The 140,156-nt window shown below is 44.5% G+C and overlaps 4 protein-coding genes across 5 annotated transcripts in view; all 4 read left to right on the top strand.

The window, feature by feature from the left end:
- The first annotated feature begins 28,232 nt into the window (after nucleotides 1–28,232).
- NUP93 (nucleoporin 93) lies at nucleotides 28,233–50,418 on the top strand. 2 transcript variants are annotated; one of them, XM_069738750.1, is made up of 22 exons: nucleotides 28,233–28,367; nucleotides 30,878–31,064; nucleotides 31,166–31,283; nucleotides 32,013–32,075; nucleotides 33,265–33,393; nucleotides 33,494–33,568; nucleotides 34,184–34,276; nucleotides 34,504–34,643; nucleotides 35,940–36,072; nucleotides 36,153–36,310; nucleotides 36,398–36,563; nucleotides 37,442–37,535; nucleotides 37,620–37,811; nucleotides 38,553–38,679; nucleotides 44,105–44,177; nucleotides 44,273–44,317; nucleotides 44,447–44,563; nucleotides 44,750–44,868; nucleotides 44,947–45,064; nucleotides 49,042–49,125; nucleotides 49,549–49,677; nucleotides 49,756–50,418. In XM_069738750.1, the coding sequence occupies exons 2-22, from the start codon at nucleotides 30,886–30,888 to the stop codon at nucleotides 49,864–49,866; spliced, it is 2,463 nt and encodes an 820-aa protein (XP_069594851.1). In that variant the 5' UTR covers nucleotides 28,233–28,367; nucleotides 30,878–30,885; the 3' UTR covers nucleotides 49,867–50,418. The 2 variants fall into 2 exon arrangements, with proteins under 2 accessions (XP_069594851.1, XP_069594850.1); XM_069738749.1 differs by lacking the exon at nucleotides 28,233–28,367 and adding an exon at nucleotides 28,452–28,507.
- Nucleotides 50,419–57,265: 6,847 nt separating this feature from the next.
- On the top strand, nucleotides 57,266–94,070 carry SLC12A3 (solute carrier family 12 member 3). Its single transcript, XM_069738748.1, has 26 exons — nucleotides 57,266–57,682; nucleotides 62,815–62,937; nucleotides 63,216–63,291; nucleotides 63,376–63,471; nucleotides 64,131–64,270; nucleotides 64,364–64,474; nucleotides 65,235–65,346; nucleotides 65,440–65,570; nucleotides 66,540–66,624; nucleotides 66,810–66,964; nucleotides 68,090–68,197; nucleotides 68,797–68,920; nucleotides 69,254–69,355; nucleotides 69,903–70,058; nucleotides 70,291–70,390; nucleotides 71,078–71,189; nucleotides 72,461–72,595; nucleotides 73,473–73,579; nucleotides 79,133–79,215; nucleotides 79,294–79,377; nucleotides 79,935–80,036; nucleotides 80,662–80,773; nucleotides 81,385–81,471; nucleotides 89,168–89,303; nucleotides 89,540–89,607; nucleotides 93,596–94,070. Exons 1-26 carry the CDS (start codon nucleotides 57,386–57,388, stop codon nucleotides 93,735–93,737), a joined length of 3,084 nt encoding a protein of 1,027 aa, XP_069594849.1. The 5' UTR covers nucleotides 57,266–57,385; the 3' UTR covers nucleotides 93,738–94,070.
- Nucleotides 94,071–104,998: 10,928 nt separating this feature from the next.
- On the top strand, nucleotides 104,999–112,303 carry HERPUD1 (homocysteine inducible ER protein with ubiquitin like domain 1). The gene is made up of 8 exons (XM_069738746.1): nucleotides 104,999–105,222; nucleotides 106,845–106,922; nucleotides 107,012–107,068; nucleotides 107,792–107,928; nucleotides 108,021–108,125; nucleotides 108,280–108,621; nucleotides 109,342–109,447; nucleotides 111,087–112,303. The coding sequence occupies exons 1-8, from the start codon at nucleotides 105,088–105,090 to the stop codon at nucleotides 111,231–111,233; spliced, it is 1,107 nt and encodes a 368-aa protein (XP_069594847.1). The 5' UTR covers nucleotides 104,999–105,087; the 3' UTR covers nucleotides 111,234–112,303.
- An 8,143-nt stretch (nucleotides 112,304–120,446) lies between these two features.
- Nucleotides 120,447–140,156, top strand: part of CETP (cholesteryl ester transfer protein) — a 24,975-nt gene continuing 5,265 nt past the window's right edge. Inside the window, exons 1-13 of the mRNA XM_069738743.1 lie at nucleotides 120,447–120,599; nucleotides 123,353–123,467; nucleotides 126,579–126,710; nucleotides 127,147–127,217; nucleotides 129,245–129,332; nucleotides 129,425–129,494; nucleotides 132,236–132,296; nucleotides 133,097–133,188; nucleotides 136,642–136,821; nucleotides 137,225–137,275; nucleotides 138,528–138,680; nucleotides 139,266–139,333; nucleotides 139,869–139,911. Of these exons, the coding sequence (XP_069594844.1) occupies nucleotides 120,476–120,599; nucleotides 123,353–123,467; nucleotides 126,579–126,710; nucleotides 127,147–127,217; nucleotides 129,245–129,332; nucleotides 129,425–129,494; nucleotides 132,236–132,296; nucleotides 133,097–133,188; nucleotides 136,642–136,821; nucleotides 137,225–137,275; nucleotides 138,528–138,680; nucleotides 139,266–139,333; nucleotides 139,869–139,911 (1,248 nt within the window). The 5' untranslated portion in view covers nucleotides 120,447–120,475. The remainder of the gene's footprint in view (nucleotides 120,600–123,352; nucleotides 123,468–126,578; nucleotides 126,711–127,146; nucleotides 127,218–129,244; nucleotides 129,333–129,424; nucleotides 129,495–132,235; nucleotides 132,297–133,096; nucleotides 133,189–136,641; nucleotides 136,822–137,224; nucleotides 137,276–138,527; nucleotides 138,681–139,265; nucleotides 139,334–139,868; nucleotides 139,912–140,156) is intronic.

The raw sequence follows: 140,156 nt of genomic DNA, 5'->3' as shown, positions 1-140,156 counted from the left end.
ACATTACACAGTGGCCGTGCCCATCGGTGGTCTCAGTTACCCACAGATTAATATGGATTTTATTTAAGAGCAACTATTTATGATGCCATTATAGTCTATGGAGGACTGATGCCACTTTACCACATCTGGTAAAAGGGAATCTGGCAGAAGAATTTCACCCCTCAAACTACATACTGCATACATGCATGTAATTCCCCAAAGACAAGTCCTGCAATACCTTTACATGGTCAGTCCTGTCCTCCATTACTGAGAAATCAGCATTTGTAATTAGTATGCAAATGAGGCGGAAGGACTATGGTAGATCTAAAGCCTCTGTCACTCCAGCCCTTCACCTACCTGTATATGGACAGACAGAAGGAAGCGGCTGCTCCTTCTCCTACCTGTACATGGACAGACAGAAGGAAGAGGCTGATCCTTCACCTACCTGTACATGGACAGACAGAAGGAAGCGGCTGCTCTTTCACCTACCTGTACATGGACAGACAGAAGGAAGCGGCTGCTCCTTCACCTACCTGTTCATGGACAGACCGAAGGAAGAGGCTGATCCTTCACCTACCTGTACATGGACAGACCGAAGGAAGCGGCTGCTCCTTCACCTACCTGTACATGGACAGACCGAAGGAAGAGGCTGATCTTTCACCTACCTGTACATGGACAGACAGGAGGAAGCGGCTGATCCTTCACCTACCTGTACATGGACAGACAGAAGGAAGCGGCTGCTCCTTCACCTACCTGTACATGGACAGACAGAAGGAAGCGTGTGTTCCTTCACCTACCTGTACAATGACAGACAGAAGGAAGCGGCTGCTCCTTCACCTACCTGTACATGGACAGACAGAAGGAAGCGGCTGATCCTTCACCTTCATGTACATGAACAGACAGAAGGAAGCAGCTGCTCCTTCACCTACCTGTACATGGACAGACAGAAGGAAGCGGCTGCTCCTTCACCTACCTGTACATGGACAGACAGAAGGAAGCAGCTGCTCCTTCACCTACCTGTACATGGACAGACAGAAGGAAGCGGCTGCTCTTTCACCTACCTGTACATGGACAGACAGAAGGAAGAGGCTGATCCTTCACCTACCTGTACATGGACAGACAGAAGGAAGCGGCTGCTCTTTCACCTACCTGTACATGGACAGACAGAAGGAAGCAGCTGCTTCTTTACCTTCCTGGACATGTAGAGACAGAAGGAAGTGGGCTAATCTTTACAGACAGAAGGAAGCAGCTGCTCCATCACCTACATGACATGAACAGACAGAAGGAAGCAGCTGCTCCTTCACCTACAGGACATGGACAGGCAGAAATAAGTGAGTGCTCCTTCACCTTATGCAGGCTCACATAGTGAGGTGGTTCCTCCAACCCCCACATGAGCTCCAGTGCACATGTAGGAGACTCAGTACCAGAAGTACATGTACAGTGGAATGATGTAAGATTCAGTGCAGGGATGGCAAAACGAGGGTTAACCTGCTGAGCCGTAGGCATGCAGGATAAGAGTTGGAGCACACCAAACACTGGAAACTGAAGTATTATTACTAAGATACAGGTGTGTATCTTAGTGGGCCTGAAACAGTATTTGGGAGATGATGTCATTGACCCACAGCAGGCAACCTGCAAATATCAGAGAGGAGCACAACAGAGGGCAGTAGACCGAGGGGAAATGAGCAAACCGTGACTTCTTCACTTACCTGCACATGGAAGGCCAGAAGGCCATATAGTTGACCGCAGGGTTGTAGGATGAACATCCTAGAGGAATTCAGGAGAATTTTGACTAGACCGATCACGTTTCATACATTCCTGCTCATCTTCTCTCAGTTATGTGTGATCCAGACCTGGATTTCCAAAAACAACACCAGTGGAAGCCGAGACCTGAGGAGAAAAGCGATCACCATCATCATCTGCTTCATCAAGTATCTGTATAGAATCATAGAAGGTTAGAGTTGGAAGGGACCTCCACGGTCATCGTGTCAAACCCCCTGCTCAATGCAGGAGTCTCTAAACCATCTCAGGCAGATGTCTGTCCAGCCTCTGTTTGAAGAACTCACCACCTCTCCTGGCAGCTTGTTCCACTCATTGATCACCATCACTGTCAAAAAGTTTTTCTAATATCTAATGTGTATCTTCTCCCTTTCAGTTTCATTGCATAGCTTCTAGTGTTTCCATGTGTAAATGAGAATAAAGATGATCCCTCTACACTGTGACAGCCCTTCAGATATTTGTAGACAGCTATTAAGGCTCCCTTAGCCTTATTTTTGGCACGCTAAACATTCCCAGATCCTTTAAAAGTTCCTCATAGGACATACTTTGCATTCTGCTCACCATTCTGGTCGCTCTTCTCTGAACTTGCTCCAGTTTTTCTATGTCTTTTTTTAAAATGTGTTGCCCAAAACTGGACACAGTATTCCAGATGAGGCCTGACTAAGGCAGTAGAGGGGGATAATGACTTCACATGATATAGACTGTATGCTTCTATTAATGCAACCCAGAATTGCGGGGTTTTTTTGCGGCTGCATCACACTGTTGACTCATGTGCAGTCTGTGATGTGTTAGGGCCCTGTCACACTTAGCGACGCTAAAGCGATCCCGACAACGATGGATCGTTGCTGCGTCGCTATGTGGTCGCTGGTGAGATGTCAAACAGTGAGATCTTCCCAACGACGCAGCAGCGATGCGGTGACCTGTACAACGATGTCGTTGGTCGTTGTGACCCTGTCACATGGCAGCTATTATGACGATTCAGACCTCGATGAGGGACGTCCTGTGTGACGTTGTAGTCACACAGGCGTGCATTTGCGTTGCCTTTTCCGTGCCCATTCAGTTCCGATTGGTGGTCGCTACTGCGTTCTGATTGGTGGCGGCCTTGGCTTATGAGGCGACACAATAGCCCTTCCGTTCTTTGTTCCTGACCACGTGGTGGTTTGCAGATTAAGGAAAAATGAAAACGCATTTGAGACCCCAAACGACACCTACCGTGCACAAAATATAGTTGTTAGAAGAACCGTTGAAGAATAGATAAATCGAAGAGGAGTCGCAGGCCGGAGAACTCTACAACGATCTGCAAACCACCACGCGGTCAGGAACAAAGGATGGAAGCGCTACTATGTCGCCTTCTGTTGAAGGCATGACTGCCAATCAGAACGCAGTAGCGACCACCAATCGGAGCGGAGGGGTGGGGAAAAGGCAACACAAATGCACGCCTATGTGACGTCCACCCATTTCTTCTGATACATGTTGGCACCAATGACACGGCAAGGAAGGACCTACCGACAATCTGCAAGGACTTTGAAGAGTTGGGGAAGAAAGTAAAGGAACTGGATGCACAGGTAGTTTTTTCTTCTATCCTTCCAGTAGACGGGCATGGCACCAGGAGATGGAACAGGATCCTTGATGCAAACAACTGGCTAAGACGATGGTGCAGACAACAAGGATTTGGATTCCTGGACCACGGTGTGAATTACTGGTATGATGGACTCCTCGCCAGAGACGGACTACACCTCAACAAACCTGGGAAACACACATTCGCCAGAAGACTCGCTACACTCATCAGGAGGGCGTTAAACTAGAAGAAGAGGGGACGGGAAGAAAAACATTAGACTCGAACAAAGACGACCCAGGAAAACATACTCAGAAGGGAGGTAAGAACATTTCTAAAACAATCCACAGTGAGGAGATTGGAACAAAACAAAATCCTCTAAACTGCATGCTCGCAAACGCCAGAAGCCTGACAAACAAGATGGAAGAACTAGAAGCAGAAATATCTACAGGTAACTTTGACATAGTGGGAATAACCGAGACATGGTTAGATGAAAGCTATGACTGGGCAGTTAACTTACAGGGTTACAGTCTGTTTAGAAAGGATCGTAAAAATCGGAGAGGAGGAGGGGTTTGTCTCTATGTAAAGTCTTGTCTAAAGTCCACTTTAAGGGAGGATATTAGCGAAGGGAATGAGGATGTCGAGTCCATATGGGTTGAAATTCATGGAGGGAAAAATGGTAACAAAATTCTCATTGGGGTCTGTTACAAACCCCCAAATATAACAGAAACCATGGAAAGTCTACTTCTAAAGCAGATAGATGAAGCTGCAACCCATAATGAGGTCCTGGTTATGGGGGACTTTAACTACCCGGATATTAACTGGGAAACAGAAACCTGTGAAACCCATAAAGGCAACAGGTTTCTGCTAATAACCAAGAAAAATTATCTTTCACAATTGGTGCAGAATGCAACCAGAGGAGCAGCACTTTTAGACCTAATACTATCTAATAGACCTGACAGAATAACAAATCTGCAGGTGGTTGGGCATTTAGGAAATAGCGACCACAATATTGTGCAGTTTCACCTGTCTTTCACTAGGGGGACTTGTCAGGGAGTCACAAAAACATTGAACTTTAGGAAGGCAAAGTTTGACCAGCTTAGAGATGCCCTTAATCTGGTAGACTGGGACAATATCCTCAGAAATAAGAATACAGATAATGAATGGGAAATGTTTAAGAACATCCTAAATAGGCAGTGTAAGCGGTTTATACCTTGTGGGAATAAAAGGACTAGAAATAGGAAAAACCCAATGTGGCTAAACAAAGAAGTAAGACAGGCAATTAACAGTAAAAAGAAAGCATTTGCACTACTAAAGCAGGATGGCACCATTGAAGCTCTAAAAAACTATAGGGAGAAAAATACTTTATCTAAAAAACTAATTAAAGCTGCCAAAAAGGAAACAGAGAAGCACATTGCTAAGGAGAGTAAAACTAATCCCAAACTGTTCTTCAACTATATCAATAGTAAAAGAATAAAAACTGAAAATGTAGGCCCCTTAAAAAATAGTGAGGAAAGAATGGTTGTAGATGACGAGGAAAAAGCTAACATATTAAACACCTTCTTCTCCACGGTATTCACGGTGGAAAATGAAATGCTAGGTGAAGTCCCAAGAAACAATGAAAACCCTATATTAAGGGTCACCAATCTAACCCAAGAAGAGGTGCGAAACCGGCTAAATAAGATTAAAATAGATAAATCTCCGGGTCCGGATGGCATACACCCACGAGTACTAAGAGAACTAAGTAATGTAATAGATAAACCATTATTTCTTATTTTTAGGGACTCTATAGCGACAGGGTCTCTTCCGCAGGACTGGCGCATAGCAAATGTGGTGCCAATATTCAAAAAGGGCTCTAAAAGTGAACCTGGAAATTATAGGCCAGTAAGTCTAACCTCTATTGTTGGTAAAATATTTGAAGGGTTTCTGAGGGATGTTATTCTGGATTATCTCAATGAGAATAACTGTTTAACTCCATATCAGCATGGGTTTATGAGAAATCGCTCCTGTCAAACCAATCTAATCAGTTTTTATGAAGAGGTAAGCTATAGGCTGGACCACGGTGAGTCATTGGACGTGGTATATCTCGATTTTTCCAAAGCGTTTGATACCGTGCCGCACAAGAGGTTGGTACACAAAATGAGAATGCTTGGTCTGGGGGAAAATGTGTGTAAATGGGTTAGTAACTGGCTTAGTGATAGAAAGCAGAGGGTGGTTATAAATGGTATAGTCTCTAACTGGGTCGCTGTGACCAGTGGGGTACCGCAGGGGTCAGTATTGGGACCTGTTCTCTTCAACATATTCATTAATGATCTGGTAGAAGGTTTACACAGTAAAATATCGATATTTGCAGATGATACAAAACTATGTAAAGCAGTTAATACAAGAGAAGATAGTATTCTGCTACAGATGGATCTGGATAAGTTGGAAACTTGGGCTGAAAGGTGGCAGATGAGGTTTAACAATGATAAATGTAAGGTTATACACATGGGAAGAAGGAATCAATATCACCATTTCACACTGAACGGGAAACCACTGGGTAAATCTGACAGGGAGAAGGACTTGGGGATCCTAGTTAATGATAAACTTACCTGGAGCAGCCAGTGCCAGGCAGCAGCTGCCAAGGCAAACAGGATCATGGGGTGCATTAAAAGAGGTCTGGATACACATGATGAGAGCATTATACTGCCTCTGTACAAATCCCTAGTTAGACCGCACATGGAGTACTGTGTCCAGTTTTGGGCACCGGTGCTCAGGAAGGATATAATGGAACTAGAGAGAGTACAAAGGACAGCAACAAAATTAATAAAGGGGATGGGAGAACTACAATACCCAGACAGATTAGCGAAATTAGGATTATTTAGTCTAGAAAAAAGACGACTGAGGGGCGATCTAATAACCATGTATAAGTATATAAGGGGACAATACAAATATCTCGCTGAGGATCTGTTTATACCAAGGAAGGTGACGGGCACAAGGGGGCATTCTTTGCGTCTGGAGGAGAGAAGGTTTTTCCACCAACATAGAAGAGGATTCTTTACTGTTAGGGCAGTGAGAATCTGGAATTGCTTGCCTGAGGAGGTGGTGATGGCGAACTCAGTCGAGGGGTTCAAGAGAGGCCTGGATGTCTTCCTGGAGCAGAACAATATTGTATCATACAATTATTAGGTTCTGTAGAAGGACGTAGATCTGGGGATTTATTATGATGGAATATAGGCTGAACTGGATGGACAAATGTCTTTTTTCTGCCTTACTAACTACAGGTCCTTCTCAAAAAATTAGCATATAGTGTTAAAGTTCATTATTTACCATAATGTAATGATTACAATTAAACTTTCATATATTATAGATTCATTATCCACCAACTGAAATTTGTCAGGTCTTTTATTGTTTTAATACTGATGATTTTGGCATACAACTCCTGATAACCCAAAAAACGTGTCTCAATAAATTAGCATATCAAGAAAAGGTTCTCTAAACGACCTATTACCCTAATCTTCTGAATCAACTAATTAACTCTAAACACATGCAAAAGATACCTGAGGCTTTTATAAACTCCCTGCCTGGTTCATTACTCAAAAGCCCCATCATGGGTAAGACTAGCGACCTGACAGATGTCAAGAAGGCCATCATTGACACCCTCAAGCAAGAGGGTAAGACCCAGAAAGAAATTTCTCAACAAATAGGCTGTTCCCAGAGTGCTGTATCAAGGCACCTCAATGGTAAGTCTGTTGGAAGGAAACAATGTGGCAGAAAACGCTGTACAACGAGAAGAGGAGACCGGACCCTGAGGAAGATTGTGGAGAAGGACCGATTCCAGACCTTGGGGAACCTGAGGAAGCAGTGGACTGAGTCTGGTGTGGAAACATCCAGAGCCACCGTGCACAGGCGTGTGCAGGAAATGGGCTACAGGTGCCGCATTCCCCAGGTAAAGCCACTTTTGAACCATAAACAGCGGCAGAAGCGCCTGACCTGGGCTACAGAGAAGCAGCACTGGACTGTTGCTAAGTGGTCCCAAGTACTTTTTTCTGATGAAAGCAAATTTTGCATGTCATTCGGAAATCAAGGTGCCAGAGTCTGGAGGAAGACTGGGGAGAAGGAAATGCCAAAATCCCTGAAGTCCAGTGTCAAGTACCCACAGTCAGTGATGGTGTGGGGTGCCATGTCAGCTGCTGGTGTTGGTCCACTGTGTTTCATCAAGGGCAGGGTCAATGCTTTATGGAGATGAAGATTTCATTTTTTCAGCACGACCTGGCACCTGCTCACAGTGCCAAAACCACTGGTAAATGGTTTACTGACCATGGTATTACTGTGCTCAATTGGCCTGCCAACTCTCCTGACCTGAACCCCATAGAGAATCTGTGGGATATTGTGAAGAGAAAGTTGAGAGACGCAAGACCCAACACTCTGGATGAGCTTAAGGCCGCTATTGAAGCATCCTGGGCCTCCATAACATCTCAGCAGTGTCACAGGCTGATTGCCTCCATGCCACGCCGCATTGAAGCAGTCATTTCTGCCAAAGGATTCCCGACCAAGTATTGAGTGCATAACTGAACATTATTATTTGATGGTTTTTTTGTTTGTTATTAAAAAACACTTTTATTTGATTGGATGGGTGAAATATGCTAATTTATTGAGACAGGTTTTTTGGGTTATCAGGAGTTGTATGCCAAAATCATCAGTATTAAAACAATAAAAGACCTGACAAATTTCAGTTGGTGGATAATGAATCTATAATATATGAAAGTTTAATTGTAATCATTACATTATGGTAAATAATGAAATTTAACACTATATGCTAATTTTTTGAGAAGGACCTATATGTTACTATGTTACTATGGTGTCTGAGTCGTCAACGAGGTCGTTGGTAAGGTGTCAAACACAGCGATGTGTGCTACCCAGCGGGACCTCAACAATCAAAAAATGGTCCAGGCCATTCCGACACGACCAGCGATCTCACAGCAGGGGCCTGGTCGCTGCTACGTGTCAAACATAGCGAGATCGCTACTGAGGTCGCTGTTGCGTCACAAAACTTGTGACTCAGCAGCGATCTCGCTAGCGACCTCGCTTAGTGTGAAGTAGTCTTTACTATACCCGTCTTTTTCACACATGCTGTTGCTTACTTCTATTCCTCCCATTCTGTAGATGTATTTTTTCATTTTTCTTGCCCAGATGTAGGATTTTGCATTTCTTCCTGTTTCCCCTTTATTAGTGGCTTTTTATACAGTAGAGGGAACCCAAAGCCAAAAGCACTATTCGTGGTCACCAGGTGAAAATGAATGGTGGTGACAGCGAGTCACCTGCCAACCCCTTATCCTAGCCCTGTCAAATCCTTGCGCACTTTATTACATAGAGATTTCCAAGACTCAAGGCGAAATCTCAGGCACTTGGTCCAAGGGAATCAATGATACACATACAGTATATATGTATATACAGTTAGGGCCAGAAATATTTGGACAGTGACACAAGTTTTGTTATTTTAGCTGTTTACAAAAACATGTTCAGAAATACAATTATATATATAATATGGGCTGAAAGTGCACACTCCCAGCTAAAATATGATAGTTTCCAAATCGGAGAAAGGGTTTAGGAATCATAGCTCTGTAATGCATAGCGTCCTCTTTTTCAAGGGACCAAAAGTAATTGGACAATGGACTCTAAGGGCTGCAATTAACTCTGAAGGCGTCTCCCTCGTTAACCTGTAATCAATGAAGTAGTTAAAAGGTCAGGGGTGGATTCCAGGTGTGTGGTTTTGCATTTGGAAGCTGTTGCTGTGAGCAGACAACATGCGGTCAAAGGAACTCTCAATTGAGGTGAAGCAGAACATCCTGAGGCTGAAAAAAAGAAAAAAATCCATCAGCGAGATAGCAGACATGCTTGGAGTAGCAAAATCAACAGTTGGGTACATTCTGAGAAAAAAGGAATTGACTGGTGAGCTTGGGAACTCAAAAAGGCCTGGGCGTCCACGGATGACAACAGTGGTGGATGATCGCCGCATACTTAATTTGGTGAAGAAGAACCCGTTCACAACATCAACTGAAGTCCAGAACACTCTCAGTGAAGTAGGTGTATCTGTCTCTAAGTCAACAGTAAAGAGAAGACTCCATGACAGTAAATACAAAGGGTTCACATCTAGATGCAAACCATTCATCAATACCAAAAATAGACAGGCCAGAGTTAAATTTGCAGAAAAACACCTCAAGAAGCCAGCTCAGTTCTGGAAAAGTATTCTATGGACAGATGAGACAAAGATCAACCTGTACCAGAATGATGGGAAGAAAAAAGTTTGGAGAAGAAAGGGAACGGCACATGATCCAAGGCACACCACATCCTCTGTAAAACATGGTGGAGGCAACGTGATGGCATGGGCATGCATGGCTTTCAATGGCACTGGGTCACTTGTGTTTATTGATGACATAAGAGCAGACAAGAGTAGCCGGATGAATTCTGAAGTGTACCGGGATATACTTTCAGCCCAGATTCAGCCAAATGCTGCAAAGTTGATTGGACGGCGCTTCATAGTACAGATGGACAATGACCCCAAGCATACAGCCAAAGCTACCCAGGAGTTCATGAGTGCCAAAAAGTGGAACATTCTTCAATGGCCAAGTCAATCTCCAGATCTAAACCCAATTGAGCATGCATTTCACTTGCTCAAATCCAGACTTAAGACGGAAAGACCCACAAACAAGCAAGACCTGAAGGCTGCGGCTGTAAAGGCCTGGCAAAGCATTAAGAAGGAGGAAACCCAGCGTTTGGTGATGTCCATGGGTTCCAGACTTAAGGCAGTGATTGCCTCAAAAGGATTTGCAACAAAATATTGAAAATAAAAATATTTTGTTTGGGTTATGTTTATTTGTCCAATTACTTTTGACCTCCTAAAATGTGGAGTGTTTGTAAAGAAATGTGTACAATTCCTACATTTTCTATCAGATATTTTTGTTCAACCCTTCAAATTAAACGTTACAATCTGCACTTGAATTCTGTTGTAGAGGTTTCATTTCAAATCCAATGTGGTGGCATGCAGAGCCCAACTCGCGAAAATTGTGTCACTGTCCAAATATTTCTGGCCCTAACTGTATACAGTACCCACCTGCAGGATTTATGCCTGTAAACGCCCACTTTGCACATGGCTAAGTTCTGGCCCTCCTGCAACCCAGTTTGTGCAATTTTTGTGGGGAAAACTGGTACTGTTTTACAAATTTGATATCTACATAATTACACACATGCAAACATACTTTACATACACGGTTACATACACTTGGAGAGTTGCCAGACATGACAATATTGAGATCAGGGCTCCATGATGAGTAAGTATCTGTCTGTATTTCTCAGCATTAGGGCTCATTCAGACACCAGTATTTCATATACATGTTTTATTCATGTTTTTCACAAAGATCAATCATACACATTACAGTCTATGGCGCTGTTCACATGTTCAGGCATCACAGAGATGTCTGATTTTGATCCAAGTCTGGGATCAAGCTCACCAATGCAAGTCTATGGGTCAGTGAAAAAAAAAAAAAAACGGACAGAAATCAGATGCCGTCTGTGTTGTTAGTTTTTCATGGACTGTCTGATTGGAGAAGCTTGAATAATCTCCATCATTTTATTTTTTAATTTCTGAAAAACTGATAAAACTCTGATGAAAATCTTGTAAAAAACACTGATGAAACTCGGACCGTTATTCCTGACTAAATCCCCTGCTCTATTTCCTGCAGCCCCGTACTTGCAGGACCCTCCACCGAGCATCACTACTGCCTGCAAGACTCATTACTGTGCCGCTCTCCAGCAGATCGTGAACAAACTGCTTCTGTAATAGCCAAATATTTCACATTTTCCTGCACTGTCACTATGTTTTCATGCATAGTTGAGTTGTTTATTGGGTTTGGCCACGATTCTTCCATGAAGACCACTTCTGGCCAGAAGCCTCCAAACTCTACATGGGAGTAGTTGGGTTCCTCTAGGTTGCTGCCAGCTCTGAGCTGATGGCACTGCTGGGCATCTTCCCATCTTGATGCATGATGTGTCTTTCATCTGTTGCACTAAGTTCCGTTGGCCGACCACTGAATCTACGATCCTCACTGTTGCTCATTTCTCGGTGTCCATATTGCTGAGAAATACAGGCCGATATTCATCCATCATGTAATATCATCAGAATGGAGATCCTTCAAAAACTGTGATCCAGTGACCGAGAAGAAGTGATGAAGGTAAAGAGCGGGACTTGCCAGATATTGATTGTATCCAGATTTCTCTTTTGTTCATTCACTTTGTATTTGGTTCATTGATAAAAAATAAACTATTAACACTTCTATTTATGAAAGTTTCTTACTTTGCAGCATTTTTTTTACACCTCCCTTAAACTTTTGTACAGTGCTGTATAGATGCTGAGAAGTATGATATGCTGGGACTTGTAGTACCACACATATAGATCTGAGAATAGAGTGATATTATATGCTGGGACTTGTAGTACCACACATATAGATCTGAGAATAGAGTGATATTATATGCTGGGACTTGTAGTACCACACATATAGATCTGAGAATAGAGTGATATTATATGCTGGGACTTGTAGTACCACACATATAGATCTGAGAATAGAGTGATATTATATGCTGGGACTTGTAGTACCACACATATAGATCTGAGAATAGAGTGATATTATATGCTGGGACTTGTAGTACCACACATATAGATCTGAGAATAGAGTGATATTATATGCTGGGACTTGTAGTACCACACATATAGATCTGAGAATAGACTGATATTATATGCTGGGACTTGTAGTACCACACATATAGATCTGAGAATACTAGAGTGATATTATATGCTGGGACTTGTAGTACCACACATAGATCTGAGAATAGCGTGGTATTATATGCTGGGACTTGTAGTACCACACATATAGATCTGAGAATACTAGAGTGGTATAACATGCTGGGACTTGTAGTACTACATATATAGACCCCTTAAATACAGTGGTATTATATACTGGGACTTGTAGTACCACACAGACCCGAGAATACAGTGGTATTATATACTGGGACTTGTAGTACCACACATATAGATCTGAGAATACAGTGGTGTTATATACTGGGACTTGTAGTGCCACACATATAGACCCGAGAATACAGTGGTATTATGTACTGGAACTTGTAGTACCACACATACAGATATGAGAATACAGTGGTGTTATATACTGGGACTTGTAGTGCCACACATACAGTCATGGCCAAAAGTATTGACACCCCTGCAATTCTGTCGGATAATACTCAGTTTCTTCCTGAAAATGATTGCAATCACAAATTCTTTGGCATTGTTATCTTCATTTGTCTTAAATGAAAAAACACAAAAGAGAATGAAGCAAAAAGCAAAACATTGATCATTTCACACAAAACTCACAAAATGGGCCAGACAAAAGTATTGGCACCCTCAGCCTAATACTTGGTTGCACAACCTTTAGCCAAAATAACTGCGACCAACCACTTCCGGTAACCATAAATGAGTTTCTTACAATGCTCTGCTGGAATTTTAGACCATTCTTCTTTGGCAAACTGCTCCAGGTCCCTGATATTTGAAGGGTGCCTTCTCCAAACTGCCATTTTGAGATCTCTCCACAGGTGTTCTATGGGATTCAGGTCTGGACTCATTGCTGGCCACCTTAGAAGTCTCCAGTGCTTTCTCGCAAACCATTTTCTAGTGCATTTTGAAATGTGTTTTGGGTCATTGTCCTGCTGGAAGACCCATGACCTCTGAGGGAGACTCAGCTTTCTCACACTGGGCCCTACATTATGCTGCAAAATTTGTTGGTAGTCTTCAGACTTCATAAAGTCATGCACACGGTCAAGCAGTCCAGTGCCAGAGGCAGCAAAGCAACCCCAAAACATCAGGGAACCTCCGCCATGTTTGACTTTAGGGACCGTGTTCTTTTCTTTGAATGCCTCTTTTTTTCTCCTGTAAACTCTATGTTGATGCCTTTGCCCAAAAAGCTCTACTTTTGTCTCATCTGACAGAGAACATTCTTCCAAAACGTTTTAGGCTTTTTCAGGTAAGTTTTGGCAAACTCCAGCCTGGCTTTTTTATGTCTCGGGGTAAGAAGTGGGGTCTTCCTGGTTCTCCTACCATACAGCCCCTTTTCATTCAGACGCCGATGGATAGTACAGGTTGACACTGTTGTACCCTCGGACTGCAGGGCAGCTTGAACTTGTTTGGATGTTAGTCGAGGTTCTTTATCCAACATCCGCACAATCTTGCATTGAAATCTCTTGTCAATTTTTCTTTTCCGTCCACATCTAGGGAGGATAGCCACAGTGCCATGGGCTTTACACTTCTTGATGACACTGCGCATGGTAGACACAGGAACATTCAGGTCTTTGGAGATGGACTTGTAGCCTTGAGATTGCTCATGCTTCCTCACAATTTGGTTTCTCAAGTCCTCAGACAGTTCTTTGGTCTTCTTTCTTTTCTCCATGCTCAATGTGGTACACACAAGGACACAGGACAGAGGTTGAGTCAACTTTAATCCATGTCAACTGGCTGCAAGTGTGATTTAGTTATTGCCAACACCTGTTAGGTGCCACAGGTAAGTTACAGGTGCTGTTAATTACACAAATTAGAGAAGCATCACATGATTTTTCGAACAGTGCCAATACTTTTGTCCACCCCCTTTTTTATGTTTGGTGTGGAATTATATCCAATTTGGCTTTAGGACAGTTCTTTTTGTGTTTTTTTCATTTAAGACAAATTAAATGAAGATAATAACAACAAAGAATTTGTGTTTGCAATCATTTTCAGGAAGAAACTGAGAATTATCTGACAGAATTGCAGGGGTGTCAATACTTTTGGCCATGACTGTACAGATATGAGACTACAGTGGTGTTATATACTGGGACTTGTAGTGCCACACATATAGATGAGAATACAGTGGTGTTATATACTGGCACTTGTAGCACCACACATACAGATATGAGAATACAGTGGTATTATATACTGGGACTTGTAGTGCCACACATATAGATCTGAGAATACTGGAGTGGTATTATATACTGGGACTTGTAGTACCACACTTATGAGAATACTGGAGTGGTATTGGTTGGTAAGATTTGTAGAAATCACATATAAAGCTATGTACACAGTACGATGCTGAAGTTGGTTTCTTATTCGTTCAGTTTCTTATTCGGGCTGAAGTTGGTTTCTTATTCAGCAGTTTCTTATTCGGCTATTTTTTATTTTCTGTTTTTTTCAGGTTTTGGTATAAAAATAAACCATTCTGAGTATATAATAATATGCGGTCATGTGTCCTTTTGTGAATACACTTAAAAACAGATACAAAATTTAGAAGGCTGGCACAAAAATGGGCATCAAAGTGGGCACTGAGGTATGGTATTGAAGGGGTTAAATGCCTTTGTGCCACTGATTTAACACCTGATTTACATACCTACTGATGCCCCACATGAAATTCATGTCACTCCAGCCTGGCACAAATGGGTTCTGGGCATCAAAACTGGCATCAAAGAGGGCAGAGAACCAATTTTCACACATGCGAATAAGTAACAGCTATTTTTAAGGGGTTAAATGCCTTTGTGCCACTGATCTAACACCTGATTTACATACCTACTGATGCCCCACATGAAATCCATGTCACTCCAGCCTGGCACAAATGGGTTCTGGGCATCAGAACTGTCATCAAAGTGGGCAAATCGCCCATTTTCACAGATTTGAATAAGTAACAGCTATTTTTAAGGGGTTAAATGCCTTTGTGCCACTAATCTAACACCTGATTTACATACCTACTGATGCCCCACATGAAATGCATGTCAATACAGCCTGGCACAAATGGGTTCTGGGCATCAAAACTGGCATCAAAGTACTCAAATCACCCATTTTCACAGATTTGAATAAGTAACAGCTATTTTTAAGGGGTTAAATAGCTTTGTGCCACTAATCTAACACCTGATTTACATACCTATTGATGCCCCACATGAAATTCATGTCACTCCAGCCTGGCACAAATGGGTTCTGGGCATCAAAACTGGCATCAAAGTACTCAAATCACCCATTTTCACAGATTTGAAAAAGTAACAGCTATTTTTAAGGGGTTAAATAGCTTTGTGCCACTAATCTAACACCTGATTTACATACCTACTGATGCCGCACATGAAATCCATGTCACTCCAGCCTGGCACAAATGGGTTCTGGGCATCTAAACTGGCATCAAAGCGGACAAATCACCCATTTTCACAGATTTGAATAAGTAACAGCTATTTTGAGGGGGTTAGATGCCTTTGTGCCACTGATCTAACACCTGATTTACATACCTACTGATGCCCCACATAAAATCCATGTCACTCCAGCCTGGCACAAATGGGTTCTGGGCATCAGAACTGGCAAAAAAGTGGGCAAATCGTACATTTTCACAGATTTGAATACGTAACAGCAACTTTTAAGGGGTTAAATGCCTTTGTGCCACTGATCTAACACCTGATTTACATACCTACTGATGCCCCACATGAAATCCATGTCACTCCAGCCTGGCACAAATGGGTTCTGGGCATCAAAACTGGCATCAAAGAGGGCAAATCGCCCATTTTCACAGATTTGAATAAATAACAGCTATTTTTAAGGGGTTAAATAGCTTTGTGCCACTGATCTAACACCTGGTTTACATACCTACTGATGCCCCACATGAAATCCATGTCACTCCAGCCTGGCACAAATGGATTCTGGGCATCAGAACTGGCATCAAAGTGGGCAAATCACCCATTTTCACAGATTTGAATAAGTAACAGCTATTTTTAAGGGGTTAAATAGCTTTGTGCCACTGATCTAACACCTGATTTACATACCTACTGATGCCCCACATGAAATACATGTCACTCCAGCCTGGCACAAATGGGTTCTGGGCATCAGAACTGGCATCAAAATGGTCAAACCGCCCATTTTCACAGATTTGAATAAGTAACAGCTATTTTTGAGGGGTTAAATGCCTTTGTGCCACTGATCTAACACCTGATTTACATACCTACTGATGCCCCACATGAAATCCATGTCACTGCAGCCTGGCACAAATGGGTTCTGGGCATCAGAACTGGCATCAAAGTGGGCAAATCGTACATTTTCACAGATTTGAATAAGTAACAGCTATTTTTAAGGGGTTAAATGCCTTTGTGCCACTGATCTAACACCTGATTTACATACCTACTGATGCCCCACATGAAATCCATGTCACTGCAGCCTGGCACAAATGGGTTCTGGGCATCAGAACTGGCATCAAAGTGGGCAAATCGTACATTTTCACAGATTTGAATAAGTAACAGCAATTTTTAAGGGGTTAAATGCCTTTGTGCCACTAATCTAACACCTGATTTACATACCTAGTGATGCCCCACATCAAAGTCAAATCACTTCAGCCTGGCACAAATGGGTTCTGGGCATCAAAGCTGGCATCAAAGTACTCAAATCACCAATTTTCATAGATTTGAATAAGTAACAGCTATTTTTGAGGGGTTAAATGCCTTTGTGCCACTGATATAACACCTGATTTACATACCTACTGATGCCCCACATGAAATCCATGTCACTGCAGCCTGGCACAAATGGGTTCTGGGCATCAAAACTGGCATCAAAGGGGGCAAATCACCCATTTTCACAGATTTGAATAAGTAACAGCTATTTTTAAGGGGTTAAATAGCTTTGTGCCACTGATCTAACACCTGATTTACATACCTACTGATGCCCCACATGAAATCCATGTCACTCCAGCCTGGCACAAATGGGTTCTGGGCATCAGAACTGGCATCAAAGTGGGCAAATCACCCATTTTCACAGATTTGAATAAGTAACAGCTATTTTTAAGGGGTTAAATAGCTTTGTGCCACTGATCTAACACCTGATTTACATACCTACTGATGCCCCACATGAAATCCATGTCACTCCAGCCTGGCACAAATGGGTTCTGGGCATCAGAACTGGCATCAAAATGGTCAAATCGCCCATTTTCACAGATTTGAATAAGTAACAGCTATTTTTGAGGGGTTAAATGCCTTTGTGCCACTGATCTAACACCTGATTTACATACCTACTGATGCCCCACATGAAATCCATGTCACTCCAGCCTGGCACAAATGGGTTCTGGGCATCAGAACTGGCATCAAAGTGGGCAAATCACCCATTTTCACAGATTTGAATAAGTAACAGCTATTTTTAAGGGGTTAAATAGCTTTGTGCCACTGATCTAACACCTGATTTACATACCTACTGATGCCCCACATGAAATCCATATCACTCCAGCCTGGCACAAATGGGTTCTGGGCATCAGAACTGGCATCAAAATGGTCAAATCGCCCATTTTCACAGATTTGAATAAGTAACAGCTATTTTTGAGGGGTTAAATGCCTTTTTGCCACTAATCTAACACCTGATTTACATACCTACTGATGCCCCACATCAAAGTCAAATCACTTCAGCCTGGCACAAATGGGTTCTGGGCATCAAAACTGGCATCAAAGTACTCAAATCACCAATTTTCATAGATTTGAATAAGTAACAGCTATTTTTGAGGGGTTAAATGCCTTTGTGCCACTGATATAACACCTGATTTACATACCTACTGATGCCCCACATGAAATCCATGTCACTGCAGCCTGGCACAAATGGGTTCTGGGCATCAAAACTGGCATCAAATGGGGCAAATCGCCCATTTTCACAGATTTGAATAAGTAACAGCTATTTTTAAGGGGTTAAATAGCTTTGTGCCACTGATCTAACACCTGATTTACATACCTACTGATGCCCCACATGAAATCCATGTCACTCCAGCCTGGCACAAATGGGTTCTGGGCATCAGAACTGGCATCAAAGTGGGCAAATCACCCATTTTCACAGATTTGAATAAGTAACAGCTATTTTTAAGGGGTTAAATAGCTTTGTGCCACTGATCTAACACCTGATTTACATACCTACTGATGCCCCACATGAAATCCATGTCACTCCAGCCTGGCACAAATGGGTTCTGGGCATCAGAACTGGCATCAAAATGGTCAAATCGCCCATTTTCACAGATTTGAATAAGTAACAGCTATTTTTGAGGGGTTAAATGCCTTTGTGCCACTGATCTAACACCTGATTTACATACCTACTGATGCCCCACATGAAATCCATGTCACTCCAGCCTGGCACAAATGGGTTCTGGGCATCAGAACTGGCATCAAAGTGGGCAAATCACCCATTTTCACAGATTTGAATAAGTAACAGCTATTTTTAAGGGGTTAAATAGCTTTGTGCCACTGATCTAACACCTGATTTACATACCTACTGATGCCCCACATGAAATCCATATCACTCCAGCCTGGCACAAATGGGTTCTGGGCATCAGAACTGGCATCAAAATGGTCAAATCGCCCATTTTCACAGATTTGAATAAGTAACAGCTATTTTTGAGGGGTTAAATGCCTTTGTGCCACTAATCTAACACCTGATTTACATACCTAGTGATGCCCCACATCAAAGTCAAATCACTTCAGCCTGGCACAAATGGGTTCTGGGCATCAAAACTGGCATCAAAGTACTCAAATCACCAATTTTCATAGATTTGAATAAGTAACAGCTATTTTTGAGGGGTTAAATGCCTTTGTGCCACTGATATAACACCTGATTTACATACCTACTGATGCCCCACATGAAATCCATGTCACTGCAGCCTGGCACAAATGGGTTCTGGGCATCAAAACTGGCATCAAAGGGGGCAAATCGCCCATTTTCACAGATTTGAATAAGTAACAGCTATTTTTAAGAGGTTAAATAGCTTTGTGCCACTGATCTAACACCTGATTTGCATACCTACTGATGCCCCACATGAAATCCATGTCACTCCAGCCTGGCACAAACGGGTTCTGGGCATCAGAACTGGCATCAAAGTGGGCAAATCACCCATTTTCACAGATTTGAATAAGTAACAGCTATTTTTAAGGGGTTAAATAGCTTTGTGCCACTGATCTAACACCTGATTTACATACCTACTGATGCCCCACATGAAATCCATGTCACTGCAGCCTGGCACAAATGGGTTCTGGGCATCAAAACTGGCATCAAAGGGGGCAAATCGCCCATTTTCACAGATTTGAATAAGTAACAGCTATTTTTAAGAGGTTAAATAGCTTTGTGCCACTGATATAACACCTGATTTACATACCTACTGATGCCCCACATGAAATCCATGTCACTGCAGCCTGGCACAAATGGGTTCTGGGCATCAAAACTGGCATCAAAGGGGGCAAATCGCCCATTTTCACAGATTTGAATAAGTAACAGCTATTTTTAAGGGGTTAAATAGCTTTGTGCCACTGATCTAACACCTGATTTACATACCTACTGATGCCCCACATGAAATCCATGTCACTCCAGCCTGGCACAAATGGGTTCTGGGCATCAGAACTGGCATCAAAGTGGGCAAATCGCCCATTTTCACAGATTTGAATAAGTAACAGCTATTTTTAAGGGGTTAAATGCCTTTGTGCCACTGATATAACACCTGATTTACATACCTACTGATGCCCCTCATTAAATGCATGTCAATCCAGCCTGGCACAAATGGGGTTTGGGCATGAAAACTGGCATCAAAGTACTCAAATCACCCATTTTCATAGATTTGAATAAGTAACAGCTATTTTTAAGGGGTTAAATGCCTTTGTGCCACTGATATAACACCTGATTTACATACCTATTGATGCCCCACATGAAATTCATGTCACTCGAGCCTGGCACAAATGGGTTCTGGGCATCAGAACTGGCATCAAAGTGGGCAAATCGCACATTTTCACAGATTTGAATAAGTAACTGATGTTTTTAAGGGGTTAAATGCTTTTGGGCCACTGATAAGACACATAAAATACACAGATATTGATGTCCTGCATCAAACCCAGGTCCTTTCAGCCTGGCAGAAATGGGTTCTGGGCACCAGAACTGGCATCAAAGTGGGCAAACAGCCCATTTTCACAGATTTGAATAAGTAACTGATGTTTTTAAGGGGTTAAATGCCTTTGGGCCACTGATATGACACTTACAATACACATAAAGTGATGCCCTGCATCAAACCCAGGTCCAATCAGCCTGGCCCAAATGGGTTCTGGGCACCAGACCTGGCATCAAAGTGGGCAAACAGCCCATTTTCACAGATTTGAATAAGTAACTGATGTTTTTAAGGGGTTAAATGCCTTTGGGCCACTGATACGACACTTAAAATACATAGACAGTGATGCCCTGCATCAAACCCAGGTCCCTTCAGCCTGGCCCAAATGGGTTCTGGGCACCAGAACTGGCATCAAAGTGGGCAAACAGCCCATTTCCACAGATTTGAATAAGTAACTGATGTTTTTAAGGGGTTAAATGCCTTTGGGCCACTGATACAACACGTAAAATTCACAGACAGTGATACCCTGCATCAAACCCAGGTCCCTTCAGCCTGGCCCAAATGGGTTCTGGGCACCAGAACTGGCATCAAAGTGGGCAAACAGCCCATTGTCACAGATTTGAATAAGTAACTGATGTTTTTATGGGGTTAAATGCCTTTGGGCCACTGATATGACACTTACAATACACAGATAGTGATGCCCTGCATCAAACCCAGGTCCTTTCAGCCTGGCCCAAATGAGTTCTGGGCACCAGAACTGTCATCAAAGTGGGCAAACAGCCCATTTTCACAGATTTGAATAAGTAACTGATATTTTTAAGGGGGTTAAATGCCTTTGAGCCACTGATACCACAGTGCATATGTCAGGAAACAGGAAGAAGTCCTGATTACTTCAATTACACATACAGCGCTCTGAGCTGCAATTTCCTCTGCCTGCCCACACAAGGCTGGAATTCTAAGCCACTCTTTCTCCCTCCCCCCGCTATACAGCCGTAATGTACGACGAGCCTGCCAGCGTCATTGAAGAATTTATATGGCCCTGTGCTGCTGTCACGATGATGCCAAAAAATGTCTTATTGTGAGTGTAGTTTCAGAAGGACATGGCTAACTACACACACACACTCACAATGCAGCTGCGACCCCTTTCTCTTCCCCCCACCCCTCAGCTTCACTCCTACCCGAAACAAAGCCTATGATAGAGACTGGGCAACCTGATACTAATGGTGGGCAGGGTGTGGCTTTAAACTGCAGGTGACCAATCCGGCAAAGCCACCCGTTGTCCCTCCCCTCTCACTCAGGAATGCCTTTGTCTGAGACCTTGGAATAAGGTAAAGAACTGTCCGATCAGTGCATATCATTAACCAGCCCTTTAGTGATGTCACAAGCTCAGAAGTATAAGTCACTATACTCTTAGACCAGCCATCAGTCTTGGTCGGGAAGCGATCTACCACAGCTTGGCAAAGCTGTTCCATGCATCTGGATGTATTTATCCTCCTAAGGCTCCTTTCACACTAGCGTCGTTTTGGAGAAAAAACGCATTCTGCAAAGTTGTCTGCAGGATGCGTTTTTTCCCCATAAACTAACATTACCGACGTATTGCCACACGTCGCAACCGTCGTGCGACGGTTGTGCCGTGTTGTGGCGGATCGCCGGCACAAAAAAACGTTCAAAGTAACTTTTTTTGTGCGTTGTGTCCGCCATTTTCGGCCGCGCATTCGTGGCCGAAGCCACGCCCCTCCTCGCCGCAACTCACAATGGGGCAGCGGATGCGTGGAAAAAATGCATCCGCTGCCCCCGTTGTGCGGCGCTTCCACAGCATGCGTCGGTACCTGGGCCCGACGCTCTGCGACAGGCCGAGCCCGACGCTAATGTGAAAGTAGCCTAAGCCACAGGCCAGCCAAGATGATACCATGACATAACCTGTAAGTTCTCTTTTCAACGTTAATCCTTTTTTATTTTGTAATCTGTAATGTACCGTATTTTCCGGCGTATAAGACAACTTTTTAACCCCTGCAAAGCATCTCAAAAGTCGGGGGTCGTCTTCTATGCCGGGTCCGGCATGTGCAGGGATCGGTCCTGTATGGTTCCCAGGATCTAAAGGAGAGTAGACTCTCCTTCAGGCCCTGGGATCCATATTCATGTTAAAAAAAAAGAATAACAATAAAAAATATGGGATACACTTACCCATCGACGGCCCGCGGCTCTCATCGGTGCAAGGGCCGGCCTCCAATCCTAAGGATGCATTGATCGAAGGACCTTCGGTGACGTCACGGTCACCCGACCGGCCACGCGACCGCAACGTCATCAAAGGTCCTTCGTTCAATGCATCCTTAGGAACGGAGGCAGCCTCTTGCGCCGCTGAGAGCCGCAGGCCGTCAGAGGGTAAGTATATCCCATATTTTTTATTTTTATTCTTTTTTTTTACATGAATATGGATCCCAGGGCCTGAAGGAGAGTCTACTCTCCTTTAGATCCTGGGAACCATACAGGACCGCTCCCTGCACATGCCGTACCCGGCATATAAGACGACCCCCGACTTTTGAGATGCTTTGCAGGGGTTAAAAATTCGTCTTATACACCGGAAAATACGGTACATTACAGATTACAAAATAAAAAAGGATTAACGTTGAAAAGAGAACTTACAGGTTATGTCATGGTATCATCTTGGCAGGCCTGTGGCTTAGGCTACTTTCACATTAGCGTCGGGCTCGGCCTGTCGCAGAGCATCGGGCCCAGGTACCGACGCATGCTGTGGAAGCGCCGCACAACGGGGGCAGCGGATGCATTTTTTCCACGCATCCGCTGCCCCATTGTGAGTTGCGGCGAGGAGGGGCGTGGCTTCGGCCACGAATGCGCGGCCGAAAATGGCGGACACAACGCACAAAAAAAGTTACTTTGAACGTTTTTTTGTGCCGGCGATCCGCCACAACACGGCACAACCGTCGCACGACGGTTGCGACGTGTGGCAATACGTCGGTAATGTTAGTTTATGGGGAAAAAACGCATCCTGCAGACAACTTTGCAGAATGCGTTTTTTCTCCAAAACGACGCTAGTGTGAAAGGAGCCTTAGGAGGATAAATACATCCAGATGCATGGAACAGCTTTGCCAAGCTGTGGTAGATCGCTTCCCGACCAAGACTGATGGCTGGTCTAAGAGTATAGTGACTTATACTTCTGAGCTTGTGACATCACTAAAGGGCTGGTTAATGATATGCACTGATCGGACAGTTCTTTACCTTATTCCAAGGTCTCAGACAAAGGCATTCCTGAGTGAGAGGGGAGGGACAACGGGTGGCTTTGCCGGATTGGTCACCTGCAGTTTAAAGCCACACCCTGCCCACCATTAGTATCAGGTTGCCCAGTCTCTATCATAGGCTTTGTTTCGGGTAGGAGTGAAGCTGAGGGGTGGGGGGAAGAGAAAGGGGTCGCAGCTGCATTGTGAGTGTGTGTGTGTAGTTAGCCATGTCCTTCTGAAACTACACTCACAATAAGACATTTTTTGGCATCATCGTGACAGCAGCACAGGGCCATATAAATTCTTCAATGACGCTGGCAGGCTCGTCGTACATTACGGCTGTATAGCGGGGGGAGGGAGAAAGAGTGGCTTAGAATTCCAGCCTTGTGTGGGCAGGCAGAGGAAATTGCAGCTCAGAGCGCTGTATGTGTAATTGAAGTAATCAGGACTTCTTCCTGTTTCCTGACATATGCACTGTGGTATCAGTGGCTCAAAGGCATTTAACCCCCTTAAAAATATCAGTTACTTATTCAAATCTGTGAAAATGGGCTGTTTGCCCACTTTGATGACAGTTCTGGTGCCCAGAACTCATTTGGACCAGGCTGAAAGGACCTGGGTTTGATGCAGGGCATCACTATCTGTGTATTTTAAGTGTCGTATCAGTGGCCCAAAGGCATTTAACCCCTTAAAAACATCAGTTACTTATTCAAATCTGTGAAAATTGGCTGTTTGCCCACTTTGATGCCAGTTCTGGTGCCCAGAACCCATTTGGGCCAGGCTAAAGGGATCTGGGTTTGATGCAGGGCATCACTTTCTGTGTATTGTAAGTGTCATATCAGTGGCCCAAAGGCATTTAACCCCATAAAAACATCAGTTACTTATTCAAATCTGTGACAATGGGCTGTTTGCCCACTTTGATGCCAGTTCTGGTGCCCAGAACCCATTTGGGCCAGGCTGAAGGGACCTGGGTTTGATGCAGGGTATCACTGTCTGTGAATTTTACGTGTTGTATCAGTGGCCCAAAGGCATTTAACCCCTTAAAAACATCAGTTACTTATTCAAATCTGTGGAAATGGGCTGTTTGCCCACTTTGATGCCAGTTCTGGTGCCCAGAACCCATTTGGGCCAGGCTGAAGGGACCTGGGTTTGATGCAGGGCATCACTGTCTATGTATTTTAAGTGTCGTATCAGTGGCCCAAAGGCATTTAACCCTTAAAAACATCAGTTACTTATTCAAATCTGTGAAAATGGGCTGTTTGCCCACTTTGATGCCAGGTCTGGTGCCCAGAACCCATTTGGGCCAGGCTGATTGGACCTGGGTTTGATGCAGGGCATCACTTTATGTGTATTGTAAGTGTCATATCAGTGGCCCAAAGGCATTTAACCCCTTAAAAACATCAGTTACTTATTCAAATCTGTGAAAATGGGCTGTTTGCCCACTTTGATGCCAGTTCTGGTGCCCAGAACCCATTTCTGCCAGGCTGAAAGGACCTGGGTTTGATGCAGGACATCAATATCTGTGTATTTTATGTGTCTTATCAGTGGCCCAAAAGCATTTAACCCCTTAAAAACATCAGTTACTTATTCAAATCTGTGAAAATGTGCGATTTGCCCACTTTGATGCCAGTTCTGATGCCCAGAACCCATTTGTGCCAGGCTCGAGTGACATGGATTTCATGTGGGGCATCAATAGGTATGTAAATCAGGTGTTATATCAGTGGCACAAAGGCATTTAACCATTCAAAAATAGCTGTTACTTATTCAAATCTATGAAAATGGGTGATTTGAGTACTTTGATGCCAGTTTTCATGCCCAAACCCCATTTGTGCCAGGCTGGATTGACATGCATTTAATGAGGGGCATCAGTAGGTATGTAAATCAGGTGTTAAATCAGTGGCACAAAGGCATTTAACCCCTTAAAAATAGCTGTTACTTATTCAAATCTGTGAAAATGGGCGATTTGCCCCCTTTGATGCCAGTTTTGAAGCCCAGAACCCATTTGTGCCAGGCTGGAGTGACATGGATTTCATGTGGGGCATCAGTAGGTATGTAAATCAGGTGTTATATCAGTGGCACAAAGGCATTTAACCCCTTAAAAATAGCTGTTACTTATTCAAATCTGTGAAAATGGGTGATTTGTCCGCTTTGATGCCAGTTTAGATGCCCAGAACCCATTTGTGCCAGGCTGGAGTGACATGGATTTCATGTGCGGCATCAGTAGGTATGTAAATCAGGTGTTAGATTAGTGGCACAAAGCTATTTAACCCCTTAAAAATAGCTGTTACTTTTTCAAATCTGTGAAAATGGGTGATTTGAGTACTTTGATGCCAGTTTTGATGCCCAGAACCCATTTGTGCCAGGCTGAAGTGATTTGACTTTGATGTGGGGCATCACTAGGTATGTAAATCAGGTGTTAGATTAGTGGCACAAAGGCATTTAACCCCTTAAAAATTGCTGTTACTTATTCAAATCTGTGAAAATGTACGATTTGCCCACTTTGATGCCAGTTCTGATGCCCAGAACCAATTTGTGCCAGGCTGGAGTGACATGGATTTCATGTGGGGCATCAGTAGGTATGTAAATCAGGTGTTAGATCAGTGGCACAAAGGCATTTAACCCCTTAAAAATAGCTGTTACTTATTCAAATCTGTGAAAATGTGCAATTTGCCCACTTTGATGCCAGTTCTGATGCCCAGAACCCATTTGTGCCAGGCTGGAGTGACATGGATTTCATGTGGGGCATCAGTAGGTATGTAAATCAGGTGTTATATCAGTGGCACAAAGGCATTTAACCCCTTAAAAATAGCTGTTACTTATTCAAATCTGTGAAAATGGGTGATTTGTCCGCTTTGATGCCAGTTTAGATGCCCAGAACCCATTTGTGCCAGGCTGGAGTGACATGGATTTCATGTGCGGCATCAGTAGGTATGTAAATCAGGTGTTATATCAGTGGCACAAAGGCATTTAACCCCTTAAAAATAGCTGTTACTTATTCAAATCTGTGAAAATGGGTGATTTGTCCGCTTTGATGCCAGTTTAGATGCCCAGAACCCATTTGTGCCAGGCTGTAGTGACATGGATTTCATGTGGGGCATCAGTAGGTATGTAAATCAGGTGTTATATCAGTGGCACAAAGGCATTTAACCCCTTAAAAATAGCTGTTACTTATTCAAATCTGTGAAAATGGGTGATTTGCCCACTTTGATGCCAGTTCTGATGCCCAGAAACCATTTGTGCCAGGCTGGAGTGACATGGATTTCATGTGGGGCATCAGCAGGTATGTAAATCAGGTGTTAGATTAGTGGCACAAAGGCATTTAACCCCTTAAATATAGCTGTTACTTATTCGCATGTGTGAAAATTGGTTCTCTGCCCACTTTGATGCCAGTTTTGATGCCCAGAACCCATTTGTGCCAGGCTGGAGTGACATGGATTTCATGTGGGGCATCAGTAGGTATGTAAATCAGGTGTTATATCAGTGGCACAAAGGCATTTAACCCCTTAAAAATAGCTGTTACTTATTCAAATCTGTGAAAATGGGTGATTTGTCCGCTTTGATGCCAGTTTAGATGCCCAGAACCCATTTGTGCCAGGCTGCAGTGACATGGATTTCATGTGGGGCATCAGTAGGTATGTAAATCAGGTGTTATATCAGTGGCACAAAGGCATTTAACCCCTTAAAAATAGCTGTTACTTATTCAAATCTGTGAAAATGGGTGATTTGTCCGTTTTGATGCCAGTTTAGATGCCCAGAACCCATTTGTGCCAGGCTGCAGTGACATGGATTTCATGTGAGGCATCAGTAGGTATGTAAGTCAGGTGTTATATCAGTGGCACAAAGGCATTTAACCCCTTAAAAATAGCTGTTACTTATTCAAATCTGTGAAAATGGGTGATTTGCCCACTTTGATGCCAGTTCTGATGCCCAGAACCCATTTGTGCCAGGCTGGATTGACATGGATTTCATGTGGGGCATCAGTAGGTATGTAAATCAGGTGTTAGATCAGTGGCACAAAGGCATTTAACCCCTTAAAAATAGCTGTTACTTATTCAAATCTGTGAAAATGGGTGATTTGCCCACTTTGATGCCAGTTCTGATGCCCAGAACCCATTTGTGCCAGGCTGGATTGACATGGATTTCATGTGGGGCATCAGTAGGTATGTAAATCAGGTGTTAGATCAGTGGCACAAAGGCATTTAACCCCTTAAAAATAGCTGTTACTTATTCGCATGTGTGAAAATTGGTTCTCTGCCCTCTTTGATGCCAGTTTTGATGCCCAGAACCCATTTGTGCCAGGCTGGAGTGACATGGATTTCATGTGGGGCATCAGTAAATATGTAAATCAGGTGTTAAATCAGTGGCACAAAGGCATTTAACCCCTTCAATACCATACCTCAGTGCCCACTTTGATGCCCATTTTTGTGCCAGCCTTCTAAATTTTGTATCTGTTTTTAAGTGTATTCACAAAAGGGCACATGACCGCATATTATTATATACTCAGAATGGTTTATTTTTATACCAAAACCTGAAAAAAACAGAAAATAAAAAATAGCCGAATAAGAAACTGCTGAATAAGAAACCAACTTCAGCATCGTGTACACAGTTGCCTGCTGTGCTGGGAGTTGTGGTACTATAGTAAGCACAGGTAATGGCCGTGGTGGCCCCGCAGTGAGGTACGCCATGCTCTGCCTGCTCTCTGACACATGGACGTGTTGTGCCTCAGCAGCAGCAATATCCGGATAGTGGAGGAAATGCTTCCAGCCCCGCCCAGCAGTCACCGGAAGAACCGCCTTATGTGACTACGGAACAGCCGGACTCGTCGTCTTAGAAAATCTCAACGACTCTTAATAAAATAACGATAAATCTTAATAAAAAGACGACAGCGCGGTCTCCGCGTACCATAACTGTGGTGTAAGGAGCGCGGTCTTTTCCTTGCTGTTTACCATTTCTAGTGTTCATAAAGTTGTTTGAAGCGCGATGCATTGTGGTCGGACTCATGGCCCAATCAGAGAGCAGCGGCTTTAGAGCGGGAGGCGCACGGAGCAGGAGAGGTACGGGCACGGCGGCCTGGCTCTGGTAGCTGTGGGGACTAGAAATCCTGACATTTCGGGAGATTAAGGGCACCTGACTATCCGTGAGGGGAGGAGGCGGGGTGTGGCGGCGAGGCCGGTGCCCAGGGAAACGCAGTACCGGCAGCATCATGTGTCTGCCAACCAATCACAGCGCTTGTCTTGTAGGTTTGAGGCAGTCTGGAAATCTTAGCCTCCACCTGATTGGCTGCTCTGCTTTTCCCTTCATTGGCTGCCTTATAACCAGGAGGTCCCATTCTCCCGCTCTAGGTGGTTGCTGCTGTCTTCATTCAAATGAATGGGAGCTATGGTAACCTTAGAGGGATTGTTCACCAATGGCCGAAATATATAAAATAAACCTCATTAATTATAATTACTGTTTGGATCGGCGCTGACCATGTGTCTGTTAACTTAAACGTCGTCATGTGACCACTTAATGGCTGCAGCCTTCACATCTATTTGATAGTGGAAGAAATGCTGTTCTACGGCTCAGGCTGCAGCCGGTCAGTGGTCACATGACAATGTTTAGGTTATGAGACACATGGCTGAGAACAGAAGGGCAGCTCCGGCCCAGAAAGGGAAGTATGGAGTTTATTTAAAACGTCGGCTGCACTTTGGGCCATTAGTTATCTATCAGTAGGATCTACCCTCCTAAGCCGTCTATATGGGCATGTAGGCCATAGGAAGCTGAATAAAGTGATACCTTGGTATCTGCGATCTGATGTCCTTATTTACAAAAAATCCACATTTTTCTTAATATGTGAATGAGCTGTTAAGATCTATGGGCCGGACATAGATCTCTAGGAGAATCCGCCTCCAGACCTTACTGTAAATGAAAGGAGTGTTACTAGTGTGAGACATGTAGATCAGGAGAGCAGACTGTCAGTCATTACATGTCTCACACCGGTAACTCCACCTTTAATTTCTAAAAATATTTGGAGGCAGATTCTCGTAGAGATCTATGTCCCGCCCACCATAGATCTTAACAGCTCAGTAAGGAAATGCTAGATTTCTCAGGAATATGTCATCGGATCGCAGATATCAAGGTGTCATTTTATTCAACTTCCTATGACCTGCATGCCCATATAGACGGCTTAGGAGGGTAGATCCTAATAAATACACAAATCACCTCTTAACAGGATAGGAATTAGGAGGGGTCCGAGTCCTCTGAGTGATGAGGGTCTTACATGGCCGCTGCTCCATCCACGTTGTAGGGTTGGCGACTATATCAGAGCTGTTGGCCCCGCACCAATGAATGAAGCTGTGTCTTTGGGAACTTAATTTGGCCCCCAGCGATTGTAACGTTATCTGGATAGATAAGAAATGTATTTTGTGGGACATCACCCTTAACAAAGACGATTTACGTACTTTAAAGCGATTATCCACTGTTCTGCTGCAGAGGTGCCTGATGCGGATAGTGTTACAACCCCATTTACCTGCTGACCGCTGGCAGGCATCGTGCATTTGTCCCATTCTAAAGACCAGGGCACGAACACAATATCTAATGATTGTGCCAGCATCTATGTGGGGTCATAGAGTCATCAGCAATGCTTAGGGAGGGGCACCAGAGAAGCCCCTTTAAAGGAAACCCATGCGATCAGACAGCGGTTTGTCGTTGAGGAGATTGATTTGTGGTTATTTTTGGGGTAAGATTCAGTGCTGTAGATTCGGCTGTGCTGTGGCACGGTATAACTACAAGAGACAGATTGGGAGACAACATTTTTACATTAAAAAATCAATTTAATTTTGCAGAAAATTGATACTTAAAGGGGTTTTCTAATCTTGGAAAAAACCCTCTCTACCAACTGCAGTTTGTTTAGGTGTCGCTGGTGCTGTGCGATGGGGTCACATTGGTACCTTAAGGGTATTGCAACCACGACAAGCAATTCACCAAAAATCTGACTCTGTTGGACTTATTGTGAAATGCTTGTGGCTGTACCCTCTCGCAACGTGACCCCATTGACTTGTATTGCGCTGCTCTCTAGCAAATTTTAGCCACTCTGGTTGTGTAATGTTCAAAGTCACGTGTAGCCCTAGCCTTAAAAAACAAAATGGGCTTTACTCACTCCCCAGGTTCAGCTCTGAGTCTCCGTCACTGCTCCCAGTACCTGTTATTGTCTGCAACGCTGACGTCAGGTCAACTGCACTGCAGCCAATCGGTGAGCTCAGCGGCGCGTGCCATCAACCTGAACAGAGGCGCCGAGCTCACTGTTTAGCTACAGACAATAATGGATAGCAGGAGCAGCGGTAGGCATTTGTCACAGGACCTGAGGAGGGTGAGTGAAGCACACATTTCTCAAGTGTTTACTTTTAAAAAACATTCCCCTGACACCTTTTCTTTTGATTCAACAGCCCCCAAGATGGATGTGGAGGGGTTCGGAGAGCTGCTGCAGCAAGCAGAGCAGTTGGCTGCCGAGACCGAGGGAGTAACAGAATTGCCTCATGTGGAAAGAAACCTTCAGGAGATCCAGCAGGCAGGAGAGCGGCTCCGCTCCAGGACCATGACCCGCACCTCTCAAGAGTCAGCCAATGTTAAAGCGTAAGGGCACATTTTCAATAACATGCATGCACCACGGACTGTCTTCTGGTTGGAGTATGTAAGGCCGTATTCACACAGGTTCCTTATTGTCCACCCTCCAGGTCTGTGTTGTTGGGTTCCAAAGGACTGGACATATCTCACATATCGCAGAGGCTGGAGAGTCTGAGCGCTGCCACCACATTTGAACCTCTTGAGCCAGTAAAGGACACAGATATACAGGTGAGCATGTAAAAAGGGACTAATGTGCCCTTTTATTGGATAGATAACATGATAGATAACTTCATACAAATCACTTTACTTAATAATGATGTCGTCTTTCCTTTGATAAACCCTCCAAAGCGTCAGCCGCTAGTTCTCTCCTTTCTGTCTAACTTGCTGCCTGTTGTCAAGAGTCATCCATTTCTCTCAGCAGAGCCTGATTACAAGAACTTGGGGCAGGTCTCTGTTTCTACTTTTCTATCTGTCATGGACTTGACTCGAGTTTCAGACTTTAAATTTGGGACAGACAAGCCATTGGACAATGACAGGAGCAATGCATGCTGGGAAGGAAGTTCCAGCAACTATAGTGCTGGAAGAATGCTGATGATGAAAATTCGCCCAATGATGGCTAGTCTCACAGAGTGAGAATAAGGATAGGATACCATACTCACAGCTTCTGCTCTCGCTGAAGTTTTAGCCGTAGACTCTGTGTGAATAACACAGGATCTTACTGTTCACAGTAGGTGATGATCACAGCTCACCTCCTCCTCCTCCTCCTCCCTTTCCAATAAGTCAGTGAACATCTCCAGGTTACTTTGGTGCACGTTGCTGGTATAAAACAGCAGCAAAGCAAAAATAGTCTGTAATCCAAGAAAAAACATTAAAAACAAATCTGTTTTTTGTTAATAAAAGAAATACAGGTGATAATTTCTCTGTAACATGACTTTGTCTTTTTTTTTTTATTTGTAGGGTTTTTTGAAAAATGAGAAGGATAATGCTCTGCTGTCGGCTATTGATGAATCAAGGAGGAGGGTAAGTGCCGCATCGCCACACATTCTTCTTCCACCAGCTTTGAAAAAAAGGAACTAAATGTGTTTTGACGCATTTTCATAAATTCTTCGCAATATATGAAGCGTGTTCTGGGGGGCGATTTGAACTTCTTTTTTTTTTCTAAACCTTTTTGTTTTTTACTTATCACTGTATTTAATAGTCCCCATATGGGACTTGAAGCTACAATAATAATAATAATAATAATCTTTATTTATATAGCGCCAACATATTCCGCAGCGCTTTACAGTTTAACAGTTTCAAACACAACAGTCATAGGTAACAATGTTAACAATACAGTAATAAAGCAAAATAAGGCAAAATAAGACAACCCTGCTCGTGAGAGCTTACAATCTACAATGAGGAGGGGGAGATACAAAGTACAGGTGTGTATTTACAATGATGTATTTACAATGATGGTCCAGCCATCTTCATGGAGTGGGGGGTAGATGGAGATACTGAATGGGCTACACACACACAAACATAAAATGAGTTTGATTAGGGAACGTGATAGGCCGCTCTGAACAAATGAGTTTTGAGCGAGCGCCTAAAACTATGCAAGTTGTGGATGGTCCTAATATCTTGGGGTAGAGCATTCCAGAGGATTGGCGCAGCACGGGAGAAGTCTTGGAGTCGGGAGTGGGAGGTACGGATCAGTGCAGAGGTTAGTCGAAAGTCGTTTGCAGAGCGCAGTAGTCGGCTAGGCCGATAGACAGAAATGAGGGAGGAGATGTAAGGGGGTGCCGCACTGTGGAGAGCTTTGTGGGTGAGAACAAGTACTTTGAATTGTATCCTGTAATGAATGGGCAGCCAGTGTAACGACTGGCGAAGAGCGGACACGTCCGAGTAACGATTAGCCAAATGGACAACCCTGGCTGCTGCATTAAGGATAGACTGGAGAGGGGAAAGTCGAGTGAGGGGGAGGCCAATTAATAGAGCGCTATACATAGAAGTGCTGAGCGCACTTTGTCTTCTACTTTACTATTTGGATCTATGCTTTTCTTGTTGGTTTATTATGTTGTCTGCTGCATGGACCCTTTACATTTGGGATTTCATTATACTGGGACTTTGATTCATGCTGTCCGTGGTTCGGGTTGATATAACCCCAAGAGTTTTAGCCTTGCGTCCACACAGTCTGCAAGTATTTTTCCTCCTGAATGTGTTTGTTCTGCAGACGTTTGCTATGGCTGAAGAGTACCATAGGGAGTCAATGCTGGTGGAGTGGGAACAAGTGAAACAGCGAATCCTCCACACACTTCTTGCATCTGGGGAAGATGATTTGGGCTTCTCACAGGAGGCGGAGGTATGACATGTGGGGCTTAACTTTGATTCATGTTCTCCTTTTCAATACCATACCGATCATTTCTGGTTTTAATGTTTTGTATCTTTTCCTCCTTCTGCAGTCAAGTTATATCGGTGATCTTGGAGCTCCGGGTCGCAGTTCTCTCGATAATGTAGAGATGGCCTATGCACGACAGGTGAGTCCGGAGAAAAGCAATTTATACATTGGTCTCATTCATTATACATTGGCCTCATTCATCTGCCTCAGAGGTAACTGTGGGTCAGACCATGGTAGATAGCTTTCATTGTCAATGACAGATCTCGCACTGAGCTGTAGAAGGACACTGATGTGAACAGAGCCTTAGTCCTGCTATTCTTGTTTAAAGGGGTTATCTCCTGTCAGAAAACTTTTCCCTGTTCGCAAATTAAACAAACTTTTCTTTACTTGCCATACCCGAGTCCAAAGTTGCGCCTCCAACACTGCCTCACTCTCCGTTATCTCGCTGCAGCAGTGACGGCACATAGATATCGCTGCAGTCAATCAATCAATAAGCTCAGAGATTTGTGCCATGTACTTGGGCCGAGGTAGTGGCCAGGGCACAGGGGGGTAGCACTGTGCTTCTAGGAAACCCCTCAACCCTTCTTCTGCCAGTGAATTGGGGGATACACATTTCAACCATTTATTGTGTAGAGATATGTTACATGTAGTTGTAAGGCGTGCAACAATTGTGGCATTGTTCTGAAAGTATCTACCCCCACCATAGATTATTTTTTTATTTTATTTATTACAGTAATGCGCTTTTTCACTGCAGATCTATGTGTACAATGAGAAAGTTGTAAGTGGCAACTTGAAGCCAAACCTGGTAGACCTGTGCGCTGCAGTTGCTGAGAGCTTAGATGATAAGGTAAGAAACTAAAGTGACACTTTACAGCTACACTATTTGTCAGATCTACAGAAATTGCATTTAAAGTGTAATGTCCAAGATGTAAAGTATGTCCTATCCATAACACCAGAGCCACATCTCTGGGATTGCTTGGGGTCCCAGTGAGCAGTAAGTTATCCTCCTGCAGACAGAGGTTCACTTACTATCTTGGGAATTTTTTTTTTTACCATTTATTTCTTCTGTTGCAGAATATATCCGATGTTTGGGAAATGGTGAAACAGATGACCGATGTTCTGCTAGTTCCAGCCTCTGATACACTGAAAAGTCGCTGCTCCGTTCAGATGCAGATGGCTTTTGTTAGACAAGCTTTAAGGTTCTTGGAAGAAAGGTAACTTTAGGAACTGATGTCTAGCTGGTATGAAAGGGATTTATTACTATATATTACTGCGACAGTCGCCACATACGTTGGCCACGTGCTATTACTGTATAACCAAAACATGAGAAAAACAAATTGAGCGTATGCCATGTAGTAAGAAAATAATTAAGTAGTAATAATACATGTAAATAACATCGGGGCCTAAGTTTTGACCCAAAAAAGCTTAAATGCCATCCCATCGCAGCAATGTGTACCCAATCGGGACGGTCTTATCTTTACACCTCTCTCTATTAGACAGCCTTATCACATGCAGGGATTGACTGTTAACTTCTACATATGCAGGGATTCTTTATCTAATAGCTGCAAATCATGCAGCTGCAGGGACACGAGCATGATATACGAGCTCGGCCAGATGCTCAGACAACACCCGAGCATGACAAGATGTTATCCGAACACGTTCTTTCATCACTAGTGCTGATCAGTTGCGAGGGACCTTTGGAAGACCCTCATGACTGCTGTGCAAGATCTCCCATCGAGCTCAGGCTACGGCTGAGCTTCATAGATCGTTAGCTTCATAATACACTGCAATATTATAGTATTGCACAGGCAGTGAAGATAGCTGAGAGCCGGCACTGCACTCACCTCTCCCACAGCGCCCATCACCCTGGATCCAAGACCTCTTCAGAGGGGGCAGCGAAGCAAGAAACTAGTGAGTAACTGTTGCGCTGCCTTCCTTGGCGTCTTGTTCCAGGAGGGATGAAGGACACTGTGGGGAGTGAGTGCAGCCCCAGCTTCCTGCGACGTCCCGTTTTAGATTCCTCTCAAACGAATCGTAAACACATTAGCTAGTTAGGGAAAAGTTTAGGGCATTATATAATAAAGCTCCTTACAAAAGTGTAAGTATACATAGTTAGAAAATACATTTTAGGTGCTGGACTACTCTATTAAAGAACCAAAGAGTAGAAACTGTTGTAACACAACCTGGTACCTAGAAAGCGAGCTTCTTGAAGGTCCGCCTATATAACATGTAACCTTCCTAATGTACCTTTAAATCCTGGATCATGCAGGGAGCCACAGATCAACCATTCCCCTCTACCTTCTCCCATCCTTTTTTTTTTTTAACTTCCTCTTATTAGTTGTTTGATTACCTTCCTGTTTGTATTTTCAAAAAGGCCATTTACAATAGTTTTATATTTTCTATATACATTTGGTATTTTTTTGTACTAGCGGTTTATATAATTCTCTAAACTTTTGAACATTTCTATAAAAACAAATGTAATTCATCCTATCTATGTGATTTCTTTCCAGTTATAAGAACTACACAATGACGAGTGTCTATGCCAACCTTCAGCAAGCACAGCTGGGAGGTGTCCCGGGGACTTTCCATATAGTGCGGAGTTTCCTGAATATCAGACTTCCTGCACCTATTCCTGGGCAACAGGTAAATGTACAGCCAGATCATGTTTTATAAATTTATGTTTTATAAGGAAAAAAATGCTTTATGTTTCTGTAAATTTCCAGGATGGTGAACTTGACGGCTTCCCGGTGTGGGCACTGATCTACTACTGCTTACGCTGCGGTGATATCTTGGCGGCACAGCAGGTGGTGAACAAAGTGCAGCATCAGCTGGGAGAGTTCAAGAACTGGTTCCAAGAGTATGTTCACAGCGATGACCGCAGGTAAACGGCTCAGAAAAACACTTCTATACATATGGCCATTGGGAATATTATTATAATGGACCTCCTGCATTACATCTTCCATTCTAGGTTGTGTCCATCCACAGAAAACAAGCTCCGTCTGCATTACAGAAGAGCCGTGAGGTCGAGCACTGATCCCTACAAGAGAGCCGTCTACTGTATTATCGGTCGGTGCGACATTGCAGATAATCATAATGAGGTGGCAGATAAAACCGAGGACTATCTGTGGTTAAAGGTTAGTGCTTACATGGGACTGCTTAACTTATTTTCAGGGGTTCTCTGGCTACAAGATATTGAGGGATAATCTGTCAATATCAGACTGGTGGGGATCTGGCACAGTGCCGCTCCGTTCAAGCACACATCTGCCATTGTAGTGCTGGCGTGGTGCTTCTGATGTAGTTTCCCTGCCCCTGGTCTTACATTAGTAGCACCAATCCAGCGCTGGAAAAAAAAATGCTATAGTGGTGCTTTAAGTGTGTAGAGGCCGCTGCGGAGTATTGCACATCCAGGAGAAGAGGAGCTGCCCTGCAGTATCCACTTACAGTACAAGTCCTTTCAAGATTTACATCTGTCTACGGTTGATCCAGAGCAGCTACCAGCTGATTTTGGGGTGCCAGGTAGCGGATATTAATGGCTTTGATACCATATAGAAAAGCCCTTTAGTCCTATAGGTCTTAAGTCATGACTGAATGTCTTTGCATCCCTGATGTGCCCATACTATAGATGCTGTACTCTGGAAATGCATGAATTTCATTCTCCTTCAATAGCACTGGGGACACATCACCGTGGGTATATGCCCTGCCACTAAAAAGTTCCAGGCTAAATGGAAAAGAAAAAGTGGGTAATACCCTCTCCATAGACACTAGGCAGTTCAATTTCACCCTGGTGTCCATAGGAGGTAGACATGACCTATTTCAGGTCCTCTGTCTTCCTTCCTGGAAATGCATGAATTTAATGTAATATTACATATTGTGGAGGAGCGGCACAACATAGATTTATGAGAAAAGATGCTTGTGTTGCAGTTGGTGGGGAACCCTTACTGGGAATGGGGTTATTGGTTAACCTGGGAACTATATAATTTCCCCATCTGTTTTTTTTTTTTTTTTTGCACAGTTAAACCAGATCTGCTTTGATGATGATGCTAGTAGCTCACCCCAAGACAGACTTACCCTGCCACTGTTCCAGAAGCAGCTCCTTGAAGACTATGGTACGTAGAATACACACATAAACGTATGCAATAATTGCATTCTGAAATGGCGCAGTTTTACATGATCGTTTTCTTTTTTTCCAGGAGAATCCCACTTTGCTGCCAACCAACATCCCTTCCTGTATTTTCAAGTTTTGTTCCTCACCGCTCAGTTCGAAGCCGCTATCGCCCACTTATTCCGCACAGAGCGGACGCGCTGCCATGCGGTCCACGTGGCACTCGCTCTTTTTGAGTTAAAATTGCTTTTAAAGTCGTCTTCGCAAAGTGCACAACTGCGTAAGTAGGCAAACTCTGTGTAGTCACTTTTCTGTTTTCCTTATCCCTCTTGACATGACAGTTAAAGAGACCGCACTCACTTCATTCAGGCTATAGAATTGATGTGCCAAGTGCTATAGATGCTTACTCTGATCTGTCACTGCTAAGCCTAACGTGTGACCTGCTGCTTCATTCATCCCACCTTGGTTTGGTCTTGTGGTCAGGGAAGAATGGAGGATACAAGTCTCCCCATTATGGCGATCTTTATAGGGCCTACACTGATGTAGTAGTTGTCACCTACCCAGTATCCTTGCTATGTACTGTCTTGCTGTGTCTGGCCGTGTAGAGCTGCTGCAGTTCATGGTCGGCACATACCACAGCTGCTGGAAAGGGATGGAAGTATAAGTGAGTGTACAGATGACACTGCAGGGGCTCACAGCAGCTTATTTCTGTGAGCTAACAGATTTCCCTGCTTGTTTTATCACAGGAGTGAGCGTTTGTCTCGTCTCCAGCCCTGTTATCTCATCATAAATCAAGTCAGTGACATACAATCCTAGCAGCTACTGGGGCTCCTATGTCACTGACTTAAGCTCAGAGAGTTGGAGATGCGGCATAAACACTCCCTCCTGTGATAAAACAGGCAGGAAAATGTCATTTCTCAAGGTAAGAAGCAGCTAAGGGTCTCTGTTCTGTCTCTTCATTTTGCCAATTTTGTACAAGTAGATAAGTCCTATCATAAAAATGTTGCATCTGTCATTGCAGTGAGCCAAGAAGGAGGAGACCCAGTTGGTGTCCGACGTCTCAACTTTGTCCGTCTTCTTATGCTTTACACTCGTAAATTTGAACCAACAGACCCTCGAGAAGCTTTGCAATACTTTTACTTCCTCAGGTAAGTGCCTTAAGATTAAAATGCACTGAAGTGGTCTCTCATAAGTATTTAGGAGTTTTGATTTTTTTTTTTTTTTCGCCTGCCTGTAACCGTGATCAGAACGGGTCAAATGTCCTTTTAACCGAATTTATGTTTCTTATGATTAGTTAGTCATATGTCTCCTTGTATAAAGGTATGATATGGGCAGCACGGTGGCGCAGTGGTTAGCACAGCAGCCTTGCAGCGCTGGAGTCCTGGGTTCTAATCCCACCCAGGACAACATCTGCAAAGAGTTTGTATGTTCTCTCCGTGTTTGCGTGGGTTTCCTCCGGGTACTCCGGTTTCCTCCCACATTCCAAAGACATACTGATAGGGATTCTAGATTGTGAGCCCCATCGGGGACAGTGATGACAATGTATGCAAACTGTAAAGCGCTGCGGAATATTATTATTATTATTATTATTATTATGTCATGGCATTTTTTAAATATTTTTTTTGTAAAAGCTTCTTCTCAATGAGCAATTAAAAAAGGAGGTTCTCCACCTCCTGGTTGTCAAAATGGGGGGCACACAGGAGAATCATAGTTCAGTATCTAGTATTAACTATATCAACAGATAAATAAAAATCCCAGAAAAATATTGACAAACGAAAAAGTGTATGAAGAATGTTAACAAGAATTTGGTAATGTAAAGCCCTAACAGATATCTTAGTAGAGAATTAAGGAAGGAAAAGACACTATGGGGAATTGGATGATCAAACAAGAGATTAAAGGGAAGGAGGCATCAAATAAAGTACATGTTCAACAATTGAAAAAATGTGAAGTATTAATGTTTTACATTTTAAAAAATACTTTGTTTTTGTTGGGGACTGCAAAATAATACTGAGATTTGAACACTGTTAGCGAGGCCGGCTGGCAGCACTGATTCTGTTAGTTGGTGCTGCTCGCTGTATCATAAACTGGGGTTAGATACGTGGAGTGTATCACTTGCTGCGCTTAATCCCAGCGTGTTACACTCCCCGTATCTAATCCCAGCGCATTACACTCCGCATATCTAGATACAGGGCTCACTCCGGATATCTCGATACAGGGCTCAGTGTAGTTTATAACCATGATGGGATTAGATACACGTCTGGGACGTGTCACACGTTTATTAGATACACTGGTCTTGGGCATATTGTGCATGATGGGATTAGATACACTGGTTTTGCGCATCTCACGTATGATGGTATTAGATACACTGTTCTGGGATGTGCATGATGGGATTAGATACACAGGTGTGGGGTGTATCGCCCATAATGGGATTAGAGACACGGATACGGGATGTATCATATGTGATGGGATTACTGGTCTTGAGCGTATTGCGCATGATGGAATTACATAGATGGGTGTGAGACGTATCATGCATGATGGGATTAGATGCAAGCCTGTGGGTGTGAGACATATAATGCATGATGGGATTAGATACACGCGTGTTGGTTGTGCATGATGGGATTAGATACACAGGCCTGGGACCTTTCATGTATGATTGGACTAGATACTTGGGTCTAATCTACATTTTGGGTTCCTATAGATGACTGGGGGCACATGTGTTATGATAAGGTAATTCAGTACCACAATGGACATAGAAGTCAGTGCACATACAGTGACCTGACAATAACCCAAAAACATAGAACGAGCTCTGAGACGTGGGAACTCTGCTGACCGCAATCCCTAATCCTCTCCAACCACACTAGAGGCAGCCGTGGATTGCGCCTAACGCTCCCTATGCAACTCGGCACAGCCTGAGAAACTAGCTAGCCTGAAGATAGAAAATAAGCCTACCTTGCCTCAGAGAAATATCCCAAAGGAAAAGGCAGCCCCCACATATAATGACTGTGAGTTAAGATGAAAAGACAAACGTAGAGATGAAATAGATTTAGCAAAGTGAGGCCCGACTTTCTGAACAGAGCGAGGATAGGAAAGGTAACTTTGCGGTCAACACAAAACCCTACAAACAACCACGCAAAGGGGGCAAAAAGACCCTCCGTACCGACTAACGGCACGGAGGTACACCCTCTGCGTCCCAGAGCTTCCAGCAAGCAAGAAAAACCAAATAAGCAAGCTGGACAGAAAAAAACAGCAAACAAAATAACAAAAGCGGAACTTAGCTATGCAGAGCAGCAGGCCACAGGAACGATCCAGGAGGAAACAGGTCCAATACTAGAACATTGACTGGAGGCCAGGATCAAAGCACTAGGTGGAGTTAAATAGAGCAGCACCTAACGACTTCACCACATCACCTGAGGAAGGAAACTCAGAAGCCGCAGTACCACTCTCCACCAACGGAAGCTCATAGAGAGAATCAGCCGAAGTACCATTTGTGACCACAGGAGGGAGCTCTGCCACAGAATTCACAACACACATGGCCGCTCCTGTGCAGTGATGCATTTGCAGATTACCTTGAAAAATAACTTGTATTTTAAAAGATATCGACAACACAAGGGACATTATTTATTTATACTTTTTAAATTCTCGTGCTCTGTGCTAAAATTAATTTTAGCAATTCATTTTCATTACAAATGTTGCACCGTTTACCCTGCGTTACATTGTTTATTGCTAGCTGTAGGTTAGTTAGATATAAGCTATATAAGCTTTGGGGCAGGGCGTACGTAGAAATCACGGGGCCCCATAGCAGAAGTTCTAATCACCCCCTTAATTATAAATTAATGTTAAAAAATAATAATAATCAGCAGGGTCACAGAAAGGTATGTCTCACAACTTTGCAGCTTTTACAAAGTAACTTTCTCCTTCGCCTCATTGGGGGACACAGACCGTTTTTCTCCTATTGAAGCCCTATATTCCCTATTGATTGCCCCATAATGTATGATGCCAAGAAAAGTGCCCCACAAACACCGTATTATACCCTTACAGTGAATTCCTTCACAGTACCCTCCACAAGCACAGTGTGACAACCCTACTGTACTCCCCTCATCTCCCCAGGTATACTATGCCGACCCCAACACAGCATGATCCCTCAATGGTGACCCCACACACAGCCCTCCTCCCTCCATACAGTATAATGGGTCCATATTCAGTATAATGGCCCCCACTATCCCTCCAAACCGTACCATAGCCCCCACACGGTATGATGGACACCACACAAACATTCACACTGTAATTGCTTGCATACAATACAATGGCCCACACATTGTCCTCCAGAAAGTATAAAGGCTCCCACATAGTCCTCCAAATATAATAGCCCCCACATAGCCTTCCATATAGTATAATGCACCCCCCATAGTCATCCATATAGTATAATGAACCCCCCATAGTCATCCATTTAGTATAATGCACACCCCATAGATCTCCATGTAGTACGGTATAATGCACTCCCCATAGTCCTCAATATAGTATAATGTGCCCCCATAGTCCTCCATACAGTATAATGCACATCCCATAGTCTTCCTGTGATGAACCCGCACCTCGTCACCCCGTGTGACGTCACTATTACGTCAAATGGACCACTTTCACCAACATGACATTCTGTACCCCCCTGGGGACATGTAAGGTCATCTTTGTACAGTTTTACACAGAGGTCCCTTGTCCACACAGGCCCAGGGAGGCATGGGGAGTGAGAGGATGTGGCCCACACAGTTACTGGTATGACTGTGTGAAACCACTCTCTCTCACAACCCTGACAGGCTGTGAAGCCCCTTTCACTAGCACCAGTGAAACAGCTCCTGGTCAGCCCTGTACGACTACAACCAGTTCCTCTTTAGATTTAAACCTGGTCCGTTAACGGGATTATATCGGGCCAGAAACCAGCCCCGGTAGCATGGAAAGTTAAACGGAGAAACCAACTTTTGGATTGAGATAAAAGAACAGCTCAAGGTTAAATTATATATTTAATCGCCTTAAGGGCACACTAGAAAATGCACTATATACAAGATGGTTACACATATACCATGGTCAGATATGTAAATACAGATAGTGGTAGGACAAAGTTTGCAGAATACATGGGTCAGTTACCAGTAGAGGAAAGGCCTGTCTTTTGGGGAAGGGGCTGCCACATGGGAGGAATGTGGTCCCTTCTATTCCTTGATTTCTCTCCACACAATGTCATTGTGACCTCCCCAGAGTAAAAAGTATTAGACCATGCTTTACACAAGCATCTTAACTTCACGGGGTCACTCCCCTTCTGCCCTCTGGGCTGAACCTAAATCCTCTCCACTTGCTTCGAGCAGCTAAAATTTCCACAACCTAAGATGTGTCATAGTCCTCAATGGAAGGTCCTAGGGAGGCGGTTTTGGAGCCATCTGATCCGTCCCTGCTATGTGTTAAGACCAAACACTGCTTTTTTATATGGTTTCTACTAGCTGTTCTATGTATGTTCCATACCCTTGGGTGCTAGAACGGGTTGAGACCCAGGCAGGCATTCTCCATGTTCTGGGGATCTTGGAAATATACACAATGTACAGCTAAGATGTATAGTATTTCCATAACTCCTTATGGAATTATGTTTCTGGAATGTTCTAGATGGTGTCTGTGGCTTCAGAAGGACTCTATATGGCAAGCAGACCTTTGTCCTGCTCTGAGCTGGTCAAGGTGTGAGATTTGTCTGTCTTTGAGGCATGGCTCTCCTGAGCTAGCTGCCAGCTTTCTCCTTGAGGCTTTGATAATGTGGGCTTCATGCTGAGCCCAGTTTCCTGTCCGTGCTGGACAAAGGAATAGGTTTTATAATCCCAGGCCAAATAAGATAGAAATGATTGGCATGAAGTTATGTCGCCATTATTCTTCACACCTCCATAAAGTATAATGCACACCCCATAGTCCTCTATATAATGCACACCCCATAGTCCTCTATATAATATATAATGCATATAGTCCTCCACTACTTGGGGACCTATCCCGTATGATGGCATTAGAAACACTGTTCTGCTATGGCAGTGTATGTCTCCTCAGAGGCGTTAGTGACATGGCAGAACTTTGTCTTTAATCAGGGCACAGCAGGGTGATTATTATGCTGCTGTGCTCTGAACACTGTGGTTACAGCGGCGGGGTGCTGTGATCAGTAGCCTGGTAATGTACTATGAATCGCAGCCTGCTGATAACCGCTCACTGCCGCAGATACTTATCTCACCTCTGATTCCAGGTAGCTCCTGTCACTGCAGTGTGAGCGGTGACGGTGAAAATAAAGCCTGTAGCTACAACAAAATGGCCACTTTCTCATTCATTAGCTGTAACATGGACAGCCCAGTGGATGTGCCCAGGTCACAGCAGGAGGCAGCCAAGGGGAGACAGGGAAGGCTTCTCCTCCAGCTCGTTACACAGCAGCCTGATCCCCGCACTATTTATACCGGACAATCATTTACGTGTACTGTCATTACATAGATTATATGCAGTGCTGGTTTATACCAGGACTGGGTCACATTATCAGATCCCTTTTTTTTTTCTTCCGTTTCCTAGAAATGAGAAAGACAGTCAGGATAAGAATATGTTCCTGCGGTGCGTCAGTGAACTGGTAATTGAAAGTCGAGAGGTACAGACGCTCCCATTCCCACAACTTCTGTTTCCTTGTTTCAAGTGTGGGGTTTTTTTTTAAATATTTATTTATTCTCACTTTTTTTTCCGTAGTTTGATATGCTTCTGGGAAAGTTGGAAAAAGATGGTACAAGAAAGGTAATAAAATTTGTTCCTTTCGTCATTTACAAAATTATTTAAAAGTATATAGTATTTTTATGTTTATTGTCGCAGAATATAGAATACCTTGTAAGCAATTATTACTATATTTATTTTTTACCTTGTCAGCCGGGAGCAATTGATAAATTTACAAGGGACACAAATCCGATCATAAGCGAGGTGGCGTCTGTGGCAGAACAGAAGGGGCTGTTTGAGGAAGCCGCTAAGCTCTATGACTTAGCAAAGGTAAATGTATCACATCATCATAAATAGACCTGTACTATTGTGCCGTTTTTGGGATTATTCCTTCATTTTATGTTTTTCAGCAATTCTTTTATAAGGACACTATCATAAAATATTAAAGGTGTCTTAACAAGTACTTAGCTCCTAGACCTTGGTCCTGATGAAGCTGTTCTTCAACTTTTTCTGCAGAACCCAGACAAGGTTTTGGAGTTGACCAATAAGTTGTTGAGTCCAATTATCTCTCAAATCAGCTCCACACAGTCCAACAAGGAGCGGCTGAAAAATATGGCGCTTTCTATTGCTGAAAGGTGAGAAACCTATCATTTTGGGACACGTGGAGGCTGCACTCGACAGCTGAGCATTAACACGAGCGTTGGTTTCTTCAGATACAGATCCCAAGGAGTAAGTGCAGAGAAAGGAATAAACTCCACATTTTATCTGCTGCTGGATCTGATCACTTTCTTTGACAATTATCATTCTGGCCATGTTGATCTAGCTTTTGATGTAAGTATATATGCACGAACAAAAAGCCTGTGTAAAAACACAACGCAGTTGTACTTTGTGTGGTGAAACGTATGTGTGTGTGTATGTGTGTATATATATTATATATATATATTGTAATATAATATGTGTGTGCAGTGACCTATGTGTAGGTATTGTGTGGCTAGTAACATCTGTCCTGAAGGCTGCATGTCTCACCCAGGTGTTAATATGTATTTTCCTGAGACAAGCAGACTTCTGTCTCCAAATCTCACCAGAGGGTCTAGCTAGGACCAAGAAGAAAGGGTAACACTTGACACCTCCTAGCTCTTGGAAGAGAGACATCAATTACGGTCTGATAGTATCTCTGTGAGAACGTTTACACAAAGTATCTCAGGAAAAAATAATATATTCATTGGTAGCGCGGCCATGGTCCAATCAAAAACCAAGCAATTATGATATTAACCTGAGGGGCTGGTCTAGAAATCTGACCTCCAGACCAAAGCTGTAAATTAGACCTGTATTCCTAGAATTGTGTTCACATAATGGGGGCAGCCGAGCTGGTGTGATCCAATCTAAATTCATCCTACCCTCAGGGAGCAGAAAGCAGACTACCAAGTTAGATGATTTCTGTAAGTTTTCTCCTGTTATTTTATACTGTTTTGCATAAATTGTATGCCTTCTTTATATCATATTTTTATACCTTTTTCTTACTGTAAGCACTGAACCTTTTTGTATTCAAGTATAAAACTTTAACAAGTTGAACCTTGAATGTTCTAACGTATCCATAGCCTAAAGTGTGTGAGCCTTATGAGTGGTAGACAGTATTAGTATTAATATTTCCGGGACTCATCGCCCGTGTGGTCGATGAGTGGTGGCAGCGTGTATGAGCGGGTGTGTGGCCTGGGTCGGGGTGTGATTTATGCTCCCATTATAGCATAGGACAGAGGTTGAATGCTGGACTAAGAGTGGGGAGATAGATTAACCCTTGCAGGCACAACCCCAAGTCACGTGCTGAGAGCGGATACGTGACAAATTAGTGACACCACGGAGTGGGGATCCGTGACACTTTGCTTGATCGTGCCTAAGCGGTTTAATATTCTCCTTCATAGACGTGTCACTTAGTAGAAGTCGTGCAGCACTCCCTCTGGAGAAAGTCCCTTTATATCAAAAGTGACTTATAGGGCCTGGTGACACAGACAGTTTTTGCTGTTATTTTATGCTTCTTTTTACCTGAGTATTGTGGGGGTCTTTGTTTTGTTTTTGTTTTTTGTTAATTTATTTATTATAAAATCTGCCATAGATATTGTCCTTTTATTCAGTGCTGATTTTTATGCTTTTTTCTGAAAAGGAGGTGATTGATGGGATTCTCTGGGGGGGGTGTCTAGTCTGGTTTGCATAATTACCCTCTGAGTCATGACCCCTTGTAAAGACCATAAAAAGTAGCACTATATACATAACGGCCATGCGGCGGTGTAAAAAAATAAATAAATTTGTACCCTTGAAATTGTTCCAAAAAATAAAGTATTTCTTCCAGAAAATTATTGCATGTTTTCTTATACACGTTTCCTCTTTTTATTGGAACAACACAAAAAAACAGAAAAAAAGGCAAATTGGACATAATTTCACACACAACCCCAAAAATGGGCCTGACAAAATTGTTGGCACCCTCAACTCCATATTTGGTGGTGCACCCTATGTAATAAATAACTACAATGAATCGCTTCCTATAACCATCAACAAGCTTCTTACACCTCTCATCCGGAATTTTGGACCACTCTTCTTTTGTAAACTGCTCCAGGTCTCTCATATGTGAAGGTGCCTTCTCCCAACAGCAATTTTAAGATCTCTCACAGGTGATCAATGAGATTTAGATCCAGATTCATTGCTGGCTACTTCAGTACTCTCCAGCGATTTGTTTCCATCCATTCTGGGTGCTTCTTGAGGTATGATTGGGGTCATTGTCCTGCTGGAAGACCCATTACTTAGGATGCAATCCCAGCTTCCTGACACTGGGCACTACATTGCCACCCAACATTCTTTGGTAATCTTCAGTTTTCATGATGCCTTGCACACAGTCAAGGCACCCAGTGCCAGAGGCAGGAAAACAACCTCAAAACATGTGGAAACCTCCACTATTGTCGACTGTAGGTACTGTGTTCTTTTCTTTGTAGGCCTCATTTCATTTTCGGTAATCAGTAAAATGATGTGCTTTACCAAAAAAGCTCTACCTTGGTCTCATCTGTACAGAAGATGCTTACTTACATTTTGGCAAACTGCAGTCTAGCTTTCTTATGTCTCTGTGTCAGCAGAGGGGTCCTCCTGCGTTTCCAGCTATAGCATTTCATTTCATTAAAATGTGGACGGATCTCGCTAACACTGATGCACCCTGAGCCTGCAGGACAACTTAAATTTCTTTGTAATTTGATTGGGGCTGCTTATCCACCATTCAGACTATCCTGCATTGCAGCTTTCCCTAAATTTTTTTCTGCTGTCCACATCTGGGGAGATTAGCTACAGTGCCATGGATTGCAAAGGAACATTAAGATCTCCGGAGATGCACCTGTAACCTTGAGATTGTTGATATTTTTCAACAGTTTTGTTTCTCAAGTCCTCAGACAGTTCTCGTCCCCTCTTTCTATTCTCCATGCTTACAGGGGTTGTCCGGACCAAACTGATAAGTCTGCAGTCACACTGTGTAACTGCAGACTTATGAATTCCCCCAGTTCATGCACTGTGCACTGCAGGGATTCACCAGGTTCAGACATGGGTTCAGAGGGTATGTATGCATTATAAAAACTTACGGCCACACACTTGCATTGAGCAAGGCCCCATCTAGTTACATACCCGGTCAGTGGGCGAGGCTGACTATAGGGCACAGCCTCGCTCCATACAATTATATGCAAGCTAGGCTGCGCCCACTGGCCGGGGGTATGTATAAATCTGGCATACCCTCCGGTCCCGGGTCAGAAACCGGCGAATCCCCACAGTGCGTGAACAGACTTTTATAAGTCTGCAGACACAGAGTGACTGCAGACTGATCGATTTGGACCGGACAGCCCCTTTAATGTGGCACACAAAATGCAAAGATTGAATCAACTTCTCCCCCTTTTTATCCGGTTTACTTTGCGATTTTCATATTGCACACACCATGTTACTTGCCACAGGTGAGTTTGAACGAGCATCATATGCGTGAAGCAAAGTTGCTTACCCACAATTTTGGAAATGTACCAACAATTTTGTCTGACCCATTTTGGGTGTTTTGTATGAAATTGTTTGTCCAATTTGCCTTTTTTTCTCAGTTTCTTTTTGTATTGTTCTAATACACACAAAGGGAATAAACATTTGTATAATTGCAATAATATTCTGTGAGAAATACTTAATTTTCTGGAACAATTTTCAAGGGTGACAACACTTTCGCCCAGGACTGTATGTGTGTGTTTAATTTTTTTTTTTTCATATACTTAATCAGCCATAAAATAAGAACATAAATTGTCCACTTTTGCCCTACTGACAGTCAGTTTTAAAGGGAAATTCTACTCTTATAAAGGGATGGAATATTGCTCAGATGTGTCATCTTCACTTTATTCATTGGTGATTTGATCTCTGGGACCTACTATGATACTGACAGGGTCATAGGATTGATTCAGCTCCGTGGCCCCTTCAAACTATACTTGTGGATTTGCACCAAGAAAGAAGGTTTGCTGGACCCCGTGTGTTTAGCGTGTGCTCCACTCATGTATATGTAGGCGCCACTTCACTGCTGGTGTGCAGTATAGATAGGAAAGGAATTGTGAGAAATAAAAACAGAATTTTCTTTGGTAAAAGTCACTATGGACGTGCGATACGCCGGACACTCGTCAGAGCGTTAACACGGAACCGTACGTGATTTATTTTTTAATGAAGCTATCAAGAAAGAAAATCCTGTTTGTAGAGCGCTATTTCCTTTCCCTCGAACCTTCCTATAATTTTGGATCCTAATATCTTTCTCTCCTTCATAGATTATTGAGAGATTGAAGATTGTACCCCTGAGCCAGGACACGGTGGAGGAGAGAGTTGCTGCCTTCAGGAACTTCAGTGATGAGGTGAGTAAGCCAAGAGCCATGATCACAGCAAAGGTTGTACTTAGAAGTAGCGTTAGACCTTCCGCCGACACTTGCGGCTTTACCAGGTTTTCGCAGCTTCAGGTAAATGGATGCGCTGCGGCATTTGTCACAGGCGCGCGAGCGAGAGCAATGCTGCGTCATCGAACGGTTCCATGTTTTTTTGATGGGAGTCCCAGGGGTCAGGTCGCTCCCGATCACGGCTTTGCCGAACACTCGTGTTCTCTATGAGAAAGACATTGACTGACATCTGCCTCCAGGAGAGCAAAGTGATTGGCGGACAGGCTCAATCGACATCCTGTTCACATTAGAATCTCTCCTAAAACCAGTCGATATATCAGCGGGTGCGGCCGACATTCATTTAATGTGTACGGGGGGCTTTACACCTGCATGTTCTTTCTCCAGGTGAGGCAGAATCTGTCAGAAGTTCTTCTTGCGACAATGAACATTTTATACACCAAATACAAGAGGCTGAAGAGCAGCGGCCCCTCCGGTCTTGGAAGACTGCAGCGAGTATTGGAGGAAAAAGACTCGGTGGGCAGCAGTCTAGTCTTCGTAGACGTGACGTCTTACCTTGTCTGCACACTTTCCTGATTGTCCTGTCTCTTCTAGGTCTTACGCAGTCAGGCCAGGGCGCTCATCACCTTTGCTGGAATGATCCCATTCCGAATGTCCGGAGACACAAATGCTCGACTCGTACAGATGGAAGTCTTAATGAACTGATGCAGACACTCTCGCTTGAACATCCTACTAGTGCTACGTCCCAAATACAACTTCTTTTTTCCCCAAGGTCCTGACTGATTTATTTATTAGGTAAAACTTTTAAAAGTTTTATTTTTAACGTTGATCTGCGAGAGTAGTGCAGTGTAGACGGGCCTTTTCATATGACTAGATAGTAACTTGGACAACTGCAAAGATAAGCCTAACTTGAAGCTAGACATGCCCTTTCCTGACATGAGATGTAATAGTACGTCTCATGTTGGGTCCGGTCCCCGTGTGTGGAGTGAGCTCAGAAGCTGAGCAGGCACGATACAAAAAGGATGCTAGCTAGAATTCATCTGCCTCCATCTTCAGCGGCCATGGCGCTCTCGGATCACTGTAGATCAATCAAGATAACGCCGCTGTCGGTCTTTAAATGATGTCAGTGTTGGTTTTACACCGCCATCTGCTCCCCGCAACGCGTTCACGGAGAACTGATAAGTGGTCATGGCAGCCACAGCCATCTTAGTCTTCCTATGAAACTCCCATTAGAAATAAAGAATTTGAAAAAATAAACATATTTGGTATTGACGTGTCTGATCTGTCAAAATATAAAAGGAAGTAGCCCGATCTGTAAATACAGTAAAATAATTTAAAAAAAAAATCAATGCCAGAATTGCACTTATTTTTTTTTTGTTTTTTTTGTTGCTATGATACCGTAAATCGTTGTATTTTTCCCAACAAGGGTACAATAAAAAAAACTGTTTTCTCACTACATAAAAATGAACAGAACACTGAAAACATTCCTGGTCTCAGAAAATGGTGGCACAAACTTTTTATGAATTTTTTTGCACTTCCCAAATTTGTATAGTTTTTTGTTTATGTATCTAAATGTCCTTTTGCACTTACTGCTCCTCTGCGCCCCAAGGTGAGGTCCACGCCTGTTCTCTCCCTTATGCCCCCACGTTTGGCCACTTCTCCCATTTTTCAGTGGAGCACCCTCCTAGGGTGTATATGGCCTCATTAAAGTGACAGTATATCCATTTATTTGCCGTCATCCTTTCCAGCAGCACCGATGGTTGCTTGTTTTTTTTTTAAATGCTTCCGTATACAGTCCGTATACAGTCGCTATAAACGTGGGTAAACCTCGCCGTCCAAGGAGTGATCTCCCCGCTGGTCGATGACCATTGTATGTAGTTGCCTTCTTTCTCAAGCATTGACAAAGTCTGTGCCTGTGCAAAACAGCCACAGCCCAGTGGCAACACGACTCTTCTTGTTTTATGTTGTCTTGAAATAAAGCAGCAATAAAAAAAGATCTGGAGAGTACGTCCACTACCCACCGAGGGCTTTTTTTAAATTACTCATTGTAATATATTACTGTTTAGGTTTTTTTTTTCTTAGCCTTGGGTTATATTAGCTGATTGTTACGTCCAGGTAATGTTCTGATTTTATCTACCCTTCATCTCTGTAAATAATTCCACTTATAGTTTTTTATGCAAGTTTTTTGGAGAAACATTCCCTGACCAGCAAGCGTGATTTACAGACCCGCAAGTAGATTTGTGATTAGGAGCTGATTGCACAGTCCATTGCTTTCCTATAAGGAAGGTAGGGCTCAAAATGCTGTAGAGTCAATTTTGCAAATCTCCTTGATTAGCCTCTAACTTGTGCACAACGCAAATCAGTAGGAGTTGCATGGAGTGGGCTCAGGCTCGCCTTCCCCGGTTGGTGCTAGCCGTGTTAGGCTAGTTTCACATTTGCGTTAAAAAACGCAGCGTTTTTAACGCAAACGCATGTGGTGCAAAAAACGCGTGCAAACGCTGCGTTTTTTAGACGCATGCGTTTTTGCATGTGGTAAAAAAAATGCGGCGTTTTGACGCGTTTACATGCGTTTTTTCTTGCGTTTGCGTTTTTGAAACGCATGCTGAGAAGTGTGTGACAGATGCCAATCATCAAAATCAACTAGAAAACCCACTATAAACAGAAATAGCTAGGGTTAGGGTTAGGATCCCTAGTAACCCTAGGGATCCTAACCCGAACCCTAGGGATCCTAACCCTAGGGATCCTAACCCTAACCCTAGGGATCCTAACCCTAGGGATCCTAACACTCAGGGTTAGGATCCTAACCGTTAGGGTTAGGATCCCTAGGGTTAGGATCCCTAGGGTTAGGGTTTGGTTCCTTAGGGTTGGGGGGTGGCTTATCAGTGTGTATTCTTGTGTTTTTCTATTGAAACGCATGCGTTTAAAAACGCATGCAAACGCATGTGCTTAAAAACGCATGCGTTTACAATAGACAGCAATGCGTTTTTTTGCCGCAAAAAGACGCCGCTAGAAATTACTACAGGTTGCATTTCCGCAACAAAACGCAAGCATAGAAACGATGCATGCGTCGGCAAAAAGCATGCAAAAAAAGCATGCGTTTTTAATGTTAAGTATAGGAAAAAAACGCATGCTTTTTTTTGCGCTAAAACGCAGCGGCAAAAAACGCAAATGTGAAACCAGCCTTATACAGTTGGCACCTGCTTGAATTTGCCGTTATCAGATCTATCTCTGTTTAACCCTTTAGTTCCTATCGACAATGGCGACCGTAGCATCTAAGCAGTTAGACGCGTCACAGAGTGCAAATGAGTTGTGGGGGCCATGTTACTGTTCTTGTTAAAATAAATTGTTCTGACAGTAAATATTTGATACCATGGGTCCATAAAAGTCCAAAAGGAAAAAAAAAGGTGCAAATTACAGAATTGCTATTTTTCGGTCACTCCACTCCATCCTGCAAGAAGAAATAGAAAAGTGATTAAAAAGTAGCATATGCTTCAATTACTACTATAAAAACAAGCTCCACTGACATAAAAATTAAACTTTCCAAATAAAATTGGAACAAACCAAATGTCTTTGGGATTAAAAATGAAAAAAATCTACTATTTTACATTAAAAAAAAGTAATATAAAGATACCTTTTGCGTCACTACGGTAACAGACTACAAATAACGGCTGTGTAGTCTGATCTTGCGATCTTACTTTCCATTTGTCTCATTCTTGCGGACTTAAGTGCTGATCTAAAGGGAATCTGTGAGCAAGTCTTTGCTACCTTTCGTAATCTGAAAGCATGCTTACATTAGTATCCCGAGCTTAAAGTATAAATCTAAAATAAAAGAAAAATTTGAATAAAAAATACCTATGCAAAATGGGAAACGCTCAACATGTAAATAAGAATATATAGTTTTAATTATTAAAAATGGTTAAAATCAATAAGTAGTCATTCTAAGGTGAATGTATAAAATATCACAGTGAGTAGACTAGTAATGGCACCGCACTTCCGAATGTATGAGGCAAAACTATGAAGAATTATAATCCATAAAACCTAAGCATTAAAAATGGATACTTGATAAAGGAGAAATACAAAAATAATCAATGCTTTAAAGCTGTGTTGGTAGTCAGGATAGGAATTAGAGGAGTGTCACATAGCTGTAATAATATACAGTGGCATCCAAAACGCCTCGTCTATCAAGGAACGCACCCAACACGCGTTTCGCACGAAGCTTCGTCAGTGGGGTCAGCTCCTGACAAAGCTTGGTGCGAAACGTAAGTTGGTGTGTTACTTGGTGGTTGAAGCTCCGCCAGTCCAGTAGTTATCACTTATGAGGATAGGTGATACCATTTTAGAACTGAAATACCCTTTGGACCTTGCTAATAGATGAAGCAACATGAATATTTGCGACTTTAACCTAGGAGAACATTCTGTTGTAGCGTTCATCCTCTTCTCGCCGAGCCTTGTACTACGTTACTCTCCCCAGCATAGGTTAAGTTAATTCCACAACCATAAGTTTACTCTTACCCTTAGGGCAGACAATACACTTTTTCCATTAACTTTTCAGGATACGGCACGGGTCATTGTCCTCCTACTAATTTGACTGCAGTCTGAAATGCTTTTGGTAAAGATTTCGATCTGTTGGGTCAATTACAGCCCCATGTGACTGAAGACTTCAGTTGTAATCTGATGCATTGCAAATGAAGAAAATTTTTTTTTTATTTTTACCCTTTGTAGAAAGTTTCACAAGAGATCTGAATTTGGCCAAAAATTGAAAAACATGAGCGATCTGTGGGACGACATTCATTCAGCAGACAACGCTCGCTGCCGACTCCCCCATATATGAGTGCTCAAAATCACTCCTAATCCTCTTCCTCAACATGTCAGGAGCCCCGTATACCTCCGATGTTCGATGTTCGTCTATGTATGGGGGCCTTTAGATGGTTCCTCAGAAAATACAATGATCCTGCTGTTGAGATCCCCTAGTGATCAGCTGTAATCTGTAGGGAGGACCATTTATTTTTCCTGCAGCACCCCTACAGGGACAGTAAGGTACTGCACAATTCTCATATAAGTCAATGGACAGCCTGAGTCCTCCAGATTAAGGAGTAATCTTTGTAGTTGCTCCGGCTACAACCAATGATTGGCCGTGGGTCTCCTATTATCCGTTCAGTTTGGGTTCGGAGACCCACAGCTATTTCACGGATCTTGGTCTGTACTGAAACCATGATCCACGGACTTAGAAAAAGATCTGTCGTTACAATTTGTGGGGGTTTGTATTTCTCATTTTGGGGTTGCAGATTCATGACTCATCAGATGGCTACAGGTCATGCGTTTGACTACTGCATTCATTTCAATGGGAGCTAAGCAGCAGCGCAAAAACACGTGTATGGAACTGTGTATGTTCCTTTATAGCAGGATCGGGAAAGAATTAATCATGGGAGGTGTCGGACGCCCACCTTTGTTATATTGAACTCTCAGACACCCACTTTATCATCTTCTGACTCACACATGAAATTGACGCACTCTATTCTAAGCATCCGTTTCTTGCTACTGAAAGCAGTGTCCACTCGGTAGCCATGTTGGATATATATGCCTTGAATGTTGTTGGTGGCCATAACGCCAGGACATCTGTTATAAGCAATCAGACATCTGATTTACAGCAGCCACAGGGGAAATAATAGGCTGAAGATGTTGAGTTTTGTGAGAGAGTATGTTGGGCATGCTCTGTGAGCTGTGCAGAAGTCACTGAGCAGGGAGGCGGGAGGATGAAAACTTTGACAGTTTTTATACAAGGGGACAGCTTTGAAAAATTTCTAAATTTTTGTCCAACACAGTGTTGCACAACAATTTTGCAAATGTTGTCGGTTTCACACCAGTTTGAATAGCGCCCCCAAAATTGGTGGATTTGGGGAGGAACTGGCGCCCCCAAAATTGGTGGATTTGGGGAGGAGCCTGCCCAGTTCCTCCAAAGTCCCATCATTTAGTATGGGAGAAACGCTATTCCGGTCCCAGATTGGAGTATCATTTCTGGCACAGTGGCGAATGCCTCTCGGAAGAGGCGCCGTATTCATTAATGGATCTCTTACTGACTTCGGTGCCTTGTACTCCAGCAAGACTGGGGATAGCGGAAGCAAGCTTTGCGCCATATTTGAGGAGTCGGCCCCATTAGGGCCTTACGCGCACATGCACAGAGCCTGAATGGCGGCACACAGAGGGCCCATAACTCTATATCACAGAGATATTTCCCCTACAGGAATGTTTTGCATGGAGCTGTGATGAAAGTTAATACATACCTGTTATTTATAGTCAAGAACTTAATAAAAAAGAAAAGTAAAAAGTGAAGCAATTTATTAAAATAACATAGAATTAAGAAAACCGGCCCTCTTCTAATAATAGACAAGTGCTTTGGTTAGTACAGACATGCATTGTGCTCGAACAGAAAAAAAAAAATCCGTGGAACTGTACAGGAAAGAAATGCAATTTTCTATAACGCATATAGATATTTTTGGTTGCTACCAAATGGGGAAAGTATCAACCACAACCCGCTCCAGGACCATCTGCTTCTGACACGCTGATGTACAAGCATGCACAGAGGGCTCAATTTGGCAAAAGGTAAGAGGAGAATAATTTTAATTTCTTAATCTTCGTTTTATGAACATCTTTTAGAATCTCTAATGGCACATGTGAGAGATGAAGGCACATTTAAGGAGCAACCATTCTATTTTTTTGTAAATTGATAGTACATGAAAAACGTTCTAATATGTCTTATCAGAGAAATCCCTTTCTCCTCTTGAACTGATCTTTAATTTTCAAAATTCTCAATTTTTCTATATAAGAAATGACAGTTGGTGCTCATAAAGTTCTATGCATAACTGCCATGCCTGGAGAGCTTGCGCTAGAATGTCTGACTCCGCCTCTAGCTCCTCCCCTCTCCATAGAATGTTAGAAGCACCAACCATGAATTGATAATGAAAGATCAGTCCAGGAGAAGAAAGAAGCAGATTTCTGTAAATATACATTACAAAGTTTCTTATTTTCACGATTACTGTTGATTTAAGAAATGAACATTAAAGTGATGATTATTCTTTAATCAGTATCGGATAGAAAAATGGGTCTATCCTGAAACGGCACCATATCTGTCCATGGGAAGTATCTGGTATTCCACCACACCAGTATGTCAGTGAATGGAGGTTTTAATGAGTTCTTTTCATTGGATTTTTCAATTTAAGCTGAATAGCCCTTTAATCGTCTCTGCTCCAAATATTCTGGAACAGATTTTCTTTTTCTTCTGTGCCACTTGGTTCCAACGTTCCCCAGGTAACAATGACGCATAGATTCTCTTTTACCACCTGGGGGCGTGTACCACTGAATTCTTTGTGGGCGTTTTCTTTTGCTCCTCTGATCTGATGCTGGCCAATCAAAACACATCCGTCCCCACAGAGGAGTTTTATGATATACGCCCAATTAGTTGAAGGGCACATTTGCCAGGGGGCATAACTTCGGAGTGGCGGGGCCTAGAAGAAAAAAGAAAACTGTTCCAGATTTAGTGAAACTGTGGCAATTAGAGGAGGGACTATATCCAATATCCAATAAGAGGTCCTTTTTAAGGTTATGTTCAACAAGGTTTTTTTCTTACGAGGATTACAAAGTATTTTAAGCAGATTTTTATTTGATTTTTGGAGCAAATCTTTAAAATCTATATAAAAAAACCAAACTGATTACATTGATCAGATTTAGAATAAGAATAGGGAACTGGTCCAATTAGATGATCATTAATGATGATATGGTGAGAGATCAATGGTCAGTAAAGCCTTAAGAACAATTTCAAGAAAGTCCAAGCATTTAGCTTGAATAAGTTCTTGTATGAAGTGATCGAACCTATCAAATTATTTTTACCTGCAAGATGCAGAACCAAAAAGGAACCCTACAAAGACATCATGTTCTACTGTTCCATATTAAGGCTTTGAAGCAGAAGTTAGGTTTGAAGCCTACCCTACCCCTTCCGCAGTGTGTGGTTTCCTATCAGCTCTCTCATCTCAATGTGTTCTCTACCCGACACTAAGCAAGTTTTCTTTTTTTTTGCCCGAGGCTGTGACATTTGGAGTCAAAGCATCTTAATAGTCTCTTATTCTAGTTAGTGATTTTTAGGTTTAGTTCTGACTAGTTCCACAAAGTATAAAACCCATGTTCTCAATTTAGTGGAACGAGTAACCTGAAACACCAGTGAGGTGATGAGATGGCTGAAAGCGGAGATGACACCTCGGCGGAGAACGTCCCATCCAGTGGTCGCTTCACCATCCGCTCCTTGATCGGCACAGACGACGGCACCAAATCCCAGTATGGCCAGCAAGAATCCACGTACGATACCTTCAACCCCAACAATCTTACCCATTCCAATACTTTTTACATGAGGACATTTGGATATAATACCCTTGACGCCGTCCCAAACTATGACCACTATGCTAATACGGAAGTGTCCGGAGAAGTGAAAAAAGTCAGACCAACTTTAGAGGATCTTCACTCCATCTTAAAGGTGAGTTGCAATTTTTCTGCAGTGTGACAATTTTTTAGGGCAGCAATTTTGCGGTTCGAAAAAAAAAAAGTGTGACTTTTAAAGTCAACGGCAAACGAGTTGCGTGCAACTTGCGACCAGTGATGGACAATCAAATGACTGTGTCTCGTAATTCGCACCATACGAGATCATTAGATGCAAAGTCATAATTTGATACAGAGATCTCGAGTTTGCGTGACACGTGATGCCATTTTTTTTAAATTTTGGAACATATTACTGGTTTTCAATTATGTTCTGTGTAAAAAAAAAAAAAGGAAAACATTCTTCCCACTTTTTAATTTAGTTCTTTATAGGGGTTGTCCGGCCTTAATCTACAAGTCTACAGACTTGTGAATCCTCACTGCTAGTTCTCAGGATTCACCGGCACCGGTATGCAATTTCCAAACATTTGGTCACATGCCGACTAGTCGTGCGTTGCATCGTTCAATGTAAGTGTATTGAGCGATGCTGGACACGTCTAGTCTGAATGTGGCCAGAAGTTGCATAGTTGATGTCACACGACCACCCGCTACCACCAAAGCATCATCTCCGCACGCAGTGCATGTGATGTGATCATTCACAAGTCTGCAGTCACATAGAGGCCTGTGACTACCCATTTAAAGTGACATTTTTGTGTCCCCTATGTGGGCATAATTGGGTTTGGGTTTTTGTGGCTCTATTATTTTGCTACATCTGCTTTTACAGCAAATAAATGCTTCTCGTTACACTCATCGTATCCTCCTCCTTACATGTGGGTGCTACTCTTGCACACTTTCTGCCCTCTTAGGGCCCAAGCACACATTCAGAACCTGATGCAGAATTCTACACAGATTCTGCACTGAAATCATCAGCTACTTTGAGCACATCTTTCCCTAAACTATTCATGTAGCTTAGAAGGTAGAGCAGGAAAGAGCATAGACCAAAGATTGGTCCTTCTGGACCAGAGTCGGCCACCATCTTCAGGTCCCAGCCTTTGGCAGAGGTTATGGAGGAAGAAGGGAGACATTTGCATGTGCACCCCATTATTTGGATGTACAATGTTTCCTTTTATCAATTTTGCAATATTTTCGCGCCCTATAACAAATAGTCATTTTTTGGACTACATGACTGCAATGGAAGGTGTTTGAGAAGTTTCATGAAACGTCTCTTTTGAAGTTCGGTTTCAGCATTAATGTGGTCAATGTTCTCATTTTTTCATCAGAACATGAATGAATCCTTGAATGTGTCATCTGACATTTACCACCAGCGCCCAACAGGCTACATTGTTACAATCGGGGACAGAGTTTTGTTGGGGAGACCCAGCAACAAAAAAATTTTCTTATTAAAGGAAATCTGTCAGCAGGTTTTTGCTATGTAATCAGAAAACCGCATGATGGTAGAGGCTGAGACCCTGATTCCTGTGATGTGTCACATACTGGGCTTTTTGCTGGAGTTTTGATAAAACCACGATTGTATCTGCTGCATATCTAGCAGTCCTCTGAATGCTGAGCTCTTTATAACCCCGCCCTCACTACTGATTGGCTGCTGTGTACAGGCAGAAAGTGGCCAATCATTCGTGGGGGCGAGGTTACGCAGGACTAGATGGCACAACACACTTAGTCTTGCAGTGATAATCTCCTGCTGATAAAACACTGATTTCAATAAAACACCACCACAGCCTAGTAAGTGACACATTGCTGGAATCGGGTTCTCAGCCCCTATATTGTGGTGCTATCAGATTACATAGCAAAAGCCTGCTGACAGATTCACTTTACATATAATGGGGATTTGCTGTTGAGGCACTGCGCAATAAATAGTTGTACTAATCATCATTTTTAGTCTTGAGCTGATCCATTTGTGATCTTTGTAATTCACACGTCTTCTAGCCTATCGTATAAAAACTTTAATATTTTAGCATGTTTTATCTACATATTATTATTTTGTATAGATTTGTTGAAAAGCCTTTTGATGGCAGAGATAGTGCTTTCCCCTTTAAGTGGTATACATGAGTCATATGGCCCCTGAGAGACATGGCCATAGCGCTTTGCAGCTGGAGGCTGCTGACACAGGTCACCTGTTAGAAGAGATCCTGGTGTGACACGGCGTGACAGAGGGTAGCGCCACCACCTGGGGCCGGATACATACGTTTCGGTATAAAGGCTGATATTTAGCTTTGTTTAAAGAGTTGGGCATATGCCTGTAAGTGGAACGTGACTGCTCTTGTTAATGTCAGCTAGACACTGTGTCTAATCTTCTAGCATGCGAACACACGGGTGGCCGAGAAATGAAATTGTACTTGGAATGAGCAGGGGCCACACACAAGTCTGGAGAAAGTGGAGAACAGAGTCTCCCCACATTGTAGACAGTGAGACGCGCAAGAGAGACTCCATAAGCATTATGCTTGTGCGCCTCTCTGTAGTGTTACCCCCATGCTTGTGCGCCTCTCTGTAGTGTTACCCCCATGCTTGTGCGCCTCTCTGTAGTGTTACCCCCATGCTTGTGCGCCTCTCTGTAGTGTTACCACCATGCTTGTGCGCCTCTCTGTAGTGTTACCCCCATGCTTGTGCGCCTCTCTGTAGTGTTACCCCCATGCTTGTGCGCCTCTCTGTAGTGTTACCCCCATGCTTGTGCGCCTCTCTGTAGTGTTACCCCCATGCTTGTGCGCCTCTCTGTAGTGTTACCCCCATGCTTGTGCGCCTCTCTGTAGTGTTACCCCCATGCTTGTGCGCCTCTCTGTAGTGTTACCCCCATGCTTGTGCGCCTCTCTGTAGTGTTACCACCATGCTTGTGCGCCTCTCTGTAGTGTTACCCCCATGCTTGTGCGCCTCTCTGTAGTGTTACCACCATGCTTGTGCGCCTCTCTGTAGTGTTACCACCATGCTTGTGCGCCTCTCTGTAGTGTTACCACCATGCTTGTGCGCCTCTCTGTAGTGTTACCACCATGCTTGTGTGCCTCTCTGTAGTGTTACCACCATGCTTGTGTGCCTCTCTGTAGTGTTACCACCATGCTTGTGTGCCTCTCTGTAGTGTTACCACCATGCTTGTGTGCCTCTCTGTAGTGTTACCACCATGCTTGTGTGCCTCTCTGTAGTGTTACCACCATGCTTGTGTGCTTCTTGGTAGTGTAACTCCTATGCTTGTGTGCCTCTGGAGCATAACCCACATGCTTGTGTATCTTTGTAGTGTAACACCCATGTTGTGCGCCTCTCTGGAGCATAACCCCCATGCTTGTGCGTCTCTTTGTAGTGTAGCCCCCATGCTTGTTCGCCATTTTGTAGTGTAACTTCCATGCTTCTGTACCTACCTGTAGTGTAACCCCCATGCTTTTGTGCTTTATTGTAGTGTAACCCCCATGCTTCTGTGCCTCTCTGTAGTGTAACCCCCATGCTTCTGTGCATCTCTGTAGTGTAACCCCCATGCTTCTGTGCATCTCTGTAGTGTAACCCCCATGCTTCTGTGCCTCTCTGTAGTGTAACCCCCATGCTTCTGTGCCTCTCTGGAGTATAACCCCCATGCTTCTGTGCATCTCTGTAGTGTAACCCCCATGCTTCTGTGCCTCTCTGTAGTTTAACTCCCATGCTTCTGTGCCTCTCTGTAGTGTAACCCCCATGCTTCTGTGCCTCTCTGGAGTATAACCCCCATGCTTCTGTGCCTCTCTGTAGTGTAACCCCCATGCTCCTGTGCCTCTCTGTAGTGTAACCCCCATGCTTCTGTGCCTCTCTGTAGTGTAACCCCCATGCTTCTGTGCCTCTCTGTAGTGTAACCCCCATGCTTCTGTGCCTCTCTGGAGTATAACCCCCATGCTTCTGTGCCTCTCTGTAGTGTAACCCCCATGCTCCTGTGCCTCTCTGTAGTGTAACCCCCATGCTTCTGTGCCTCTCTGTAGTGTAACCCCCATGCTTCTGTGCCTCTCTGTAGTGTAACCCCCATGCTTCTGTGCCTCTCTGTAGTGTAACCCCCATGCTTCTGCGCCTCTCTGTAGTGTAACCCCCATGCTCCTGTGCCTCTCTGTAGTGTAACCCCCATGCTTCTGTGCCTCTCTGTAGTGTAACCCCCATGCTTCTGTGCCTCTCTGTAGTGTAACCCCCATGCTTCTGTGCCTCTCTGTAGTGTAACCCCCATGCTTCTGTGCCTCTCTGTAGTGTAACCCCCATGCTTCTGTGCCTCTCTGTAGTGTAACCCCAATGCTAACATATTCCACAGCGCTTTAGGCTATGTGCACACGTAGAATGGACCACTGCGGATTTTTCCGCAGCAGATTTGATAAATATTGCGGATTCTACTGCGGATTCCGCTGCGGTTTTCCATCTGCAGTTTTCTATTGGAGCAGATGGAAAACTGATGCGGATTCCGCACAAAGAATTGACATGCTGCGGAAAATAATCCGCTGCGTTTCCGCACGGCTTTTTCCGCAGCATGGGCACAGCGTTTTTGGTTTCCCATAGGTTTACATTGTACTGTAAACTTATGGGAAACTGCTGCGGATCCGCAGCAAAATCTGCATCGTGTGCACAGAGCCTTACAGATATTATCATCGCCATCCCCGATGGGGCTCACAATCTACATTCCCTATCAGTATGTCTTTGGAGTGTGGGAGGAAACCGAAGAACTTGGAGGAAACCCACACAAACACGGGGAGAACATACTAACTCCTTGCAGATGTTGTCCCTGGTGGGATTTGAACCCAGGACTCCAGCGCTGCAAGGCTGCAGTGCTAACCACTGAGCCACCATACAGTGCTAACCACTGAGCCACCATGCAGCTCCAATATTATAGACTGTTGACTACATGCACTGCCTCTTCCAAAGCCCTTACTTTAGCCGCCCGCCCTGTGTTCCATGTCCCCTCTCGTCCATGTCCCCTTGGCGCTCCAGTGGTCCGTTTCACACTTTCAGTGTTACATTTACCCTGGATCATCAGAATTTTCTCGAAACATTTTAAGTGTTTAGGTCCCTGGGAACAAAATTATTATAAACTTTAAAAAAAAAAAAAGCAAAAAAACAGAAATCTGCACCGTAACTTTGAGAATTGCCCCGGCTAATACATGGGGCAGGTAACATCCCGATAACCCAATAAAGTGAGTTTATCTCCCCTCGTATTCATTGTATGGGATCTCTCGCCTTCTGTCTCCACAGCAAGATCATCTGCAGGCTCCGGTGTACGAGGCCCGGACTGACTCTCCTGATGGAGACGCCGAGATCGAGGTGCAGAAACCAACAGGGGAACCTGTCCGATTCGGGTGGATAAAGGGAGTAATGGTAAGTCCGAGAAGTAGAAGGTATTTCTCAGGGTGTGCAGCTACTCTGGATGCAGAGGTGGTCAAAAAGTCTGAGTTTTTAAAGCTCAAACCACTTTAATAAATGCTTCTCTTTGATTTGAGTAGTTCTGGCGCAGTTTTTGGATATGTTCACCACTTTTTCTATCAGAAATCATTACTAAACCCTGAACAATATCCAACAATTATCACTTGATCTTAAGATAAATCATCCAATTTATGGACACTGTATTTCCCACGTCTCATTCCTTATTTTTCCAGATCCGCTGCATGCTGAATATCTGGGGAGTGATCCTTTACCTCCGACTGCCCTGGATAACGGCTCAGGCCGGCATAGGTCAGTGCCTCGTTCCATTTCCCAAATTATGTATGCTCGAATGTGATATTCTCCGCAGTAATTCATCGCCTACTATTCCCTTAGCACTCACATGGCTCATTATCTTCATGTCCATAACGGTCACCAGCATCACCGGATTGTCCATCTCCGCCATTTCCACCAATGGGAAAGTCAAATCAGGTAAAGATAGATAGGTAGAGATATATATATATATAGATAGATAGATATAAATATATATATATATATACTTTATATATAATATATTATCATATAAAATATATATTATAATATATATATTATATTATGATTAAAAAAAGTATATATATATATATATATATATATATATATATATATATATATATATATATATTATAATAAAAAAAATATATATATATATATATATATTATAATAAAATATATATAGTCATCCTTTTATAGAAAAACACTAGAGGTCCCTCTTACCACACATTATATAAAGGGGTTCACCACGATTTTTTAAAACCAAAAATGATCAATAATCAACTTCTGAAATCCTGCCGCTCCGTCGCCGCCACTCGGGTGGTCTCCAACTGTTCTGCAGTGATGACATCCCATCCATCATCTACATTACCGCTGCAGCACTCCACTATCCTCAGTGTTCATGTGTCATACATAGATTGGCTGCAGTGGTCCTAGTGAATGATGTGATTTAATCGCTGCAGGATTTGGGGGGTTGAATAGATCAGTATTGCTTATTTTATCATTTTAACCAATCTTCTGTTGCCCTGGTATAATAATCGGTCTGTAACTTGTGGTTAGTTTTTGCAGACTTAACGGGTGTTTCTTTGCACCAAATTTAGGCGGCACATATTTCCTTATATCTAGAAGTCTGGGCCCCGAGCTGGGTGGATCCATCGGACTCATATTTGCATTTGCCAACGCGGTTGCAGTCGCCATGCACACCGTTGGTTTTGCAGAGACTGTTCGGGATCTCTTGCAGGTACGAAGAACCCATGTATGTATCCGCATTCATCATGTGTCGCTGGTAAATGTATGGCGGCATTAATATCACTTATCATTTTCTCACCTATAGGAAAATGAAGCAACGATTGTGGATCCTTCTAATGACATAAGAATTGTTGGTATCATTACCGTCGCTGTCCTGTTAGGGATTTCATTAGCAGGCATGGAGTGGGAGGCAAAGGTAAGAACAACACCGTGGGTGGGCTTCACTCACCCTCCCCAGGTCCACCACTGAGTCTCCACCTCTGCTCCTTGTGTCTGTTATTGACATCACGTCGACAACGCTGCAGCCAATCAGTCCACAAATCACTCGATACTTGCACATTTCTTTTTCTTGCAAACCAATTTAAGAGCACATGTAAAAATACACAAATCCTGCAATGTGTCGGCATAAAAATCAGCCCTTAACTTAATATTTTTGGGAATAACCCTTAATCTCTTATTCATAAGAGAAGAGGTGATTTACTGTTTGATGGGGTCTGACGTTTGGGACCCCACAATCCCCGAGAAAGGGGCTGTGGAAGTTGGGAACCGTTCAATGCCCATCTTGAAAGGAATGGAGGTGTCCTTGTTCCATTTTCGCTTCGTTAGTTATCTATGGAACTGCTGTAGAAAGCCAAGCACAGTGTTTTGGGATTGACCCTTTAAAGGGGTTGTCCGGTCTTCTGAATCCTGATAGTGTGCGTTTTGCACGCTGTCAGAATTCACCAGTGTTGTCGGTGAGAGTGGATGGTTACGTGACCACATGTATGCGATTTGAATACATGCGATCACATGCCGACTAGACGTGCTCAGCCTCACTTGTATTGGGAGAACCAGGCATGTCTAGTTGGAATGTGACCGGAGGCGGTCAGGATTCAGAAGTCTGCACTCACATAGAGGGAAAGTTTAATTTTTGCAAACAATTGTCATTAAATGTCATTTCCGTTTCTGTTCCTCAGGCTCAGATTCTCTTCTTCATCGTAATTATGATCTCATTTGCAAACTACTTGGTCGGGACAGTGATTCCAGCCTCAGATGAAAAAAAAGCCAAAGGTTTCTTCAGCTACCGAGGTGAGGGCCAGGATATCGTATGATCTGGGCAATGTTTCCCTCCCTGTAAAGCTGGGGAGCTTCACTGTAATCCTGGATATACTTTCTCTACAGCTGATATTTTTGCTGACAATTTTGTGCCACAATGGAGGGGAAAAGATGGCAGCTTCTTTGGGATGTTCTCCATTTTCTTTCCATCGGCCACTGGGATTCTGGCTGGAGCGAACATCTCTGGAGATCTAAAGGTGCGAACAATACAAAAGATGAAAAAAATATTTATTCCAAGAAAAAGAAAATAATTTTATGATCTAGAATCACCCGAGAATGCATGGCAAAATGTCATTGTTACAAAGGTAGAAACAAAAGATGCACATCCATCAGATTCAACCGAGGGATTCTGTCCAGTTAATTTCTTTAGAGAATACTCATTTTTGTACACTTTTTTTTTCTCCATTTTCTGCCGTAATCATTGCAGCGTGACGGACATAAGACATCATGCTAATTGCAAGAAATGCCTAGGATTCCAGCTGATAAAAGGCGATTCTCGCTGCTTCTGTCCAGCAGCCAGCGATTACTGACCTGGCCAATGCACCGGTCTTTAGGTACCCTGTCAATCCCTGATGCTTTGGTTTTCCCCGCCGGTCTCTACTTATTAATGTGCCGTGCATTATTCACGCGATCGCTGCAGTCGATCACTGACCTTAGTGTTCATGCTGACATATATGGCACGTGACGGCTGAGGTTAGTGATTGGTTGCAGCAGTCGCGTGAATAAATGTAGGCTACGTGGTCACTGCCGGAAGTAAGCCAAGACCGTCAGGGATTGAAGACTTGAGTATTGGAGATGAGCAATTTGTTGCCACGATCCGGCGTCCAGTGTGGTCCTCCATGGCAGCCGTATCCTAGACGCTGTATCCCGGGTACCTTACAAGGCTCCATGACGTTTTGGGTAACACAAGACCTGACGTCTCTGAGCTTTAGTAAAGCAATAGGCAGGCAGGATGCCGGGCAGAGGATGATGGGCACAGAAGTGAGGACCGGCTGCTACAGACACCGGACCAGGGCAGCACAAATGCAATTGCTCATACCTAGTGATGTTATTTTTTAAAGTTTTTTTTATTTAACCCATTCCCTGCGCTATAAATCCTGGAAAACTTTATAAACTTTGGTCTTATGTTCATATCAATAACAATAAATTAATTTTTCTTCATTCAGGACCCAGCAGTGGCTATTCCTAAAGGCACTCTCTCGGCCATCTTCTGGACGACCTTCTCTTATCTGGTTATATCCGCCACCATCGGTACAGAGATTAATAGTCAATATCTACAGTAATATGACGCATGCACTGTATATACTTGCCTATAGATAAAAGCAGTTTCCTCACATGAACACCCTATCACACGGCTTTCTTAATCATGGGTTCTGTTAGAAGAGCGCCCCCATTAGTCAGATGTGTGCAGGTAACATTTGTTTTGCCCGTTGCAGGCTCCTGTGTGGTCCGGGATGCCTCTGGCAGTCTGAATGACACCATTATGGAGGGAGGCACAAACTGTGTTGGCCTGGCATGTGGATACGGATGGAACTTCACCAGCTGTGCCCTGAACCAGAGCTGTAAATACGGGCTGATAAACCAATACCAGGTGACGCCATTGCTGGGGATTTACATCCTTACACATTCTTAGAACTACTTTTTTTTTAGCACATTTTAAAATGTTCTCCCTGTTTAGACTGATAATGAAGGGACATTTATGATGAGCCTATCATGGTCATGCATATTAGATAAATCACTCAATATGCCAGATCTAAGGTTGAATATCAAAACATTTGCACAATTTGTTAATTGCAACGCTTCAAATGGAGTCTGTCGCCCCCCAAAGCTCAAAAATCATAGCTTTACTGTATAAATCTATCATTCCATTGTGCAAAAAAAGTGTTTGATCGGTGCACCCTTTACGTGGTTAGCAGCTTCAGTGCACTTTTCTGCCGCCTGAATGTGGATACCCCTTCTTCCCTGGTGATGGACAGCGCTGGCTACAAACGAGTGGCGCGGCCGAAGAAGAGGGGAGAGACCATTCTAGGAAGCGAGTGGGCATCAGCAGAAAAAGAGGCAGGGGTATCCAAATTCAGGGAGCAGAATGGTGCAATGAAGCTGCTCAGCCGCCACAAGGGTTCACCGAGCACCCCGATTACCATATCGGAATAAAAGGGTTTTTTTTTGGTTTTTTTGCACAACCGAGGACAAATATATACAGTGCAAAGCTATGACTTATATAGGGGCTAGGTCCTAGCTCAAGTTGTATTTTTGGGGTGACTCACTCCCTTTAAGTCTGGGGATTTGGACTAGACAGGAAAGCATTTGTTCTTCACGAATCTTGGGTGCCAGTGATCTGTGGCCAGTTTTTCACTTGGACCAGATATGGCAGGTACTAACCACTGCTTACCAGGAACATCTCACAAGTCCTAGTGTTCTGGAGATCCTCTGATCCAGTTTTCCTGCTCCCAACACATTCACTTCAAGAATGATGACTCTTCACTTGCTGCCTAATGTATCCAAGCCGTAATTAGTTATTCAATGGTTTTAATGGCTGATGGGTCATATAGGTTTTAGGTCATGTAGGAAAGATGGTGGTGACATCTGACGCGTCTACGGATGTGCCACCGATGAACGAGTCTTACAGATCGTCATCGTCATTACTGACACATCGGCCCACATATTGCCTCCTATGCGCAGTAGAAGACATTGACTTTATATATGTATTTTGCAGTCTATGAGTATGGTGTCCGGATTTGCCCCTCTTGTGACCGCTGGGATTTTTGGCGCCACTCTGTCATCTGCATTGGCTTGCCTTGTTTCTGCCCCCAAAGTATTTCAGGTACAGTACAATGGATGTCGTGTTTTTTTTTTTAATTATTTTTATTGTATAAGGTCCTCCCTCCTTATGTACTCGTGTGCCTTATCTGCTCATGTTTAATGTATTTGTCTATATTTGCCCCGTATTCACATGTAAAGCGCCATGGAATAAATGGCGCTATAAAAATGTATAATAATAATAATTGTATACCCCAGTATCTAGTAAGAAGATTTACTATAAGAACCCAAGTACGGCCAATTGTGTGACTTAAACATGTTAGGAAACCATTAGCCGAACAGTTCGGCCAACAGTATAAAATAAATACAAGGGAACAGATTTTTTGATCCCCTCCGCTTTTTAGGCATGCAAACAGCCTGGAAATGTGCCATATTTATCACTGTGGCCTGATGATAAATGATCTTGGACTGTTCGTTGGCTTACTACACGCCACATTTTTATGCCTAAAATTGGGCACAATTTTGCACACTTTATAGCATTTTAAACCACACTCCCTTTTTGTTTCTTAATCTCACCATTTTTCTTATACTAGTACTGAAACCTAGTTTTGCATTTTTGGCAATTTTCATTATTATTTTTTTTTCTCTGCGATGTTCATATAGTGCCTCTGTAAAGACAATCTGTACCCATTGATCGGCTTCTTCGGGAAAGGGTACGGCAAGAACAATGAGCCCATTCGTGGATACCTCCTAACCTTTCTCATCGCATGTGCATTTATCCTGATCGGTACGTCAAGTAAATTGTATTATTACATTAGGGAAAGCGGATTGTAGACCCCATTAGAAACAACGGTGCTGGGCTCCCAGGCAACATGTTTCCGACCTGCATTGCCCTTTATCAAGCCTTGCCTATGCCGGTCTGAAACATGTTGCCTGGGAGTGCAGCAAATATTTATTTTCTGCCTTTTTAATTTTTATTATGTTGTGTTTGACCATTTTTGTGCCTTTCATATTATTGGATCAATAAAGCAATTCTCTTAAGAAGATGTGAGTGTCGGCTATTGTTCGGACTGTTGATATTGGTATAAGACATTATAGACATTGCTCCTTTTTCCTGCAGGTGAACTGAATACCATTGCGCCCATCATCTCCAATTTCTTCCTGTGTTCGTATGCTTTGATTAATTTCAGTTGTTTCCATGCATCTATAACTAATTCCCCAGGTAAGTGTTCATACTTTGAATCTTTAGATGGATTCCATATTCTTAAAAAAAAATGGTACAGGGGTCTGCAATGGGCCCTCGCAAACCCCACCTCTGGTTACTTTCTGAAAAGACACATCAGGATGAGGGGGTCCATAGTATCTGCTCCCAGTTGATCACAAAAATAAACCCACCGGGCATTTCTGATTCGCTTTAGATCAAAGAGATGGCATGTACACGCTCGCTGCAATTTAGTTCCAGACTGGCTTTTGCTAAAGTGGTTGAAAAACGTGTCTGCTTTCTTCTAAAAGTAGAGCGCCACACACATCCCAGTGGTCAGATGTGGTATTGCAACTCAGCCCCATTCTCTTTATAAGCAGTTAGCTGCAATACCAGACACAGCCTATGGACAATAGTGGTGCTGTCTTTGGAAGGAAGAGGCCACGTTTTTCCAAGACCCCTTTAAAAGTCTTTGGTGAAGCACGGGACACTCAATAGAGTATGTAGACTTTCTATGATGGCGGCACAGTAATGATGTTCGTAATCCAATAAGCAATTTTTCCGCCAGGCTGGAGACCTTCATTTAAGTATTACAATAAATGGGCATCGTTGTTTGGAGCTGTTATATCCGTGATTATCATGTTCCTCCTGGCCTGGGAGTCCGCTCTTATCGCCATTGGCATTGTCATCTTCCTTTTGGCGTACGTCCTATACAAGAAGCCTGGTAAGTGCCGATTTCTGGCTGTGGACCTCATATATTTCTATGTCTACCCTTCAGGAAGTCCTGGGCTCCCTCTACACTTCAAAGACAATACTGCTAGAATGTAGATTGTGCATCCCTAAGGAGACAGCAATGTTGATATCTGTAAAGTGTTGTGGAAATTAATTTATTATTATTTATTATTATTTATTTATAAATTATTTAAAAAAATATATATTTTTTTTAAATCTTTTAGAAGCAAACTGGGGCTCCTCTGTGCAGGCCGGATCCTATAACATGGCGCTGTCTTACTGCGTGGGACTTAACCAAGTGGAGGATCACATCAAAAATTTCCGGTAAATAAAACTTTTTTTTATTATTTTTGGATAGATTACACAAGGAATAAGTCGTGGCCTTCGTCCCGAGTGAAAAGGCAACAATAATCCACTGTGCAGTGGTTAAACTAAAGCAGCTAACTAGCCATCATTTATATTTCATATATCTATACCAGACTGTTTTTACCGCAGGGTATAAACTATGAGTCCCGGGCACTGGTGCTGCCCATGGATTGCCTGTTATTATTATCAATAGCCCATGAATCCCTCACCGATCCTTAAAGAAGAATTCCCATCTCCAAGATCCTATCCCAATATGTAGTAGGTGTAATAATAATAATTTTAGCAAATACCTCCAATTAGAAATGTAATACAGTTCTTCTGATTTGCTATGTCACTTACCCCATGTGCAGGGCATTGCAATAGCTTACGTATCCATGGTTACAACCACTAACAAATAACAGTCACTATATGAATGGATTCCAAAACTATTGCAATGCCCTGTACATGGGGTAAGCGACATAGCGAATCAGAAGAACTGGACTACATTTCTAATAGGAGATATTTGCTATTATTATTATTATACCTACTACATATTGGGTTGGGTCTTGGAGATGGGGATATCCCTTTTAAAGCCTGAAGATGGACTCCATAATAAACACTAACATTCATGACATGGTGAATTCCTCTTCTATCCTCTCTGTACAGACCACAGTGTTTAGTCTTGACCGGACCACCCAACTTCCGGCCAGCCCTGGTGGATTTTGTTGGAACATTTACTAAAAAGCAGAGCCTGATGATCTGTGGGAACATCATCATTGTAAGTACAGACCAAGCCCTGCATAATGGCTTCAATAGCTACATAACTTTAATCTGCGTCTGTGCGGGCTGCACTACATGCATATAGTTTAAAAGGGCAGATTTTTACATATGGAAGTGGTATGACTATAGACAATTACTCACCAACAAAAATGACACCTTTTTTGTAAAGATCCGATGAGCCAGTCATGAGCAATGTAGTGTAGAAGTCATATGGAATTTAGGCAGGAAGTGCTCTGGGGGCGTGTCAGTGCACTTGGAAGAAGCACTTCCAGACTGATTTGCATATTACTTCTACACTATATTTCTCATGACTGGCATCTTGGATCGCAACAAAAAAGGTGTCATTTTTATCGGGGGACAATCACCTACACAGCCATAATGCTACTTTTATATATAAAAATGTGCTAACAGGTCCCCTTTAAATGTATGAATTAATGTAGTAGCCTATATTGTTGCAGACAGGCCAGAAGACACAGAGTAGGGCTTATATCACATGTTGATCACTATATGTACTCATCCCTTTTACACTTATATGGCCTCTTTGCCATCCTCCAGGCAGGGAACTGCGACGCAGCCTCTATAGAATAAATGTGGCCAGCTACAGTTCCCTTTATGGCCGGATCACCAGGAGCGCTGCTAAAGGGGAGTTTTAAAAGCACTAATGCCCTAATTCATAATTTGTGGGGGTTTTAAGACTTTTTTTGTCCTGTGGTATTTGTTGACATTTTTGCAGCAATTTCTTCAAAATGTTGTAGGTGTTTAATAAATTTTGCACAAAAAACGCTGTTTATTGCTGTCTTGCGCCCCACTTTTTGCACTTTTTTTAATCAAAAAGTCCACTAAAAAATGTGCAAAAATTTCTGACATATATAAATATATAAGTAGCTCACTCCAGGGAGATACTGGCATATATTTGGTGATAAATTTAGCATTTTTTTTTTAAATAAAAGTTGAAATTGATGAATCAAATAAAAAAAATCTGGAAACTCAAAAAATGCTCCATAATGGTGAAAGGGAAAAAACAACAACAGGTGAACATATCAAATAGAATGGGGGAAAAAAAGTGCAAAGTAAAATAAGAGTTTGGCATTACTCAAAAATTGAAAAAAAAACACTTAAAAACTGGAAGTTAAAAAAGGCACAAATGCAATAATGAAGTGGGCACTAAGTGCCATGAGACCTCTGATCAGAAAGTGAGGACATAACCTAGTGATTGGAAAGGTGCGTGCAAAAATACACTTTAAGGAAAAACTTTCTTTTTATTTAAAGGGTCCTCGCAAGCAGAAACTCCAGGAGCTGAATCCAGACGGCCATGTTAAGTGGCTAAATAAGAGAAAAATTAGAGGCTTTTATACAGGACTTATTGCTGACGACCTGCGGAGCGGAGCCCAGATGCTAATTCAGGTAACGATTATCAATCTATGGCAACAAATCTGATTTAACATCCTATTTTTCCAATGAAATTTATCACTGACCGTATTTATCACTGACCGTATTCATCACTGACCATAAATTAGCCGCTGTGTCAAGAAGTCACAATATTAATAAGAACAACATCTGATGGAGCATCACTGTGACTAGTTAGCTGCAGTTGGTCAGTTTCTTCCCGTTTTGATGGAATGTTAAGGCTGCAGCCGATCATCAGCCACTGATTAGTTGCAGCAGTCATGTAGCTGGCAACAGTGCGGGTCCAGGAGATGAGTATAGTGGGTTTTTGTTGCTTTTTTAAGAGGTGAGTTGCTGTTTTTTTTACAAGCACTTAGTAATTTTAGTAATTTATCCATTCGTAGAGGATGCACAGCATTTCCGTCAGTTTCTAAGAAGAGGTTCTTCAGCAGCTGCGGTGTGTACGATGCACTTCTGTGTCCGAGCTGTTGAAAAAAAAAATCTTAAAACATGCCTGAGCTGCTGCAGAACATCATATTATACACCTCTGCTGCTGCAGAACATCATAATGCACACCTCAGCTGCTGCAGTGCCTCATAATGCACACCTCAGCTGCTGCAGAACATCATAATGCACACCTCAGCTGCTACAGTGCCTTATAATGCACACCTCAGCTGCTGCAGTGCCTCATAATGCACACCTCAGCTGCTGCAGAACATCATAATGCACACCTTAGCTGCTACAGTACCTCATAATGCACACCTCAGCTGCTGCAGAACATCATAATGCACACCTCAGCTGCAGTCCCCCGGGAGACATCTTCTATCCCTGTACTGTAAGGACCCCGTGTATTATGTCCTGTTTTCCTCTATTTTGTGTTCTCTCCATTATTTAGGCTTCTGGGCTTGGTCACATGAAGCCAAATGTCCTGTTTGTAGGATATAAGAAGAATTGGCAGTCATCTCACCCAAGAAATGTGGACAGTTATGTGGCAATACTGCAGTATGTATGGACATCCCATAACTCGCATGTAAAATTATAAAATAAAAAAAGACTAGTTCTGCAATATTGATACAGAATCAAATTCTGCCAATCCAACGCTTCCTTACTATTGCATGTTTTTTTATGGGTTTTTTTTTTTTATATATTTACCCGTATTTCTATTTATTCGTAAAGTATAGTAATTATTTAAAAAGATAAGCAGCAGTGTAATATAAACCGTAGCTAAATTTATCCACACTGACTATAAAAATAATTGCACTACAAATGTATTTGTTCCGCGCCATTTTTAAAGACACCTGTGGATCAGTCTAGAATTTAATTTTTAAGTTTTAGCATAAGTACTAGAAAGAGGTTTAATTAAATAATGGAAAACATTGATACATTTGGATTAGACATTCACTATAATGAAATGTCGCAATTTTTACAAACATTTTGGTTCAGTGATAAATGTCCAATAGTACAGTGCCAGCTCTGAACACTAGGTGGCAGATAATGCACATTACAGTGTCCTCTCCATGCACTGCCCCTTACATATACTGCCCCCTTCCTTACAGTGCCCCTTCCATATACTGCCCCCTTCCTTACAGTGCCCCCTTTCATATACTTTCCCCTTCCTTACAGTGCCCCCTTCCATATACTGCCCCCTTCCTTACAGTGCCCCCTTCCATATACTTTCCTCTTCCTTACAGTGCCCCCTTTCATATACTGCCCTCCTCTATACAGTGCCCCCTTCCATACAGTGTCCCCTTCCATACAGTGCCCCCTTTCATATACTGCCCTCTTCTATACAGTGCCCCCTTCCATACAGTGTCCCCTTCCATACAGTGCCCCCTTTCATATACTGCCCCCTTCCTTACAGTGCCCCCTTTCATATACTTTCCCCTTCCTTACAGTGCCCCCTTCCATATACTGCCCCCTTCCTTACAGTGCCCCCTTCCATATACTTTCCTCTTCCTTACAGTGCCCCCTTTCATATACTGCCCTCCTCTATACAGTGCCCCCTTCCATACAGTGTCCCCTTCCATACAGTGCCCCCTTTCATATACTGCCCTCTTCTATACAGTGCCCCCTTCCATACAGTGTCCCCTTCCATACAGTGCCCCCTTTCATATACTGCCCTATTCCATACAGTGCCCTTTTCTATACAGTGCCCCCTTCCATACAGTGTCCCCTTCCATACAGTGCCCCCTTTCATATACTGCCCCCTTCCATACAGTGCCCTCTTCCATACACTGCCCCTTTCCTTACAGTGCCCCTTTCCGTATACTGCCCCCTTCCATATACTTTGCCCTTCCTTAGTGCCCCCTTTCTTTCATTGCCCCCTTCCATATACTGCCCCCTTCCTTACAGTGCCCCCTTTTATATACTTTCCCCTTCCTTACAGTGCCCTCTTCCATACAGTGTCCCCTTCCTTAGTGCCCCTTCCATATACTTTCCCCTTCCTTACAGTGCCCCCTTCCATATACTGCCCCCTTCCTTACATTGCCCCCTTCCATATACTGCCCCCTTCCTTACATTGCCCCCTTCCATATACTGACCCCTTCCATTCAGTGCCTCCTTCCATACAGTGCCCCCTTCTTTACATTGCCCCCTTCCATATACTGCTCCCTTCCTTACATTGCCCCCTTCCATATACTGCCCCCTTCCTTACAGTGCTCCATTCCATATACTTCCCCCTTCCTTACAGTGCCCCCTTCTATATACTTCCCCCTTCCTTACAGTCCCCTTCCATATACTGCCCCCTTCCTTACAGTGCCCCCTTCCATATACTGCCCCTTTCCTTACAGTATCCGTATCCTGCACCTTCCATGTACTTTCCTCTTTCTTAGGCTGCCGTCACACGTTCAGTATTTGGTCAGTATTTTACATCAGTATTTGTAAGCCAAAACCAGGAGTGGAACAATTAGAGGAAAAGTATAATAGAAACTTATGCACCACTTCTGCATTTATCACCCACTCCTGATTTTTGGTTTACAAATACTGATGTAAAATACTGACCAAATACTGCTAGTGTGATGGTGGCCTTACAGTGCCCCCTTCCATATACTTTCTCATTCCTCACAGTGCCCCCTTCCATATACTTTCCTCTTCCTTACATTGCCCCCTTCCTTACATTGCCCTCTTCCATATACTGCCTCCTTCCATACAGTGCCCCCTTACTTACAGTGCCCCTTTCATATACTTTCTCCTTCCTTACAGTGCCCCCTTCCTTACCGTGCCCCCTTCCATATACTACTCCTTCCTTACAGTGCCCCCTTCTATATACTGCCCCCTTCCTTACATTGCCCCCTTCCATATACTGCCCCCTTCCTTACATTGCCCAATTCCATATACTGTCCCCTTCCATACAGTGCTCCCTTCCTTACATTGCCCCCTTCCATATACTGCCCCCTTCCTTACAGTGCCCCCTTCTTTACATTGCCCCCTTCCATATACTGCTCCCTTCCTTACATTGCCCCCTTCCATATACTGCCCCCTTCCTTACAGTGCACCCTTACATATACTGCCCCTTCCATATACTGCCCCCTTCCTTACAGTGCTCCATTCCATATACTTCCCCCTTCCTTACAGTGCCCCCTTCTATATACTTCCCCCTTCCTTACAGTCCCCTTCCATATACTGCCCCCTTCCTTAAAGTGCCCCCTTCCATATACTGCCCCTTTCCTTACAGTATCCGTATCCTGCACCTTCCATGTACTTTCCTCTTTCTTAGGCTGCCGTCACACGTTCAGTATTTGGTCAGTATTTTACATCAGTATTTGTAAGCCAAAACCAGGAGTGGAACAATTGGAGGAAAAGTATAATAGAAACATATGCACCACTTCTGTATTTATCACCCACTCCTGATTTTTGGCTTACAAATACTGAGGTAAAATACTGACCAAATACTGCTAGTGTGATGGCGGCCTTACAGTGCCCCCTTCCATATACTTTCTCATTCCTCACAGTGCCCCCTTCCATATACTTTCCTCTTCCTTACATTGCCCTCTTCCATATACTGCCTCCTTCCATACAGTGCCCCCTTACTTACAGTGCCCCTTTCATATACTTTCTCCTTCCTTACAGTGCCCCCTTCCTTACCGTGCCCCCTTCCATATACTACTCCTTCCTTACCGTGCCCCCTTCCATATACTACTCCTTCCTTACAGTGCCCCCTTCTATATACTGCCCCCTTCCTTACATTGCCCCCTTCCATATACTGCCCCCTTCCTTACATTGCCCAATTCCATATACTGTCCCCTTCCATACAGTGCTCCCTTCCTTACATTGCCCCCTTCCTTACAGTGCCCCTTCCATATACTGCCCCCTTCCTTACAGTGCCCCCTTCATTACATTGCCCCCTTCCATATACTGCCCCCTTCCTTACAGTGCCCCTTCCATATACTGCCCCCTTCCTTACAGTGCCCCCTTCCATATACTTTCCTCTTCCTTAGTGCCCCCTTCCATATACTTTCTCATTCCTTAGTGCCCCCTTCCATATACTTTCCCCTTCCTTACATTGCCCCCTTTCATATACTGCCTCCTTCCATACAGTGCCCCTTTCCATATACTGCCCTTACTTACAGTGCCCCTTCCATATACTTTCTCCTTCCTTACAGTGCCCCCTTCCATATACTTCCCCCTTCCTTACAGTTCCCCCTTCCATATACTACTCATTCCTTACAGTGCCCCTTTCCATATACTTTTCCCTTCCTTACAGTGCCCCCTTCCATATACTTTCCCCTTCCTTATAGTGCCCCCTTGCATATATTTTCCCCTTCCTTACATTGCCCCTTCCATATACTGCCTCCTTCCATACAGTGCCCCCTTCCATACAGTGCCTCCTTCCTTATAGTGCCCCTTTCCATATACTGCCCCCTTCCTTACAATGCCCCCTTCCATATACTTTCCCCTTCCTTACAGTGCCCCTTTTCATATACTGCCCCCTTCCATATCCTGCCCCTTTCCATATACTACTCCTTCCTTACAGTGCACCCTTCCATATACTACCTTCCTTACAGTGCCCTTCCATATACTGCCACCTTCCATATACTTTCCCCTTCCTTACAGTGCCCCCTTCCATATACTGCCCCTTCTTTACAGTGCCCCCTTCCATATACTGCCCCTTTCTTACAGTGCACCCTTCCATATACTTTCCCCTTCCATACAGTGCCCCCTTTCATATACTACCCCTTCCATACATTGCCCCCTTCCATATACTTCCACTTCCTTAGTGCCCCCCTCCATATACTGCCCCTTCCTTACAGTGCCCTCTTCCATATACTGCCCCTTCCATACAGTGCCCCCTTTCATATACTACCCCTTCCATACAGTGCCCCCTTCCATATACTTCCCCTTCCTTACAGTGCCCCCTTCCATATACTACTCCTTCCATACAGTGCCCCCTTCCATATACTACCCCTTCCATACAGTGCCCCCTTCCATATACTACCCCTTCCATACAGTGCCCCCTTCCATATACTTTCCTCTTCCTTACAGTGCCCTCTTCCATATACTGCCCCTTCCTTACAGTGCCCCCTTCCATATACTGCCCCCTTCCATAGACTGCCCCCTTCCATACAATGCCCCCTTCCATATACTGCCCCCTTCCATACAGTGCCCCCTTCCATACAATGCCCTGAAATAAATACTTGTCTTATTTTATAGGTACTGTATGTTGCTGGATTTAGAATTTAAAGGAGTTGTCTGGCTTAAGAATACCATTTCTCAGTATGCTTAGTTTAGGGGTCTTTATTTCAGGACCCTTCTCTATTAGCCATAGTGGCCACCAGAGCTTTCCTCACTCTGGGGGATATTCATACTTTCCACTAGTATCCCATAGATTCCCATAGGCTTTGTTTAATGCTTTATTTTAATGTCGGTATAATTATTTTTTTCATTTCTAATGAAAGCAGTGACTACGTTAATGGAGGGTTTGTAAACTTCTATATTCAGGAGCGCAGCGTTCCTTTGCCTCCCTTCTTTTTGCTTGCCATAGAGCTGTGCGCTCCAGATGATTGACAGTTTGGACCAGCGTCATGGCTGCGCCACCGGCCTAGACTGTGTCCTCTCCAATGCTGCAAGTGAAGTTTGCTATACTTTTGCAGCATCGAAGGAGCACAGGAGCGCTGCAGTTGGCCGAATTCAGTAATCCAGACAGATAGAGCTGCACTTGAAAGCTATTTAGCAAAGAGCTTGTAAGTGCTTTTTATCGAGGAGACTGGCCACCGCTGATAGACTACAGAGGTGGCCAGTAACCTAGGTTGCATGTAGGAAATAAAAAATCCTCCATTTTCGAAAAATAGAGAGGATTTTAATAAGAAATTGCAAAGTTACAAGCGCAACCATTTAAGAAGTCGAGGCCACCACGGCTGCAGGGGGAGTGATCAAAGTGGCCCCCACCATCCGTGAGGTCAGGGAAAGCCTGCTTGGCTCTGATCACAGCAAAAAAGTTATTCCCTGGTGTTTGCTACTCATGGAGAATACCACGCCGGCTCTTTACACTTGTCGCCTCTGCCCGCCATTGGTTTGGGGTCTGCAAACAATCTCTCGTTCTATTCTTCTGTCTTGTAGTGATGCTTTTGACTTTAACTGTGGATTGTGTCTGCTGAGGATGAAAGAAGGTCTGAACATGTCCCGCGTCATGCAAGCTCACAGTAAGTGCACGCTCAAAAATGTCTACCGCTCCATGACATTAACCAGATGTCGTAACGAGCCGGTATTGTTCTATGTAGTAAATCCCGTGTTCCAACATATGGAGGGATCCAAGCTGAACACTGGGGCTGAAAACGGAGCAGACGGTATGCCTGCAGGAACATGTAAGTGACCGGTGCGGAGTGGACTTGACTAGCACCTCACTGCGAACATTGGGAAATCAAGGCACCCATAAGCAATCTGCTGTCTTTTTTGCTAGGTCGGCTGCTGGCCAAGTTTAAGGTGACATCATGTTGACAACGTTGCCGCCAGTCACTGAACTCGGCGGTTCATGCGGCCTTCAACGGCAGAGCTGCTGAGCTCAGTGATTGGCTGCAGAGCTGTTGACGCAATGTCACCTCTGCACTCAGAGATCGGGACAGTGTCAGAGTCTCAAGCCTTCACCCGGGAGCACTGTTTGTCTTTCTGCATGGGGAAAACCACTTTAAAAATGTAACATCACAAAACCTATAAATCTGTCTCCTCTGCCGCTGGAGTCCACCGCTCAGCCTTGCATGCTTTTTTTATGATCGTTACTATTTTGGGAAAAGTCCCTTTAAATTTGGCACATACCTCTGCAGTATTTTCTAGGCTTCGAGCCATCGGTTCACATAAATGTTCCTAATCTTTGCAGGTAGGGTTATTTTCTGCAATGCTGACTTGTACTTTTTCCGATTTGCAGTGGATCCTGAAGCTCTTACCGTCGAGCAACAGGCCAGCACCATTTTCCAGGTTAACCAAGGAAAGAAGACGATAGATATTTACTGGCTCTTTGATGATGGAGGTAGGTATGGGGCCAATTTTTTTACTTATATAAGGAGAAAATGTAAATTTCACAACGGTCATAAAGCATGTGACAAGTCAGAAGCTGAATACAGCCATGACAGAGGGGATTTATAAGGTACAGGTGCCATAAAGTGCCACCGCTCAGCCATCAGGAGGAATGGCCTCTGTCCTGTTCCCTATTGATGACGTGAACCCGGGCAGGGCTTACAAGGCACAAGGGACTGGCCTTAGGGTCTCTGAACCCAGGCAGGGCTTACAATGCACAGGGGACTGGCCTTAGGGTCTCTGAACCCAGGCAGGGCTTACAATGCACAGGGGACTGGCCTTAGGGTCTCTGAACCCAGGCAGGGCTTACAATGCACAGGGGACTGGCCTTAGGGTCTCTGAACCCAGGCAGGGCTTACAATGCACAGGGGACTGGCCTTAGGGTCTCTGAACCCAGGCAGGGCTTACAATGCACAGGGGACTGGCCTTAGGGTCTCTGAACCCAAGAAGGGCTTACAATGCACAGGGGACTGGCCTTAGGGTCTCTGAACCCAGGCAGGGCTTACAATGCACTGGGGATTGGCCTTAGGGTCTCTCCTACTACAGGTATGGTATAACACAGACTTCTCTTCCGGCAGGGCTGACTCTGCTGATCCCCTACCTTCTGACAAGGAAGAAGAGATGGGAGAAAGTTATTATCCGAGTTTTTGTAGGAGGACAGATCAACAGGATGGACGAAGAGCGCAAAGCGTAAGATTCTCATTTTCTATCATACTGTACAACTGTGCACACACTTCTCCGGATACACCAGGAGTGCACGAGTGTAAAACATGGAATGGGTCGATGCGTTGAGATTTGCATTATATGCAAATAAATGTGTAATAATATGAATAAATCCTGTGCGTGAAAGTGTTATTCCCAAGATCAAAAGTTGCCCCATACCTATAGGATAGGTGATTACTTTCTGATCCATGGGGATCTAACCACTGGGACTCAGTGATTTCAAGGACCCAGGCTCCTCAGAGTGGATGATAGGACCGTCCCGATTGAGGAACACCTAATGGCGATGGGTTTTACACTTTTACATTTACTAAGTACCCTATGTTTTTTATATATACTAATACTATGTCCCGTATGAGCTGCCGGTATGCCTGGGGTTGCCATATACCGAAAAATATTTGATTTAAAGGGGTTTTCTTAGGATATTGATCTTCTCCTTAGGATGGGTCATCAATTGGCAGGTCATCAGAGGTCCAAATCCTGCCACTGTTTTGCCTTCGGGCAATCCTAGCCTATAGAGAATACCATGAACAGATTTTTCCCATATTCTGTTTCTCAGCGGTGGAATCTTTTTCTTACAGGATGATCTCCTTGTTGAGTAAGTTCAGAATTGGATTTCACGAGGTGCATGTACTGCCAGATATCAACCAGAAACCCCGGCCTGAACAGTAAGAACTTTGTGAACCTGTGTCCAAAAAGAGGAAAAAACAGGATTTTTGGTTGCTTACCGTAAAATCTGTTTCTCGGAGCCTTCATTGGGGGACACAGGAACCATGGGTGTATGCTGCTGCCACTAGGAGGCTGACACTATGCAAATAAAAAAGTTAGCTCCTCCTCTGCAGTGTACACCCTACCGACAGGAAGTAGGATATTCAGTTAGTGAGAAAGCAGTAGGAGAAGCAACGTGTAAAGGAGAAAGAATAATATAACAATAATAATAAACTTTATATATAGCGCCAACAAATTCCATGGCGCTCCACAGATTAACAGTTTCAAACACTCAAAGAGTGTTCAAAGAACTCAAACGTAAACAGTAAACAAAGCTGTTCAACTTGGGAGGGAGCTGTGTCCCCCAATGAAGGCTCCGAGAAACAGATTTTACGGTAAGCAACCAAAAATCCTGTTTTCTCTATCGCCTTTCATTGGGGGACACAGGAACCATGGGACGTCCCAAAGCAGTCCCTGGGGTGGGAAAAACAGACTTTCATCAGGTCCGAGGACTCACCACTGCCGCCTGCAGGATCCTTCTGCCCAGGCTGGCGTTCGCCGAAGCATAGGTATGGACCTTGTAAAGTTCAGCGAAACGTGTGGATGGAAGACCAGGTTGCCGCTTTGCGAAGCCGTCGGTGAAAGCCCTGTGACGTACCGCACAGGAAGCGCCGACTGCCCGGGTAGAGTGAGCCTTTCTCTCTGGAGGGGCACTCTGTTCTTGACCCGGTAAGCTTCCAAAATTGCCGTTCTGATCCAGCAAGCAATAGTCGCCTTGGAATCCTGATCCAGCAAGCAATAGTCGCCTTGGAATCCGGCAGGCGTTCACACGCACCATCAGGGATGGCGAAAAGAGAATCCAGCTTTCGGAAAGCAGCCGTGCTAGCAAGGGAGATCCTCACTGCCCTGACGAGGTCCAGCCTGTTCAACGATTGCTCCAGAGGCTGAATCGGAACTGGACAAAAGGAAGGTAGAACGGTGTCCTCGTTGAGGTGGAAAGGTGAAAACCACCTTGTGAAGGAAGGAAGGCGGAGGCCTGGGACCACCTTGTCCTGGTGGAAAATCAAGAAAGGAGATCGGCAAGAAATGGCCGCCAATTTGAAAATGCGGAAGATCGAAGTGATGGACCTGAGAAAAGCCACCTTCCCAGATAGAACTGACATGGAAAACTCCCTGAGAGGCTCAGAGGGGGGAACCCCCAAGAACGACCAGCACAACCTTTAGATCCCATGAATCCACAGAGGCCCTGTACGGAGAGACAGAATGGGCTACTCCTTGAAGGAAGGTCTTAACCTGCGGCTGAGAAGATAACATCTTCTCAAAGGGAAGAAGAGCGCAGGAACCTGGTCCTTTAGGGAACTAAGAGTGAAGCCCGAATCCAGTCCTGCCTGAAGGAAAACCAAATGGAAGGCAGGGAAAAAGACATAGGTGAAAAGCGGTTGGACTTGCACCAACGAAAGTAAGCCTTCCAGGTACGATAGTAGATCCTGGAAGACGAAGGCTTCCTAGCCTGGATTATAGTGTGACTCATCCGGGCCGAAAGGCCGGACACTCTTAGAACTGTGGTGTCCACAACCACGCCGTTAAACTGAGCGACTGATAATTCGGGTGGCAGATCGGACCGTGGGACAGCAGATCGGGTCTGTCTGGAAGGCACCAGGGGCGTCCGCGAGAAGATTGACGATGTCCGCAAACCAAGACCTCCTGGGCCAATCCGGGACGATCAGAATGCCCGGCACCCCTTCTTTTTCGACAGCTTGGAAAGCAAGGGAAGGGGTGGGAACCGATAGGGGAGCACGAACTGCGACCAAGGAATGGCCAAAGAGTAAACACCACTGCGAGATAATCGCGGGACCTTGGGACGACCCGAGGGACATTCCTGTTCACTCGGGACGCCGTGAGGTCCACCTCTGGAGTCCCCCATCGAAGAGCAATCAGGTAGGAGACCTCCTGAAGTAAGGACCATTCCACTGCCGCGAGGCCCTCGCAGCCGAGGAAGTCGGCGGCCTAATAGTCCACGCCGGGGACATGCGCTGCGGATCTCACCAGGACCGTAGCCTTTGTCCAGAGGAGGATCCTGGGATCTCGGCAGAGGCCAGAGAACTCAGAGTCCACCCCTGGAGGTTGACATATGCCACTGCTGTGTCATTGTCTGTCTGGATTCGAATTGGCAGGCTGCTGAGAATCCTTATCCAGTGAAAGACAGAAAGATGATCCGGAACTCGAGGACATTGATCGGTAGAGAGGACTCCTGCGCCGACCAACAACCCTGAAAAGAACAGGTGACAAAGCCCCACGCCGAGCAGGCTGGCGTCCGTCGTCACCACCTGCCAGGGAACTGGAAGAAAGGATATGCTGTGAAGGATCTGCTCTGGGATAAGAGAACTGACCTCAGCCACCAGTCGAGGAACCGTTTGACCCGGGAGAAAGCCGGATCGGACGATGCAGGGAGAAGACAGACGTGTCCCCCTGTGAGACAAGTGACGAAGAACATGCCCAGAGATACGAGGCGCCGAACAAGACGGAACTTCTTCCTATTGATGAGCCACCCGCAACGGCTAGAGCGTCGGGGAAGATTGATAGACTTTCGGGAGCCTGAAACCGAAATTCCTGAGCCTCCATGGAAGCGATTACTGAATGAGGGAATATCATCCTGAAGTGTTTCAAGACGAGACTTCCCGTTAAGCAATTTGAGATCCGGACTGGGACGAACCGTGTAGTCCTCTTTCAGTACAAAGAGATTTGAACCGTTCCTGTTCTGGGACGGGAACGATTACCCCGGATTTAAGGAGGGAAACAATGGCTGTAAAGAAACCCGGGACTAGAGCGGGGTCTCTTGGAGGTTGGGATTCAAAGAAAACGATCCCAGGGCCGTGAAATGAATCTATTTTGTATCCAGAGGATACAAGTTCCCTGGCCCATGCGTCCTCTACTGAGGAGACCCAGACGTCCATGAGGAACAGGAGACGGCTGCCCAGCCTGGGAAATGGGCTGGAGTCTAGTCGTGGGTCATGCCTAGGTGGAACTTCCAGTCCTGGACCTGGAGAATCCACCTTAGAAGTAGAGGGAACGCCAGGAAGGAGTGAGTCAAAGAATACCTTCTTCTCTTAACGTGCCTGAGGCCTCTGCTGTTGCGAAAAAGGAATCTGATGCTGCAAAGCGACGAGAAAAGCCGAAAGGACCGAAGTTGCCGCCTAGGAAGAGAACTGGTGCCGCCAGTGGCTTCCTTAGTAATTTGGTCCAGCTTGGAACCGAAAAGACGTGATCCTTGAAAAAGGCAGGCCCGTAAGGGACTTCTTTGATGACTCGAGCCAAACAGAGTGACGGCTGGCAACAACATTACTGTACTGAAGACGCGACGTCCAGGGAACAAATTATTCCCCGGCGTGAGTAATCTGGGTGGAAACTTCCGCCATCCAGTCTGGTGGAGCTCCGGCCTGAATGCCCCAACGGAGTTGTTTAGCCCCTTCGGATACAGACTTCGAAACCCAAGTGGAAGCGAAAGCCGGGCATAGAGATGATGCGGCAGCTTCGAAAGTCGAATTCACGAAGGATTCCATGATCCTATCGATGGAATCTGTCAGAGTCTCCCCACCGGACAGCGTGAAGACTGTGTTGGTGGCAAGTCTAGCAGCGGCGGATCCACAGAGGGAGAGGTCGTTCTCTAACGCCTCTCATTCCGGTTGGCGATGAGGTCCGGAGGAAAGAGATATGAGACTCCAAGACGCTTGTCTCTGTGAGAACGTCTGGTCGAATTCGCTCTTTCTCTGGCCAGAAGCTCCTCGATTCAGGATGAGGAGCGAATCCCTTGGGAGGTAATTTAGACCGTCTAAGTCTAAGTTCACATTTGCGTTGTGCGCCGCAGCGTCGTCGCCGCAACGCACAACGCAAACAAAAACGCAGCAAAACGCATGCACATGCGGCCCCATTGTTAAAGATAGGGCCGCACGACGCATGCGTTTTTTAAAAGGTCGGCGCCGCACAAAAAATCCAACATGTTGCGTTTGGCGCGCCCAGACAGGTGCGCCCTAACGCCGCATGCGGCGTAAAACGCAACACAACGCATGCACATGCGGCCCCATGCGGCGCCAATGTTAAAGATAGGGCCGCACGACGCATGCGTTTTGTTGCGGCGGCGACGCTGCGGCGCAAACCGCAAATGTGAACGTACCCTAAACGAAACCGCCTGATCTGCGGGTTCCGTCGAGGAATCTTTGATGCCACAGGTCAGATTGGACGCTCCAATGAGGCCTTGAACCATATCCCTCATGTTATGATTTGGTTAGACTCCGGCCCCAAATTATCCTCCGAAGGCGCATCAGAGAAAAACCTCGCCTTACTCGGGGGGGGGGGGAGGGAGGAGGATCAGGGGGAAGTCGACCACAGAGAAGGACCGTGGGGCGAGATGGACCGAGGAGAGAACTCAGACCAGCGTTCCTGTCTGGATCTTTCACGGCCTGTATTGGAAGACTCGGACGGAGCTTCTTGCGACCCGCTGGCTACTGCGGAAGTCTGCAGGGGCAACCGATCGAGCACGGACACAAGGGTCTGGGACACCCGTGTGAGATCCGCTATTGATAGAGACAGAGGGGAGGCCCAGCCTGGGGTGGGGACTTCGCTCTGAGGCGGAGCAGCAGGGGGGGTCTTGGGTGGTGAACATAATGTGGGTTGCTGCAGGCCTGTCTGAGGGAAGCTTGCGGTTACAAGACGCACCCTGAAAGTGTTTCACTAAGGCACAGGCACAGGAAAAAGTAGGAGGTCGGGAGTGACCTTCCTTAAAATTAGACCGAATGGGCCCCTGAGGTAAATGTCAGAAGACTAGGGGACCGGGGATTGAGACAAACTGCGGTGCAAAGGTACTCACGGCAGACACTGCGGGATCCAGATGGAAGGTTGCACGGCCTTGAAGATGCTCCTCAGGAACGATAGCCCCTAGGAGAACAGGCAGACACATCTGGGGCACTCTTGTCCGAAACTTGCTGCAGGTCTGAAGAACAGCAGTGGGGAGATGCGAGGATGCCAGGAATTTGCACTCTTAGGATGTGCAAAGAAAAACGTTCCTGGCACTGAAATAAGCATCTGTGGCTGCCTGGGAGTGGTGGGCGGGGCTTAACCGCCAGGCCAGGAGCACCAAGATGGCGGCGGTGGGCGGAGCTTGCCGATAATAGTCGGGCGGGAGAAAAGCCCGCCCGAGGGAAAGGAAGTGGGAGGAGATGCAGCGCCGGAAGTAGGCCCCGGAAGAAGCCGGGGCCTAAATTTAAGGCCGGCGGCCGCCGGGAAGGGCCGCGGCGGCGGGTGAAGCGGCGCGGTTTCCTGCAAGGCCGCCGTGCCATGGTAAAAGGGCACAGTGCGGCCGTAGGAGGAAGCGGCGGCGGTGCCTGCAAAGCCGCCGCACCAGAAGAAAGCGGTGCGGCCGCAGGAGAAAGCGGCGCGGCTGCCAGTGAGGCGGCCACGCCGTGTCAGAAAAGAATAGTGCGGCCGCAAGGAAATCGGTGCGGCTACCATAAGGCCGCCGCGCCAGGACAGAAACAGTGCAGCCGCAGGGGGAAAAAAGGCAGAGGCTGCCGCACGGCCACCGCATCGGGACAGAGCACAGTGCGGGGGAAAAAGGCAGCGTGGCCGCCTGTAAGGCCAAGAACAGCGCGGCTGCCACGCTAATGGGGCGACGACCCCCGCCCCATGAGAAAATGTCAACCAGGTCAATACAGCCTGGAAAAAATCCCAAGGGACCCCCAAATGACTACCCTGGAACTGATGAAGGACCCAGAGGTACTTTGGAATACTCACCTAAAAAATCCCACGCCGTCCTTACTAACCTCATTCTGTGGGAAAATATCAGACGTCCAGGGAGCTGATGGACGTCCTCGTCTCCTCCAACCGACAGGCTCTGGTGGGTGAGTGGGTGGGGGACGGAGCCAGGACCGGACTTCTAAGCACGCTTGTGTGCTAGGATCTTGGTCCTGGTGGGGGATCTATGAGGATACGGGGTGGCAGTACACGCCGTACTCATAGTCCGTATTGTGGGACTACAGGTGTGACTGTTCACCCTGTATCCCTCCAGAAAATCTGAAAAGAAACGACGCACATTGAGGTAGATAAGGGTCTAATGAAAGACCCGTGTCCACCTCCTACTGACACTAAGCTAAACTGAATATCCTACTTCCTGTCGGTGGGGTGTACACTGCAGAGGAGGAGCTAACTTTTTTATTTGCATAGTGTCAGCCTCCTAGTGGCAGCAGCATACACCCATGGTTCCTGTGTCCCCCAATGAAAGGCGATAGAGAAAAGTATTTTGCCAATATATATGTCTGTGATGTTTAGAAACATTATACCTGGCTCATATGTAATGGTTGTGCTCTGAGCCCAATATGAAGAGCGCATCATTGCTGAGTATGATGGTACTGGTATGATTTGTCAACGCCCGATTCACCCCTCCTTTAAAGGGACCATTTGGAAGTTATCCCTATACATGGTCCAAGTGGGCGTTATCAGAGAGATTTCACTGGGGGGGGGGGGGTCCTTCTCCCTGTATGATGCTGACCAATCATAAGCAGGCAGCAACACTTAAAGAAAATGAGAACAAGCCCCCATCATAGCTGAGAGCAAGTGTCTCAGTGTGTGAGATGTGATCCCACTTATGTCTGTTGTGCTCAACTTGTAATCGCCCTGCAGTGAGATCAGGGCTGTCATTAAATCTCACACAGGAGTAACCTGCCTGTTCCGGACTTCTCCTATGTGAGATGTACAGTAATGACACGCTGCTATGTCCTTACTGCAAAGTGATTAACCTGCTCTAAGCTACAGCGGGGGCGTGTTCTTTTTCTGCTGTGCTTGCTTATGATTGGTCAGCATCATACAGGGAGAAGAAATACACTCCCCCAGTGAAAACTGTCCAAGAACACCCCCTTGCACGTATTACATTTTTTTTATTTAACTCATTAGGTGACAAATGCTTTGCTAATTTCTCCACCTCAGAGTTTTATTCTGCTCAGTAGCCACAGTTCAACATGAATAATTTGGTGAAAGGTCCTCTTTAAGACAGATCAAATGCGTGTCTGTCATTAATGCAATTCTCCTATGTGCATAGACTATCATTGTTCTTGGCAGCACAGGACGATGTGCTGCCGAGAACAAGCTTACAAATCATTTCACACTATGGACAGGCGTTTTTATCACTCTTTGAGTGATTGTTTAACAATGCCCGATTATTCGCAGGAAGGCTCGCTCACAATAATCTTGCACCCCAAAGCCCCCAATAAACACTAGATGATATTGATGGGTTTGGCTGTCAGTCTAAAGTGTATAGTGAACCCTGAACGATTATTGTCCGGGGAAATTAGGATCTGGCATGTCCATTTTGGACTGATGATTCCCATTTTTATTGACGGGATAAGCCCCCGCCAGAGATGCCTAGCAGTGGCTCTTTCATAGAGAACACAGGAGCGCTCCTGTGTATGGGAGAGTCGGGCACATCAGCTGCCAGCCCAGCGATCAGCCGAACTAGTCCAGCCAACAACAATCTAAAGTGCTTAAGTCTCAGTATGATCAGCCTTCGTTACCTGGGCCAGGTAATGTGAGCATAGCCGAAGATGAGGTTTAGCATTTGTCATTTGATTCTACACAACAATAAGATAAAATATTGATCTCTGTCGACAGCGTGAAGCGGTTCGATGATCTCATTGCGCCATACATGCTGAATGACGGCTTTAAAGAGGAGTTCCTGGTAAACGAGATGAGACGCGACTGTCCATGGAAGATATCAGATGAGGAAATCAAGAAAAACAGGGCTAAGGTCGGAATACAATCACATCGTCTGTGTGGGGGGAGCAATAGAATCCAGGCAGGAGGCTTTTGTGGGCAGGAAATTCTAGGGATAAGCAATACATGTAAAAAATAAAAAAAATCCAAGTGTAAAAATGCAACCTAATTGCAAGAATTCTTCACATGTACGGTATTTAAGTAACCAGAAAAAAAAGTCTGAAAGATGGCCGCACGTCTTTAAAATAACTTCTCTATGTTATTTTATAGTCTTTGAGACAAGTCCGACTGAACGAGATCCTGCTGGATTACTCCCGGGATGCTGCACTGATCGTTGTGTGAGTATAGAGTATTAGCATTGGGGGCACACCGTGCTCTTCTTTCTGTAAAAATGGCAGACACCACAAAGGACCCCATTATAGGTCAATATGGTAGGATCCACAGAACTCCGTGTGAACAGAGCCCTAGGCCAGGTTCAAAGAGGGGTTTTTGACGCTGATTGTAGAAATGCTTCAAATACTTTCGGAATCTGATTCAATAGAGAATCGGGTATGCACAGACTTGAGTTTTTGGAGCAGAAACTGAGGGGATGCTCCAGATTTTTTATAAGGATTTGGAGAGTTTCTGCTCCAAAAACTCCTTTATAAAAAAAACCTCTGAACATAAAAACTTGTCATATGAACAGTTTTTGTTTTTTTATTCCAATTACTTTTTGAAAATGTCACTGTGGAGAAAAAAAAAGTGGCATATTACTTTGAGGTAGTGTCAGATTTGTGTTTTTCAGCCTTTTTGTCTTGACGGGGTCAAAGAAAATGTTTAAAAAAAACTACTTTAGGAAAAAAAAAGTTTCCGGGAGTGGATTCTTTTTGAAAACCTTTTTCCACCTCCAACAAAAAAAAAAACTTGCTGTGATTGTGTGGACATAACTTGTAAAATGAAAACAAGAATTTCTGGACACTGATTTTGCAGATGGAGGTAAAGGAAAGACTGTGATACGTTTATGGCTTCTGGTTTTGCGAGCTATTAGTTTTCTTATTTTTGAGATGATGGACCCCCAAGGTGCAGGAGAACACACACCGCCATCTGGAGCTCATTCTATAAGGTGCCAAAACAAAGCTGTGGTTTGAGAACGGAGACGCTAACGTCAGTGCTGAGACTTGTAAGACTCCGCAAACAAAGATGGAAGACAAACGGTGCAGAGGAAAATCAAACATCACTGCGCATGGGACTCTGTGCCATTCAGTACCTGAGGCCGGGTGGCTTGTATATACCCAAAAGGCAGAGTTAAATACAGAAAATGCACAAAAAATGATCCTTTTTGTTAATGTCCGATTGTTTCAGGATAATGCAAAAATGATTCAGAATAATAAACAGAGAGGACAATATATTTCTTAAGTAATTAAGACATTAATTTACAAACTTAGTGTTCAATTAACCCCATGTCTGGTACAGGTGTGTGGAGCGGACTCAGGAACTGAGCCTGCAACATAAACAATGGCAGGTGCCAGATGTGTTACACAGATGGAATCTGCCACTATCTTGCACCGATCGCTGCTGTTTAACCATTTAAATGCTGCTGTCAATCACTGACTTTGGCATATAAGTGGCCAATAGGATTCCATGCTAACTGGGACCTACCTGCTGAATCGTCGCCATCTTAATCCTCCTATGAAGCCCAACCTGAGGACTGGTCCGTGACTGTTCTCCAAAGGTGATTGTTAAATTTACTATATGCAGTCATGGCCAAAATTCCAGCTGAGAGGTGTAAGAAGCTTTTTGATGGTTATAGGAAGTAATTGATTGCAGTTTATTCCAAAGGGTGTGCAACCAAATATTAAGTTGAGGGTGCCAACAATTTAGTGTGCCCCATTTTGGGGGCTTTGTGTGAAATTATGTCCAATTTTTGCTTTTTTTTTCCCCCGTTTTTGTGTTGTGCCAGTACACACAAAGGAAATAAACATGTGTATAACAAAACATGTATAATTGCAATAATTTTCTGGGAGAAATACTTCATTTCCTGGAACAATTTCAAGGGTGCCAACACCTTCGGCCATGACTATATTCAGCAGCACTGATCAAGCAATCAGACAATCGCAGGTTTCACTAAGAACTAAAAAGAGAAAGTATATTCAAACAAAAAAAAAAGTTTAAATGTAATTAAAAATGTAAAAAAAAGCATAAAAGCTTGAAAAAGGGAAAAACATACCGTATATTTCAGACCATAAGACGCACCCCAAATTTGGGGTGAAAATTGCAGAAAAAAAGATTTTTTTATAAGATGGGGGTCCGTCTTATTGTCCGAATTTAAGGTATCTTACCTGAGGGCTAGCGGTGGCAGAGCAGGGTCACGGGAGGCATGGTGGCAGCAGAGGTGAGGTGATCCTGAGGTGCGGTGGTCGGTACATAGTAACATAGTAACATAGTTAGTAAGGCCGAAAAAAGACATTTGTCCATCCAGTTCAGCCTATATTCCATCATAATAAATCCCCAGATCTACGTCCTTCTACAGAACCTAATAATTGTATGATACAATATTGTTCTGCTCCAGGAAGACATCCAGGCCTCTCTTGAACCCCTCGACTGAGTTCGCCATCACCACCTCCTCAGGCAAGCGATTCCTGATTCTCACTGCCCTAACAGTAAAGAATCCTCTTTTATGTTGGTGGAAAAACCTTCTCTCCTCCAGACGCAAAGAATGCCCCCTTGTGCCCGTCACCTTCCTTGGTATAAACAGATCCTCAGCGAGATATATGTATTGTCCCCTTATATACTTATACATGGTTATTAGATCGCCCCTCAGTCGTCTTTTTTCTAGACTAAATAATCCTAATTTCGCTAATCTATCTGGGTATTGTAGTTCTCCCATCCCCTTTATTAATTTTGTTGCCCTCCTTTGTACTCTCTCTAGTTCCATTATATCCTTCCTGAGCACCGGTGCCCAAAACTGGACACAGTACTCCATGTGCGGTCTAACTAGGGATTTGTACAGAGGCAGTATAATGCTCTCATCATGTGTATCCAGACCTCTTTTAATGCACCCCATGATCCTGTTTGCCTTGGCAGCTGCTGCCTGGCACTGGCTGCTCCAGGTAAGTTTATCATTAACTAGGATCCCCAAGTCCTTCTCCCTGTCAGATTTACCCAGTGGTTTCCCATTCAGTGTGTAATGGTGATATTGATTCCCTCTTCCCATGTGTATAACCTTACATTTATCATTGTTAAACCTCATCTGCCACCTTTCAGCCCAAGTTTCCAACTTATCCAGATCCATCTGTAGCAGAATACTATCTTCTCTTGTATTAACTGCTTTACATAGTTTTGTATCATCTGCAAATATCGATATTTTACTGTGTAAACCTTCTACCAGATCATTAATGAATATGTTGAAGAGAACAGGTCCCAATACTGACCCCTGCGGTACCCCACTGGTCACAGCGACCCAGTTAGAGACTATACCATTTATAACCACCCTCTGCTTTCTATCACTAAGCCAGTTACTAACCCATTTACACACATTTTCCCCCAGACCAAGCATTCTCATTTTGTGTACCAACCTCTTGTGCGGCACGGTATCAAACGCTTTGGAAAAATCGAGATATACCACGTCCAATGACTCACCGTGGTCCAGCCTATAGCTTACCTCTTCATAAAAACTGATTAGATTGGTTTGACAGGAGCGATTTCTCATAAACCCATGCTGATAGCCATTTTCCTGAAGCCCCAGGAAGCAGAGAACTCAATCTGCGCACGCGCGGCCTCAGGAAGATGGCCGCCGCCACCGAGAAAGCCGTGATTCACCCGGCTCTGCTACTCGCCTTGAATACCGGGCCGCGGCGTCACCTCACCTGTGGAAGGGACTCCTGCTCACGCCATACCACTCACCACGCCTCATCATCCCCGCACCTCTGCCGCCACCACACTACTGCCACAACCAACCGGTAAGCCTGCATTCCACCTATAAGGCACACCCCCCATTTTCCTCACAATTTGTTTGGGGAAAAAGTGCGACTTCTAGTCCGAAAAATACGGTAATTGAAATTCCTCAATTTGTGCCCTTTGGTTACCACATCTCCCCTCAAAAAATGCAGTATAAAGTGACCAAAACATTGTATATACTCCAAAATGATATCAATATACAGTATCACAGCTCCATCAATGGAAAATTAAAGTTTTCAAGGTGTCAAAAAATACAATTTAAGCTTTTTTCGCCACTTAAATCATCTTATTTTCTGCACTGTTTTCATGCTGAAAAAAAAACACTTTCCATTTACAGCAAAATAAATGCGTAATGTTTTCTAATTTTTTCTCTTTTTTTTTTCTTCTTAGAACGATGCCCATTGCAAGAAAAGATAAATGTCCGAGCTCGCTATACATGGCCTGGCTCGAGACCCTGTCTCAAGACCTGAGACCACCAGTTCTATTAGTTAGAGGAAACCAGAAGAATGTCCTAACGATGTACTGCCAGTAAGGAGAGGTCCGGTACCAGACACACCGGCAGAGGCGGCAGCCAGGCGCTGACTACAGCATCTAATGACTTGTATTCTTGGCCCGTGCCCGTTCCTGTGCGTCCGTAACCACCGCAAGGTTACACTGAATGTCCATGATGGGGAGAAAAAAAATATATACATAAAATTATATCATACTAAAACGATATATATAATGTATATTTTATACTTTTAAAACTATAGCATATACGAATTAGGTAATATATCATAGTAATAATATGTATATTAAGTGAACACTAAATGTAAAAGCAAAGAAAATACTAGCAGTAAATACCATAATATCCCTCCTTTATTACAAAAAAATATAAATATATAGACACTGCTCAAAAATATAAAGGGAGCACTAAACTACCACATCCTAGATATCACTGAATGAAATATTCCAGTTACAAATCTTTATTCATTACATAGTGGAATGCGTTGAGACCAATAAATCATAAAATGAAAAATTTAAATCACAATTAATATCCTATGGAGGTCTGGATTTGGAATGATGCTCAAAATCAAAGTGGAAAATCAAATTGCAGGCTGATCCAACTTCAGTGGAAATGCATCCAGACAAGGAAATGATGCTCAGTAGTGTGTGTGGCCTCCACGTGCCTGTATGACCTCCCAACAACTCCTGGGCATGCTCCTGATGAGGCGGCGGATGGTCTCCTGAGGGATCTCCTCCCAGACCTGGACTAAAGCATCCGCCAACTCCTGGACAGTCTGTGGTGCAACGTGATGTTGGTCTTGTGAACGGGCGGGCCGGTCCATAGCTTCAATGCCTTCATCTTGCAGGAACTGCTGACACACTCCAGCCACATGAGGTCTGGCATTATCCTGCATTAGGAGGAACCCAGGGCCAACCGCACCAGCATATGGACTCACTATGGGTCTGAGGATGTCATCTCGGTACCTAATGGCAGTCAGGGTACCCATGGCTAGCACATGGAGAGCTGTGCTGTCCTCCACAGAAATGCCACCCACACCTTTACTGACCCATTGCCTGTAATGCTGGCGGATGATGCAGGCAGCAGAACATTCTCCACGGCGTCTCCAGACTCATGTCCCGTGCTCAGTGTGAACCTGCTCTCTTCCGTGAAGAGCACAGGGCACCAATGTCAAATCTGCCAATCTTGGTGTTCTCTGGCAAATGTCAATCGCCCTGTAAGCACAACACCCACTTATGGACCTTGGGCTCTCGTACCACCCTCATGGAGTCTGTTTCTGACAGTTTGTGCAGACACATGGATGTTAGTAACCTGCTGGAGGTCATTTTGCAGGGCTTGGGTACCTCGCCTCCTGTCCCTCCTTACACAAAGGAGGAGGTAGCTGTCCCACCGGGTTGTTGCCCTCCTATGGCCCCCTCCATTTCTCCTGGTGTATATGCCTGTCTCCTGGTATTCGCTCCATGCTCTGGACACTGTACTGGCAAACAGCTACCCTTCTTGCCACAGCTCGCATAGATGTGCCTTCCTGGATGAGCTGCACTACCTGAGCAACTTCTGTGGGTTGTAGACAACGCCTCATGCTACTGTACCTCTAGGGGTGTGTTATGACCTGGTGGTTAGGAGCACCCGGAATGACCTGATAGTTAAACCTCATACAGGACGAGCTCTGGGATGTGGAAGCTCTGCTGACCGCAAGCCCTAATCCTATCACACACACTAAAAATAGCCGTGGAGCGCTCCTGACCAGACCTAGGCACCTCGTCACAGCCTAAGAACTATCTAGCCCTAGAGATAGAAAATAAAGCCTACCTTGCCTCAGAGAAATTCCCCAAAGGTAAAGGAAGCCCCCCACATATATTGACTGTGAGTAAGATGAAAGTCACAAGCGCAGAGATGAAACAGGTTTCAGCAAAGGGAGGCCAGACTTACTAAATAGACAGAGGATAGGAAAGGTAACTTTGCGATCAGCAAAAAAACCTACAAAAGACCACGCAGAGTGTGCAAAAAAGACCTCCGCACCGACTCACGGTGCGGAGGGGCCAACCTGCATTCCAGAGCTTCCAGCTAGCAAGACAAAATCATGAAAACCAGCTGGACAAGAAAACAGAACAAAATAAGACTATAAGGAACTTAGCTTCTGCAGGAGAAGGCAGGTCGCCAGAGAGATCCAGGAGCGAACTGAACGAATGCAAAAACATTGACAGCTGGCATGGAGAAACGATCTGAGAGGAGTTAAATAGAGCAGCCAACCAAAGGATAACCCACGCCACCTGTGCAAGGAACCTCAGAAGCAGCAGCTTCACTCAAAGCCACCAGAGTGAGCCCATAGACAGAACTCGCCGAAGTACCATTCACAACCACAGGAGGGAGTTCGACAACAGAATTCACAACAGGGGTGAGAGCAATGACAAAATGCAAAAGTGACCAAAACAATAGCCAAAAAGGATGAGAACAGAAAAATGGTCTGTGGTCACCCCCTGCAGAATCACTCCTTTATAGGGGTTGTCTTGCTAATTTCCTATCATTTCTACCTGTTGTCTGTTTCATTTCCACAACAGCAGCAGAAATGTATTCACAGTCAGTGATGCTTCATAACTGGACAGGTTGATTTCACAGAAGGGTGATTGACTTGGAGTTACATTGTGTTTTCATGTGTTCCCTTTATTTTTAGAGCAGTGTGAACATATATATAGCATAATATATATTTATAATGTACCATATTTTTCGCTTTTCCCCCAAAGTTGTGGGGGGGGGGGAATGGGGGGGGTGTCTTGCAAAGAGTACATGCCTTACTGATACCGTAGGTGTAAGCCGCAGGCTGGGACGAGGGGGTGTCTCCGGGTGCCTGGCGGTTGCTGGCCGGTGCTGTGGGTGTCTTCGGTGCCCAGCAGTGCTGCGTGGGTGTCCGGCGCTGCCCGGGGCTCTGCCGACATTTTGCAACAGGTCGGGCCCCGGTAATTCCATGGTTCCCTGTGCGTGTGCGGTGGACTCTGGGAATATGGCCGCCGCCGGGGGCAGCGCATGCGTAGATGGTGATCTCGGGACCAAGATCTTGAGAGATGAGATCTGAGCGCCGGACACCCACGCAGCACCGCTGGGACCCGGAGACACCCGGCAGCAGCACAAGACCTCTGCACCAGCGTGCCGCACATCGGAGCCCCCCTCATCCTAGCCTGCGGCCTGCAGCATCACCCCACTCCTGCCTCCTCCTGCAGCGACCCCGCTTCACCGAACCCACCACCCCCGGTAAGTAATAAGACGCATGGATCATAAGAAGCGCCACCATTTTATTAAAAAAAAAAATTTCTTATTTTTCGCCTCAAAATTTGGGGTGCGTCTTATAATCTGGAGCGTCTTATAATCCAAAAAAAAAAGGTACACAAGCATATATTTTTTTCTTCTTCCTCCCTATAGTTGGTGCAAATTGATTGACAGAACACGGCCCATCAACCACATCAGAAGTCCGTGGCTATCAGACAGGAGCCGTGACAGCCGCCTCCAGCCACCGGGGTCCAGGGCTGTTCTTCTGATTAGCTGGCCTAGCGTGATGTAACGTATACATGACATCATTACGCCAGGTCGGCTGATCAAAAGAGGATCTGGGGATTCTGGGACATGGCAGGCGGCTCTTGGGGTTCCTGTCTAGCTGTCGCAGATTATTAATTTGCACCAACTCTATCTTTTACTAATTTCTTGTTGGTATGGTATTTATTAATATGTAAATTGTTTTTTTATTCTTTACATTTATATTTTTCTACTATCCTTACTACTATTTTCTTTTTAAAAGACCTTTTTCATTTGGAAAATCTGTTTAAAGGCAATATATCAGCAGGTGCTTGTGTAATCTGAGAGCAGCATGATGTAGGGACAGAGAGCACGATTCCAGCGATGCGTCACTTACTGGGCTGGATACAGATATTTTGATACAGATCTCTGCTGCAGATGTAGCAGTGCTCTGAATACTTAGATGTGTATAACCCCACCCTCACCACTGATTGGCTGCTTTCTGTGTGCATTGACAGAAAGCTCCCAATCATTGGTGGGGGCGGGGCTACACAGAGCAGCAGGACTAGATGGAAGGAGACACCTAGTCCTGCAGTGATAATCTCCTGCTAATAAAACCGATTGTATTGAAACAGCCCTGTAAGTGGCACATCACTGGAATAAGGGTCTCTGCCCCTACATAATGATGATCTCAGATTACATGACAAAACTGCTGACGGATTTCCTTTAAAAAAAAAAAAAAACTTCTTATTGCATTAGGTCATATTTTGCTTCCAAATTCATACATTTTTAACCCCAGAGATGCATTGAGTACGATCATTTAGATCGAAACGCGTCGCATGTACTCTGCACTCACATTTTCGCACTAAGGCAAGGATTGCTGTTTCGCATTTTAATGGAGAAATAAAGTTTTTGAAATTTTTAAAGGAGCTGGAACGCCTTTCTTCTATTCCTTCTGAATCAAAACTAACCCAAGAAGACTAGAAAAACATTGAAAATGTTTTTAGAATTTTGGAAATATTTCATATTTTATTATTTCACATAGCTTTTTATTTCTAAAGTAGCCATTGAACCAGAGTCCTGCGATTCCAATTCTTCAATTCTTATCCTTTTGAGGTTTTTTATTGAAGATTTGCCCCCCTGTTTGTTCTCAGGGACCAGTTAGGAGGCTCCTATTCACAGACAATGCCAAGATCGATATCCATTTCTGCTTTCACATATGGAATAGCTAATGTTCTTAAAGGGAACCATTATTTTTTGCAAATCCCCTGCTAGCCATAGATTTAAAAGATAATATACGGACTGCCTGCATCCACCACTAGATGGAGCAGGAGAGCTTCCTGCATACTGGCTCAGCAGTAACTTCATTTAGTAACTGTACATATGCAATAAAATAATTGCAGATCCAGCCCCCAGTCTTTGCAACCGCTGCAGCCAATCATTTGGCTTAGTAGCTCAGTTGTCCGTATAGTCTACATTTATAGTCAAAAATATTACAAAAAGACCTGCGACAGAAGCATTTTACGTCTTGGGGCGGCTTGTCTATTTCTTTTAGATTCTGTACAGTGAGGAGCCACGCTACACTACTTATACACTATGGAGAGGTGAGTAGGGAAAGGCACTGACATAGTCAGTCAGAGAAATAGATCCATCCTGCAGCTTCTCTATGAAGTATTTTTTTTCTCCTCCAAGAGCTGGATTCACAGCTGCACTGCTCAGTATAATGCGCTCAATACTGCTGCTTCTCTGGATCCCGGTATGTAGATCTTGCACACTTTGATGATTCACCTAGTGTACATATTGGGCATTATTGGTTCTATTTGACTTTCAGGGTTATGATATATATAGGCCACCTATAACCTATGAGAGGGACACTTTGTATTTTGCATGTGTCCAATATCCCTATGTAAATTTCATGTAACTTTGTGTTTCTTCTCACATAGTCCTAAAAACTAATCAACATATGAGATTTACAGCCATTGTTGGCCCAATGCTAAGATCAAAAGTAAATGTTTGGAATAGATATATAATAAAAAAATATTTGACACATTTGATGATTTTTTTTTGTTAACTTTTGTCTTAAAGATATTGCAACTCAACTTAATCAGATCTTTTTTTTGCTGACATAATTATTATAAACGAATATATTAAAAAAAATAGTAATTATCAGAGTAATCTTTTTTTCTCCACTTATGAGCCACTTCTTCCACTGATTCTTGAACTTGCCAGATATATGGTCACTTTGAGGCTACTCGTTTCAGTCCCCAACATGTGGTTTTGATTTTTTTCATTTACACTCTACTGCATTCACTGGGGCTGCCATTGAACATAGCCAGCATAAAGAGGAGCAGCAGCAGCTTATCCACATTTTACAAACTTTTTGGACAGAGTTTTGCCTCTTACAAGCACATTTCACCAAGGTGAGCAGCTCCACTTTAGATTCAGCACAGTGAGGTGTCACCCTTCTTATTATACTCTATAGAGAGGTGAGTGGAGAGGGGCTCAGAAACGAATCCATTACACAGCTTCTCTATCTAGTTTTTTTTTCTCCAAGTGCTGGATTCACAGCTGCACTGCTCAGTAAAATGCCGTTAATGCTCCTTCTCCCTGTGTGCTACCAAAGGAAAAAGAGCAGGAATCACTTTGTGTGCTGTGCATGGGATGCATAATAGCTGCTAGTATTCTCCCACTAGCTCAGAGACAACTGAAATTTAGAAATTAAATGCCATTTGTTTTTCTTGTTTCTAGATTCTGTTCAGTGAGGTGTCAGGTTACACTTATTATAGTGCATGGAGGAGTAGGGAAAGCCACTGACAGACAGAGAAATAAGTTCATCATGCAGTTTCTCTATCAAGTATTTTTTCTCCTCCAAGAGCTGGATTCACAGCTGCACTGCTCGGTGTAAGGCCCTCCATACTGCTGCTGCTTCTTTATGTGTGCTATCAAAGGAATAAGATCAGGAATGCCTCTTTTTATGTTTGTGGGATATAATAGCAGCTAGTTTCCCCCCATTATTCTTAGTTTCCTCCTAATTTTAATGGGATAGGAAGAGTATGATTCTAAGTTTTGGGGGGTTTTAATTCATTTGATTTTAAACATTCTTTTACTTTTCACTGTTATTATTAGTCTCTGTAGGGGATTTGAAGCTGCAATTATCTGATTGCTTGTGCTGTATATAGTCCACACATCTGCTACCGACTTGCGCCGTACATATACGGCCCATGTCGTAAAAAATTCATCCCTAGAATGGGCAACTGCAGACAGGGGACATGAGACATAATTGGAGTAGCCAACTGTTTTAAATGGTCAGAATTACATTAAAAAAAATAATAATCACGGATCACGCGCAATTTCCCAGTTTTTCTGCTGGTCTTTTTTTCCTGGTCCGTCTCTGCACATAGGAAGGAATCTCTCAGCGAGTCACCTGCCTCATCACTTGACGCCGGGCAGTGTCGGAATGGACAATTTGGTAGGGTGAGTAATGTTTCCTTTTTTTGTGCTATCCTGATAAAAAAAATTTAAATCCCCTTAAAAGGAAAATGTCAGCAGGTTTTTGCTATGGAATCTGAGAGCAGCATGATATAGTGGCAGAGACCCTGATCCGTGTGATATATCACTTACAGGGCTGCTTGGTTCAGCTTTTTATAGAATCCTGGTTTTCTCTGCTGTAGATGTAGCAGTGATAAAGTGCTGGGCTGTGTATAACCCCGCCCACACCTCTGATTGGAAGCATCCTGTGTACACTGTGCAATCTGCCAATCACTGGTGGGGGCGGGGTTACACTAATTAGCTGGACTGCCTGGCATGTGAGACCTAGTCCTTCAGTGACAATCGGCTGTCTGATTAAAACACTAATTATATTAAAACTAAAACACACATTCTATTCAGTGACACGTCGCTGCAATCAGGCTCACTTGTCCTATATTATGCTGCTCTCAGATTAAATGGCAAAAACATGCCGTCGGATTCCCTTTAAATTGTCTAATGATTGAGCATATATGAGTCTGTGTAATTGCTTGCTCTAGATTAGTCATCCTTATTATTCCTGCATAGTTTTAGGTATGAGAATTTCATCAGATCAGTCAGAGATTACACAGTTCCTTGTACAGCGCTGGGTAATAACTTCAGGATCCCCATAGCATAAACCTGAATCTCTCAGCAGCTAGATATACAGAACAGCAGCTGTAATGTGGTATATGGTGAATCCTATATCTCTTCATCTCGTTTAACTCCATCAGACTCAGAAATATGGAACATTATAAAGCCCCGTTCATGCTATATTTATGCAGTTTCCTAGATTTTTTTTGTATATATATATTTGGGCAGGTACACATGTTATGGTATTTTAGCTATTAACCAAAACATATTCAAGTTCTTTAATCAATATGGGCTTAAACTGCAGACTCTCCATCTTAATTTGAGGGTAATCAAATCCTAATTGAAGTAAGGGTTTAGGAATTACAGCTCCATAATAATATGTAGCTGCCTCTTTTTAAATGGACCAAAAGACAATTATCTGAAAAGCTCTTTAATGGACTATTCCCTTGTTAATCCATCAATTAAGCAGGTAAAAGGTCCGGGGCTGATTCCAGATGTGGTATTTGCATTTGGAAGCTGTTGCTGTGAACCCACAACATGCTGTCAAAAGAGCTCTCAATGGAAGAGAAACAAATCATCATTAGGCTAGAAAAAAAGGAGCAATCCATCACAGAAATAGCAGAAATATTAGGAGTGGGCAACTCATCAGTTTGGTACGTACTGCAAAAAGAAAGAAGAACTTAAAAAGGCCTGGACCTCCATGGAATACAACAGTGGTGGATGATCACAGAATCCTTTCCCTGGTGAAGAACATCCCTCCACAACATCCCCCCCAAGTAAAGGACACTCTCCAGGAAGTAGGTGTTTCACTATCTAAGTCTAACATAAAGAGACTTCATGAGCGCAAATACAGAGGGGTCACTACAAGGTACAAACCTTTAATCAGCCTTAAAATTAGTGCCAGATTAGAGTTTGCCAAAAACAAAAGCCGTCCAGTTCTGGAAAACCATTCTATGGACAGATGAAACGATGATCAACCTGTGCCAGAATGATGTTTAGAAAATAGTACAGAGAAGGCTTGGAATGGCTCACGATCCAAAGAACAGCACATCCCCTGTGAAGCATAGTGGAGGCCATATGATGGTGCGGACATGCATGGCTTCCAATGGCACCGAGTCACTAGTGATTATTGATGATGTGACTGAAAACAGAAGCAGCCGGATGAATTCTGAAGCATACAGGACGATACTTTGCTCAGATTCAACCAAATGCAACAAGGTTGATTGGACTGAGCATCACAGGACAGAACATTGACCCAAGTGGAATATTCCCCAATGGCCGAGTCATCACCAGACGTTGGCCCCGCCGCGCAGCATTTCACAGGCTTAAGACAAAACTTAAAGCACAAGTTTCACACTTGGTAACAGCCGGCCGTGACAAAATACCACATCTAAAAATTGCCAGTTCTGAAACTAGAGGTCATGCAGCCAGAACATCTGCAGTCACATCTAAAGTACACAGCACTGACATTTTACCTGCTTAAGAGCAAAATGGCTCATTTTCTTTTCTTTTTTTTTAAATTCTGCAAACTCTGTGACTTTTTGACCTTAAAAGTTGCAAAAATGTTTTAAGGCAGAAAAAGCCAATTATGGGATTTGCACAAAATTCATGAATCGCGTGGGACATTTTTACGTATTTGGCACAAAAAACGTCAACAAAAAAACAAAACTCAAAAAAAAAAATTTGACTTAAAAAAAATAAAATTAAATGCAATTGGTGGGGGCCCTGATTCGTTAATGACCCAAACGTATGCCTCTTAATGAAAATGCGTTGTGTATAAAGAGTCAGTGTAGCTTCTCCCTCCAGTAATTTGTGAAAAGTGAACCCATTCCCCGCAATGCCTCGATGCAGAACTGCGATGAGGAGGGTGAGTGCGGGCTATTGTTCTCTGTTATCAGCAATGTCTTTTTCCGGCGCTCTGTGCTATTCTTGCACTTGGTCTGCTGCCTGTTACACCAGGCGAGCTCTAGGAGGACTCCCCGGAGACCGCGCTGCAATACTTTACATAACTGTCATCAGCACCTGCTGGAACCAGATCTCAATGGGTGTCTCAGTCTAATTAACAAAACGTGCAAAATAGTCTTCACCTATAGCCTGTAAGCGAACAATTTGGAGGTTCCCGGGTCCCTGCACCTCAATAAATGACAGCAGCACATCACAGGCCACCTGATGACGGTGACGTCAGGAATCGCCCACAGCAGCCATGCCGAGATCAGCTGCTGGCCAATATGTCGGCTATAGAAGAGGAAGCTGTGCGCCATGGGGGCAGGGGAAGGCGAGGAGAATTGGGATTTTCTTACATGTGGCAGAATGGGAGTATTATTACAGGATGGGGACATTACGCCAGGAAGGGCCCGTTATTACTAATTAATGAAAGGAGCCCAGGTAGGCGGACATTATATCAGGATGGGGATACAGCAGTAAGGGGGTTAGGATGGAGACATTATTACAGGAAGTGAGCCAGGATGAGGGAAATTACTACCCGAAGAGGCACAGGATGTGGAACATTATTATTGGAAGGGGCACAGAATGGGGGACATTATTACTGGAAGGGGCCCACGTTGGGGGACATTATATCAGGATGGGGATATAGCAGTAAGGGGGTTAGGATGGAGACATTATTACAGGAAGTGAGCCAGGATTAGGGAAATTATTACCAGAAGAGGTACAGGATGTGGAACATTATTATTGGAAGGGGCACAGAATGGGGGACATTATTACTGGAAGGGGCCTAGGTTGGGGGACATTATACCACCAAGGGGGCCAGAAGTTTGAACATTACCGGAAAGGGCCCAGAATGGGGGACGCTATTATTGGAAGGGGCACATAATGGGGGACACTACCAGAAAGGGCCCAGAATGGGGGATATTATTACTGGAAGGGGCCCAGGACTGGAGAACATTATTACCAGATAGGGCCCAGAATGGGGGACATTATTGGAAGCGGCACAACATGGTGGGTATTACTGTAAAAGGCCCTGAGAATGGGGGCATTATTATTGGAAGGGGCATATTATACGATGAAGAGGCTCAGGATGGGGACATTATTGTTTGGTATCTACAATGGGTGATGGGTCCTGGATCCAGCGCTGAGTCGCTGCTGCTGTTCTCAATGTCTGATTGGCTGCAGCGCTGTTGAGGAGCCATCAGCACTGCAGCCAGTCGGTGAGCTTTGCCACTTGTACTGTCAACTCAGGACAGAACCGCTGAGCCCAGTGATTGACTGCAGCGTTGTTGACGTGATGTCAGCCCTGCAGACAATAACAGACCCGAAGCCCCAATGCTGGGTGACTGTTTTAGGTTAGAATACCCCTTTTATTAACATTATTAGTGTTTTAGTTGCACCATGTTTTGTGAGCAGCCTCCTGCTTCATTCTGTATGTGCTTCTGTATGCAGCAGCTCCGAATTCCTCACTGATCTCCAGAGGTCAGAACACTGTAAATAACCAAATCCAACATGGCCGCGCAACAGTCACTCACTCACACCGCGCATGCGTAAAGACTAGCGCAGCGCCTCAGGAATTTTCCTACAGATTGCATCAGACACGCCCCGCCTACTGTCAAATCTCCCCTCACTGGTTGGTACACGTCTGGCCACGAGACCAACAGGCGACCAATCCACGCCGGACACACACTGTTATGGTTACCAGAACGTGGCTATATAAGTCAGAGCGCACTCGCTCCGCGTTCACATACACCTTGCCTTGTCTGAGCGTAAAAGGGCACTAGTGAGTGTAAAGGCTTGTTGGCCGGAAGTGGCGCGTCTGTGATCCAGGATGGCGGACGGAGAAGTGACGCTGGTGATCCGCAGCCCCAGCCTAAAGCAGGAGGAGCGGGAGATGACGGCTCCGCGCAGCTTTACTGTGCGGAATCTAAAGTCGCAGTTGAGACGGGAGCTGCCCGGACATCCGGTAGGAACGGAACTGCCCTCCCCACCCCCCACCGTACAAGACCCCTCCCCCTGGGGATTTGATTACATCAGTGCTATCGCGATATAGCCCCTGGACCCCAAGAGTCACGTGACCGTAGGACTATACGTCTCAGCAAAGCTTCTGTACACGTAAACTGCTGCTGAGGACTTCACCAGCTGTTGTGCAGCTCGGCCCTGACACTGAGCTATCTAGTGCTCTCTGTTATCAGCCACTGCAGTGACAACTATTCACAACCGTCCTTTAACCCCTTTCTTACTGGGTGATTTTTTTTTTTTTTACTGTTTGGGCAAAAGAGTGGATATAGATATATATATATATATATATATATATATATATATATATATATATATATATACTTTTAATTGGTTCCTTGTACTATTGCAGTAACATGGCGGACGCTGGGAGTGGGCTCCAATAGGCGACAGATCAGCACCAAATGGGGTCCCTTTAAATGTCACTGTCACTGTATTCCATGGCATTTAGGGTGTTAGCTTTTGGGGGTCTGAGCTAGCTGGGGGGCATCTGGTGCCGGCTATGGGGGTCTGAGCTAGCAGGGTGGCATCTGGTGCCAGCTATGGGGATCTGAGCTAGCTGGGGGGCATCTGGTGCTGGCTATGGGGGTCTGAGCTAGCTGGGGGGCATCTGGTGCCGGTTATGGGGGTCTGAGCTAGCTGGGTGGCATCTGGTGCCGGCTATGGGGGTCTGTACTAGCTGGGTGGCATCTGGTGCCAGCTATGGGGGTCTGAGCTAGCTGGGGGGCATCTGGTGCTGGCTATGGGGGTCTGAGCTAGCTGGGGGGCATCTGGTGCCGGCTATGGGGGTCTGAGCTAGCTGGGGGGCATCTGGTGCCGGCTATGGGGGTCTGAGCTAGCTGGGTGGCATCTGGTGCTGGCTATGAAGGTCTGAGCTAGCTGGGTGGAATCTCGTGCTGGCTATGAAGGTCTGAGCTAGCTGGGGGGCATCTGATGCCGGCTATGGGGGTCTGAGCTAGCTAGGGGGCATCTGGTGCCGGCTATGGGGGTTTGAGCTACATGGGTGGCATCTGGTGCCGGCTATGTAACACACAGAAGCCACGTCATTGCCCGATCATCAGTTTGTCCTGTTAGGTGATGGTGAAGAGAGCCAAATGCCCCCGGTATTGTGATCATCCATGCACGGGGCAATAGGGCGACATATGGCTGCCGGACTTTCTTTCAGGAAATCCCCCAAATCAGTCTTCAGAGCCTATAAGCCACAGATCTTCGGTTTCTTCATGTCTATGGATCTAACATTTGGCAACTTTGTAAATACATGTGCATGTTGCTGACCCTGTCGCCCCCCGTCTTGGTCACATGCTGTACTGTTGGCGACACTGATCAGCGATGGCAGCCATGATGCCAGGAGTCTACATGACACAGACTGGGAGCACCCCATGAGGATCAGCCCTGGGCAATGTGAAACCTTCGCCTTATGAATTTTTGGATCAGAGCCCCTCATAGTAGGGAATCTGCCGGCTTAGCTACACAAGCTCCCGGAGATCCGTGCCCCTCCTGTGCTGTAAGTTACACTTCGTCGCTGGTACAAAACTGACATCTGTTCTTTTTTTTTTTTTCGATCTGCAGATGGAACAAGAACAGCGCCTGATCTATTCGGGAAAGCTCCTTCCCGACCATCTGAAGCTGGATGAGGTCCTGTCCAAGGTAAAGATCTGCTGCCCGGGCGTTGCTGTCGGCGCCACTTCATTCAATCAGGCGCTGTTCATGTAGTCCTGTTTGTTTTTGGTTTGCAGGAAGTCCGGCATGTATTGCACCTTGTCTGCTCCATTAGAAGTGCTGTGCACAACCAGGTAATGTGATTATTCTTATTTATTTCTTAAATCCTTCATTCTGTAAAACGTAGTGCAGTTCTAAGCACCTTATTAGATACCCAGGTGCATATCAACCCAATGGCACAGTGTAATCCCAGAACCCTGAGGATGGGGTGACACGTGCGATGGTCAACTGAACTATACGGAGGGGGAGGAAGACCGCGCTGCAAATTCTACCAAGTGTCTTCTTCAGTGCAGGATTCACAGCTACACAGTGTGGGATTTGCAGCTTACACAGTGGGGGATTTGCAGCTTACACAATGTGGGATTTTTCAGCTTACGCGGTGGCGGGTAATGGCAGCTGTGCGGTGGCGGGGACTGGCAGCTGTGCGGTGGCGAGGATTGGCAGCTACGCGGTGCGGGGATTCACAGCTACACAGTTCAGTCCTTGTGTATTATGCTATCTGTACTGTGCTATATACACACAGGAGAGCAGATGTCTATGTGCTCTGTATAGAAGACATTATAGCAGCTAAATTCCACTCTCTAGCCCCGGACAAACGGCAGGATACAAGTCCTATAATAGCCAGAATGATTGTTACAGCTTATTGTGAAATGACGGCCACGCTTAAATTCTGTTTAGTGCCGTTCGGCTTTGCTTGGGACAAAGATCCAGATTTGCCTAATAGGTTGCACTAGTTGTTAGTGTAAAATCCCCTAATGTCACTGGACTTTTTCGCTAATTACCTTAATTGCTTTCAGACTCAGGAAAGCAAACAGCAGCCTACAGCGGGCACGGAGGGGCATGGCTCACCCAGCCCCTCCGCTCCTCCGGCGGACGGCATCAGACAGCGGATCGTCCCACAGAGTTCTCCCGCGGCACAAATAGACACACCCGGGTACTTATGACACATACCGGTGACGCAGATTATTGCTCAGATTACTGCTACGTCTTATTAGAGATTAATATCAACTTCTCTTTTCTTTAAAGCTCTGAAGACGTAAATGCTTCTTCTTTCTCCCCGTTCTCGGTGTACAGCCCGCAGCAGATCATATGGCTGCAGCAGATGTACGCCAGACAGTACTATATGCAGTAGTAAGTACCTGTATATCTGATGGTGGCATCCATGCGGTAGTTTGCTTTATAATTGGGGTTTTTGCCCAAGGTGGGAGAGGGGGTTAATTGCTTTAAGTTTACTTTTGTGAGATTACTTGTGCTTTTTTTGTAACTTTTTGTCCTTGCCCTATAGCTATGCTGCCGCCGCTGCTACGGCCACCAGTCCTCCTTCCCAGAGAAGACAGGAGCTACCAGTTGTGCCACCTGCTGCTCCGGACCCTTTGCCCCATCCTTTCCCTGCTGCCAACCAGGCTCCCAATCCAGAAGCTCCCGCTGCAGTTAATCCAGTAGCTAATCCAAACCTGCGGATGAATGCTCAAGGAGGCCTGGTGGAGGAAGAAGACGACTTCAACAGAGACTGGTTGGACTGGGTGTACACAGCCGCACGCTTTTCCATATTCCTCAGTATCCTCTACTTCTACTCCAGCCTGAGCCGATTCATGATGGTCCTGGGCGCCATGATCCTGATGTACCTGTGAGTATCCTATATGGAAATCGGCTAGGAAGAGTAGAGGCTTGGGCTGTGTTCACATCAGTAGGGGTGAATTTTTCAACGAATCGGTAGCGGACTGTAGCTTTCATTTTTGCTCTGTGTAGCAGCAGATCGCACTTGGATTCCACGGCCTAGAAGCTGCATGCAGCCTTACACCACCAAGCACAATGCTGACAATTGGAGCGAGTGGTGTAAAGCTGCCAGCATTGAACTATGTGCAGGAACAAATCACATGTCTGGTCTTGGAGAATGCCTGGACTTTGGTGGAAGAGGGATTTAGCTAAGGGGATGTTTTGGGGGGTCGGCCTCGGTCCAATTGTTCTAGTGAAGGGAAATCTTAATATTTCAGCACAAAATATTTTGGATTTGTAGTAACCATTTAGGAAAGGTCATTTTCTGTTACCAAGATATGTGCCTAGGAGCACAAGGTCCAGGATTGGGGGAGTTTGGTGGGAAGAACATGAGCGGTTTCACAAAGCCCGGACCTCGGTCCCATCCAACATGTTTGGTGATGAGCTAGAACAGTGATTGTGACCCCGGCCTCCCCCAATTTCCATGTCTGACCTCACAATCCTCTTCTGGATGAAGGGGTAAGAATTATTTTATACAGCAGTGACCGATCACGGCAAAAAATGAGACCCATAATCTATTAATGGGACCTGCAGAGCTCAGATTAAAGTGTATTTCATTCTTTTATTTTAGACACACAGCAGGATTGTTTCCCTTCAGACAGAGACCCCCACAGGAAGTTGCGGCCCCTGTCCAACAACCTGTCCCAAACCACCAAGATCCAAACAACAACTTGCAGGTAAGCTCCTTAGGTGTAGACTTGTCTAGTGGCTTATACATTTTTGAGTCACTTTCCCTACTCGCATCTCCCAACCCATTAGGATAAGGCACGAGTAGAATACTTGCCTTTCAGTTTTCAAAAGATTTCTTAAAAATTAAAGCTGGAAACTTGTTGCTTTGGACAATTGCTTCTCCAATTTTTAATTTTTGCTTGCATAATTTTTTTTTTCCCTAAAACATGTAAACCTAAGATAGAACAAAATGAGCATATACCCTATAGTAAATGATTAGTAATAGCACATGTAAATAGCAGGGCTCTTGGTTAACACTACTTTGCTATAAAAAAAAAAAAAACTAAAAAGCCATCCCACCTAGTGTACCCAATCGGGATGGTCCTATCCTCTAGTATTAAACCTTTCTATGTGTCAGCCGACTTCAGTGTAGATGGATGCATGAAAAGAAGCTGCGGAGACACCATCACGTGTTTCTCGACGCAAGCAGTGAATAGCCAGGCCTTTCCCCGGGAAGGAACAACCACGGGAAGGGCAGCATCCTATGAAGGATAGCCACCTATGCCAAGCATGGTATCCATCCACAGACAGCTGTTTCGGGGTTTTGCCCCTCATCAGTGTGGAGTAGGAATCTGGCTATTAGGAGCAGTGCCTAGTAAAAAGGCTATAAAGGCACAGATGATTGGCCTCGGGGAGACCAAAACATCCAACACCGCGGAGACACCATCACGTGTTTCTCAACGCAGTGATTCCAGAACACTGCCCCCATCCCTTATGGGAAATATGCCCGAAACAGCTGTCTGTGGATGGATACCATGCTTGGCATAGGTGGCTTTCCTTCATAGGATGCTGCCCTTCCCGTGGTTGTTCCTTCCCGGGGAAAGGCCTGGCTATTCACTGCTTGCGTCGAGAAACATGTGATGGTGTCTCTGCAGCTTCTTTTCATGCATCTGCATATTTCCCATAAGGGATGGGGGCAGTGTTCTGGAATCACTTCGTTGAGAAACACGTGATGGTGTCTCCGCGGTGTTGAATGTTTTGGTCTCCCCGAGGCCAATCATCTGTGCCTTTTCAGTGTAGATGGGGGCAGAGCAGGACCAGGGCCTGACTGCTCAGACACCTGCCCATGGGAAGCTGTATAGATGAAATGCCTAACTCAGAAGGGGGATCCATGCCCCCTGTTTGTACAAAGTGCAAGAAACTACAGCAAGACCAAATAAATGAGGCGGAGTATAAGTTGGTATAAATGCAATGTGTAAGAGCATGTTCACACTGTGGCCATTTAAAAGACAAAACAAAACGTAAGCTAAAAAGAAAATGAGCATGAACCCTAATGTAAGCGAGCAGCATATGTATATAGTACTTGGTTAAACCTTTTCCTATCAAAAAAGCATAGCAGCAATCCCGCCGTGACAAGGTGTAAAATCTATACTTGTCAATCCAGTGAAGAGACCCTGGCGGCTCCCCCGAACTGGCCACTGCTGATTCTTGCGGTGATGCCAGTAGTACGGCATGAGTCTACGAACTGGTTGCAGTAGTCATGGGGCTACTTTAAATTAACCCATTACTTTCTGCGCCCTGTTCAGTTCTGATTATATATAGTTTGTTAGATAAGTAGATGATTACCATAGCCTTCTTTCTCTGCAGGAAAACGAACCCACCAGAGAAGATGTGGTCAACGAGCCCGCGGCCGCTCCTCTTCCTCCAAATTCATATGTATTTACTGCTTGGGTGTTTTTCAAAACTTTTTTTGCCTCTTTGATTCCTGAAGGCCCTCCAGCCGCGGTTCAGTGATGTTAGAATCAATAATGGACGTTCGGACTTCGAGCCGCATGCTTCTAGTCTTCCACCTTCTACGTGGCGAGCGTTGGCCTGATCAAGGGACCGATGCTTCGTAGTGTTTCGGGGAAGACGATCTGAGATGGATTTCTTACTTTTTATACAAGTCCAAAGAGGTGTACGCAACTATAAATCTGAGCAGAACCCCTTTCCCCACTCTGCTCATGTCATTTGATTCCTTGTGGAATATCTGCATAATTTACACTAATTGTAGTGTTAAGGTTTACAAACGGTAACCCATCTAGCATACCGGCCAGTCTTGCCCTGAGCTTGGTCGGCTGCCGTAACCATCTAGATTACTGGCCAGTCTTGCCATGAGCTCGTTCAGCTGCCGTAACCCATCTAGCATACTGGCCAGTCTTGCCATGAGCTTGGTCGGCTGCCGTAACCAGTCTAGTATACTGGCCAGTCTTGCCATAAGCTTGGTCGGCTGCTGTAACCAGTCTAGTATACTGGCCAGTCTTGCCATGAGATCGGTCAGCTGTCGTAACCCATCTAGCATACTGGCCAGTGTTGCCTTGAGCTCAGTCGGCTGCCGTAACCAGTCTAGCATACTGGCCAGTCTTGCCATGAGCTCGGTCGGCTGCCGTAACCAGTCTAGCATACTGGCCAGTCTTGCCATAAGCTTGGTCGGCTGCTGTAACCAGTCTAGTATACTGGCCAGTCTTGCCATGAGATCGGTCAGCTGTCGTAACCCATCTAGCATACTGGCCAGTCTTGCCTTGAGCTCGGCCGGCTGCCGTAACCCATCTAGCATACTGGCCAGTCTTTGCCATGAGCTCGGTGGGCTGCCATAACCCATCTGGCATACTGGCCAGTCTTGCCATGAGCTCGGTCGGCTGCCATAACCAGTCTAGCATACCGGCCAGTCTTGCCATGAGCTCGGTTGGCTGCGGAGCAGACTTCGATATTATCGGTATGCTACTTTGCATTTCAAAATATTTTTTTCCCTTTGTGCTCATATTTTATGCACAAGCCTGCACTTTAATGAATACTTTCAATAAATTGAAATGCTTTGTATAGTGCTTAGTTGCTATGTTTATTGACGTGGATGTAGGATCTCCTGGGGCTGCGATGCTTGGCGTTACGCTAATACATGTGCTCACTATATTAAAGGGAACCTGTCATCCAATTAATGCTTCTATGAGGCGGTAGGAAGCTGACAAATATGTTTTACTCTGAAATGTTGCGGGGTTGGCAAGTTTGGAGAGCCACCTACCAGTGCGTGTATCGCATACAGATTTATACATCCGTCTGACTGTGTCCTTATACTGTGTTCCTCCAACTCCAGTCTTCAAGGTCCAGCAGACTTTGTCTTCAGGATTACCTTGATATCACAAAAGAAATGAAATGATCACCTGTGCAATAGTAAGTAGATTTCTGAAAACACAGTCTGGAGTTGGGGAACGCTCGGAGACATGTGAACAAAAAACCAGGAGACGATCTGCCAACCTGAGAGAATACAGATCAAAATTGCATGGAAGTCTTGCAGTATAGCAGAAAAAATGTAAATTCCAGCAAGGTGAATCCTTAAAATGGTAACTTAATGTTTATAGAAAAAGCCAGAAAAAAATCGAAGTTGAACGTTTTTTAAAAAAAAAAAAAAAACACATACTCACACTTTTCAGACAGTCCTTACTCGTTGCCTAAGGAGTAATGTCTGAAACTTGTCTGTTTTTTTTTGTTTTTTTTTAAATTGAGGTTGTATTTGAAATTGTTTCTGGCTTTATCTATGAATAACAAGTTACCATTTTGGGGATTCATCTTGCTGTAGTTTCAATGTGTGTTTTTTTGTTTGTTTGTTTTTTGTTTGTTTTTTTATAATTACAGGGGAACACCAGACTCTCCCTGATAGAGTAGAATGATCTTTCCTGTTGCATTGGTAGTGACCAGTCATTTTATGCTCCAGGTGATAAGGAGATGTCAGAGTTTGACAGCGACTCTTATAACTCCTGCTCCTCTGAATAGCTGAGATGGTTTTCCTCCAATTGATCCTAATTAAAGTTTTCGGGGTCTTCGGCACTCAATGTACTCGTAGGTAGAACATGCTATATATTTATTTTTTCTTTCTTGATCGACAACCCTCCCACGCACACTAATTCTCCACCAATGAACATAGAACAATACATAATCCTGGGATCCCAGGAAGACGAGGGGAAAGGTTTCCTACCTGGCACTCACTCATCATTGACTCCCATAGTTTCTTGTAAAAATTCATGAAGATCAGACTATAATTTATCTACATGGAAATAACTGCCTAGAGCAATTAGCGGACTGGTTCTCCAGGTTAACGTCAATTAAAGAGAACATGTCGACATGAATTTTGGAAAGACATGCCTGTAATACTGATTACGGTACATTCATATCTTTGGTGAAGAAATCCGCATTGTTGTTGTTATTTAATCACCATCTCAAGCTTTCTGCTAATTGGATTTCGGTGCAGAGGGGCCGGACCGTACACTGGATCTTCTCATCCCTGTCTGTGATTCCTCGGCCTGCTCCTGGCTGTGATTTCCGCCTGCCTGCGTTCTGTGATTTCCCCAGCTTTCTTTGTCTGCTCCTGTCAGTGATTCCCCGCCCCCTCTGCCTGCCTCCTATCCGTGATTCCCCGCCCCTCTCCGGATGCCTCCTGTCTGATTCCCTGCCCCTCTGCCTGCCTCCTATCTGTGATTTCCCCGCCCCCCTCCAGCTGCCTCCTGTCTGATTCCTCGCCCCTCTGCCTGCCTCCTATCTGTGATTCCCCGCCCCTCTCCGGATGCCTCCTGTCTGATTCCCCGCCCCCTCTGCCTGCCTCCTATCTGTGATTCCCCGCCCCTCTCCGGATGCCTCCTGTCTGATTCCCTGCCCCTCTGCCTGCCTCCTATCTGTGATTCCCCGCCCCTCTCCGGATGCCTCCTGTCTGATTCCCCGCCCCCTCTGCCTGCCTCCTATCTGTGATTCCCCGCCCCCCTCTAGCTGCCTCCTGTCTGATTCCCTGCCCCTCTGCCTGCCTCCTATCTGTGATTCCCCGCCCCTCTCCGGATGCCTCCTGTCTGATTCCCCGCCCCCTCTGCCTGCCTCCTATCTGTGATTCCCCGCCCCCCTCTAGCTGCCTCCTGTCTGATTCCCCGCCCCTCTGCCTGCCTCCTGTCTGTGATTCCCCGCCCCCTCCGCCTGCCTCCTCTCTGTGATTCCCCGCCCCCTCTGCCTGCCTCCTCACCCCCCCTGCCTGCCTCCTATCTGTGATTCCTTGCCCCCCCTCCAGCTGCCTTCTGTCTGATTCCCCGCCCCCCTCTGCCTGCCTCCTTTCTGTGATTCCTCTGCCCCCTCTGCCTGCCTCCTTTCTGTGATTCCTCTGCCCCTCCACCTGCCTCCTGTCTGATTCCCCACCCCCCCTCTGCCTGCCTCCTGTGTAATTCCCCGCCCCCTCTGCCTGCCTCCTATATGTGATTCTCCAGCTGCCTCCTGTCTAATTCCCCGCCCCCCTCTGCCTGCCTCCTGTCTGTGATTCCCCGCCCCCTCTGCCTGCCTCCTATCTGTGATTCCCCGCCCCTCTCCGGATGCCTCCTGTCTGATTCCCCGCCCCTCTGCCTGCCTCCTGTTTGTGACTCCCCGCCCCCCCTCTGCCTTCTGTCTGTGATTCCCCGCCCCTCTCCGGATGCCTCCTGTCTGATTCCCTGCCCCTCTGCCTCCTGTCTGTGATTCCCCACCCCCTACGCCTGCCTCCTTTCTGTGATTCCCCGCCCCCTCTGCCTGCCTCCTCACCCCCTCTGCCTGCCTCCTATCTGTGATTCCCTGCCCCCTCCAGCTGCCTCCTGTCTGATTCCCCGCCCCTCTGCCTGCCTCCTGTTTGTGACTCCCCGCCCCCCTCTGCCTTCTGTCTGGGATTCCCCGCCCCCTCTGCCTGCCTCCTGTCTGTGATTCCCCGCCCCCCTCTGCCTGCCTCCTGTCTGATTCCCCGCCCCCTCTGCCTGCCTCCTGTCTGTGATTCCCTGGCCCCCTCTGCCTGCCTCCTGTCTATGATTCTCCGCCCCCTCCAGCTGCCTCCTGTCTGATTCCCCACCCCCCTCTGCCTGCCTCCTGTCTATGATTCCCCGCCCCCTCTGCCTGCCTCCTGTCTGTGATTCCCCGGCCCCTCTGTCAGCCTCCGTTCTGTGATTCAACGGTCCCCTCCGCCTGCCTCCATTCTGTGATTCCCCGGTCCCCTCCGCCTGCCTCCTGTCTGTGATTCCTCGGCCCCCTCCGCCTGCCTCGTGTCTGTGCTTCTCCGCCCCCTCCGCCTGCCTCCTATCTGTGATTCCCCACCCCCTCCATCTGTCTCCTATCTGTGATTCACTGCCTCCTTCCACCTGCTTCCTGTCTGTGATTCTCCGCCTGCCTCCACCTGCCTCGTGTCTGATTCGCCTTCTGTCTGTGATTCCCCGCCCCTCCGCCTGCCTCCTAATTCCCCGCCCCCTCTGCCTGCCTCCTGTCTGTGATTCCCCGCCCCCTCCGCCTGCCTCCTGTCTAATTCCCCGCCCCCCTCTGCCTGCCTCCTGTCTGTGATTCCCCGCCCCCTCTGCCTGCCTCCTATCTGTGATTCCCCGCCCCTCTCCGGATGCCTCCTGTCTGATTCCCCGCCCCTCTGCCTGCCTCCTGTTTGTGACTCCCCGCCCCCCCTCTGCCTTCTGTCTGTGATTCCCCGCCCCTCTCCGGATGCCTCCTGTCTGATTCCCTGCCCCTCTGCCTCCTGTCTGTGATTCCCCACCCCCTACGCCTGCCTCCTTTCTGTGATTCCCCGCCCCCTCTGCCTGCCTCCTCACCCCCTCTGCCTGCCTCCTATCTGTGATTCCCTGCCCCCTCCAGCTGCCTCCTGTCTGATTCCCCGCCCCTCTGCCTGCCTCCTGTTTGTGACTCCCCGCCCCCCTCTGCCTTCTGTCTGGGATTCCCCGCCCCCTCTGCCTGCCTCCTGTCTGTGATTCCCCGCCCCCCTCTGCCTGCCTCCTGTCTGATTCCCCGCCCCCTCTGCCTGCCTCCTGTCTGTGATTCCCTGGCCCCCTCTGCCTGCCTCCTGTCTATGATTCTCCGCCCCCTCCAGCTGCCTCCTGTCTGATTCCCCACCCCCCTCTGCCTGCCTCCTGTCTATGATTCCCCGCCCCCTCTGCCTGCCTCCTGTCTGTGATTCCCCGGCCCCTCTGTCAGCCTCCGTTCTGTGATTCAACGGTCCCCTCCGCCTGCCTCCATTCTGTGATTCCCCGGTCCCCTCCGCCTGCCTCCTGTCTGTGATTCCTCGGCCCCCTCCGCCTGCCTCGTGTCTGTGCTTCTCCGCCCCCTCCGCCTGCCTCCTATCTGTGATTCCCCACCCCCTCCATCTGTCTCCTATCTGTGATTCACTGCCTCCTTCCACCTGCTTCCTGTCTGTGATTCTCCGCCTGCCTCCACCTGCCTCGTGTCTGATTCGCCTTCTGTCTGTGATTCCCCGCCCCTCCGCCTGCCTCCTAATTCCCCGCCCCCTCTGCCTGCCTCCTGTCTGTGATTCCCCGCCCCCTCCGCCTGCCTCCTGTCTAATTCCCCGCCCCCCTCTGCCTGCCTCCTGTCTGTGATTCCCCGCCCCCTCTGCCTGCCTCCTATCTGTGATTCCCCGCCCCTCTCCGGATGCCTCCTGTCTGATTCCCCGCCCCTCTGCCTGCCTCCTGTTTGTGACTCCCCGCCCCCCCTCTGCCTTCTGTCTGTGATTCCCCGCCCCTCTCCGGATGCCTCCTGTCTGATTCCCTGCCCCTCTGCCTCCTGTCTGTGATTCCCCACCCCCTACGCCTGCCTCCTTTCTGTGATTCCCCGCCCCCTCTGCCTGCCTCCTCACCCCCTCTGCCTGCCTCCTATCTGTGATTCCCTGCCCCCTCCAGCTGCCTCCTGTCTGATTCCCCGCCCCTCTGCCTGCCTCCTGTTTGTGACTCCCCGCCCCCCTCTGCCTTCTGTCTGGGATTCCCCGCCCCCTCTGCCTGCCTCCTGTCTGTGATTCCCCGCCCCCCTCTGCCTGCCTCCTGTCTGATTCCCCGCCCCCTCTGCCTGCCTCCTGTCTGTGATTCCCTGGCCCCCTCTGCCTGCCTCCTGTCTATGATTCTCCGCCCCCTCCAGCTGCCTCCTGTCTGATTCCCCACCCCCCTCTGCCTGCCTCCTGTCTATGATTCCCCGCCCCCTCTGCCTGCCTCCTGTCTGTGATTCCCCGGCCCCTCTGTCAGCCTCCGTTCTGTGATTCAACGGTCCCCTCCGCCTGCCTCCATTCTGTGATTCCCCGGTCCCCTCCGCCTGCCTCCTGTCTGTGATTCCTCGGCCCCCTCCGCCTGCCTCGTGTCTGTGCTTCTCCGCCCCCTCCGCCTGCCTCCTATCTGTGATTCCCCACCCCCTCCATCTGTCTCCTATCTGTGATTCACTGCCTCCTTCCACCTGCTTCCTGTCTGTGATTCTCCGCCTGCCTCCACCTGCCTCGTGTCTGATTCGCCTTCTGTCTGTGATTCCCCGCCCCTCCGCCTGCCTCCTAATTCCCCGCCCCCTCTGCCTGCCTCCTGTCTGTGATTCCCCGCCCCCTCCGCCTGCCTCCTGTCTAATTCCCCGCCCCCTCCGCCTGCCTCCTATATGTGATTCTCCACCCCCCCCCCCTCCCTGCTTCCTGTCTGTGAATCCCCACCCCCCCGGCTGCCTCCTGTCTGTGATTCCACGTCGCCCTCCGCCTGCCTCCGGTCTGTGATTCCACGTCGCCCTCCGCCTGCCTCCGGTCTGTGATTCCCCACCCCTCTCCGGCTGCCTCCTGTCTGTGATTCCCTGCCCCCCTCCGGCTGCCTCCTGTCTGTGATTCCCCAACCCCCTCTGCCTGCCTCCTGTCTGTGATTCCCCGCCCCCCTCCGGCTGCCTCCTGTCTGTGATTCCCCAGCCCCTCTGCCTCCATTCTGTGATTCGACGGTCCCCTCCGCCTGCCTCCAGTCTGTGATTCCACGGTCCCCTCCGCCTGCCTCCAGTCTGTGATTCCACGGTCCCCTCCGCCTGCCTCCAGTCTGTGATTCCACGGTCCCCTCCGCCTGCCTCCTGTCTGATTCCTCGGCCCCCTCCGCCTGCCTCGTGTCTGTGATTCCCCGCCCCCCTCTGCCTGCCTCCTGTCTGATTCCCCGCCCCCTCTGCCTGCCTCCTGTCTGTGATTCCCCGCCCCCCCTCTGCCTGCCTCCTGTCTGTGATTCCCCGCCCCCTCTGCCTGCCTCCTGTCTGTGATTCTCCGCCCCCCTCCGCCTGCCTCCTGTCTGTGATTCCCCGCCCCCCTCCGCCTGCCTCCTGTCTGTGATTCCCCGCCCCCTTCTGCCTGCCTCCTGTCTGTGATTCCCCGCCCCCTCTGCCTGCCTCCTGTCTGTGATTCCCCGCCCCCTCTGCCTGCCTCCTGTCTGTGATTCCCCGCCCCCTCTGCCTGCCTCCTGTCTGTGATTCCCCGCCCCCTTCTGCCTGCCTCCTGTCTGTGATTCCCCGCCCCCTTCTGCCTGCCTCCTGTCTGTGATTCTCCGCCCCCCTCCGCCTGCCTCCTGTCTGTGATTCCCCGCCCCCTTCTGCCTGCCTCCTGTCTGTGATTCCCCGCCCCCTCTGCCTGCCTCCTGTCTGTGATTCCCCGCCCCCTCTGCCTGCCTCCTGTCTGTGATTCCCCGCCCCCTCTGCCTGCCTCCTGTCTGTGATTCCCCGCCCCCTTCTGCCTGCCTCCTGTCTGTGATTCCCCGCCCCCTTCTGCCTGCCTCCTGTCTGTGATTCTCCGCCCCCCTCCGCCTGCCTCCTGTCTGTGATTCCCCGCCCCCTTCTGCCTGCCTCCGGTCTGTGATTCTCCGCCCCCCTCCGCCTGCCTCCGGTCTGTGATTCCCCGCCCCCCTCCGCCTGCTTCCTGTCTTTGAATGATTTGCGGCCTCTGTTTGAAATCTTAGCCGTGACCTGCTGAGCACAGACGAAGGCGGAGGGGCGGGGAATGACAGAAAGGAGGAGAAAACCCAATGCACAATCTGGCCCCTGTGCACTGAAATGTAATTAGCAGAAAACTTGAAATGGTGATTTAAAGAACCACATAATCACCCAATTCTCTCAGCTGAGAGAATAAAAGATTGTCTGCACCTGGCCAAGACTGAAAGCCACGTTCTAGCTCGCATAGACTCAGCAAACATCGGACCAATCTGGCAGATGACAACTGGCAGAAGACGACCAGAGCTGCACCAAGAACATCGGAAGACGGGGTCTTGCAAGGTAATTACTAGGGACAGGAAAAAAGTATTTCCGCTAAATGGGAATATGACAGAAAACAAAGATTTCCACTCGTTATCAGCAATATGTGCCACTGATTCCTAATGCAAACTAAAAGATAAATATACACAATCCACATATGAGCGAGACCTGCAATATTTTTTTTTTTTTTGTGCAGAAAATATGCATTTTGACATTTCATGAAAACTAATGCCCAAATGCTACTGAACTTTTTTTTGTTCCTGCATTAAATAAATGTCTCTTACAAACTGCAAATTTAAAAAAAAAAAATCTGGGGTGGTGATGCGGCAATCAAGCAAATTGCAATTGCGCAATTTTGAGTAGACAAGTGCAGGAGAAAAGTGCTTTTGCACATGGGAACATTGCCTTAAACATTTCTACAGGGGTGATGTAAAAACCTCCGACACACACATTAAAATTGGACAATTTTGTTGATTTATTTTTATTTATTTATTTTTACAATTCCTGATCCTTTTGTTCTCCGAGCCAGGCTTGGACTAGCCCACAGGAGAATAGGAGAATCCTCAGGTGGACCACCACCCTGTTATATGAGCGGTACTTGACACAATATACTGGAATCACTATGTGCACGGGCTTTTGTTTTTGGCAATAGTACCTTTTGGGAGTGTTTTTGCTGACTTTTGCAACAGTTCTAGGAAACCCTTTAGATGAACTTTCTTTGAAATAAAAATAAAAAAATGACCGTAAGTGCACCACGACCATAATCGCATTTAGTTTTTGCTGCTTTGTAAACTTTAGTAAACTTTGCAGATGTGTAATATTCTGTTACTTTGTGTGACCCATTTCCAGCAATTGTAATAACTGGCTATAACCCTGTGCCCCTTCCTAACACAAAGGAAGTGTGTAGTTTCCTGTGATTTTTTTTTTTTTTTTTATGTAATTTTTTTTGGAGCACTAGAAGCAGATCTCACTCGCCGCCTCCGTGCAGAAGCATCACCATGTGGCCACTGATCCTCGTCACAATCTACTTTCTGAGAATTTCATCAGCCTGTGAGTTTACGCCATCATCCACCCAAGAGACGGGCATAGTCTGCAGGGTGACAAAGCCAGCAGCATTAGTGTGTAAGTTATTGCGTCATCTTCGGGAACCTTGTCATGCTCCACTCCATCACATTATATATAGATGATTATCCTTTTAATATATTTTTTTGTTCAGATGTTTTACATAACTAAATGTGCTGCCAATTGGTGTGGATTCGGCTCCTGAGACCACCACCAATAGCTCAAAATATTGCACTGATACTCTCTTCTGCATGCAGCAGCACTCAGTTCTTGGATGAGCATGCACGCGCCACTGTACAGATTCATCACATTATATATAGCTGATTATCCTTTTAATATATTTTTTTGTTTAGATGTTTTACATAACTAAATGTGCTGCCAATTGGTGTGGATTCGGCTCCTGAGACCACCACCAATAGCTCAAAATATTGCACTGATACTCTCTTCTGCATGCAGCAGCACTCAGTTCTTGGATGAGCATGCACGCGCCACTGTACAAATTCAATATATATGTTTGATCCAATACTCCACTCTCTGTGCAGGCTCATCGTATTTTTTAAAAATCAGCAATTAAATAGATATGCAAATGAGGCTGAAGAGCTATTTGTGGATCTGAATCCTCCGTCTCTCCAGCTCTATTCCCCCTCCTGTTTGACCAACAGCTCCTTTGCCTGCTTTCACACAGCATAGAGGCTATCCCGTCAAGCAGGAGAAAGCAGCTTTGAGTGCGGAATAGAGCTAGAGTGACAGAGGCTTCAGATCTACCATAGCACTTCATCTTCATTTGCATATCAGTACCAACGCTGATTTCTCAGTAATGGTTGAACTGACCAGCCATGTAACCGTATTGCCGGACTTGTCTTTGAAAGGGCTACATGCACATATACATAGTTTGGGGTATAAAATCCTGCTGATGGATTCCCTTATGTTCCCACAATGAGCTTTTGATGTTGCAGATTTTCCGCACCCAGTAAGTAAAATAGGCTACTTGCATTTTATCAAAAATACACAGAGTAAAAAAAAAAAAAACGCATTGTGGAAACGTAGCGTAAGACAGATTTTGTTACAGAAATTTCTGTCACTGAATTTTATCATTGGGAAAAAAAGTTAGATTTCTCAATCTTTTTTCCACAACATTAGGCCTCATATGTCAGAACAGGCCTCGTTGCCCATAGCAACCAACCACAGAGCAGCTTTCATTTTACCTCACCTGTGTATAAGCTGTGTTTTGGCTGCTTTGGACCAGAAGGCATTAATGTGTCCAAAATATGACACTTTTTCCTCATAAATTTACCTCACAGAAACGTAGTCCTGACATATAGAATCGTATTATAATAATTATGTAATGTATAGGCATTAATGTACACAAATATTGAAGTCACTTCTATAATACTATTGTCAGGATATATTTGCTCGCACACAGCCCCGTGTAGTCCTGTTATGTTCACAGGAGGTTTCCACTAAGCTGCAGATAAGATTGTGTTTAATGCTTATACAAGTATGTCTCATACATCAACCCTGCGCCATTATACTCCATGAGAAAGTGAGCTCCATTTTATTTATACGTATTTACACCAGAGAAACTAGCCCTAAGGGACAATATGCTATAGAAAGCCCATTATCACCAATAATACCACTATACTAAGCCAAAATATTACCGACATACTGTGATCACAGCCACATCCACTACATTGTAAAATATTACCAATACTTATAGAGAACATACACACAGTACAAAAACCAATAATACCGCCATACTGTGACCACAACTATTCCCACTACATAGCGAATTAATATTACCAATACTTCTACAGAATAAAACAGTTTAATGACCAATAATACCGCCATACTGTGACCGCTATCATATCCACTACTTAGTGAAATTATATTACCAATACTTTTAGAGAACATACACATACAGTACAAAAAACAATATTCCCAATAATATTGCCACACTGTGACCATAACTATTCCCACTACATAGCGAATTAATATTACCAGGACTACAGAACAAAGCACAGTTTGACCAATAATACCCTATACTAGGCAAAACTAATACCGCCAAACCATAACCAAAACGTGTCCACTATATATAAAATGAATAATGTTACCATACTTCTACAAAACACAAAGCTACACAGACTATTACCGATAATACCTCTATTACAGGATGAAATAATACTGCCACACCATAACCACAGCCGTATCCCCACACAGACAGCAAATATTATTACCGTACTTTTACAGAGCATTACACACTGTACAAGGACTAATATTACAATAATACTTCTATACTAGATTAAAATGATGCCACCACACCATAACAACAACCATTTCTACTCCATAATGAATAGTATTAACATACTTATACGGAACAAAACACACTGTGCAAAGCCAATTATTGCCCATAATACTACTATACTTGACTGAAGTAATACCGTTACATGATGGTAACAACCATTTCCACTCCTTAATGAATGAATACTATTACCATACTTCTACAAAACAAAGCACACTGTATAAAGACCATCATTACCAATGATACCACTATACTGATCCAAAGTAAAACCGCTAAACCTTAACCAAAACCATTTCCACTACAAAATGAATAATATTACCACACTCCTAGAGTAGAACACACTTTTTCAAAGCCAAATATTACCAATAATACCACAATACAGCTACAAACTGTTCCTACACAAGCTCACCATCGTGCTGCTACCATCCATACATTTTTTTTTCCTTAAAGTGTTAAAACTTTTCTGTGTGCCATTATACAGTAAATGGTTTGACTTCTTCATGTGCCTTTCCAGTGAATGAGAAGACTTCTGAAGTTATCCAGGCTGCTTTCAGACATGCCTCTTTTCCTAACATCACGGGAGAAAAAGCTGTCAGCTTTTTGGGGAAAGTGACATATGGTTTAACAAAGTAAGAATGACAGCATTGTTGAATTTTATGAACCGGGTACAACAGGGGTGTCAAAATGCATTCCTCGAGGGCTGCAAAAAGGTCATGTTTTCAGGATTTCCTTGTACTGCACAGGTGATAATTTAATCACCTACACAAATAATGAGTTGGTGATTAAATTATCACCTGTGCAGTACAAGGAAATCCTGAAAACATGACCTGTTTGCAGCCCTCGAGGAATGCAGTTTGACACCCCAGGGGTACAACACACTAAGGGCTCTTTCACATGTCCTGGAAAAAAACAGTTCCGGTGCTATCTATGTCTATGTGTCTAGGGAAAATCAGTATAGTTAACGCGGTTCTGAGGCGTCGGGTGCTGAATCCAGCTCTCACCATCGTCACATGCTCTCTGCGATCAGCGAGACCAGGCGACGCTGATGACAGTTAGTCAGTACACACCTCCTGGGAATAGCACTAACTACAACACTCATCATCATCATCGCATGGTCTCCCTGCGATGACAGTTGTAGTCAGCATCCACCGTCTGTGTATCGCGCATATTAAATAATTATTGTTTTAAATGGCTTGAGGTCACCCTTATTTTTCCTAACCAGCTGAGGGAAAGCAAGCAGCTCGGGGCTGTTGTTATTATTCTTGGAAGGGGGCCAATACCCAAAAAGGTTCCCAGCATATTAATAACAGCTCACAGCTGTGTGATTAGCCTTTACTGGTTAGTAAAAAGGGGGCCCCCCCTATTTTTACTAAACAGCAAAGGTTAAACAGACAGCTACGGGCTGATATTAATAGGCTGGGAAGGGGTCATGGATATTGGCCCTTTCCCAGGCTAAGAACACTAGCCCTCATTCACCCCAGAAATGGTGCATCCATAAAATGCGCCAATTCTGGCTCTTACTCTTGGCTCTTCCCACTTGTCCTGGTACGTTGGCAAGTGGGGTAATAGTTTTGGGGTTGATGTCAGTCATTTTATGTCTGCTGACATCAAGCCCAGGGGTTAGTGATGTCATCAGTGTGCAGGATGTAATGCGGACTGTGCTGCTGGCCAAACGGGATATGTCTACGTGTTTTTCACACGGTCCGGGAAACACACTGACGTGCACAGACCCATTTACTTGAATGGGTCTACATGTGTAAGTGTGTCCAGCACATGTGAAAACTGTCACCACACGTACTGAAGGCACTGACGTGTGAAGGGGGCCTAAGGCTGCGATGACACAGGATTTTTAGCAGAAGCGCAGTGTCTTAGGTGGTGCTTTTATGGCAAAAAAAAGTGGCCACATGTTTGGCTATGAGTCATCCAGGAACTATAATGTCTCCAGATTTGACAATACGCAGTGCATGCATTATTAAATAGATCACAGACCTGATGAGGCTGGTACATTTACATCACTTTGAAAATTAAAGTCAGAATGGCCATTTAATTTAATTATTATAATCCTCGTATTAAAATTAGCATTTTCTGAGTCCAGCTAAAGAGTGAGCGAGCCTTAGTCCAAGTGTGTTCGGTCTCCACCTGACAGCTGCAGCGTGTGCTGAGGTTTCAGCAGCAAGGTGGAGGGACACGGAGAAGCTTCTCTGAAGAAGCAACAAAGCGAAACGCGCGTTAGGGGGTTCAAGTCCTGGTAAATATGATGTATTTATTCATGATCTGAAATGTTCATTGTGTTCCTCCACTCTTGAATACCTGAAGTTGTCTCCCTTTTTTAAAGGTTGAATTTAATGCACTTTGGACTTTATATTTATTCTTCTGGGGCTGTGATTGTATTCCCATATGCCTCCATTTTAATTGTATTTCCATCTGACTCCACTAGATAGAGACATTGTGCAATGGACTGTTGATTTCATATGGACCTTCTTTACACATGTAAAAAAAAAATTGTGAAAATGAAGCACAATTTCTTCATATAGAGCCATATTCTATTTAGTAACCTAAATACCATCCAACAATTGCTTCATAAAATAATGCAAGTTATAAATTTACATTTACCGGTAGATTCCCTTTTTTAATTGTGTTTTTTTGTCTGATTTATATGTTAATAAAATGTACCTTTTTTATCAATTCAGTATCTCTATTGGCTATACAATTTATTTATACTCCCATGAACTTGTAGGACCTTCTTAGGCTATATGTATGGTGTATATATAGGTTAAGCTCTACCCTCCTTTTCCAGATCATAAATAAAATTAAAAAAAAACAAACAAACATATTTTGTATTGGAACATGCATTACTGTCCGCCCGTATAACACATCATACTATTTAGTACATTTTTTTAACCTGAAGACAGTGAAAAAGTATCTGAAATGGTAGAATAATTGATTGTTGGCTACTTAAATACCCCCACCCCCTGCAAAAAAAAAAGAGATAAAAAAATCATATGGACCTCAAAATGTGGTAGTAATAAAAGCTCAGCTCATATTGACCCAAACAAAAAAAAAAGAGTTATGGCCCTAGGAAGGTGAGGTGGAAAAATTGACAGTGAATAATAATAATAACAACAGTAATAATAACAATAAAAAAATAATACAAATAACGATAATAATAATAATACAAATAATAATAATAACAATAAAAATAATAAAATATAAAAATAACAATACACATAATGGCAATAAAAATAATAATAAAAATAATAACAACATTAATAATAATTATAATAGAATAATAATAAAAATAATAGTAAATATAGTACACAATCTATAAAGATGTACTGTTACAAAAGTCCACCACTAGCAAATCACAAATCCTAGTGCTAGCATTAAAGCAGACCAGCCAAATATATGGAGATAGGTCTGGTCTCTTAGTTATAAGTCTGATATATTCATGATGAGGTGCGCTCACCCCCACTCTGCAGTGACTGACTCCTTGCTTCTCTGCATCAAGGGTAGCCAGTGAGTAGGTGTGAGGAGCGCTCTCTTCATGCACTATACTCATAACCATGTGCCGTATATTTGATTGCTCCTATTAGACAAACCACACATTATTTGGGTTATAAGAACAGCGTACCTTTGCACAAATTTGCTGCCTTTGCATAAGGCGACATAGCCTGCTGACCGGTGTAGCTGCTCATTTAGGGTAAATAATACAGACACTGACCAAGGTGCATCTGCTTCAGTATTCAGATCAGTAATCTATCGATAGAAAGCAGTGAAGTGGATCTGAAGGAGGATGACGCCGTGGAGATCATGATCAAAAACGTCAGCGCATCTTTCAAAGGAACTCTGAACTACGGATATGGGACCTGGTTGTAAGTGGATATGAAAATTATAAAATATACTCTATAAATATATACATAGAAATGATATGGAGAGGATGTTTAATATATAAAATATTAGATTATGGGGCACAGAACCTGACACCATCACTGGTCAACTGATGCACAAGTGCAGAATGTATGGAGCCAAAATATCGCAGCTCTGTGCATCGCATAGTGGTCATTCTCGGTACTGCAGCTCAGGTCTCATTCATCTCAATGGGAGCTGAGCTGCAGTACCTGAGAGCGACCACTACATTCGTACGGTGCCGTGGTGTTTAAGCTCTGTATACTGTAGATTATACATAACCTGTAAAACAGTGTTTAAAGGTGAACATATCTCTGATCTAAGATGTCATATAATATATTGGATTTGGCATTATTTTCAAAATATAAGTACGTAATGTTTTGTCTTATATTTAATTTTTAGTGTTCAGGTTGAACATTCTATTGACTTTGAAATCTTTTCCTCCATTGATTTACAAGTGAACACTAAACTCAGTAAGTAACAATGAATCTATGTAAATATTTTTATTCTAAATTAATCTTTTTGATATATACTATTTATATACAGTGGGGAAAATAAGTATGTGATACAGTGCCGATTTTGCAAGTTTTTCCACCTACAAAGAATGGCGAGGTCTGTAATTTTTATCTGTTAGAGACAGAATCTAATAGTAAAAAAAGAAAAGAAAATCACATTGTATGATTTTTACATACGGTAATTAATCTGCATTTTATTGCATAAGTATTTGATAACCTACCAACCAGCAAGGATTCTGGCTCTCTCAGACCTGTTAGTTCTTTGTTAAGAAGTCCTACTACTCTGCACTCATTACCTGTATTAATTGAATCCGTTTGTACTCGTCACCTGTATGAAAGACACCTGTCCACACATTCCAACCTCTCCACCATGGCCAAGACCAAAGAGCCGTCTAAGGACACCAGGGACAAAATTGTAGACTTGCACAAGGCTGCGATGGGCTACAGGACAGCTGCTGTATGAAAGACACCTGTCCACACATTCCAACCTCTCCACCATGGCCAAGACCAAAGAGCCGTCTAAGGACACCAGGGACAAAATTGTAGACTTGCACAAGGCTGCGATGGGCTACAGGACAACAGGAAAGCAGCATCGTGAGAAGACCATAACTATTAGCACAACTATTGGAAGAAACACGAGATGACTGTCAATCTTCCTAGGTCTGGGGCTCTATGCAAGGTCTCGTCTGGGGGAGGGGTGGGGTAAGGATAATTCTGAGAAAGCTCAGGAATCAGCCCAGAACTACACGGGAGGACCTGGTCAATGACCTGAAGAGAGCTGGGACCACAGTCTCAAACAGAAATGTTAGTAACACACTACGCCATCATGTATTAAAATCCTGCAGGTCACACAAGGTCCCCCTGCTCACACCAGCACATGTCCAAGCCCGTTAAAAGTTTGCCAATAACCATCTCGATGATCCATTGGAGGCAAGGGAAAAGATCATGTGGTCAGATGAGACCAAAATAGAACTTTTTGGTATCAACACCACTTGCTGTGCTTGGAGGAAGAAGAAAGATGAGTACAACTCCCAGAACACCATCCCAACTGTGAAGCATGGTGGGGGAAACATCATACTTTGGGGGTGCTTTTATGCAAACGGGACAGGACGACTGCACTGTATTGAAGGGAGGATGTGGTCATGTATTGCGAGATTTTGGCAAACAACCTCCTTCCCTCAGTACGAGCATTGAAGATGGGTTGTGGCTGGGTCTTCCAGCATGACAATGACCCAAAACAGATAGCCAGGGCAACTAAGGAACAGCTCCGTAAGACACATTTCAAGGTCTTGGAGAGGCCTAGTAAGTTTCCAGACGTGAACAAAGTAGAAAATCTTTGGAGGGAGCTGAAAATCAATGTTGCTCAGCGACAGCCCCGAAAGCTGAAAGATCTGAAGATGATCTTTATGGAGGAGGGGGCCAAAATCCCTTCTGCAGTGTGTGCAAACCTGGTCAAGAACTACAGGAAACGTCTGACCTTTGTAACTGCAAACCAAGGTTTCTGTGCCAAATATTAAGTTCTGTTTTTCTATTGTATCAAAAACTTATTTCATGCAATAAAATGCAAATTAATTATGTAAAAATCATACAATGTGATTTTCTGGATTTTTGTAAGATTCTGTCTCTCACAGTTGCAAAAATGACAGACCTCTCCATTCTTTGTAGGTGGGAAAATTTGCAAACTCAGAGAGGAAGAGAACTAGAACTCTAGCGACACCTGTTGAAAGCAGCGATCCTAAAAGTCAATATCGCTTCTTTAACGAGCCTTGCAATATGACTTAGGATAAAAGCCAAAAGAGAATCTCAGTTTGCAGACACGGTGACGAATGTGGCAGCCCTTTGATTGGTTAATCAGTGCTTTGTAGTTTTGTATAGTGGCTGATAATAATAATAATAATAATATTATTATATTACCGTATATTCTACAGTTTTTGTCTGTTGCATTACTATATTTTGCACTACATTTCAGACCTTGTATTTTACAGCTTGTGGAAATAACCGCATTGCTGCTGATACTTCTGACTGCTACCTGTCGTTTCATGAACTGATTTTACACCTTCATGGAGACAAGCAGTAAGATACAAAGATGTTATCAAATTTCTATTAAAAACATATATAAAATACTTTGTTATTCTTAGAAATATATATATTTTTTTATTTTGCAGGCCTGGATGGTTTAAGCAACTATTTACAGATTTAATTTCATTCACCTTAAAGCTTGTGCTTAAAGGTCAGGTGAGGAATACAATTCTTGCCTTTATCCTTTTTTACTTTTCTGCTCAGTTTTAATTTTTCTCGCTAAACATAATCTGATACCTATGGATCCACTAGCGGCCAGGATCTGTCAGATTGCAGGATAACAAGGGATAAAGTGGGTTCCCATGAAGACCGCTTGGGATCCCGTTTATGGCCAGTCTAAGAGTTACGCTGCCCTGGTAATGGATCTGATTGATGAATTTTTCCGGTTCTCCTGTCTAAACATAAACTGTCAAAAATCCATGTTGTCACTTCTAAGCCCCATGGGATGGGAAGTAGGGGATGAATTCTGCAGGTTACGGATACTATCACACTTTAAATATTAAGATATAAACATGAAAAAAAGACTCAACTTCGTGATTTAAATATATCCCCTTTTTTTTCCAAACCTGAGGGTGGAAATCCGAATATGGGGAGCCCTCCCTCTGTCAATAGCTGGAAGAATCAATGTCATTAAAATGATAGCCCTCCCTAAATTCCTGTATGTTCTGGAACATTCAGCCTCCATCGTCCCACAGAAGGTCTTTGCCATGAGCATCTCCCATTCAGCATCCTCCATATGGGGCTGATTCTGACCACTCCTCAGAGGACCAGGGATGAGGCCGATGCGGCACTCCCGCACATCTTCTTATACTACTTAGATGACCAACTTTGCTTTCTACAACACTGGAAAGCAGAAAATCATTTGCCAAATTCTTGCGACTTGTTTAGTCTTCAGCGTCTATGGGGGTCTTGGAGGCACCAGATACTCACGCTCATTCTTGCCAATTTACACACTTGCGGTTGAAGTGTGGAGAGCCACCTAACAGAGCTTTCATCTCAAGGACACAGTATCTGAGTCCCCCTCATGGCATAACAGAGCTCTTCCCGAATTACTACATTCCCAAGATGCTCAGTTTTGGTTGAAATTAGGGGTCAAGACTCTGGTGCAGGTATATATCCAGGGTGTTCTTGTTTCCTTTGATTAATACAGCTCTATCAAGTTCTCAGACATGCTTTATTTCATTATCTGCTACTAAGGCATGCCCTTAAAGCACAGTTCCCAGATATTGGGAATTATCTTGTATCTTCAAACCCCCTGTTTGGCATTCTAAGGAGCCAGGGACCCAAGGATTGATCGCCTCGTTATACACCGGGTACTAAGTGGGAGATGCCCCTCATTGTTATTGTTGGTTGAGGCCAAATGGAGGACAGTATCACCCTCCCTATATGAGGAGGATTGGAGCGAGGCGGTGACGTCCCCACAATATGTTCCTTGGCAATTAATAACAGGCTAGTCCTAATGTATAGAGTCAATCAATGGTTTCTGACTCCTAGCAGGTTATATACAATGTGTAGATCCACCACTGCAGACTGGCATAGGTGTGGGGAAGAGGCGGCAGAGTTTATACACCTGGTGTTGTATTGCCCTCCTATTGAGGACTGTTGGAAAGAGGTCCTAGCTATCCTCATCGAGATCATACTATCGCCCTAAGGTGTGTAGCCCGGCCCCGCTACCCTTTTGCTCTTCTCAGGCAACCACCATGAGATGGATGGATAGAAGACCACCACAAATTTCACACTGGGTCAATATGGTAAATACTGCAGAATCCTATGAGGGTGGTATATAAAAATAAGAGATTGTCCTGAAAAATTTGAGAAGGCATGAAAACCTTGGTCTTATTCCCCTTTGACTCACATTAGTGTCCAGGCGATGAGGAGAATTCTCTCATGATATATGTGATATTTGGTGCCTGACGTTGGTGTCTTATGGTTTTGGTTAAGATATTAGACCCATGGTATAATAAGGGCAAGGTTAACTTTGCTGGACAGTATTAATGAGAAGTTTTTTTGTGTTCTTTGTGTTCTGTGTTCTTTTCTTCTATGCAAACAAGGTTATCCCACAATGTGGCCAAAAAAAGGATTGGCATAGTTTTCTCAAACGACTGCAGCCTACTGCTGTCAGGTGACAATAAAAAGTAAGCCTATATGTTTTATAGGGGATATAGCCCTTATAAATATATCACCTATAATGATCTAATCGATCCCTCCATTATGCAGAAACTGAAGTTTTTCAAATATGCTAATAAGAGTGTACGGTGCACTCCTGGTGTGGCCGAGAAGCTCAGTGCACCATTTTGCCCACTGGTTTTGCATATCCCTACCACCATCACTTATGATTGATAGCCCTGGTTTGCCTGCAGTGATCACTATCTGCAGAGAAAGTGCTGTTGATTGCACGTGAAGGAGGCAGGGGCAAGCAAAACCAGTGGGTGGAACGGTACACTGTGCCTCTTGGCCACACCAAGGGTACACTGAACACCCAGCCGAAAACTGAGCAATCTAGGTTGTGTCAAAGGCATTCTCTGAATAGGGTTAGGGCATTCCAAGGAGTCTCAGAACAGGGGTGGTCCTACTTAGTGATTGGCAGATATGCATACAGGAAAGGCTGTCGATCACTGAATGGGACCACCCACTGGACTCCTTAGAGTAGAATGAGCAGGATGGTAAATTAATTAAATACATGTCATACTGAATCTATTCCAAAATTATAGATTCATTTGCTCAGTGTCTCATTCTCGATAACATGCTGCCCATAGATTGCATAGCGTTCCCAAAGAAACAAGTTGATTTAACAATACGAACTCTTAAGGGCAACGGGAGACAAAGTTTAAAAAAAAAAAAATTTGATTTTGTAAGAATAATTGAAGTAACACATTCCACATGTTTTTACTCTTCAGATTTGTAAAGAAATAAATTATGTGGCAAACCTACTTGCTGATTTCATCCAAGACAGAGCAGGTATATTTTATAAGATTTCATTTGTTATATTCCATTTTACTTTTTAGGTCAGGATTTGCTGAGATTTTTCAAAAATCACCTCTAAGAAATGTTAATGTTAAATGATGGGTGAGATGATGGGTGTGATTTTTGGTTTTGAATATGGTATGTGCATGCAACGTCTTTTTCTATTCGGTATCCCTTTACCTTCAAAAACCCCACCTTAATAAAAAGTGCTCAGGAAGCACTCAAAAGGATGAGCTGCTATGTAAAAATTATTTTCTTTTTATATGTTCGGGCTCTAGAGCGTCTTTTTAACCCCTTCAGGTGTTCAAAAAAGCCAAGTGGCTAGAAAAAGTGACCTGGTCATTCTTCAGGGGTTTTCCAATTTGTAGATGCTTTCCTTCTCTGCTGCAGATCTAGCAGTTCCCTGAATGCTGAGCCCTGTATAACCACGCCCACGTCACTGATTGGCAGCTTTCTGCGTACACTGTGCATAGGCAGAAAGTGGCCAATCAGTGGTGAGGGGCGTTGTCGGACTACCTGGAAGCAGACTAAGTAGTCTTGTAGTCATAATTTCCTACTGATAAAAGTGATTTTAAAAAAACTACATCAAGCAGCCCAGTAAGTGATACATTGCTGGATTCAGGGTCTCTGCCCTTACATTTTGCTGCTCTCAGATCAGGTATCAAAAACATGGTGACTTATTCCCTTTAACTAGACTAATGGGTTTACAAAACACAGTGATAGATGGGCATTGTACGAATTATATGAATATTTACAACTATTTTAGAGTCATATCTTCTCAAACCTTTTTATAGAAAACTTTCTGAGTTATGGAGATATTGGAGTGAATATTGATGTCACAGACTTCCCAGTCATTAAAGAAAACTACCTGGAGTCCCATCACAAGGTGAGTGATAATAAGAGGGCTAGGAGGTTAAATGGGATTTTCCCACAAATAATAATTATCACCTATACACTTCGGGGGGTTTCTTTTATCTGAAACTTTAAGACGCGTTCACACACTGATCGCAACGGCCCCAAGGCTTTGTAGGTGAAACAATGGAAAGACAGCAGCACCACCAGGCTGCTGTTGTTCAGTCGCAGCATGTATGCATGTGAACGCTGCCTCAATCTTGCAGCGTCAGGTATGTTTATGATTAAAGACTAGTCCGGTAGGCTACAATTGCATCTGTTAGATGGAAACCTAATAAAAAGCTACTGTATTAAAAAAACGTACATGAGATGTCTATTTATAGGATGTCATAGTGGCATCTCTCACAAATAGTTATTCAAAATATATGTATAAAATCTACCTTTCTTTTAATTGGACGTAATGGAATAGCCAATTCTCCGACACGCTTTTTATGGTATATTGACGATATATGTTTAAAAATACCTTTTTTTTTTAATTGGACCACAGGATATATCTTTTAAATATACCTTTTTTCCTTTTTAATTGGACCCCACGTCATGGAATAGCTGATTTTCATACACTTTATAGAACCTCTTTGTAGGGTATATTGACGATATATGTTTTAAATATCCTTTTTTTCTTTTTAATTGGACCCCAGGTAATGGAATAGCCAATTTTCCTACATTTTCTAAAAACTCTTTTTATGGGATTTTGAGGTGTTCTGACCAGACTGAAGCCAAGAGAACACTCTTTAGGCCTTTGACTTTCAATACAGCCTTACGGATATTTTAAGGGTATGTGCACATGACGTCTAATACAGGAAGGTCCCCTCTGAAATTCTAAAAAGAATGAGTATAGGCACTGTAATGTCAAAACGGCTTGGTGTGTATATGTTCAGTCTTTTTGAGATTCCTTTTACCGCTTCTGACTTTGAAAGCTGCAAAGAAGTTAAAAGATGAGATAAAACCATATGTCAAACAGCTTATACTTGGAAGCCATTTACTATTGTATACTTATTGTAAGAAAAAAAAAAAAAAACACTGGCACCGTGGTTGCCCCAAAAATGCCAAAAAAAGACAATTCAGGAAAAACACCACCACCATTTCGCTCGATGGGAAAGCAGTGTCTAAAAGACATTGTGTGCACCTACCCTGAAGGGTTTTTCTGGTTTTGGATAACCCCTTTTACCCCCGACAGCAGGTTGTTTTATGAAAACCAATTGTTCTTTCCTCACGCTCCTTGTATCCTTTTATGCCTATTTATGTATTTATTTATTTGCCTATTTTTCACCACTTTTGTTTGTTTTTTTTAATGCTAGAATTTAGAGTAGCATAGGAGATTGCTCATGGAAGTTTGCTTGTGGTTCAGTGTTGTCACAATATTTACGCGAACCCTTCCTACATTAAAAAATGGCATGGATACAGAAAAGTCTAAACTCTTTTGGAGTAATTATTCTGTGTGCCAAAATTTGTGATGACTCTTCTAGACCACAATAGTAATAGTTCTGTACCAGGAGGGAGGACGGTACTTCTCGAAAGGGAACCTGGCAGATGATTCATGTTTCCCAGGAACCAAGCAGCATGAATCAGACACTGGCTCCATTATGGCAGCCATGTAAGCTTTCTCCAAGTCCCACTCTCCTACATTGACAGGTCTTTCCCAATGTTTATGTATATATGGAGAGAGCCATCAGTCAAGAAGATTGGAGGGTGCAGAAGCGGCCATGGTCCTGCCTCTTGGAATAGTCATCCTAGATGCATTATCTGCCCTGTTCAGATATTCAGTGTGAAACGTGGTCGTAGTTGCAAAGTTGGTCTTGGCTGCAATTACAAACCATGGGCAGAATGAATCAGTCGGCAGGATCCCTTTCACCACATCTGCAATATTTAAATCTGGCCTCGTACAGAACACAGGTGACTGGCTGACTGACTGATTTTTAGTAAGTGTGCTTTATCCACATTTTTGCTTTGAGTATTTATCTTAATTTGTCAATGGAAAATGTAATCTCGGAATTCCCCGCTCATTAGATGTGTTTTTTTTCCTGTGTTCGTTCAATCAGTAATTGAAGCTCCCACTGGGTTTTCTTTTAGCTTTCAGAAACTCCTGTAAGGCTTATCTGCCTTGTTATACAAATTCAAGAAAGAAGAAGATTAATCATTACATCACTGTGTAGATTTTTATTTCTAGAGACTTGGAAAGTTAAATGACAGCCCATGTGAAGCTGTAAAAAGTCAGAATTTTAAAAACGACCTCTCATTGGATTTTTCTTTATTATTTAAACTGAGTACCTTCTTGAATCGGCGCTGCACCACTGATTCTGGAACAGTTTTCCTTTTTCTTCTGTGCCCATCCATTCCAAAGTTATGCCCCATGGAACTAAAGATGCACATTTTCCCTTTAATAAACTTGGTGTAAACCACAAAACTTCTCTGTGGGCGTTTACTTTTTTTTTCCTCTGACACTGGCCAATCAAAACATGGCTACACCCACGAAGATGCTTTTTTCCTTTGACACTGGCCAATCAAAACATGGCTACGCCCACGAAGATGCTTTTTCTCCTCTGACACTGGCCAATCAAAACATGGCTACGCCCACGAAGATGCTTTTTCTCCTCTGACACTGGCCAATCAAAACATGGCTACGCCCACGAAGATGCTTTTTCTCCTCTGACACTGGCCAATCAAAACATGGCTACGCCCATGAAGATGCTTTTTCTCCTCTGACACTGGCCAATCAAAACATGGCTATGCCCACGAAGATGCTTTTTTCCTTTGACACTGGCCAATCAAAACATAGCTATGCCCATGAAGATGCTTTTTTCCTTTGACACTGGCCAATCAAAACATAGCTATGCCCATGAAGATGCTTTTTTCCTTTGACACTGGCCAATCAAAACATGGCTATGCCCACGAAGATGCTTTTTTTCCTTTGACACTGGCCAATCAAAACATGGCTACGCCCACGAAGATGCTTTTTTTCCTTTGACACTGGCCAATCAAAACATGGCTATGCCCACGAAGATGCTTTTTTCCTTTGACACTGGCCAATCAAAACATGGCTATGCCCACGAAGATGCCTTTTTTCCTTTGACATTGGCCAATCAAAACATGGCTACGCCCACGAAGATGCTTTTTCTCCTCTGACACTGGCCAATCAAAACATGGCTATGCCCACAAAGATGCTTTTTTCCTTTGACACTGGCCAATCAAAACATGGTAGGCCCACGAAGATGCTTTTTCTCCTCTGAAACTGGCCAATCAAAACATGGCTACACCCACAATTAAATGTGCACCTTTATTATTACTGAATGGAGGAACACAGAAGAAAAAGTAAAACTGTTCCAGAATCAGCGGAGAAGCAACAATTAAAAAAAAATCCATAAAACTGTACTTTTTTAAAGCTAGACAATTCAATGACATAAGAAATATTCTTCCCTCTCTTCCTTAGGGTTTTCTGGCCTACAAGAATCTCACAGTTTCCTACAATGACTCCATCTTCTCCCCTTCGCTTCTAAAGCACGATAGGATGCTCTACTTCTGGTTTTCAGAGCAGGTCCTGGATTCTCTAATGCTGGCATATTTTCTCAATCAGCATTTGACACTGAATCTTTCCGGCGAAGAGTTAAAGGTAAATTTGAAGAGCATTTACTCCTAAAATAGTCATCTGCCTAGAAATACAGAGATTTTCATGAAACTCATAGATCTAACGTTATAAGGCCTCATTCAGACTTCAGTGATTTTTCTGGTATTGTTCTGGTAAAGACCAATTGTTATCAATGTTTGGTCCATGTGTCAGTTTCCACGTGTCCATGGCTTTTTATTACTTACTTATTTCCAAAATGCTTGTTCGTCAGGTGAAATGATCTTTTGCCTTGCCCAAAAGATCATCGTCCTCGGCAGTGCATCAATCCTCTTCCTGTGAGAAAAATGGAAAGACACCACTAAATTAAAATTTACATAAAAATGAATCAAAACTGTTTCTGCAGTTTTATGGCTTATTAAACAGAAACCTGTAACCTTTCTGTATTCAGGATATCCTTCAGAATGATAATGAGGCATCCCATCAGGAAATCCTACGAGAGGTAACTATAAGTATGCGCAATAATTCACAATACCTATTTCTACAAGTATACAGTGGGTACTGAAAGTATTCAGACCCCTTTATATTTTTCACTCTTTGTGTCATTGCAGCCATTTGGTAAATTAAAAAAAAAGTTGCTTTTTTCTCATTAATGTACACTCTGCACCCCATCTTGACTGAAAAAATTGAAATGTAGAACTTTTTGCTAATTTATTAAAAAAGAAAAACTGAAATGTCACATGGTCATAAGTATTCAGACCCTTTGCTCAGTATTGAGTAGAAGCACCTTTTGAGCTAGTACAGCCACGAGTCTACTTGGGAATGAGGCAACAAGTTTTTCACACCTGGATTTGGGGATCCCCTGCCATTCTTCCTTGCAGATCCTCTCCAGTTCCGTCAGGTTGGATGGTGATTGTTGGTGGACAGCCATTTTCAGGTCTCTCCAGAGATGCTCAATTGGGTTTAGGTCAGGGCTCTGGCTGAACCAGTCAAGAATGGTCACAGAGTTGTTCTGAAGACACTCCTTTGTTATTTTAGCTGTGTGCTTAGGGTCATTGTCTTGTTGGAAGGTGAACCTTCGGCCAAGTCTGAGGTCCAGAGCACTCTGGAAGAGATTTTCATCCAAGATATCTCTGTACTGAACCGCATTCATGTTTCCTTCTATGACAACCAGTCGTCCTGTCCCTGCAGCTGAAAAACACCCCCATAGCACGATGCTGCCACCACCATGTTTCACTGTTGGGTTTATATTGGGCAGGTGATGAGCAGTGCCTGGTTTTCTCCACACATACCGCTTAGAATTATCACCAAAAAGGTCTATCTTTGTCTCGTCAGACCAGAGAATCTTATTTCTAATAGTCTGGGAGTCCTTCATGTGATTTTTAGCAAACTCTATGCGGGCTTTCATATGTCTTGCACTGAGGAGAGGCTTACGTTGGGCCACTCTGCCATAAAGGCCCGACTGGTGGAGGGCTGCAGTGATAGTTGACTTTGTGGAACTTTCTCAGCCACAGTGATCTTGGGATTCTTCTTTAACTCTTTCACCAAGGCTCTTCTCCCACGATTGCTCAGTTTGGCTGGACGGCCAGGTCTAGGAAGACTTCTGGTGGTCCCAAACTTCTTCCATTTAAGGATTATGGAAGCCACTGTGCTCTTAGGAACCATGAGTACTACACAAGTTCTGTTGTAACCTTGGCCAGATATGTGCCCTGCCACAATTCTGTCTCTGGCTAAGCAACAATTCTGTCTCTTAGATCCTCCACAATCATGCAGCTAACGAAATCTCTGCAAAAGTGTGGAGTCTCACGGCCCCTGGAATTAAAATTACACCAAAGGGCACGATGGTGACCTCTTCTGTCGCGGTCCATATAAGCATCACTTCTGCATCAGATTTATATTTTGAAACGGTGAGTACAAGGACTGAACCCCGTAAGATGACTCTCAAGTCATCTGATAGGAGACTTATAGAAAACTATTTCTTTCTCCAGTTGTAATGAGTGTAACACTGTAAAATATTTAATGTAAGGGTATGTGCACACGTCGCGTTTTTCTTTAAAAATCCATATAAGATGATGTTTCCTTATCCTACAATTAAATGAGAGACCATTGCTGCATTTTATAGTTAGATTGTGTTAATTTTTTTGCTGCAGTGTGGACCCTCCAAGCGGAGTACTAGGAATCTCCCTGCTCTTTATTGTTCACCCTCAGAAAGATGTAATGTCAGTTAATGAGGCTTTCAGTTGTCAATTACCAATAAGCAGAGCAGAAAAATACCTGGGGACCATGAATGAATAAGCAGGCAGGATACAATAGCCAAAAAATGAAAGCAAACCTTTTTCAGAGGGGTAAGGTCTCCCACAAGGAAGATAGGCGCGTTCGGCCTATGTATGGGGGGATCAGGAGAGATATGTAAAATATTGTGTTCTTGCCAAGAAGGAATATTGCGGCGTAAGCAATTACTATCAATGGATCAATGTTTCTTTTTATTGCAGGAAACGGTTACCGCCGTCCAGGCCTCGTATGCAGACAAAAAACTGAAGTTGCACCCGTCTAATCCTCTGTGAGTTGAATTTCAAAGTACCGTACCCAACTCGTGGACTACAAAATGACCGCGATCCTTCCATACAAATATGTATCTAACGTGTTCATTTACAAATTTTTCTTACTCGATGCCGATAGAATTGTGGGACATATAGCGGCTATATGGACTGCTAAGAGAATACAAAAGTCATCAAAGCTCAGCGGCTCCGAACAGCTTCTGCCGTTATAGCTGCTGAGCTCGCCGATTAGCTGCAGCGCTGTAGCACTGCAGACAATCACATACAATAGGAGGGTAAAGCACACTTTGTTTGCTTTTTTTATTAAACAAATTGCGGTCGGGAGACAGAATTTTTCATACGGAATCATGAAAATGGAGCTGTATGTAAGGAAAACAAAGCTCTGACCCCAATGATATGTGGTGCAGCTTGTAATGCTTTGGCCACCCCTGATTAGCACTTAGGTTTTCTAAGTATTTTATTAATTTTATTCATTTTTAAAAATAGATGGTTAAATGCAAACTTTAATATCTCTTTTCCTCGTTTTCTTGGTATCAGAGTTTCTATTAAAAATGTCAGAAGTTCCCTAACGGTTTCTATGGTGAGTACATACCATTTACTATCTATAATTACTAAATTAAAGGGAGTTTCCGATCTACAAAACCCCCTGTCTCGAGCTATAGTTTGGCTGAAAACTGAGCTTATGTCACATGTAGACGTCTGTGTAGATCAGTCTGTGCACGGACCCCAATATACGGACTGGCCGCGGCTCACCCGAGCGTGACAGCTGCATATATGTCTATGAGACTGCGACAGTTATATTGGGAGACCGTGTATTTCGGTCCG

This window comes from Ranitomeya imitator, chromosome 9, assembly GCF_032444005.1.
Source record: "Ranitomeya imitator isolate aRanImi1 chromosome 9, aRanImi1.pri, whole genome shotgun sequence".
Classification (NCBI taxonomy): Eukaryota; Metazoa; Chordata; class Amphibia; order Anura; family Dendrobatidae; genus Ranitomeya; species Ranitomeya imitator.
This window is presented reverse-complemented; position numbering and strand designations above follow the sequence as displayed.

What these genes read in the sequence shown, in the direction of transcription:
- SLC12A3 (XM_069738748.1), top strand. Translation starts at nt 57,386, where the DNA reads ATGGCTGAAAGCGGAGATGACACCTCGGCGGAGAACGTCCCATCCAGT. An exon ending in GCATGGAGTGGGAGGCAAAG is followed by an intron (nt 64,475 to 65,234) that starts GTAAGAACAACA and finishes TCTGTTCCTCAG; the next exon opens with GCTCAGATTCTCTTCTTCAT. An exon ending in GATGCTGCACTGATCGTTGT is followed by an intron (nt 89,608 to 93,595) that starts GTGAGTATAGAG and finishes TTTTCTTCTTAG; the next exon opens with AACGATGCCCATTGCAAGAA.
- NUP93 (XM_069738749.1), top strand. Translation starts at nt 28,453, where the DNA reads ATGGCCCAATCAGAGAGCAGCGGCTTTAGAGCGGGAGGCGCACGGAGC. An exon ending in CTGAGAGCTTAGATGATAAG is followed by an intron (nt 34,277 to 34,503) that starts GTAAGAAACTAA and finishes CTTCTGTTGCAG; the next exon opens with AATATATCCGATGTTTGGGA. An exon ending in ATGTTGATCTAGCTTTTGAT is followed by an intron (nt 45,065 to 49,041) that starts GTAAGTATATAT and finishes TCTCCTTCATAG; the next exon opens with ATTATTGAGAGATTGAAGAT.
- HERPUD1 (XM_069738746.1), top strand. Translation starts at nt 105,088, where the DNA reads ATGGCGGACGGAGAAGTGACGCTGGTGATCCGCAGCCCCAGCCTAAAG. An exon ending in GCACAAATAGACACACCCGG is followed by an intron (nt 107,929 to 108,020) that starts GTACTTATGACA and finishes TTTTCTTTAAAG; the next exon opens with CTCTGAAGACGTAAATGCTT. An exon ending in ATCCAAACAACAACTTGCAG is followed by an intron (nt 109,448 to 111,086) that starts GTAAGCTCCTTA and finishes CTTTCTCTGCAG; the next exon opens with GAAAACGAACCCACCAGAGA.